This window comes from Anser brachyrhynchus (assembly GCF_964034855.1).
Source record: "Anser brachyrhynchus genome assembly, chromosome: 2".
NCBI lineage: Eukaryota > Metazoa > Chordata > Aves > Anseriformes > Anatidae > Anser > Anser brachyrhynchus.
In genome coordinates, this window is record NC_137695.1 from 51754220 (window position 1) to 51887772 (window position 133553).

General features: G+C 41.5%; 2 protein-coding genes across 12 annotated transcripts; one reads left to right on the top strand and one right to left on the bottom strand.

The window, feature by feature from the left end:
- The first annotated feature begins 40680 nt into the window (after positions 1-40680).
- RNF182 (ring finger protein 182) lies at positions 40681-118936 on the top strand. 11 transcript variants are annotated; one of them, XM_080581051.1, is made up of 6 exons: positions 40681-41745; positions 41894-43631; positions 59059-60799; positions 66588-66687; positions 68267-68388; positions 70997-75772. In XM_080581051.1, the coding sequence occupies exons 3-6, from the start codon at positions 60772-60774 to the stop codon at positions 71236-71238; spliced, it is 492 nt and encodes a 163-aa protein (XP_080437177.1). In that variant the 5' UTR covers positions 40681-41745; positions 41894-43631; positions 59059-60771; the 3' UTR covers positions 71239-75772. The 11 variants fall into 11 exon arrangements, with proteins under 11 accessions (XP_080437177.1, XP_080437169.1, XP_080437168.1 ...); XM_080581043.1 differs by lacking the exons at positions 40681-41745; positions 70997-75772 and adding exons at positions 94586-94710; positions 115710-118936 and having other exon boundaries at positions 43229-43631; XM_080581042.1 differs by lacking the exons at positions 40681-41745; positions 70997-75772 and adding exons at positions 94586-94714; positions 115710-118936 and having other exon boundaries at positions 43231-43631.
- On the bottom strand, positions 51271-64292 carry CD83 (CD83 molecule). The gene is made up of 5 exons (XM_080581052.1): positions 64030-64292; positions 63758-63888; positions 55344-55557; positions 55127-55230; positions 51271-53085 (listed from the first exon to the last, which is right to left on the bottom strand). The coding sequence occupies exons 1-5, from the start codon at positions 64070-64072 to the stop codon at positions 52930-52932; spliced, it is 648 nt and encodes a 215-aa protein (XP_080437178.1). The 5' UTR covers positions 64073-64292; the 3' UTR covers positions 51271-52929.
- Positions 118937-133553: the final 14617 nt, after the last annotated feature.

Genomic DNA, 133553 nt, shown 5'->3' on the forward strand with positions numbered 1-133553 from the left:
GCTAAGCACAGTCACCTCTCTGCTTGGAGGAGCAGACTCTTCATACTTTTTGTGTTTGAAAATAATATATAATTAAATATATATTTATTCTTTCTCATAATCTGTGTCTTAGGCTGTGCTGTATATTATCTTTCTACATCAGACCATGCGAGTTATTTTTAAATCTAAATTTTCCTCTCTTTATCCCATTCCAAAAACAATAAACAGAGCTTGCGAGGAGAAGGAATAATAACATACAACCTCCTTATAAACACATGGGTATAATTCCACCCAAATTCCACTCCTGTCTAGCAACCACCCCAGAGCTCACCTCCTCTTGCTGCTCACGGCACTTCCTTTGGTTTAGTCCTCATGTTCCAGAAGGGACTGCGTGTTTATACGTGCTGTTACATGTTAACTTGTGCGATGCTTTGTGGGGCTTTGTATTAGGTTTTTAAAACCACCAAGCCACGTTCTGCCCATATGGTCTGGCTAGAGCCACATCCAAGCTGTGGAAGATGCCCATACAATGGATGTGTTTCTGCTGCCTGCTCTCACTTGTGTCAGTGCTGGAAACTCTATCTCCAAGAGGTGGTTGGTTATGTGACAAAATCACACCTCACCTTAAAATGCAAAACAAATTCTAGCTCTCCCCATTGTGGGAAAAACTCTGAGACAGAAAGCAGACCTACTGCCCCACAGGAGCCACGTACCCAGTGAGAATCCAACAGGCTGCACATCACGTCCCCATCTTGTCTGAGAGGGGAGAGGTTTTAAGCTGCATTTAGCAGACGCTGGCTGCAGAGTTGCAGTGAGACGCACACACAGCCAAAATAGCTGTGATCGTGTTTCCTCCTGCTTGACTCGTAGGTGGAGAGATGTGGGAAGATTTCTCTCTCTGCTGGGGTCATAGCAGCATAATGTTTGTTGTCTTCTGCCCACCGTCATATGCCCCATAAAAGCCCAAAAAGGCCTTCTCTATTGAAAGAAGTACTTGGCATATTTGGAGCACATGCCGACACCAGTTGCTTTTCAAAGGCTCTGTAAATTCCAGCTCACTCTTCCATCCCATTTTCCATTCAGAGACACAGCGAGGGGCATTTGGCAGACCATGAAATAAATCTGCACGTGCTGTAATCCTTTTCAGGATGAGGCTCCTGCTCCTGCTCACTCCCCTCCCTCCTTCCCTCTCCCCCTCCCTCCCTTTTATTCAGATTCCCTTTCTCTTTGAGTGTCGCCAACTACAGGAGCACCTTGCTTGGATTAGACAAGGTCATGAAGAATGCTTGGAAAAGCTAGGGTTTGTTATGAGCTCAGCGAGCAGCGTTATTGACCTTACTAGTTTTAATAGCATGAGGCTTTAATTCCACCCTATGAGCTGTTTTTTTGCTTTCTCCCCTTCCTTCTGTTGTTAACCAAGGTTAACTCTTTGCAGACTTAGGAGAGGTTGGCTCCTTTGTCAGCTGTAACAGGAAAATACACAGGGAGGACCTCAAATCCTTCTAAATCACTGTATCATACTTGCAGGCATGAAAAAAAAAAAAAAGTCAGTTCTGTTCTTGGTGGCTGAGCTCAGTCAGGTTTGCGGTAGATGTGCCTAACGCTTCAGTGCATGCCTGGATTAATTTGATATTCCCTTTCCGGCACTGAGAAAGCCTGCTGCCCCACTTGGAAGATAAAACACGAGAGCAAAGAGCGTGTTTCTCAGCCTCAGTTTCGGGCCTTACTCTACAAGGGGGTCTTTAGAAAGCACTGGTGCAAAAGTGGTGCAGAAGGAAACATTTGAAGTGATCCTCAGGAAAAGCAGAGGGCTGGAGAGCGAGGCTTCTTGAAGATAACCCGTGAGCTTCAGGGACCAAACCTACTTAGTCAGTTTAAATTGGCTTTGTTCCATTGACTTGGTTTCTCACTTAGACATTGCTTTGTGTGTTTCCGGGTCCCTTAATTTTAGGCCTCTGAGAAAAAAACCTCTCTGATTTCCCACTGTCTATTTTCCTCTGAAATGTTACGGTTCTGCCTGTCTCTCGTGGGTCGGTGTTGCCGGCTAATGGCACGCTCCCCCCACCTCCTGCCTGCCTCCAGCCACATGCTCCTGTTCCCCTTCTCCTGTGCCACTTAGCTAAGACGTGGGCACAACAGGGACATCTCCTTCCCCTCCCCCTTTGTCTGCTGGTTGCTTTCCTGCTGTTTTGCAAGACACCGTGAGTTGCAAAAGGGCCTGATGGGTGCTGGATGCACCCATGTGAAAGTGGGAGCAGGGCTGGAGAGGAGAGGTGGGAGGTGAGGCTCCCACCTCACCTTTTGGTGCTGGTGTTGGGTTATCGCACCAGAGCTATGCCCTACAACCTTAATGATTTGGCACTCAATAACCATTTGCCTTTGCTGAGCCCAGCCATGAATAGGGCAGGGTGATGGACAAGGCCCTTGCCCCAGAGAGCTGACATCAGGAGGAGGTGGGAGGTGGCCACAGGCTCGCTGATGGGTAGAAATCAGCAGCGTGAGAAGCAGCTGCCAGGGGAAAGCAGTGTAACAAGCTGGGAGGTAATGGCACAGATCAAAAGAAAATGCAGAAATGCCTTATGAGAAAAGGGAAAAGTCAGGAGGGAAGGATGAGTTAATTAACATAAAAACAACCAAGCTGTATTAGAAGGGACACTTGTATTTGAGAGAGTAATTTTCCAGTACATGACCCTGGCAAGACTTCCCAGCCTTATTTCTCTAAATTAAATTCAAATATACATTCTTGATTTGCTTTCAGCAACTTGGAGAGAGTTCATATCTAGATGCAAACCTCATGGCTTGGTCTAGTCCTTTTTGTGTCTATCCATTTATTTAGTTTCCAATTTATAGCTTTCAGATGTGGGCCATGGATAAGACAACGTCATTTCATTAACTTAGGCCCCTTTTAGGTGTCTTCTAATAGAATAGTCTTCAAATACATATTTGTTCCCTTGGTTTGCTTTAGAAAACTAGAGAAATAAGTTAGCAAGTGTGGGTACATTAGTGAAAATAAGCAATATTTCTCCAGATACCTCTAAGCCAGTCTCTTTGTACCCAGAAGAGGTATAGTTTTTAACTGCCTTGGTTTTAAACCCAGTGACATTGGAGAATCAGAGAAGCAAAGATGATGAGCCCCAAGGTGTATATACATAATGTCCTTGGAGATGCTGTAAAATCATACCTACTTGTGTCTCCTCTTGCAATTCAGAGAAGCTGTGTGGAAAGGGGAAGCAAAAATGCTGATCTTGGCAAATTTTGGTACAAAAGTGGGCAAAGGATCAAAGATTCTGTTTTTATGGAAACCAGCTGATCAATCCTTATCTTTCATTTTTTTTTGTGCATGTGTCGTTCTTGTTAAAAATGTGAAATACAAAATAAATGTTTCATTGCTGGCCAGAGCATGCTTTCCACCAACACGTGAAGGCTTCTTTGCTGTGGTCTTTTCTAACAACCAGTAAAATATCAGAACACATTGTTGTGCCAGATAAAAGAACAAAGTAATAGTACAGTATGAAATCAGCCAGGGCAGCTAGTTAATGAATTGGCTTTATTTTCCTTCAGAACTATAGGAATCAGATTCAGTTCTGCACTGGTATTTACTGTCAAGTGGCCTACTTCAGCTTTTAATGATCTCTTGAGACCCTGGCCTGAGCCAAAATGTTGTTACAACTTGGCCCACCCCAGTATAATAAACTATAAACCTGTCACATGTTGCCCCTTATCCAGTAATTAGAAACGTCCTAAGACCAGTGTTAAGTACTGTGCCTAAAAACAGGCTGAGCAAATGCCAATTTACAAGGGATTCATGGTCAAGGTGCTGAGTGAATTGCTGGCTGAAGAGGCAGACCACAAAAAGAAATGAAAAGAAACCTTTCTAAGCTCCCTTTGGGGAAATTGAAGCAGCTTCCCTTCCACATAATCAACAGCTGCAGAAGCAAAGCATTGTTCATCTGTTTTCCCACCAAGTGGAAAATATATACTGTATGCATCATGGAAATGTAAAAGATACGTAGAGGTATAAAGATGCTATAGATAGAAAACATTTATAAATGGCTGGTTGGATGTTAGTTTTTAGGCAAAGAACCAGTGAAACAGGAGATTGTCACAGAAAAGTAAGTGCCAGAATATGTTTTAAAAATTGAGGAGTAATGAATATACACTCTTGTGACTATATGTTATGAATGTAGAACTAATTTATATTGCATTTCAGCAGTGTTATACACTACTCCACACTTAATTGTACTAGATAAATACCTGGAGTGAGAAATGCATTGCTGACACTTAGAGCTAAGGAGGTCTTTTGTCATAAAAATGAGGACTAAATTTTTGCAAGGTGGAGACAGCTTTAAGTATTTTTATAGTCAACCAAATCTCTACTGTTCATTATAAGTAGATAATTAACACCCTACGTTTCCAGAGTCTTTTCCACTTGAAGACCTTGACATTTATGCCCTATCCCACGTCCATTAGATCAACGTCAAGTAGTGATGTTATATCTTTTTTTATCCTATTCCTAGGCTAAGCAAATGGACTGCTACCATGCAGACAGCAAGCAGCAAAGCTCGGAGTAAAACTGAGACCTCTCAGATCTGAAGCCCGGGCTTTGTCTGCAGGATGGCCCCAGCACTCCACCACACCCCTCATGCGCCCTTGACAAAGCTAGCACCATGACCCAGGCAACATCACACACTTTCTGTTTTATAAAGTGTCTGTCTTCTGGAGAGGGCTATTTAGTCACTGTGGCTTCAACTTTTGGCCATCACTGGTCATGTCTATAAAAAGCAAGCATTTTGATACTGTAAATACCATTTATGCCTCTTCCTTCCTCCACTCAGTCTTTCTTGTCTGATTGTCCTATGGAAAATCAGGCCACAAAAGCTGCTTTTCAGTGCCTACAGTTTAATATCCTCTATTTGTGTCTCAGTCAGATTAGTAAGATTTATGTGGAAGGGGACACAAAGCTGCCTAAGCTCATTTGGTAGTCAAGTTTTAAAGCTTTTTCTGAATTCATGACAGCTCTGTGTTCGGATCCTTTCTCACAGACCTGCTTCCCCTTGATTTCCCTCCTAACTCACAAGCCCTCCATGTCCATTGCCCCTCTGCTGTGTTTCCAGCCTGGCTTCTGCTCAGAGCACTCGTTTTCTGCAGGCAGCCAAGCAAGGTCCATGAGTTATGATGGGATCAGGAGATGTGGGAAAAGCAGGTAGAAAGGACAGAGAAGTCCTAGCATTGGCCTTAAAGAAATTCATTAATAGTTGGAAAGTTTTGTTGCTTTCTGATACTTTTCAATGCTTTCTCAAGAAGCATTTAGCCCACTCATACTCTAACAAAACAAAACAAAACAACAACAAGAAAAAAAACACAGCAACAAAACCAGCATCACAGAGAGCAAAAGGCAGAGTTTCTAAATGTATTTATTAAATTCTTAAAACCTAGCAGATCAGACAAAACAAGTATTTTATAAAGACACATAAGACTCACATGCATGCAATTCATTATTCCTTTCTAGGTCACCTCTCAGAGCCAGGTTGGCCTGGGCTGGCACAGGGCTGTCAGGCATTGGGCAATGTGAACACTTGGGGTGACCTGGAGCAGCCTCACCAATAGGGAGGAGGAAGCAATTGAAGGGATGGAGGCAGCTGCAGGAGGAAAAAGATAAATACAGACCCTGCAACCCTTCAGCCAGGAGGCATGGTTACAACAGAACTGCCTGTGCATCGTTTGTCAAGCCACAGGGCACACCGCTGCTCCAAAACCCTGCTGGGAGGCCTGACCGCACCGATGTGGTGGAAAACTTGGAAAGTGCAGAGAGACTGTTTGTTCTCATTGCCCTGGAAAGCAGAGCCCATGGAAAGAGGATGCTGCTTTCCCAAGTAATCATATTAGTAGCAGTTACCATAAATGGAAGATAAAATAAGCATGTGACAAGATTCATGTAAATCTCAGTTGACTGTTTGGGGATGCAGCTAAAGGGTTGACTAAATGCATGAAAATATTTTTTCCCTTAGTAGCAGACAGATTACAATTTGTGTAAAGAATGAATCAACACATGCAAGGTTTAAGTGTGCAGTGGATACAAACCAGCTCTCAGGTCTGGTATGTAAATCATTTTGTTGTGTTCTTGGGCCAGTTGAGCATCTCCGTCACTTTGGCACTGGTGGGATAGATTTGACCCTGCACACATGGAATCAGAAACCTTTCTAAGCTTCCAGAGCTTTTTTACTGGGGCCTCTCGATGACAATGTTCTGTAAGAGTCATCTACAAAAGAGCTCATAAACTGACATAAAGGTGGGCTGGTGGCTTCCCCTAAGAGGATCCCCTGCTGTAGAAATGTCTAGAGCTAGGTTTTGATGGGATTTGATTTTAATATGTAACTTGATTTGGAATTGGAAACTTTTATATAATCAAATCAAATTTATTTTGCAATAATTCTATGAATAACGGTAGAATTAATATCTATCAGATTAGCCCAGGACAGTACTTAATCCACTTTTAATTTAGATGAGAGGATTGAAAAATCTCTTAAGTACATTTTGCACCATTGTCCTCTGGGCTTGGTCCCTTTCCAAGGATACTGGTCAGAGTGGTTATCAAAAGACTAAAAAGGTCACTGGCAGGACAGCTCTTCTCTATTGGACAGCGCTGAGTTGGCACGCAGAGACACAAAGCTTTAGCTGACCAGAAGGAGACAGGCAGAGTGATGGAGAATGAATGAACACACTGATATAACCCCAATTCAATCTGCAGTTGGCATCTCTCTGAAGCTGCCAGCCTCGGGATTTTGCTTGCAGCTGTCTCCAGACAATGCACCGAAAAGCCTGTAAACTCAGCAGTCTCTCCATGGGGAAACAACCTCCAGCTGTCTTATTCCTGGGTCATTAGAAAGCCAGCAGAGACCAAGGGTAACCCTATAAGGGGAGCCTATGTTTCCTCCATTTCTCTGCATTACCTTTTTCCCCATTAGCTACTTGAAATCAGCAATATCTGCCTCCAAGTCTAACCATGTGCCATACTTCTCAGGAAGAATTTGTTTGCAGGATTACTGTGGAACAGAAGTACTGGGTTATTCCTCAGTTTTGAATGCTCCAAAATTTGAATTAGGTGCTTCACCATCAAGTAGGACAGATGTGTTCCCAGCCCACACATCCAACTGATAACGTGGATAAGAAAAGGAAGCAGGGGGTTACATGATATGCAGTTTTAATGGATGTTTAGATTGGCTGTAAATGTGCAAGCACATGTTTGTTTAGAGTTACCAGGATATGAATCAAAGAAATAAAAATAGCAATGCATTAGGGCTTAGAGAACCTCTTGGGAAGAAGCAAATTAATATTTTTAAATGTAAATATTTTGACCCAACCTATTAGTCATGTTCTTGTGCTACAATGTGAGAGATCTGAGTTTGATGTGGTAACCAGTCTCTTGTTTTCTGCAGGAACAGCAGATTGTGCTTCATCCACTAGCACCTTGTCTGGCTGATTAAGTAGTGGCATTTTCCAGGTGATAAATATCTGTCAAAACCTTGTGCATTTCAGAAAACACATGTATCTTCAAACTTTCCAGTGCTGTGCAGCACATCAGTCTCTCCCTGTGTTATCATGTTACCACATTAAAATAATCAAAACCTTTTTTCCCCCAGATTTTCTGTTATTAGTGTGGCACTGCCCTCAGTCAGTCAGCGAATTTGCAGTTTGGGCCCTCTTTTTAAGACATTTACCACATGTGTGTAATTGCAAGAGACATTATGATGACCTCTTCCTTAAATCAGTGAGCTGCTTTTTCACTTTCTGTCTCTCTACTCCATATAATTCCCATGGACTTATTTAGTTAGGATTTAAATGGGGGTGATGTTTTATCCTGATAGATGTCATGATATTACAGGAATAAGTAACATGTTACAGGTTGCTAAAAACCAAAAGATGTCAACATAGCCCCCCTGTCCATTTTTAAGATATTGTACCATTTAGTAACAATTGATTTTTTTATCGGCATCTTCCTCAGATACTTACAAATACAAAACTAATATTAAACATGACCTACATTTACAAAGATTCATCAGATCGTTAGAACTGACGATAATTGGAAGTTAGTTTTCTCTTCTAACAGATGTATGTGTGCCAAGAAAGATGATTGCAACAACTTTTCTTGTTCATCTCTGGCCAGTTTTTCTTGAGAGTGCTGTTAAATCAAAGGAGTTAGCTAACACCTTCGCTGATTCTATGATTCTCTGATTTTGTGTCTGCTCCTTGTGCCCAAGGTAGAACTGATGTCCAGTCTGAGTATAGTCTTCTCCTGCTTTGTCTTTCCTTTGCAACTTACTACCTGTGACAACTACAGTTCAGTTGGGGTAGCACAAGCCTCAAAGTCCATTATCCCAATTACTTAGCACTGTTAATTAAAAAAGACTGCTAAATCAGTATTCCAGTGACTGCACTGGGCTCCTGATCTTTATAGAAGCAGTCCAAGCTGGGGATTGCAACGCTCTGAGTTGCATTGGCCGGTACATGATGGCCAATCATAAAAACAATCATTATAACCATGAGCATTACAGCTTAGACTTACAATTCAGGGCATTAAAAGAGGCATTTCTGGGGTGGGGTGGCCCCAGTTATTGGAATTTCCTTTTCCTATTGGTCTGAAACAAGTACTAGCACAATATGAAGCCTGTCTGCTTTCTCTGTTTCTTACTTACGGAACAGCTATTGTGAGAAATATAAAGAGTTTTCTTCCAAGGAAGTAGCCTAAACAGGTCTATAATGCTCATAGATTTACATTTTTATATGTCCCCAGATATGCTGTAAAGAATACATTTTATATATAGAATATATTATGGAATAAATAATAGAATTGCAAACAAAAAAGCATTTCATGTCACAGCTGTGTGCATTGCCAACCTGTGTCTTGAGTGACCCATTCAAGGAGAAATGAAATAAAGACTCCTTTGCCTAGGATCACTTCCAGTTACTGTCATTTTAACTATATTTAAGCCAAAACTCTTTCTGAAAGTTTGAATTCTTACAGAATTTATAGACAAAGAAATAACAGTAAGAAGCAGAATAATACAGTAGCTATATCTGATAGTGAAATGCTACCAAAGCTTTTACCTATTTAATTTCTTTGAGCTCATTCTATATTTTTTTTCCTGAAGTCTTTCTTGGGTGTCTATCAATGCATGGCAAAAAGGACAAAAATCTGTATTTATTGAGAGTCTCACTGTAGTATGTGAGATTTTTATTTCCATCATCTACTCCTGATATGACTGACTAGTAGCAGACTGACCCTGCCTCTTTCTGCCTCCTTTTTACTCTCTGTTGGAGACACACAAAAATACTGGTTTAACTTTGGGTGAGCTAAATAAGAAGTCAAATACAATTAAGTTTTTCAGCTAAGTGGTGAGCAAACTACACAATAAAAATAGTGGTGTTGAAAATGAGATGGGAGATTCCCATGGGATAAAGGATGAGGCAGCTGGAGGTAGAGCCACATAATCTGGTAAGACAAAAAAAAATGCAAGAAGGTTTTAAAACTGGGCTATTATAGATCATTATTGACCAGTGCAGGAAGTCAAACGTGTCATTTGGCTCCAGACAGTATCTCAAATCATAATACTTTTACCACAGCTCTGAAATCTCCCTCCCAGATTACCTCCCTCTCTTATACAGTCCCCCAAAGACTTCCCTTGTCTTTGAGGTGACATGCTGATTTCCCACTGGAGTTATAATTCAAATAAAATCACGTCACAGTGACACCAGCACAATTAAATCATAAATAAAGACTATGACATGTATTTCTAAAAGCTGTTGTGAAGAATATATAGAGACATGTAATGTGCACTAGAATGTTATTGAAAATGTTTTTGAAAAGCCCTGTTTAAGTCAAAGTAGATTACTCTTATTTGCTACCCTTTCTTTCTAACCCCAGGGTTTAGCAAATATGAGCCTGTAGTACTATCCCAATTACATAAATAGGAAGACTGAGACTTTAAATGCAACTTTCTCCTGGTCAGAGTGCAGAGGGCATGGGAATGTTTCAGATCTCCATCTTCTTGACTTCCCTTCTCCTCTCTGTTGCATTGACATGTCTCCATAATTCCTTATTTAGCTGTGGCCTAGATGTGCCCAGGGTGATCCTTCACTAGATCTGGAAGATCTACTAGTACTGATCCCACAAGGTCTCTTCCTCAGTTCTTATAAGCATCCTTCCATCCAGTACCTTCCCAAAAACGCCTGGGCTAAACAGATTTTGCTGCATCTGAAACAGATATTTAAATATGAAACAGCTTGTAGGAATGAACTTACAAACATTCATGTACATTTATTCTTGGGGCTAGAGGTATCCAAACCATAAGTCACGTCCAGCTCACTGAAGAACAGCATACAACAGAAAAGGGAGAGAAAAAGTACTCCCCCGCAGTTCTTCCCCTGCTAATTAGGAGATGACATGGGGCTACATGGACCCATCAGCTGGTCTCTGGTCTGCTAAGGAAACAGCTTGAGCTTTCTTCATCGCCCTGTAAATAGCATAAAGTAATCCCGTGCCAGCTGCCATCTTTTCCTTCCACATAATGAAGATCTGTGCTGGATGGAGCGGGAAGGATGGGTGCCTCCAGAGGCACCCATCACACTCACACTCCAGGCACAGAGGCTTACAATGACGTGTGTGACAGTGACTTCACAGGCTGGCATAGACATATGCGAGAATCTGTAGATTTATGGTTTCTGGAGCTTATCTTTGCTTTCCAATCCTGCTGATTATCTTTTCAAGAGTATTTCATTTTCCTAGGCCAGCTGTAATTTATGACATTTTTTCTTTATCTTTGGGTAGTGAATGGTAAGAAATCAACCAGATTAATGTTATCACACAAGTAAGTAAAAAAATGGCCCATCTGGTGACGATCTGGAGATATGATTCCCAGCTGGAAAGAGCCTTGGGAGACTGAGCTTCTTAGTCCATGGGGCCTCAGCAGCAGGGTACGTGGGGACACGAAGGGCAGCAGCTGAGAATCCATGGGCTGGCACGAGTCCTGAGCATGTTGTGTGTCAGCAATGTCAATGCACTGCACAGGAATTTGGTGCATTGTTGGCTCCAGTCCTGCAAAGGCTTAGGCCTGTTTTTAAGATGCATAGGGAAAGAAAAGATTGTAAATCTCAGAGCATGCAGAAGACTCTATAAAGCAGAGGCATTTTTTCACCCAGAAACAGGCTTTGCTGCACAAAGTTTTGCACCCCAGAGTATCACACAGCAGCAGAGTTAAATGGACTCACATTAATAAGCACGGATAATCCTATCATCCAGGGCTGGGCTGATGGCAAAGCAGTTCAGAATGCACACAGCCAAGTGAATTTTTCCTGCAATTAATTGGATTTGATTAATTTTCTCATTTAGTGGATAGAGGAAAAGAAACAGACCAAAGACAGGAACTTTCTTGCTAAACTGGAGCTTTAAGGAATAGCTGTGGATCTAGGAAACCAGGTTCCTCACCGCATTAGTGCCACTCTGAATATAGGAGAGCAAGGGCAAGAACCCAGATTCTCATGACCTTTCTCCTTGTGCTGACCTCCTCCTTTTCTGAAAGAGAAGATGAAAATTTTGACCCCCAAATGGCTGTTCTGATGCTATTACTTTTCCATTTAAAAAAAAAAAAAGTTGAAGCCTTTTATATTTTTGTTCCCAGGAAGGAAGAAAACCAGTTTCAAGGCCCTGAAAGCTACTGGGAAATGGGGCTGTCAATGTGCAGACAGCTTTAGATTATGATCTGTGAACTCGGCAGGGAGCACATCAGCGCCAATGCCATCCTTGTCCTTCCTTATACAGAGCTATGCTTGACTTGGGAACACAGGATCTTGATTAAAATCACTTATATCCAGCTCCTGAAAAAATAAATGAAACAAGCAGTTCCTTTTGTCATTTTGCTAAAATTGCGCATGACACAGGAAGGCTTATGTGGATGCTAAATATGGCAGAGATTTACCATCAGATAAATGCTGAACTAGTTATATACTAAAGGGCTTGTCTCAAATGATAAAAATTGGGCCTGTTTTCAACTCCATTTCTCAACTCTATCATCAAACCATGTTACCTGCTGAAAACTTGATTTGTTATATGTCAGTGACTTGAGTTCTTTTCCATGCCACTTTGAATAAAAAACTGGAAAAAAGCTATGAAATTTTCCAAAAAAACACCATATCATTTTTCAAGGAGTCTGGCTGCAATATATGGGAAGATTTTTTCAAAACACACTGTAAGTTTTCATGTTAAAAGTCTCAGTGAGTTCTGCTTTGCCTGGTTTTCTGTCATAGGAAGCACCAGTGTTATAACAACAGTGAGAGATGATAACATCTGCAAGATCACTTGGGTTTGGTCAGATTTGCCCAAATTACAGAGGTAGTGTTTAATTCAGGCTGTTCTGTTGCAGGGGTCCTGCTGTCTTTCCAGCAAGTGGCAGTTTCCTCTGAATGACAACAGGGGATCTGAATCTCATGCCCAGCTCTTGATCACTCAGAGTCACACTCAGCATTAGTGGATATCTTGGAAGACTTCAACACAAAAATTTCATTTTTGTTGAATTGATCACAGTACCTCAGTGCATGAGAAAAAAAAAAAAAAGGAATGAAGAGAGGCAGTAGCACAGCTCAGTCTCACATGCACATGTACACACAAAGTCGTACATATGCATACATATAGACATGCGGGCACACTGAGCCATAGTTTCTTAACATCAATATAATTTTTTTGTCTGATTTAGATCACTTACACATGTCACCTATACATAGATCTTGCAGGGTTCACCTTGTTGCCACCAACCAGTCAGCCAGGCAGGGTGCTGACACCCGGTTGCCACTAAATTTGTGCCCTAAATTTACAGTGAAAAAAGTACCCCTCCATCCCTCTCAGCGCTGGTTAGGGGCACTCCAGCAGCATGGATATGCAGGTATTAAGCCACAAAAATCCAGCATCAAATGGAAAGGGCTATGCTGGAAAGGATGTGACTTTTTTTTTTCCTTCAACATTATGGGCAATACCAGACCATACAAGCAATGCAAGGTAAAAATGTCTTTCCTAGTTTGTTTGCTTTTTCTTTTTTTTTTCTTTTTTCTTTTTTTTTTTTTTTTAAATTGCATCCTTGGGCTATTACCCTTTCTTCACATTCAGGGATTTGCAGCACAGGATTTAGAGAGGAATCCAGGCAGCACTGAAGCCCGTGGATTGCCTGACATAGCAGGAATGGGGTGTCAACTGAAATCACTCGTGTGATGCATCACACAGAAAGTCTGGGGTGTATTATGGGATTAAACATTGGTTTGGGGAAAAGAGCCCATTTGAAACATCTGTCCTTTTTGAAGAAACACACTCTTTGCAGAAACAAAAATCTTTTTGGTCCTATGTTAATCTGTCAATGTATTTCTTCAAGAACAACTCATAATAAGAGTGGGGTTTTTTTGTTACATTTTGTTATGAGATTGCTATTTTTTTGTTTGAATCTTTTTCTGAAATCTGTGCCACATTGCTATTGTCAGAAACACCTGAACTTCCTCTTGCTTTCCTGAGTGGGTGGTAATGAACATTGAGTTGAAAAAATGAGAACAAAAAATATCACCTCAGCTTTTTCAACATGCAGTACTTAACTTCACTGCATCCATTATGAAATCACTCAGACTTTCTGCACTTAAGAAAAAGAAAAAAAAATCAACATTTGTGTGTTGCCACTTTGGAGGAAAAAAAAAATCCCAATCATACTTTTATCACGTTTTCCCCCCAAAATGAAGAATTTCTGGCTTTCCAGCCAGTTCATTCAATATCTTGAGTTGGAAGAGACCAGCAATGCATCCCTGTCCAGTATCTGCAAGTCATCCCCCTCTCCTTGTCTCCCTATAAAATATGCCCTTTCAGCCCTAGCCAGCTACTGGACAGCTCTGGACTAACCTCTGCTGTGCCTTCTTCTTATTGCCTGGCTGGAAATCACAGTTTGTAAATGACACATGAGCCAGTGTGACAGGAACTTGGGTCAGACTGCTTTGGGCAGCCGGTACACGAGGGCTTGCCTTGCCCCTGCAAGAGAAGGCAGGAGGTGCAGGAGGCTGAGTTTCTGGATAAGGAATTCTGCCCATTATTCCTTTGGGGATAAACCTGGGATAACGACTTATTCCATCCTGGTCAGTGTCAATCACATGCAGCATCCAAGCTCCATTGCCGTGAGCTCGTGCAGGATGCAGGCAGCTGATCTCAAGGTGATGGTCTCTCCATCCCATCAGACACCCCTGAGACATCCAGGCGCCTTCACTTTTTCTGCACTCCCTTTCATTTATTTTTACCTCTTATTTTAATCTTCTTAACATGTTATGTCTGGACATCACAGAGATGTTTTCTATGCAGTCTAGCAAGTACATTGTTCTCTACATTTGGGTATCAGGGGTGTTTTGGGGGTGTTTGGCAAACATCTCTGTTTCAGTAAAGCTTATCTTTCAAAGTGTCGTCGTCTAATATTAACAGGGCAGACATGAAATAAAAGTGGAGAATGGGTTCTGAGAGGGGATGGGGGAAGAGAGGAAATGGCTCCACACTTTTTTTGCAAGCAAAGGGCTGACAAGAGGAAGATGGTGATCACTGGATTTATTTCCATAATATAAATAATAAATAAAATAATCCACCCTACTGATGAGTGGCTTTAGCTCTGCTAAAGTCTGGATGCAAATATTCTGCAGAAATGCACCAGAAATTGTACTTTGCAGGTAAATGGGGGGGAAAAAATCAAGACTCTGTTACAAGAATGCAGAGCAGCTGGGATGAATAAATGTTGTCAGTATAAAATGCCTTACTCAGTAGGAAAGAATGAGCTTTGTTCTTGTAGGAAAGGTTCACGTTAGGGGTTTCTGGGCTGCCAGTGTTCCCTTGGTGATGCCTATTGCTGTGACTGGCTCTGCACAGAGTGGTCCTGCAGAAAGCAAGGCGCTCCTGGGGCTGTCACCCCCAAGGTCTGTGTGCAGCAGGGTGAGACCGTTCTGCCACCCCGTAGGTTTGTCAGAAAGGTCCTTTGGTTCAGCTTTGTTCCAGGTGAGGGATGTCAAATATGGTTTCTCTTTTATCAATCTATCCACATCTCATTTAGTTTACATGTAAGCTTTGGGTTATAAATAAACAGTAGTACATCCCTATTTCATATCAAGTTATGTATCTGAATATATGTATATATCTATATCTTTTTTTCTTAACTGGAATGCGTGACACATCAAGGACAGACGTGGTTTTCTTATAAATGCCTCCTGTCTTTGTTATGGTTCCAGATGTTTTCTTCCCAAGCAGTAAGACTCACAGCTGGGACCACTGTTCTCCAGCTACCTACTGACTTTATTCTTAATGCTAGGAATTAACTTTTCAGGATCTTGCCATTGCGTCTTGATGCTTTAAGAGGCAGCTTTGTATTTTGGCATATCGTTCCAAATATTTTGTCAAGGCATAAGCCAACAGATACCGTATTACTGCTGTTCTAGATGCTCAGTTGAGGGGAGGAAAAAAGAAGGCAACCTGAGAAATGAGTAGAAGATTTAATTTGATTTGTTGCTTATGCTGTGTAACTGCTGTTGCTGAAAATGGCTGATGGTGCAGTACAAAAACTGTTGAATACATGATTAAAAACTAACATGGGGGTATTTGTAATTTCTATGTAATGCTTCACATAACTCCTGATTATTGTCTGAAGTCTTGTGGGCAATTTTTTTTTTTGTTCCAACAAAGTGTGTCTTAAAGTCAAACTGGGAAATTTAATTTTAATGTATTTTATCCAAGTGTCTTCACTGATGTGGAAAAATAAGACAGTTTTTGTACTCTGTTGACTCAGGACACCTGGCACTGCAAAGAGCCATATCTTATGGCCTAATGCCATCCCAGGGTGGCTCTGAATGCCAGCTGTCCTGCTACTGGAGATACCCTGGGTTTGCTGCAGTGTGTAGTAGTGTCTAGCATCCTGCCACTTGCAGGCTGTAGTAAGTGGAGCCATAGCCACCTTAAGGCAACTCTGTTGTTATCACATTTCCTTATTTCCAGTGGTCTCTGGTTCAAGAGAGGCTCCAACTAAGCCAAGGTTTTGGTGGGATTATTCGGGTAACTAAGACGGGGGAGGCTGGTGTTAGCAAAGGGCTGGTAGGGTCAGCATTTTGTGCCCTGGGGCGCCAGAAATGAGAGGGCAGACAAACACCGGAAAAGAAGAAAAATATAAAACCTAAAGGAAAGTGGGACTGAGCAGAAGGGAGGAAGGACTGCAGTTGGGAGCCTGCCAAGGGGCTGCCATGCAAGTTGCACGGTTGCTGGTGCTGCAAGGTCAGCAAGGACCTTGGCCCAGAAGTGCGATGATCCCTATCCCGTGCAGCCTGGAGCTGGTAACTGCACAAGCGAGGAAAGTGGGCCACAGTTGCCAGAACCCAAATATACAGAGTTTAGCATAGCTTTTTTCATGCAGATAGGCTGCTCTGTCTCAAAATGTGTTTTCCCTTATTAAACAATTATTTTGTGTGTTAAGTTATGTCCTGGCTCCTGATGCCAAAGATACCACAGGTCAAATACACCTTTAGATGTAGCAAGGATCAGGATAGTGAAGAAGGGAAGGAAACATTGAGCAGTCCTGCAGCCTGGCGACTTTCTGCATCATTTCCAGGTGGGAGGGGCAGATTTGCCCCTGGCCTCAGTCTATGAAGTTGAGATGAAAAAATCTATGATATGAATCTGAAAAATCTCTTCCAGACTTTCTTACTAATGTGGTAAGTTTTTGTTTTTTAAAATGTGGCCAGCATTGGAAATGTTATATGCCTGAGTGCAAAATCACACAAGTCAAAGGCAGGATAATGAAAGCCACACTTTCACCAAGCTGATGAGATAAAAAGTAAGGAGAAGCATGTTAATACAGTCACAGGAGTTTTGACTTGAATGTCCCTTAAATCATCTGCATCAAGTGAGTCAAGTTTCATCTCTCTGGGTGTTAAGAGTAAACACCAAATGTTGTGGACAACCACAAAAGCCTTTTAACATGGGTTTAACTACCAAGCCCAGAAAGATTTCTTGGCTCTGAAAAGAAGATAATAAGCTGCAGTCTAGATGAAAGTAGTTGTTCCATAGCTGAGAAGACGCAGGCACAAAAACTTTTTTGTTAAGTTAGGAAGAGCATTAGCATAATGGATATTGTTATTTTTATATTATGCATTTAGGTTGGTGTTGAAGAAAGTACTTAAATAGCTCTAGGTTGTTCCCAATGAGAAAAAAACGTATGCACATTCTATAACATTAGGCAGGTATTAAAAACATCTTATGTCTCTAGAGCAACTGGATCAAACTCAGTATTTATTAGTAAATTGTATGGAAAACCACTTTCCTGTACACACAGCTTGAATTCTCTAAAACCAAATGTGAACTAGAAATATTTCCAATATTTCATTTAATTGTATGATAGAGAAAGAAAGAAAGAAAGAAAGAAAGAAAGAAAGAAAGAAAGAAAGAAAGAAAGAAAGAAAGAAAGAAAGAAAGAAAGAAAGAAAGAAAGAAAGAAAGAAAGAAAGAAAGAAAGAAAGAAAATGGTTGGAAAGAAGTAAAATCAGTCCCCTGTAGCATATTATTATCTTTTCAGCCCAGAGGGGATCATGGGCAATAAATAGAACAGGACAGTCTGATATACTTTTTGCACCAAGAAATGCAAAACCAATATGAAAGAAAATGTGTTTTTATTTAAACCTTTGTACTGGGGAGTTTTAGTTGCCTACCCAGTTAGCTGTTTGAAAAATGTCTTAAATCAGGCTTCCATCCAATCTTTGATGCACCTTTGTACAGCTTGATATACTTGTCTATAGCTTGTACATACTTGGTTTGTAGCAATATGATTTACAATAATCAAGGACCACTAAGCCTGGCTCTTCAGAAACTCAGATCCCCTCCCTCTTGAACACTTCATTTTAAGTAACAACCTATAGAGTGTTATTCGTAATGTGAGTCGAGGCATTTCTACATACTCCTTGATTTTGATCCCTGCAGCTTCCACTTCAGCTTTCAAGGAAAAACATTCATGTAAAGCACTGCCCTTTGACAGGTGCAATGCACAATTCTCCCGCATCCCTTGAGTTAGGCAGAATGATACTTGCTATGGTGTTAACCTACAGAATACAAGCTTCAACATCAGCACCAACCAGCCTGAAGGGAAGTAGAGACCTGAGAATACAGGGAGCTGTCTAAGCAAAAGAAAATGCATGGATTTGTTCTTATTTACAAAGCAGAGGCCTCAGACCTCTATTAAGCTTAGACCTGCTATAAAACCTTCAATCTGGGGAGCTGACCAAAGTTTTATTTTGTTTGTTTGATTTTCCCCCAGAATTATTTTTTCAATGTTGGAAGCATGTACACCCACCCACCTCAGCTTTTTGAGTCTCTTTGAAATGGAGAAATTTTGGGTGTACCTTGGTACCACTCTGTGCCTCTTGGTTTCTAAAAAATAAAAAATAAAATCCCACACGTTTAAACTAGAGGCAGGTCATCCTGTGTGTTTGTGAGGCCCTGAACATGGTGGCATCACAATTCAGAATGAGCTCAGAGCAATATAAACTACAGCCAGAGGAGATCTAATGAGCAAACTTGTTTCTACTTTGCTTGTACGCTTGCATATTTATCCCAAAACATTTGGCCCTACTCTTCTCTCATGCCTCTATAAGTACGAGATGTCTCTGTCATAGTAAACAAAATAATAGCAGAGGAAGCCAGGAAACAAGTGGGCCTATCTATAATTGCTCTGTGACTAATGTGCTCTTCCAATAGCTTGCCCAGACCAGAGGTAATTGTGCATACCCTCTGGAAGAGCAGCTCTGAATCCTGTAACTATAATTTTGTCTCTTGTCAGAAGATGTTTTTATAATGCAATCTATGTTTATAACTGGATTCTACACATCCTATTACATGGATACTTTAATATTAATTATTTTGACCTCTCTTTGACTGTCACTACACAGGGACAGATGTAGCTTTTTCCAGGAACACAATCCCAGTCATTTTTCCAGGGGAATGACTTTTGTCTTAATTTTGGTTCTCTCCACTCAGTGTAATATTCAGCTTGTACCAAGGGTCCTTTTACAAGAGGAAATGATCTTTCTGCATGGACTTTTTTCCTTTTAAGTCTCCCCTCAGACTTCCTCTCCATCAGATGGACAGAAACAAAATTCTGGTGTGCTGGCAAACTATGCAAAAACAAGACTCCCAATAGCTGGCTGGCTGTCGAGCTGCAGTCAGCTGTCGACACACACAACCTCTTGGCTCTTCCCTAGGGCAGGGAGCAGGTAGGATGCCTCGTGGTGCCACTTCTGCAGAGGGTTTTGTGGTGACCAGCAGGTGCTGGTGCTGGCAGAGGAGGCTACCTTGCACAGTGACAGGAGATGGCTTCCTGCTTTTGGTCACTCCGCTGACAAGTTGAGCAACCTTGCTGAGACCCCAGGCCTGCTCTGTGTCACCATGTCTCCTTTCTGCCTTCGTTCTGCCTTGCCTAATTATTGTGTGAGTTCCCCAGGGTAAAGTCATTCTGCTGCTGTGTGCCTGGCACTCTCGGGCTCTGATGTGGGCTAGGGCCCTCAGGCACTAAACGAATGTGCTGGAAGTCATTAATATGTCCAGAAAAAAAATAAAAGAAAGAAAAAGAAAGGCATGCAGAAAGGATGGAACAAAACCCCCCCAAAATTCTCCAATGTTTACTGGCTTGAAGTTGGAGCAAACTGTTCTTTGAAATCTAAGACCTTAGCTGAACTCTTTGATGTTACTTCCTTTTCCTGACTGAAGAGCAGTAGTTTCAACCAGCCCCTCCTCTTGCTCTCCTCTCTTCCCTCTCTCCATATCCACCACTGAGTCCTGTACAAGGAATGTGGTTTTGGTTTGCAGTAGCAGTTTCTCATCTCCAGCATTAAGCTGGGCTGCCTGCTTCTCCACTGTAGTCCTCTGGACTGGCTCACCATTGTACTCTGCTGGCAGTCAGTGACTCTCATATTGGATGTTACTATTCAAGAAAACAAACAAAAAACCCTGCAGCTAACCTCTACAATGACAGTATCGAGGCAGAAGCTTCTCTAACCTAACCTGAAGTGCAGCCAGGGAAGGTGCTGCATTGCAATGACTCTGTTACATGCAGCCTAAGCACGCACTCATCTGCTGGTGCCCGTGATGGAACTGATGTTCCCTTATTCCCCAGTGCCTCCACTGCAGCTAATCTATGCCTGCCCTCTAATTTTCTGGCAACTGTTCTAATGTACAGGCTAATCATGTCTGCAGCAATCCTGAGAGACATCAGTGCGCAGGCTAGCTTTGAGCTTATAGGGTCCAGGGGAGGATTAATTAGGGGAATTGTGGCATCTGGGAATGGGTGAGCTATTGGGAAGTCCTTCATCCAGGTGGTGTGGGCAGGAGTTCAGATAAGCACCCAAATATTTCTGTGAAGAACTGGAATGCCGACCCTAATTGAAGTTTGACTGCTACTAAGTCTTTGTGATAATTTCTTCTCCTTTCTTCTTCAGGCTATCTCTTTTGTTATTTCCAACTATAACTTAATGAAAATACATTTGAAAGTAAGATGATGAATTTCTCCAGGACTCTGACCTGTAGGGGCAGCCATGGAGATACTGCAGAAAGAGCTGAGTATACAAGCACCTGTTAATTAGAGCAGAGTGAATGATTCACGGGAAATAATTTATTCAATTAATTTAGCCTCTTTTTCTTTTGCAAATTATCTATGAAAAGTTTACAGTTTTATTGCATTTAGCTGCTAGACAGTGAATGATTTCTCTGCATGTAACTGACCCCCACACAGTTTGAAATGTAAGCTCTGGTTTCTAGTTTTTCAGTGAACTGAAGTTGATGTTCTTCATTGATTAAACAACTGGCTCTTAATGTGTGCCTCTTAAAAAAATGATGTTCATTTTTGCAAGTGTAGAGGTCACCTTCCATGAACGTTATTAACCATGATGTAGAAATAACTCTGCCTGGCAACTCTTTTGCTAGAACAACAGTCTGGAAAGTCTGCCCAGCGCTTCCCCTCCTGTGCCTGACATGCTGTGCCTTTGTTAGCCTTTCCCTTTGGTGTGCTCAGGGAATTTCCACTCTTTCTCCTTCACCAGACCTGTGCAGAGTCCTCCGCTAAAGCTTATTACACATTGAGGCAACCTCTCCAGAATATCAATTGCCTGATCAAAGCAGCCGTGAAGCGCAGTTGTTAAAGTCAAAGTCATAAAATTCATTGCCAATAAGCTGATTCCTACTGGCTGAAGTCCTTGTTGGCAAGGTGGATATTTATTCACCAAGAAGCATTCATGATGCCTACCATTTTTCATTGTAAAGATTACAGGTTATTTTACGATCAGCACAAAACCTTAAGGCATACCTTTACTGCTCCTCCACTTCTAAATGGCCACACTCTCTTCAGAGTATTTCCCTTTGTGTCTGACTTTCACAACTAGGGTAAACAAAATTCACACAGACCTTGGGTATGGGCAGCTGGATGGACTCCTGGACGTGTCTGTCCAGGTGTAGGGCAGGGGCATTGACTCCAGTGGACTTATGCCCTGAGCAGAGGGACCTGCGGTGAGGCGGACCCACTGAAGGCAAGCTTTTCTTGAGACGCATCCAAGCACGTGGGTTCTTACTCTGCACTCAGGACAATGTAGAGATGGTGGCTTAGTTTCAGCATCAGCTCTTCTTACTCCATCATGAAAAAACATTTTTAAAGAGCAATGGTACTGTGCAAAAATAAATGCATGGCAGCATTCTTGTAACAGGTGCATAACATTTCTGTAATAGGTTTGTGAAATGTTTATTCACTTGCCAAATTCATTTATTAGGTATTGGATTCAAAGGATTTCCCAACAGGATATCTACAGAGATTAGTGAGCTAGGAAAATATGCTTTGAACAAATGCATCCTTTCATCAGGCAGTCATTTGTATAATTCTAACATCAACATGCTTGCTGCTGGAATGGGTCAGCTAGTAATTACATTAACCATTTTTCCAGTATATATATATATATAACTGTTTGGATCCCACAAGGGCAAATGTTGGCCTGTGACCTCTTAGTAAGACGTGCATGCCCATCCTTGCCAGTACATGTGCAGTTTCAGCACATCCAGTGTCACCCAAAGTACCATTTCTTACCTGAAGAAACTACTGTTTCAGGGGGCAGAGGAGGTAAGGGGAAAAAACAAAACAAAAAAAAACCACACAAAATCTTCTGTGAGACTTTGTCAGTACAGTTTGACAATACTTTGCTTTGAAAAATAATTAAAGAAGAACAATCTTGGGTGTGAGAGCACTTTATTTCAAAGTATTTTAGAACTAGGTATTCCTAGTTTTCATTTTCTTGTCCTCTAGAAGATATTTTTTATTTTGTTTTCAAAGTAGAAAAGAAAATGAAACATACTTTCATACCAAAAAAAAAGAAATGATTGTCATTTGATTTGAGTTTTTTCCCTGGAAAATCTTCTCAGGAGAAATTTTGAATCCATTGTCATTTTGGAGTACATAGAAATTTTCCTATTATTTCATTATTAATTTCTGATTTGAAAAGTTCTGAAGTTCAGCTGTAAGTTAGAAAGTCATGTAACAGACACATTGAAACCCAAGTGCCATTAGCAGACTAACGAAGAAATAGAAAAGGTTTTGGTAGTCCTGTTCTACCAACTAAATGGCTCATTCTTTTTTTACATGTGGTATGCTATAAAATAGCTGGACCTAAAGTCTGCAGGGACTAATCATGCTAATCATGGAAAAACTAATCTACTTTTTTTTTTTTTTTAATGGACAATTATCTCTTAATAAATTAAATCTCTTTTTAGGACAGTTGTCTGCCCAGTCTTAAGTTCCTCTCAAGAAGCCTGTTTTGAAGAGCCCATGTTCTTCTATTGCTTTTTGAAAAAGTAGATCTCTATACATGAAGTACCAAGCTTAAATCTCCTAATGTCTTAAATGTGCTTTTTCTGTGCCTTGAATTGTAAAAGTAAAAAAAAAAAAAAAAAAAGGTGTTTGCTTTTTTTTTTTTCCAGACTTTTAAGTTGTGGAGGGCTGAAAGACTATTTAATAAATGCATTTTGTGGTACATCAGGGCTTTCTGAGTTGTGAAAACAAATCTTATGTAGCTCTGACCACTTCACTGTGAAGGGAACCAGGGCCATGGGGACAGGCCAAAAGGAAGAAGGGCTTTCTGAGAAACGGTAAAGGAAAACAAGGAGGGTGAAGGCATGCACAGGATTGGGATGGTGGCTGAACCTGATTGTATTTTCCTTTCTTTTTTGTTGGGCATATTTTGTTATTATTTATGAATCTGCCAGACGGTAGGAAGGTCCTGCAGAGGGACCTGGACAGGATGGGTCAATGGGCAGAGGCCAACGGGATGAGGTTCAACATGGCTAAGTGCTGGGTCCTGCACTTTGGCCACAACAACTCCATGCAGCGCTACAGGCTTGGGGGAGAGTGGCTGGAAAGCTGTGCAGAGGAAAATGATCTGGGGCTGTTAATAGATGCTTGCCTGAACATGAGCCGGCAGTGTGCCCAGGTGGCCAAGAAGGCCAACAGCATCCTGGCTTGGATCAGGAATAGTGTAACCAGCAGGACCAGGGAGGTGATCGTCCCCCTGTACTATGCTCTGGTGAGGCCACACCTCGAGTACTGTGTTCAGCTTTGGGCCCCTCACTACAAGAAGGACATTGAGGCCCTGGAATGTGTCCAGAGAAGGGCTACGAAGCTGGTGAAGGGCCTGGAGAACAAGTCCTGTGAGGAGTGGCTGAGGGAACTGGGGTTGTTTAGTCGGGAGAAGAGGAGGCTCAGGGGAGACCTTATTGCTCTCTGCAACTACCTGAAAGGAAGTGGTGGGGAGCTGGGGGTCAGCTTTTTCGCAAAGGTAACTAATGATAGGACTAGAGGGATAGGACTTGAGGGATTGCCTCAAGTTGCACCAGGGGAGGTTCAGGTTAGAAATTAGGAGACATTTCTTCTCAGAAAGAGTAGTCAGGCATTGGGACAGGTTGCCCAGGGAGGTAGTGGTGTCACCATCCTTGGGTGTGTTCAAGAAAAGGTTGGACGTGGTGCTTAGGGACATGGTTTAGTGGGTGACATTGGTAGTAGGGTGATGGTTGGACCAGATGACGTTGAAGGTCTTTTCCAACCTTAAAGATTCTATGATTCTATGATGATTCAAAATAGTAGTGTGTAAGCAATTACAGATGGCTAATTTCTTATATTAGGACTGAATTTCTGAATCTAAGTATTTTTCTGTTATTACAAGTAGCATTGTGTGGTAGGTACAATCCTATTCTTTATTGTTATTATTTATATTGCAAAATAGCCATTTTGGAACATGAAAACTTCCGTGTGCACCTACCCGCTTACACCAGAAAGCATGTATGCAAAGTGCACATGGGAATTAGGGCTGAAGATGCATCTTGCTTCTGTTCTTTTCTGTAAAAAATAAAATGAAATTACCTAAAAAACAGTGTTAAAAATAAACCCAGAGCACAGGATGTGAGGTGGAGGGCAGTCCCTGTGGCCAAGGGGCAGCCTTTCTGTCTGGCAGGCCAAATGGCCCAGGGGAGCCAGCCCCAGAAAAGGGGCCCTCAGCCCCACCGACCCTCCTCCTTCTTCCACATGAAGGCATCTTCCAGGCTGCTCCCAACATGGCCACCTTTGACCATGCATGGGCCACTCAAGTTGGACATCACAAAGGCTTGCTGAGGTTGAGTGGCCACCACTGCCCCGCCTTTTCTTCAGGCCCTATAAAACAGGACCTCTGCAGCTGGCCCACCACTCGCTGAGCTTCTAGGCACTCTGACAGCCGACTTGTGTGGCAGGAAGAATACCAGGAGCAGAAAGGCAAGCAGCAGGCTTCCTCCTCGGTGTGAGAGGACAGTGATGCAGTCCAAGGAAACAGCAAGAGGGAAGGCACCTGACGGGAAGGGGAAGTGACATGGGCAGAGGGATTGCACCTGCAGCATAAGAACACACACCAGTGCTCAAGGGACCTCTGGTGTGCAGCTCTGTTAGAGGCAAAGAAGATGGGCTGATAGACGGGCTTCCCAAGTCTTTTGTTTCCCTGAACCCATAGATGGAGGCTGGGCGAGCAAAGTCCCACCTACTCTAAGTGAAGAGCAGGTTTGACACCACCTGATGAATCTAAACAGGTACAAGTCTATGGGACCTGATGACATGCATCCCAGGATCCTGAGAGAACTGGCTGATGTAGTTGCCAAGCCTCTCCATCATAGCTGAAAAGTCCTGGCAGTCGGGCGAAGTCTCTGGTGAGTGGAAAAAGGGAAACATCATGCCCCTTTTTAAAAAGGGAAGAGAAAGTCAGGTCTTTTAGAAAGCAGAACTCCTACTCAGACGGGGAAGGAAGAAGACGACAAGATAGGCTACTCCGAAGTGGCTGGGCCATCAGAGGAACAGGAAGACAAAGAGGAAGATATCATAAGAGCATCAATAACTCCCCGAGGCCTATACCAGCATGAGCCTAATGGGGAATGAGTGGCAAAAGCATCCTATTGTGACTGGCCTGGATGCTCCGTGCATCTATGGAGACACAGGAGGAGAGTTTTTTTCTCACTTGTTCACTCTTACTTTCTCCTTCATCCTCTTCTCCACCAGGCTAGTTACAATAGCTCTTCAGGTCTTTGAATATCCTTGGGATGCTCAGACCAGCATGTTGTTATTGTTATGTCTCCTGAGTGAGCTTCAGGTTTTGTTCAAGGTTAAGCAACTACTTAGGAATGCCATCCAGAGATCTGCCCTGCCTCAGGATAGTGATGAGAGGCAGGGAGTGTGGGAGGATACAGGCAGGCATCTAGAGCAGTGGGCACCTCCAGTGCTTTGTAAATTCACCCCTGAACAGGTGCAAAATCCTAAAAAACTGTCAGAATACTTGAAAAAGTTGTGTCAACACTCTGGCAATACCAGAGATACACAAATCACTGCAATGTGCTGAGGCTTGGCCTATGCTTACCAAGCTGCAATCAACACCACTATAATCCCAGTGACAGGCCCTGCGGCCACTCCAAGTCCTGTGACAGGCCCAGCAGCTACTCCAAGCCCTGCCGCCACTCCAACACCTATGATGGATCCTGCGGCTACTCCAACCCCAGTGGCCACTCCAAGCCCCATGTTGGGCACCAAAAGGACTGTTGTGGTTTAACCCGGCTGGCAGCAAAGCGCCACACAGCTGTTCATCCACACTCCCCCCTCCCTCTCTGGGATGGGGGAGAGAATCAGGAAAAAAAGAAAGCCTGTGGGTTGAGATAGAGACAGTTTATTAGGACAGAAAATAAAATAATAATAATAATGACAATAGCACTACTAATAATAACGCGTACAAAACAAGTGATGCACAATGCAATTGCTCACCACCCACTGACCAACGCTCAGACTATCCCCGAGCAGCTGGTCCCTCCACCCCGGCCAGCCTCCCCATGTTAATTGCTCAGCATGACGCCATGTGGTATGGAATACCGCTTTGGCCAGTTTGGGCCAGCTGTCCTGGGTCTGTCCCCTCCCAGCTCCTGCTGCAAACCCAGCCTGCCCGCTGGCAGGACAGAGCGAGAAGCTGAAAAGTTCTTGACTCAGTGTAAGCACTGCTCTGCAACAATTAAAACAATTAGGAGACATTTCTTCTCAGAAAGAGTGGTCAGGCATTGGGACGGGTTGCCCAGGGAAGTGGTGGAGTCACCTTCCCTGGGGGTGTTCAAGGAAACATTGGACCTGGTGCGTAGGGACATGGTTTACTGGGTGACATCGGTAGTAGGGTGATGACCCTAGGGTGATGACCAGATGATCTTGAAGGCCTTTTCCAACCTTTATGTTTCTGTGATTCTATGACTCTGTGAAGTGTAATAGTTGACTGTCAAAGTAATGGTACACTTCCAGCAACCTGCTTCCTGTGTTTGCATGCTTTCGGAGGTCACTAGCTGTTCCTTTGGATTGAGTGGAGGACTGGCATTTGCTCCCAAGCCAAAACAATAAACAAAATCACTTTCTTGTGTTCATTATAAAAACTTATGAGCAGATGTCCCAGGCTGTAAGGTTCGGATTGAATGCTGAAGGCCCCAGCAATGGCCAGGTACCATACATGTCTGTGGTGGAGTTTGGCCTGCTCCAAGGACAACACATAGATTCAAGTCTGTGTTCCACAAAAAAAAAAAAAACAAAACAAAACAAAAAAAAACCACTCTCAGAGCTCAGATATGTTCCCAGCCACAGGCTTCACTTGCACCTGTGCCTAGGTGCATGAAACACGGCATGGCAGAGGGGTTACAGGCTTCCACACATGGTTCTGCCCCTGCGACACCACCACCACCTTGGCTTTCCCCACCAGTCAGCCTTCACGGGGCCACACCATCTATCTCCACCTGTCCCACCATGGTGCACCCTGATGTCATTGCTCTGGGCTCTGCCAGGGGCCCAGGACCCCACCACCCAGCCATGGGCATCCAGCAGGAGCCAGCAGGGAAGGATGCTGGCAGGCATCCCACTCTCCATCACACACAGAGGGCAGGCTCCTGCAGGCAGCTCTGGCACAGAGATGTCTGCGTGCAGGAGCCCTTCAGCAGTGAGGAAAGGAAAACCAGAGCGTGCTGCTGCTTTCTATCACGGAGAGTTTAAAAGCAACTTGCTGGCTGACAGAAGCAGCAGCTGCAAGGAAATTTCAACCCACCCCCCCTACTTTTTTTTTTTTTTAATGACAGCAATGTTTTAATCAACTTGGGCTGAGCATGAAAGTCTAAGTGGGAGGAATAACTGGGGAGTGGAGGAGGAGTGGAGGAATGGCTGGCTGCTGGCATATGTCTGAGCTGAGGGACACGCTCTGCCTAGGAGGACAGTTAACCTACACAAAATGTGCTGGCTTCCTGCCTGCATCAGGCACGTCACGCTGCTCCAGCCTTTGTGCCAGGTCCCCAGGATGGTGACTGTCACTGACAGGGAGAGAGAAGATGGGGGCAAGGGGGTTTAAAAAAAACAACACACCACAAGCCAGTAATAAGCTTGATGTCAAGCCCAGGTTGAGCAGCAGTATTTCTGGGGAATGAGCTTCGGTGCAAAGGTAGCGAGCCAGCTGCGTGCTTCTGCAGAATAAATCAAGGCTGTGCCAAAGGGCTGGGAGTGTGAAGTCAGCAGAGCTCCACAGAAATGTCTATGAGTGTGTGGCATTTAATAGGGAACCTGCAATAACCACCTAGCCACAAGTGAGTCAGGACTGGAGCTGGAATTTTTTTCCCGTTAAATCCAGGTGTAAGAAATGTATTAATTTATGGGGAAAAAAGTAATGTAGCCAGGAAGGCTTTGATAGCACTTTCATTTCTACACAGAGACTTGCTTACATAAGGGATATTTTTACAGCCAGTTTACCAAATCTTCCCCTGGTTCTGAGTCAAATACCCTGGCCTCCTTACGTCAGGACTTTTTCTGCCTCCTCCCTTGCAAACTTCATCTTCTGGAGAAGGCTATTAGCTCCCACAAATAGGAAACTCCTTCTCCAAACTGTTCTGGCAAATCAAGTGGGTGCTCTCTCCCGCTATGCACTTTCTGTGTGGGAGTTGACAGACCCATGTCATTACCCAGTCCACAAAAAATTCTTATGACTGGCAGCACAACTGCCGTACCCAGGTTATGCCATACGACCTTCACCAACTTCCCCAGCACCAGGGAATTAGCTGGGCACCTTCAGCACGGAGCAAAAATGTCATTCTTCGGTCAGCGCAGCAGCAGATGAAGAAGAGGCAATGTCTTCTTGGCCTCCATGTGTCATGGTGGAGCTGGTGGCTCCCCTGGCAGAGGTGGCTGAGGGAAGCCCTGGGGAGGGACTGCCCCTGTCCCATGAACACTGGGTTGTGAGCAGAACAGCTCCTCAAAGCACGGGGCAGGGAGGGGATTGCTGTTCTGACAGAGAGTGTTTGAAAGCAAAGAGACAGCTGCAAAGTGTGTCTTAATAGCCAAAAGCTGTGTGTGACTGCATTCCAAGTCCTGGCTGCTGATCTCCTAGCTTGTGCTCAAATTGTGCTTTCAGACTGTTCTCTGAAAGCACTTATCTACTTCAAAAATATTTTAAATGGAACCTGAGATTCTCCAGTAACTTGAGATGTAAGGAAAAACAACAAATATAATGAGACTCAGGTCACAATAACACATTATTTCAAGGTATTCGAGGATGAGGGAAGCCACCTAAGGTCTTTTGAGTGAAAGGATTTGAGGTGAGAAGGTCTGAGGATCATTTCATTTGCTTTGTTTAGACTTACCACAGAAAAAGAAAACCACTCACGGACTGATAATGTGATTTTAAATCACATTTAAAAAAAAAAAAAAAGAATTCTTTGGAAACAAACAGATAAAAGGTTGTTTTAAAATACCCACTGGGGAAGCACAGAGCCACAGCTGCTCTTCCAAGCACCCAAGGTGCAGGTCTTCCCTCCAGCCAATCTGTCATGCAAGGACCTCAGCAGATGCCTCATGAAAACCCTACCAGAGCCAGCAGGTGTTGGTCTCCCTGTCCATGCTGACCTCTGAAGGCAGGGAGGGAGGCTGGGCACAGGGCTGCCGCAAACACCTTCCGTCTGGGAGGTTAAGCTTTCATCTCCTCCGAATGGATGGTAAGGCTGCTTAAATAAGCCGTGTATTTATCTAGCATACCCTGGGGGAATTATAAGCGGCACTGCTGCACCTCAGTGAAAAGGCAGTAGAAGTTGAAAAAGTAAACAGAAAAGCCTGGAGGGTGGATTTATAAAAGCTTAAGTCATTCCTGCTTTCTTACTGCAGGTCCAATGATACCACGCTGAAGGCAAAACACATGTGATAATCAATTGGCACGCAGATGTATCTGCTGTTGCTCAGGCTCCAGTTTTACACCTAGTATTATATGGGACACAAAGGAAAAGTGGGAAAAAGTGGTTTCTATGCTTTTGCCACTTGATTGGGGTTGGGGTCTAAAGACTTGTGAATGACTATTTTCAGGGCTCTGTTTCCTTCCCACCTCTCTACCTTTAGCAATATTATTTGTGTCAATTTTGTTGTTCAGCTGTCTCTGGTGGAAAACTTCTTACAGGCATCAGCAGCAAAGGTCCCTCAGATTTTGCCTGGATCTTTCAGTGCTTGAGCAAAGGCTCCATTCTCTCATATCTCTTAATAAAAAATACTCGACAAAACCCTGGAGCTTTTAATAACTGTATAGATATTAGAATAGGTGAAAGAATTTAACAGAAGTGGAGGCTGCTCCATGAAGCATCTTTTTTGCTGTGAGCATGGTGTAGACAGCTCATCCAGCAGGCCTCTCAGTCTGGCTACACCAAAAAAGCCTTTGGCAATGGAGCAGGCTGGGGCTGCAGTGCAGAGATGTGCTCAGCCAGCAGCCCCCTAGAGCCCACCTCTGTAACCAAAGGCAAAAGGGGGCTCTTAAGTTATTTATTCAGTTAAACTTAGATATTGGAAAGATCTGCATTTTGAACAGGATGCCTTCAGGTGCGGTGTACGTGTGAGCATCCCATATGGTGGTGTTACTCCTACAGCTGGTGAGGGATAAAATATTAGAACTGCCCTTGAATGTGCTTGTAGCCACCTGCAGACAGAGCAGCTTTTAGATAGGCATCACCTGAGGACGTGTCTCCCTGGGGCATCAGATGTGTCTGAAGGAGGATGCAGGTCCTTGAGAAACAGTGTGGAGCACGGCTGCCCTCATTCTGCGAGGACACCTCTAGTGCTCACCCGGCATCCTCAGCATAACTCCTGGAAAATAGTGCTGTTACATAGACAGTGACATCAGTTTTGTACAAAGATTCTTTCTGGAGTGGGGAGGAGGGATATTTGCACCTTTCGGCCTAAAAAGAGGAAGAATTATGAACTGAATTTTACCTGTGTAAATTATTTGAGGACCGGGTTTCACAGATGGCCTCACTAACCTCAGGAGAGCAAGACTGTATTTTTGCTGTAGCCCCTAAAGAAGTAAAACATCCTTGTTCAAGAGAGACCCCAAAGCATGCACATGCATCTGCTGAATGTGTGCTGGGGCTCTGGTTCGTGTCCAGTGGGGATCTGTGACAGAGAGTGGCTTAGGACCGTAGGTAGAGGCTTTACTCAAGGGAAGGTAGGAGCTATTATTATGAACTGTGTGTCTGTTCCACTTGCTAAATAAGTATCAGCTACATTCCTTTCGTAATTTCGTCATCTTCTTATAGACTTGTTTCTTGGTCATTGTCATGAAGTGATCTGACAGCTTCTGACAGGAGCCCTAAACCTCACCGCTGACCAGTCAGTAACACAGCTCTCGCTGCCTGATCCTTCCTCCAGAAAAGAGGGATATTTGCAGCACCCCTGGTTCCATCTTCAGCAAGAATGAACAAAATAAACATTGACATCTCTGGCTCACCCCTTCCAGGTCCACTTTGTGGATATGCCAGTAATATCCTTGAGAAGGAACCTCTCAATTATTTCCTTTGGCCTCCTGATACACATCTTGCAAGAGGCAGGACATACTGTTTACAAGGCAAATGCTTTCTGACGGGCCTGCCCCAAACTCACCATTTGTATGGAAATGACACTGCAATTACTATCCTAGAGCTGCATCCAACCTTGGCTTCTGCCAGCAGAAGAGACAGGGTACCAGATGGCAGAAATCTTACTAGAGAACCAAGCGGTTTAAACTGTTCTTTTTGCTAGGAATTTAAATGGTCCATATGCTAAAAGTATAACGCTCGGATGCACCCTGGCTGCCTGGCAGAGGTCTCCACTGTTTGGGCTAACGGGGAAGAGCAATTAGCAAGTAGCAGCTAGTAGCTTATATGCCCCGTTATGTCCCAATGTGAGATTGCACTGCAGTCACACACACTAAAATGTCTGACAGCGAATCCGGAGGAGAATGGTGGTGCTTGCATTTGCGGTCTGAGTGTCAAACCAAGGCTTTTGCTCAAGCTCTAGCCTTGGGCTTGGGAGGAAAGCAAAGACTGTCAGTAGTCTGTGTGTCTGGTCTTCTCCCCTTCTCCTCAAACAGCTGCTTCCGAGATCATATGGTGAAACCCTGAGCTAATGGATGCAAAGACATATTTTATCATGGATTTCAGAGCAAAATTGTTGAGGGATTTGCAGCCTATGATTTCCAGGTCCTGGTGTCGCACTGCTTGGCAGCCAGCAGCACTGTGCCTGGAGCAGACAGTCAACAGGTCTGGTTACAGGTCCCTCACCACAGGGCGCCTGGGACGGCCCTGGTCTTTCATCATCCCAGGGATCTCATGTTGCCACTGAAAAGGGCTTGCTTCTCCCCTGAGCAGATCCCCTGCTCTAGGCACCCTTCATAAGTCATCTTCCAAAAATCTGCCCTCAGACTGGCTGGCATCACTGGAACAGCCCCTGGAGAAGAGTCCTCTCCTGGTCAGGAGAGTGGTCAGGTCACTCTGCACTACTCTCCTGCTTCAGATGTTTTCTCGTTGTCTCTGTTCACTGCTTCTGGATTTATGATGTATCATTTGTATAATTCAGATTGCATTTTCTGCTTACTGGCCCAGTTGCCCAAAAGATCTGCTTCCCCCTGAATCCAGTTATGCTGGTCTTCATTACTTGCTTTTTCTCTCTCCAGTGTTGGTACAATCGAGCAATGCTGATATATCTCACATCTGACATTCTTATCTGAATCATTGACATACATTCCCCACTACTCAATGCATTTAAGAGATGGGGAGGTCAGGTTTTAGAAATCTCACAAGGTCACTGCAAATAAGGCTAAGATGCCATTTGGTTTTTGCTTGTCTTTTTATATGGGAAATTGTATTTTGATATTCACAAGGAGACTTTTATCAGCAAATGTAAAAGTGCCTTGAAACAGACATTTTACTCATGCATGTAATTTTTTATGATTGTGACTATTAGTATTTAGCGTGCTTGTTATCCTTGATGTTTTTTGCCCAGAGGGTCTCCAGATGAACAAAGCAGCATATACTCTAATAAATTATTCTCTCTGTCTGTGAGTTATTGACCCTTTTAAAAACAATTTTTGTGTTTAAAAAAAAAAAAAAAGATATATATGTGTAAATACAGTGTTGTTTCTAATGGGAATAGACAAGGAGATTTTCCTAGTGCAAATGACTCTTTCTGGATGGTTTTACACAGCTAGAAACAGTCGTTAGCACTCTGTCAGCCCTGTATCAGACCTAGACAACCACTAGGGGGGCTCCAGCCCTGCAACAGGAGCCCACAGCTCCTTGGAGACAACACTTTGAGCATGCCTGCTATGGTAAGCAGTGCATCAAACTTCTTTCATGTCTCAGGCTTGTGAAGGCAAGTGCTTCATAATGAGTATTTTTGGCTAGGCTCTCCAAAGCATCTGAATCCCAGCAGTGGGGCAGCAGCAGGGCACAGGGGTGGCATCTCCTCACCTGTTTGTGGAATAGGTCCATCACTCACTCTTCCGGAATAGGTCGCATGCGCTTCATCTATGGTCCTCGTGTTTAAATGATGATAAGATGTTGCTTATAGGTTCACTCCAGACCCACAAATGCTCAGATTTCCCCCTAAGGCTGTTCATAGGAATCATAACACCTCAAACTCCAGGAGGCTTAACTCTTCCCACTATGCACAAAATTTTCTCTTGTGTTTCGTTGGACTTCAGAGCAAGTTTTTTTATTTCAACAAAGCTGATTTATCTGCCCAAATAAAAGGAATCATAGGTAATCGTTAACAGTAGATGTGAATCTATTTCAAAAATACCAGGGCTTACACCTCAGCAAGGAGACTCCATTTTCACAAAATAAGTAAATAAAAGGGTTGAGGTTTGGAAAGTTTCAAAGAAAATAAGTATCACATAAGAGGGAGCAGAAAAGCTTTCTGACGTATAACACGCACTGAGTTGGTAGTTTCATGGTTCATGTTTAGAGTCATCTCACATGTTTCTAAAGTGTAGAAGTTCTGTCATTCTCACTTTATCCATGGGTCATTTGATGATTTGCAGATGGGAAATGTATAAGAATACTAGAAAATAATCTAGATCTCATGAGTACTTGCCTAGGAAAAGCAAGCTAGGGGGTTAAAAAATGTTATGGTTTAGAGGATAAGTCACTAGACTAGGAGACTATAAATAGTGTTCTATCAGGGATTTATTGCATTTACCCATTCACAGCTTACAGTGTTGAAATAAAAACGTCAACAATTGACAAAGAAATTAAACCGACCCAGTAGCTGTTACTGTTTTATTCTTCTCAGGTGGTACTAGTCACAAAATAAGACTTGACTAATACATGTGCTGAGTATCAACAGTAAGTTTCAGTATTTGTCACCAAATATTGTTTAATACTGAAGCCACCCATGCACAGAAAAGTAGAAGGAACAATTGAAAAGGTATAATATCTGTAGACAGCAAGATGGATCTAGATACCATGCTAAATACATACACAACCGTTCAGAAAACCACCCTGGTTTGTAGCAAAAGAAAACTATCAGAAAAAAAATATATATACATATATTCTCCCCACTAAAATATTCAAAATAACAGAGCTAGAAAAGATAAATTATTTCATGTTAAATGCTAAATGTAAAACTAAATTTTGTAGGACAAGGAGATGTCTAGGGGAGCTTTGCTAAGAACTTAAAAGGTAGTAGTGATAATAAAAGTAGCATAATCAGCAATAACAATTTTAGCCACCTTTGAAACAGCAAAGGGCTAACGAAACTAGTAGATGATAAACAGGCAAAAAAAGGATCAAGGAAAGAGGAGATGAATTATTGGTCTCACTATTCACTACCTGTGAGAGACAGTCTCACACCAGAACTGTAATCAATGCTGAGGAGCCTAAGAAGCTACCTAGAACAGAATTGTCAAGAGAAAAGATTCCTGGACACATCACAAGAACAAGACAGAGATCATCCAAGAGTTATAAGGGAATTCTGATATAAAATTATTCAACAACTAACTGTGGTATGTAACCTATCATTCTATTTTATTTTTTTTCCCCAGAATAACAAAAGTATGGCGGCAAATGTATCACCAGTCTTTAGAAATGACTGTGAGCATCTCTGGGAACTACAGATCAGTAAATCTCCATTAAAGACTAGTCAAATTTGTAGAAACAATCAGAATTCTCAGAATTATCAGAATATCAGAATTCTCAGACACAAAAATAAATACACGGGACTGCACAGATATTGTAAAGGGAAGTTTTACCTTTAGAACATATCAGAGAGCCTTGGTGGAGCTGGTAGCCACATTAACAAATTTTATTTGATTGATATAGAGAACTTATATTTTACAATGATTTTGACAAGATCTCTCACCATCATTTTTTATGGAAGGAAGGCTGTTGTGGAGTCTACAAGGCAAGGGACATGAGGAGGGGGAGTTGCTGGGCAGCAAATCTCTTGCTCTACATATCTGTGTGTTATCCAGCAAAAGTGGTGAATCACAAAGTGGCCAATTTTGCAAACAAGACAAAATTGCTCAGAATAATAAGACAAAATTACTTGGAATAACAAAATATGAAACAACATTTGAGGGAGAAAATCAGAAGAGTGATTTGGAGCAGATGAATGAAGAATGATGATTCATTATTTCTGTCAGTACAGAAACCCAATGGAACAACGAAGCAGCAAGACTGAAATAAACAAAAGGTGGTTTTTTTTCATATAGTGATATAAACTCTTAAACTGTGGGACTCATTGTTACAGAAAAATTGCAGATGCCAACTAAAAACAGGTTCAAGAACAGATCAGGCAACTTAGGGCTATGAATGACTGAGACACATGGGCCTGAACACATTTCAGGACAGACTCAGTATGGTAGTTTCAACACGCTGTTAATATCTTTTTACTAATGGTATGAAACATTATTTCTTGTCTTAAAGTATTCTTAAAATGTGTCCTTAGATGGCAAAGAGAGCTGTCAGAGTTTTGTTCTTGGCACAGTTGGTCAGAAAAATTGCAAAAGAACTATATGCCATCAGAAATCAAAATACTTCACAAAAGAGAATTGCTTTCAGCAGACTTCTGGAAGAAAATCAGTAGAAAAAGTACTGATAATTTAGAATTGAAACATTCTGCCTTGTTTTTGTCTTTGTTTTTGTTTTGGTTGTTTGTTTTTTTTTTATTTTTTATTTTTTACTTTGTATTAGCTTTTTTTGCTACAACATAATATTAACTTTAAAAAGTTGAAGTCAAAACTGAATGTTTCAGTTTCAATTACAACAAAACCTGTCAATCAACCTGAAGTATGTTGAATTTTTTTATTCACTTTTGCTGAGAATTGCAAACTTTGGGGGTCTGATTGCAATTCAGAATGAAGTCAGCTTTTGAAACCTGAAAAACCTTTATAAAACAGGACTCCTGTTCTTTAAAACTTGGGCAAAGTCAGTCTATTTTCTTTATATTTCAATTTGCCTCTTTGGAAAGGGGGAATAGTGTCATGGATGCATCTTTGCAAAGCATTTTCCATCCGAGCACCAAAAAATCACACATTTCTGTGTTTTGGGTTAACATTACATGATCTCAGGCACCATCCCAATCCCACTGCTTTCAGCTGTGCCGCTCTTTCCCTTAGTCATTTGTTCACAGACTTCAAAAGAATGAGATAGGGCATATTTCTTCTATGAGAACTGCCTTTGGCACATTTTGGGCCCTCTCCCTTTCTTTTTGTATTTGTCTAATGTACTTGTTTTTGTTTTGACTTTTTATTTGTGCAAGCTGGGAATTGTTCCCTTTTTTGGTGGGAGTTACTTTCCCGAGGGCCATTGGATTTTCCCTCGTCCAAGATGCTTTTGTGGTTGGTGCTTTACTGAAGGGAGCGTGCAAACCCCTGGCAGCCTGAGCAGAGCTGAATCAACTTTGGCAGGACAGCATGAGGAAGCTGACAGTGCCGCCACTTGTGCCATCGGTACAAAAATAAAAGGAAGACCTCATTCCCTAAACTATGCACATTACGTCCTCAAAAGAGACTCAAGAATGCTTTGTGCTGTACATTAGCCATCTGCACCAGAGGGAATTTCTTCCTCCTTCTGTTCCCAGGATGGAAGCATCAGGATTGCTATGAGATAGCGTGAGGCAGGAAGAGTTTTTTGGGTCCTGGAATGCCAATAAGCACTTCAAACATCTTTCTTGGCTTCTGGAGTCCCTGTATCCAGCACCCCGGAGCGTGATTTCTTTTTATAAAAAGAAAGCTTGTGCTATTTTTCATACCAATCACATGCTGTTCTAAATGGCTTAAAAGTTTCAAGGACTCCAAATGCTGAAAAACAGCTGTATGCTGATGTGAGCAGCATGTGTAAGGATGATTTAAATCTAGTTTTTATCCTATTTAATTCCCAGTGGCTTTTATGTTTTCCATAAATGGCTGAGAAAAGTTCTTGACTGGAAAGAGCCATAAAAACATGTAATAAATTCTTTGTAGTCTCAACATTAGTAATTCACCATATTTCTGTTTGTTTATTTTCTGGGATTTTGTTTGTTTGCTATGATTTGCTGTGTGTCGGATCCCTGATGAGCCTCTTGTTCCTCACTACACCAGCCCATGCAGATAAACTCTCCTTCATGCTGTAATGTCAAGGTAGGGACAGACATCGAGGGCAGAACTTCCATTGTCTGGGATGGCCCCAAGGACAGGGACCACCTGTGTCATACTGAGATGTGACTCTTCCTTAAAATCTCCCCTGTGGGATAATTATTCTCAGCAACCCCAAGTCCACAAGAGGCAGTAGGGCTCCACAGAAAGAGCTTAGCAGATTACAAGTAGAAGTTTGGGTTTTGACTGTGCCCTTTTACTAAGTTGGGAAAGTGCCCTGTGGCACCCAGCCTACCTCAGCAGAACTGCTGACAGAGGGTTTCAAGCCCTCCTGAACAGACAGACCGTAGTGTGCATATTCACATCACATCTCTAGGGTCAGATTTAGTGATAATTTGACTCAAACTAATATCTACATAAGGGGATTTTGCAAATTTATAATTTCCAAAGGGCACATCTGCTAATATTCTATTATAATTTCTGAACTCCATTTCTTTCATTAAGGAGCTAATTTTGTTCCCAAGAGGATCATTAGCTTTTACCCATTTTGATTAATTTAATTCATATTACCAATAGCTACCTAAGGCTTTATGAACTGGATGGGAACTTTCAGCTCCTGCTTTAACGCAGTCTCTCGCCATGAGAAATCTTGTCAACTCTAATTGCGTTTAGAGGAATTTAAATTCACTTCCTTTGACATTTTTTTCCAAATCTATACTGAGTAAAGTGCACATTACACTCTTCGCAATGCTGTCTCATTCAGCCTTCATAAAAACGTTGAGTGTAGAAGGCTCTTTGTCCAGGATTAACTCAAAATCTTTCTCAGGAGATTTGATCCCAAGAGGTATAGGATTTCCGCAGCTCCCATTGAGCTTCAAAGGAGCATTACAGATTTTTTTTGTCCTCATATCTATTGCAGTGGAGTTTAGCCTTGGTCCCTTCTCCTCCACCCTCCTGAGGTTCTTACATGCAGCTTAACAGCTACCTTGGGACATTTGGGCAAAGGAGGGAGGAAGTGGCCACGGGAAATAACCTTCAGCCATCATGGACAATAGGACGAGGTGTCAACAACAAAGAAGGGGAAGAGAGCTTGGTATATGGCACCTGGGATGATACCCACACTTTTCCAGAAGCAGGAGCAGATGTTGTTAGTGAATGGGCTAAGCTGGGCTCCTTGGACATCTCTGATGGTTGCAGCTGTCTCTGCAGCCGCTATCAGTTAAAAGCCAGCCTGCTTTCTCTTTCTCCACTGTCAGGTTTAAACTCCAGGTGCTGGCTGTGACCGTAAATATATCCATTATGGGCAATTTCTTCTCAGATACTGGTAGAGACTTGATAGCAAAGTGCAAATGTATGTTCCGGCGTTCCCTATTTCTTTCCATTTTTGTTTCAAGAGCTTGTACTTGCAATGGCTACAGGGGTGTTCAGTTTTTCAATTCCATTGAGTGTCAATGGGAATTCATTCTGGATGAAAAAATCACCCTCCTCAGGCCTAAAGTCTCACTCCATGTGTTCCTAATCATCTTGTTATTTTTGGGTGCTTAGCTTCAGCCATGGGAATTGCAGTTGATCCTGCAGTTCTGTGATATTATTATTAAAACTGGTGGGCCATGATCGCAGGTGTGATAGAGGAAACTGGCTTTCAAAGCCCTTTACAGTCACAACTATAAATGGTTGAAATGTGGCAAATGTTTTGGATGGACAAAGTACGATCAGAATCTGCATTCTCCAAATGGCACCTCCTGGGAGACCTCACAGTTGCTATTTAGAGACCTTGAACAGTCACCAAACCCAGCAGGAACTGCAGGCACTATAAATAGTACATGCTGGAACTGATGTGGCAGGGCTGAGTGCTAGTACTGCAAAACCTCTGGGATAAAGGGAAAGATGTAAAAAAAAAATTGGTCTGGATGCAGAATTTGGTCTATATTGTTGAAGCTAAGGTAGTTACAACTACTGTTATGTGAATTCCTTGTTACATGCAAACTTTGCAGTGCACAAGTGGGAGGCAATCTACAAAACTCTACCTTGCTACGTGCTGGTTGTGAGCTGGAGACAGCACTGACAGTAACAGTGCAGAGAGGACCAAATGCTGAAGCCGCCAGCTGTCCTGTACATACAGCACAAGGACAGTAAACTCCTTATCTCACCAGCCTATAAATCTTTGTTGACCATCCCTGCACACGTCTCCATAAGAACATTTGATCTAATAGCCTTTTTAAAATTTTCCCTTCATTTTGCAGTAGAACCCCCCAGTGAATCATTAATGTAACAAGATAAAGATCTCTAGCTAAGGAATTATTCTTATTATAAAGTTCCCAAGTTCTAGTAGCAAACCTCTCCAGGGTATATATTAAACCAAAAAGGTCCCACACAATCATTTAAATCTACAAAATTCAATTCATTTCTGACTCCCTCCAGGCACTTGTTTTATAGTGATCTAATAAAGGGGAGTTGTGGCTGTTAAATGATAAAGTCTCCAAAGGGGATGTGGGAACTCTGCACACCAGTCCCCAATATTTGCTGGGAAGCTTTATTGCTCCATCTCAACTGCATCCCTTTTGAAAAGGAAACCTTTCAAAGTCTTTCAAAATGAATAGATTTTTCTGTTGTTGTTTTTGTTGCTGTTATTTAAAGCAATGTCCTTAAAAGTTTTCTTACATAAACGTACCACTCAAGGATATAGGTTACAAAAAGATTAAGCATTTAGGTGTTCCAGAAATTACGTGTATGCATTCAGAAAATCACTGAAACAGAAGATAGAGAAGATGCATGGCTGCTCTCTGTCCTTTCCTGTGCAGGAATGTTCCCCATGATGCTTTTTCTGCTGCTTTCTCCAGCCTAGTTCTAAATTACCTGTGAAATTATCATTGATGCAATTCTGTCATGCTATAATGCACATAGATTCCCTAGCAGACAGTGTCTGATGTTTTTTTTTTTTTCACAGTCTTGAAAATAGAGAGGAAGGGATAATAAAATACTAGCTCTCCTGATTGCATCAAAACCATAACTTCAGGTATATAGGTATCATCCACTAAACTGCGCTCATGAAACATCAGAAGCTTCCTGCATGGTTGGAAAATATATGTACATAAGGTATTGCAGCAGAGAAATGAGTTGCTTACCTGCTGTTAAATACAACTTAACTACCTCATGCAGACACAGGTCTAGGTCAAGTTTGATAACACCACAGCTGGTTAAAGATCGCCTGAGAAACCCCAGGGTCAAGCCCAACCAAATAATACAGCTTTTCAGGCATTCATTTTTGTCTGTGTTGAGAGAATATTTTCATTCATTTTTAACTTTGCGGTGACTGCTGTGCTTTGTAACATGCACTATTTTCCCCGTAAAGCGGGGGCACTAAAGAGCAAAGTGGAGCTTCCTTCCAAACTGAAAGATGCAAAGAAAATTCTCTGTGCCTGTCCTGGGCATTTCAGTTTGGAAGTCTATCTCTAACCTCATGGGCAGGAGCAGGAGACGAAGGAGATGCTGCATCCAGTCTGTGTGAGGGACAGCACCAGGGCACTGCCTCGGGGGGCTCTGATACCTCCTCCTCCCCCCACCCACCCTCTGGCCTCCACCCCCCTGGGCTAAATGGTGTGATGGGTTACGTTTGCAGGCTGGTTTCAGGAAAGCCTGCAGCTTTGTCGCTGTGTACAAGTGGCAAACAGTGACGCTTCTGACGGGGGTTCATGGAGAGCGGAGGAGGACGAGGTGTATTTCCAATTCCATTTGTTTTGTCCTGCACTGCCCACACCTTAAATCATCAAGTGTTTTTTGGGGTTGCCACCTGTCTGTATGGTTTATTTTTCATCCAAAGGCAGGCTTTGTGAGAATGTTTAAATAAATCAATATGGGAGGTTTGTCTAAGGTTACATGTTTGTTAATGTTTTATTGATTACATTATTGGTTGTAAATTATGTAACTTAATAAAGCTGCGGGCTCTTTCTAATAAAGACAAAGAGGTTATTCCATTAACCGGCATCTTAAGGCACAGAAACTTAATAATATAGCACATTATAAGACCACAGCCCAGAGGCTGACAAATCCAATTCATCACGGAAGTGGCTGCGATATTGCAGACACCAGGTTACGTCCTCATGTGATTAGGCAGCACAGGTTTTGTTTAAAAGGGCAAAGTCAGCTCTCTGAAACAAATAAAAGCAGGTGGGAGAAGCGGATGGCCTGAAAGGACACCTGGAGCAACCCTGGAGCTGGGTGCATGCCCTGGGCTTCCCACACACCCTTGCCCTGAGTGTGCTCTAGCAGGTGTGTGTTTTCTGCTCTGCAGAAGTAGACCATCTGTGATGTGTGTGGGCAGGACAAAGAGCACTTCCAAGCAAGTTGTCCTTGCTAAGGAATCGAGGCTGTATGACAGGGGTGGATGGCCACTGTTCTGCTTTTTCTCTTTGTTTAGGTCTCGGGGGAGTTGGTGTCAGAGCCAGAGATGACACATGTGCCACCACAGCCTTTTTTCGTGCATTCCTGTTGTTAGCTTTGACTTCTTCTCAAAATTAGTTTTTCCAAAAACAGCTTCCCACGTCTCCTTGGAGATGAACCTATTTTACTTTAGTTTAAAGAAAGTGCTCATCACCAAAAAGAAAAAGAAAAAAAAAAAAAGGAAAGAAAGAAATCCTGAACATGTTTTTAAAAGGAAATGAAACCATGGATTTCAAGTTTCTAAAGATCACCTCTCCACAATCCAAGTGTGTGTCCGTGGCTGAGGAGGACAGATAGTACAGCTCCCCTTTGTACACTAGGGATTGACGAGTGGCTGGTGGCAGAAGTGGATCTAGTAGTTGACTCAAATGCTGTGCCAGGCACTGGGCCTTCTTGAGAACAGAAACAAGCACTGTGTGTCAGATGAGGACAGAGAACCTTCTCCAGCTGCCTCAGCAGCCTGCTGCTGCTTATTTAACTGGGAGCAGAACTGTCAAACCCTGTCTCCAGAGCGCTGTCCAGCCCTGGTCCCCTTGCCCATCTGCACACATCAGAAATTCAAAGGCCGGATTCTGCTCACAGTTACAGCTGTGTGAAATCAACGGTGCTACTGGGTGTTGCAGGCACAAAGTAGGCTCTGGTATTATGAATTTGAAGGTGTGAATTAATCCCACAGGAAGACACATTTGTATCATTGCAAGTGGAAGGGGAATTGCATAACAAAAGCGGCTCTGTTTATATGGGCTTGTTTAGCAAGGGATCTGTCCTGCCCTAGAAAATAATTAGAATATACCTAAAATAGTACAAATCCACCAAGCATGTAGCAAGCATCCTAAATTGAAGTCCATCCCCACAGCTAGCATCTTACCCTTTCACTGAGAGCACTGCCATGTGTGTGAGACTCCTAGAAAAGTTTTAGAAGAGCAAAAAAAACCTCACAGCCCAATCATTATCTCATAAATAAATAAATAAATAAATAAATAAAGCTTAGAGAAAATAACAAAAATGCCAAAATTAAAAAAAAATAAAAATCCACTTTTATACAGCACCATAGTGAGGAAGAGACTGGACTGTGCTGTTACAAGGGTGTTCATGTGGGATGCTTTGGACCAGCTGTGTCTCTCAGAGTTAGCTTGTGTGGCAGTGGTAACAAGTTTTATTTTTAAAAACGAGCAGTCCGTGAAATAATGGGCTGCTGATGCTCTGAATGTGAAAATGAGCTTCCAAGCGTATGACCCACATACTATCAAATTATTCTGCCTTGACCATTCCCCCCACGTAATGAAGATAATAAGGTAATGAGGAGCTGCTGACCAACTTTCAGTCTCCTGTGGGAGACGGCCCAACCCTCTTCACGTTGCAGAGGATGATGAGGTGCTCAGCTGCTGGAGGGAGAGCAGCCCCGAGCCCTGCATTTGTCTGGTTCTAAGTTAACTTTCCTGTGGGGTGTGAACAATGGTGGGATGGGGCGAATAAGCACTTAAAAAATGTAAGGCTGTGTTTGAAAGCTGGATTGCTGCTGTAAGAGGGGAAGTCTCTCAGCTGATAGTCTGCCACACCACTGTTACCCTGAATTGCTCTGCTGGTTCAGCCCTGGCCCAGTTACCCCATCCCATTTTTCCTAGCCCTCTGTTGCTTCTAGCCCCAGGCAAACTGGGAAGAAGGGAAACCAGAAAATCTGCCGGAACATCAGGATGAGCACGTAACTCACCCAGGTGAGCTGTACTCTATTGTTGTATTTTTCCATTTTCTTTTCTCCCTTTTCTTTTGTCTTGCAACCTGTCATGCTCACGTCTAATTATGTTCTGACCGTGCATGTGCTTGGTATCATTTTGATATTTATTCCCATGAACAACCAATCTAAAATGAAAGAATTAGTGTTCACAGGATCAAAACCACCTTAAACTCTGTGTCTTTTGACATGGAGAGTATGTTCCATATTTGCTCCCTAAGCTTCTTTGAACTCTGTGACTGCTGCAAAAATAATGCATAACAAGGAGTTTTTAATAACAATACTTAATAATTTGTAACTGACGAGAAAGGAAAATGTCTGATTCAATCATGATTTTGTTATGATGGGTGTTTTCTTTACAAGCTTGTTAAATTAGCACGAGGTGCAGTACTGTGGTTTTATTGGAGGTGTAAGCATGAGACTCATTCACAAAATGGTCCTTACTATTGTGTGTAACTAAAAAACAGAAGAAAGTAGTCCCTTCAGGAGTTTAACATTTAGAATTTCTTTGGAAGAGCTAATGCTTTAGGAGATAAGAGCATGCACAGAATTAATGCTTCCTTTTAACTTGCATTATTTTTTAATCCTTTCAGTAAATCAAGACCCAATATTCCTAGCTTAATACTTTTTTTTTTTTTTTAATTAATGCTTACAGTCCAATGTCAGGTCACTTTCCCAAAGCGTGACTTGGATGCATAACTTTATTACTCATTGATTTATATTCTGCTAGGACCCAGCATTATCAATCATTGTGCTGTGTACTCTGTGGACTTCTGACAAAGATGATGGCCCAATCTACATGATCGGAAACAACAGCTGGGCTAAAGCAATAAACAGCAGCTCCCTGGCAGGGAGGGGCATGGGAGGGAAGGCCAAGAGGACAAGTTCCGCTGTTGTGGTGGAGTTTTGCAGAAACCACCACACCATTTTCCTAGTATCCCTTCTCTTTGCCTGTTTCATACTGCTTTTTAAAAAGATAAATAAGTACAAAGAGGCTGGAAGTAAAAATAATGCTGGAGAAGGTGGTAGAGATTATTCTCTAAAAGGCTCTTGATGGGAATTTATTTTATTAAATGGTGTAAGGTGGGAAAACCTTTGGAAATGACCCTCTAGGTTTCTTCTCTGCTTCAGTTCTTTTATTCCTGGGAGAAGTTATCTCACTGCTTTTCCTCATTTCTAGTGATTCAAAGGACAAAAATGTGCTGAGGCAGTGCCTGGACACAGAGCGGTCACCGGGGGATGCAGGCCTCCAAGCACAAGGGATGCTGTAGAAACGCATGGAGGATTTGGGTCTCTGCCTTGCTGGTGTGCCCAAGGGGTGCTGGAGGTGACATTTCTTTCATGCCCTGGCATAGGGGGGTTTGCATCCCCCACCATGATGAAGCCAGGAAAGTTTCTCGTTGCTGTGCTTGCAGCATCTGGGAACTGCATGGAGTGGGAGAAGGCAGGAGGAGAGAAAAGATGTTATTGAAGACCATAGGTCAGGTTCTGGTAAACTCCTTAAACCTATCCCAGTTTTGTCTACTTAGCATTTCATTAAAATGCAGCCATGTTTTAAACAAATCTCTGAAGCCTTTCTCTCTAGTGAAGCCCATTACATTTTGTGCTGCACAACTTTGATCTCGCAGAACAGTCTCTTTATATTAAGTAATAAGGCATCATTTGGTTTGCATTTCATCCATTCTTTATCACATTTACATTCAGGTAATTGCTTCCACATGCTCTTTAGTAAAAGAAAAATCCCACTGCAGTTCAGGCATATTTACGTTTATGGACGGATCGAGTATGTCAAGTGTCAACGCTTTATTTTATTTTTTTTCTCCAAAGTGACCAATCCTAAAAGACTGTTTTGAAGGGGGAGGAGAAGGAGAGTTGGTAATACATGTTTAAAAATTTACCAAAATTGCTCCCAACTGAGGTGGTTTTCAAAGCCCTAATTTACCATACACCGAGCTTTAACGCTTGCCATGCCATCGCGTCTATGTCAGGGTAGGCCTCCTGCATGTTCGGTTGTGTGTTGCTATTTAATACAGCAAAAGCTTTAACTCTTTCCGTGCTACTAGCCATAAATAAGCTGAGCCAGTGAGTATTGCTGCAAAATGGAACAAAGCTGTATTTTGCTTCCTAGGAATTTGGGTAACTTCATTTGTCTTCTGTGCTGCGAGCCAGAAGAGAAATAGTTTGCCAACCACAACATGAATTGTGAAGCCTGAGAGAATAGTGGTGTGAACATATTAGTGCTAAAATACAGCGGCTCTCGCATGAAAGTGATTGTTGAGAAGAATCAAGGTATGGGCTGTGCTGGAAGATGTAGAACAGACTCTCGCTCTGCGTGCTATATAAAGATTAATCTTCATACACTGACAATTGTTGTCAGCAGAGTTGACTTTTTTTCTTTTGCTAATGTTAATGGAAATGTACTAGCATAATTTGCCAGAGACGTTTACAGCTGTTAAGATGAAGTGAAATGGAAAGAAGCTGTGAGAAGACAAACCCAGGAGATTTGACACCTGTTTAGGTGACAGGAAGCATGAATTAAGAGGAGACACTCTTCTTCAAGGGTCACTGCAAACATTGTCAAACTCTGTTTTTTAGGAAAGGTGGTAAATGTAGGAGTGCTTCATGTCATCTTTGCTGATGCTTTTCTTGTGTGGAGAGGGAGAGTTGTTTTTTTTTTGTTTTCCAAGGGAAGGAGTACTTCAACCAGTGTCTTAGCCTCCTTTTAAGCAGAGGGTAGTGAGATGGTCACAACAGCCTGGATTCCCTCCACTGTATTTCTATAGTAAGTAGGACAAAGGGTCCATCAACCTGATTTGCTTGTAGATACTGCTCTGCACACTTAGCAGGTGTTCATATAGGACGGGAGCTGTGTGAGGCAGTACAGAGAAAGATGAGAGCAGTTTGTGTCCCGCTCCATCAGTGACCTCCTGCTGCACTGCTCCACTAGGCTGCGGTCTCTGAGCACAAATGTCTATGAGGACAAAGGCCATGTAGAGCACCACAAGTGTAGGGAAAGTGTCCTTGGCTTGTGAGCAGGAGGCTCACTCACCACAGCTGAGCTACAGGTTGTGGGTTTTCTTACTGACATGTAAAAACTGGTGTGGCTCAGCAATCGCCTGGTTGCATAAACCAGTGCATATGTTTGTAGCCTCTTGCCCATTGCTATTGTACAGCTCTGAAATCTAGGGATGGGATGCAGGAAAAAATGTCTTTATTAAGTGTTACATATTATGAACTCCTGCAAAATTCAAGTGCAGAGATGTTGGAGACTGAATTTCTGCAAGGGCTACCAAAAAGAGTATTTCATATTGAAAAAAGACCGAATACAGAAAGGTGCCTCTGCTAGTGTCCCTTTTCTTCTTGTATGTTTGTCCTTGAGCAAAGAGGTGGAGTTTAAAAATCAAGTTTATTGTAAACAATACTGCATTTTTAACCTGCATTTTCATTCACTTGTTTTTAACTGATGGACAAGGGTTCACTGTCCTTTTTTGAGGCACAAAATTGTCTATTGTTCATTTTTCTTCTATCTTGCAGCTACTCTTTGTACTGTAGTCTACGCAATTTTGAGGTACCTTTGGTCATTAGTGCAGCAAGCAGATGTCTTGGAGTGGTCTATACCTGATGGAAATCTCCCAAAGTAGTGATGAATAATGGTCCTCTGACCATGAAGAGTATAGACCTATGGAATAACTGAGGTGGGAGGAGAGCTCAGGAGTCTCTAGTCCAACCTCCTGCTCAAAGCAGGGTGAGCTGTGGTGCTGCCCAGGTAGCTCAGGGCTTCATCCACTTAGGCTTTTAAAACCTTCAGGGATGGAGACTGCACAGCCCGTATGAGACACATCTGAGCAGTGCTGTGCTCAGCGCACTGACCGATCAGGGGAGCTGGAGCTTCCCCACCAGCTCAGTTGCCCTCCTCAACCCCACCAGCAGCCACATTGCAAGGGAGGAGTGGTATCTGGGGCTAACAAAGGCAGAGGGTTAATTTCTCCTGGCTTGCACGTAAACCTGCACTAACAGCTCGGTAGATGGAAAGAATGTGATTAAATTGGTGTTGATACCAAGTCTGAGAACAGATGTGAGAGTGAATTGGCAGAGCTGGAATTCATATGGGATGAAAATAGCAAAAGGGAGTGGGTGGAAACTGTCACACGTTTATTTTGCAGGTGCTTGTTCTAGACCCCAGCATTTGCAGACACTCCTGCCTTTTATTCTTATGAGTTTCCATTATTCCAATTTCTCTGATCAGCAGGACCTTTTTTCCTTTATGCAACATGCAGCTTTTCAGGCCTCCTGTCTTCTCACCTGAAAGACAATGTGGGAATAAACTTCCCTTCATCTCCAAGTAGACAACAAGGTGTAAGTATTGCCAGTTTCCCTGCCCCTTGCACGAGACAACACTTCAGCTCATTCTCTCACATTTGTAGGTAGGTAAACTGAGGCACACCATCCAAAAGTTTAAAAAACAAACAAAAATATTATAGTGTATTTTTACTCCCTTCACAGATGCAGCTGAAAACCTGCAGGGAGTAAATCCCAAGTTTGTGCTGGGTTTTTGCAGTCTGTGCTTCCCTCAGGACCTGTCTCTCCTCTTAGTCATTGCCCCTCGCCTTCAATCTTGTCTGTGGGCTACTTGTTTTATTTTGCACTGTCTGTAACATCTGTCTGGAAGCATTGTAACAGAGTGAAGGCTTAAAATCAGCAGAGAACGTCCATTTATGGCATAAAAGATGCACATCTATCTTGGCTTTTTCCATCAAAGGGTGGGAAGACTTGCAGGGCTTGGATGTGAGATGCAGCCTTCAGAAGACCCACCACTCCTTGCAGCAACCCGTGTCAGGCTCGCCACCACCCATTCCCTTGGTGGATTTTTCAGGATTTACGTGATTGCTCTGGAGATCCAGCAGCACTCTTCCCACAGCTTTACACAGAAATAATATCAGCTGTAGTCAGCGAAAAGCTGAGAACTGCAAACACAGGTCTTGGCAGGGAAATGAGAGGGAACAGACCATTAACCAAAAAAAACCTTGATATTGCATTTGTTTGTAACTTTTTAACCTCCCCAGTAGACTGTTCTACAAATAACTAAGAGTTAGGGTTTTGCTGATGCTCACTTAAAAAGGAGATGTGGGGGAAAGCACCTTCACTTTACCTTTAACTACGTAGCTGTAGCACAATGTAGAGTTGTTGTCTTCATGTATAGGGATGACAAAAATCAATCACGGGTCCCAAGGTGCAGCCGTGTTGGTTGGGAAGGTCACTGAACACCCTCGGCTGCTCAATAGACTTGGAGCAAGACCCTGCCTGTGCAGCTCTGCTGCTCAGCTCCGCGCTGGGATGGGGAAGCAGGGGGACCATGGGCACCAGCTGTCCTGGGAAAAAAAAGGAGGGACAGAGACATTCAGATGTAGAAAGCGCCGTGCTCTCTGTACTGTTCACAGGCATGTACCAAGGACTGCTTTGGCACACGTGGTTGAGCACAAGCCCGCTTGTAGCTCCTGCTCAGGAGAAATAGGTGGAAAACTGTGCAGCCTTCACCACAAATAATCATGTGGCAGTGCTCAAGGTCACTGTCAGCCTAGGTTATCTGCTGTGTAAGACACACAGACACACAAATCAGGCTTAGCTAAGGGCTATAATTCTTATACCCGGCGTTTTGTGGATTATGTCCTTTAGCTTTCCCTCATTGGCATTTTGTATATTCATTTAGGTTCAGTGTACGACTGATGCACTTTCTCTTTGGGCAAATTTCCCCTTGTGGTGCACTGTTTCTCTACGTATTCCTTAATCACAGGCATACAAACTAGCTTGGTATGTGTGATTTTATGCATAATGCTTATTGTTATCTTTGAATGCAGATGGTTCACCTTTGGACAAAAAATACAAAAATACAGGTTATGGGGTGGGGGTGGGGAATAATAAAATCGATGAAAAAGGTATAAAACCAGGAAGAAATATTAACAAGAAAGCTTCTGTGGCTAAGGCACTCACGGGAGAGTCAGGCAATCTCAGATCGCTTCTGGATTCTGACCCAGGGTGCTTCAGAGCTTCATAAGCATTCTGATTTCCAGGTGTCTTTAGCTTTTATTTAAAAAAACAAAGATCATGGCATTTCCCAACTCATGGGTTTATTGAGATCAACTGAAGATCTTTTCCTGATCTAAAGAATATTGTAAGAAAGTAGTACAAAGAATGGTTCCGGCATGCACGTATGTTACCTACAAAACTAAAGGCATCAATAAAAAGAGTGGTGGTGAAGAAAACAAATGTGTCTGTCCAAGAAAGCAATTATCCTGTATAATCAAAACAGCCTCTAGATTGTGCAACAGACAGATGTGCCGTACTGGGGTGTTAAAAGTCTGAAAAATGTGCGCATGTGCTCATGCCTGTGTGTGCTGGGCTAGCTGGGGCAGTAACTTTGAAATAGGCTATTTAGCTTCACAGGTCCACATTACAAGGAAAAGAACATCTCTTCTGAGATAGAATGCTGAGAAATGTGTAGCTGACTCAGTAAGACTGTCAGCCAAGGCATGGCATTTGGGTTTTTGTGTGTGTGTGTTAGTGCTGAAGCCCCTCTAATATACTAGCTTTTATCTTTCAGGTGTCTGTTTCTCATAATTAATAGTTTCAATAGTTTCTTTACATTCATTGTTTCATTTACATTCATTAACAGTTTCTTTACATTCTTTGCATCCCAGATGTCCAGGCACCTTCACCACTTTAGGAAGCTGCCTGTTTCTTTCCAGCTCTGTGATTCAGTCAAGCATAAGGCTTTATCACTGCTTACTCTTTCTAAACTCTTTTAACACATTTAAGTGGCCTTGAACATAATCACTTCTTCAGCACAGCTGGGCCTACAGCATATCTCCAGAATCAACCAGCCTGAAACTTCTGAGCCTGAAATTTGACTCCCAGTGTTTAGCCTCAGGACCAATCTTCTGTATTGCAGACAGTTTGGCTCAGGAAAAAAAAAAAAGAGGGGGGGGCATAGTTGTTTACACAAAGTCTCATTTTTCATTCAGTCCTTTCTGATCTGATCCTATTTATACATCTGTAGAAACAAATTTAAAAGTGTTTCAGCCTTTGTTGCTGAAACAACAATTATCAGCCCCTTTCAAGTGAATTACCCCTTCTTTCCCCTTGTCCCCTCTCCTAAAAAAAAAAAAAAGTGAAAAAGCTGATTGTCAGTCATTATGCATTTCTGACCACATGGAGAATCATGAATTACCTACATTAGTTAGGGGGTTATTACACATCCACAATAATTCAGCTCGTACTATTGCCATCTAAACATGCAGGTCATCCATGATGCTGACCCATGTTAAAAAGTGAGCGCAGTCCTAATGTTTTGCCTGTCAGAAGGGGACAGGTGGTTTTGAATGTACTTTTGACAGAAAGTGAAATTTTGAGGAAAATTCAAATGATCTTAATTCTTTAGAAATGCATAAAATTATCCATTGCTTAATCAATTATTCACACATGCATGCCATCTCCCACAGAAGAGGCTGGATCAGGCATCTACATTATTTGATGTAATTAAGTTGGTTGTAAAATAAAATGCAATTGATACGGAGTACTGCTGGGATTATTTGCCATATGTGGCGCACAGAAAAACAAATGGTAGGTTACCTCTGAATTTTTATTTCAAGTATGTTACACACATTTATATGTAAAAATTGATTATAAAAAAGCAAATGTGACATTAATTCACCATGCCCTAAGTAAATTGCATATCCCTTACAACCATTCTTCTGGTCAGGAGCTCCCTGGACCCCATCAACGTAGACATCTACCCCTCTCACAGAGAAGCTACTTAGTGATGCACGGTGCTTTCCTCCTATCAACACTTCAAAATTAGTTGAAATATTATAGAAAGAGCCTCTTTGTCACAGCCAGGAATTCCAAACTGCAATAAAAAAAAAAAAAAATCCCAGAGCTGCAGTTTAGCTTTCAAAGGGTTTTTGTTTTCTTGGTTGGTTTGTTTTGTAGAAGGTATTGTGTTCTCATGCGTCTGCAAATTCTGATGTTTTGGTACAAATTCTCATGTGGTGGCATAAACACCCACTGTCACTCTCGATCCTTCTTGCTTGGCCTTCTGCACTGGCAGCACAGGAAGTAGGGGTACTTGATTTCAGTCTCCAAAATGTCTCTTGTCCTCCTCAGCCCAAAAGATTAAGTCTTCTCTCCCTTATATTGCGTGTCTGAGTTCAGCTTCTCTCATAGCCTTGTTTCACATAAACTACACACTGTCAGCACCAAAATCTGGAGTTCATTTGCCCCATCTTCTCTTCCTGTATCTCGTGGCTGACCCAAATCATACCAAGGATACTCATGGTTGATTTCCTCCAAGCCGTGAATTTGGTCACCACTGGTGTAATTTGACTGACATAGGCTTCATTTCATGTATTTGGCTTCTTATTTTATAAACCACAAAGTAAGTTGTCTTTGTGTATCCTGAACATCACATGCTGCGTCCCTCTTATTTTTGTTTCCTTAATTAACAGTCTTCTTGAAGCTCCCTATGGATTAACCTATCTAGAGATGTCTCTAGGAAACGACTGATGGACCCATTATGCAAGTGCATCCCTTCTCTTGCAGAGATAAAAAGTTCCTCTCAGTCCAAAAAGATTCCCAGAATATTTTCTCCCTTCCTATGCTTCAGCCTGTCTGTCACTCCAAGATTTAAAAATGCATGTTGATTTGAATCATCCAGGACAACAGCACGAAGCTACCTCTTCACCACAGTTGAATGTCGTAGAAGTTGCATCTCATTTGCAGTAAAGGAAATCCTCCCACGATCAGTCTCGTAGTGCGGAACAGAGAAAGCCCTGCACACTTAGCTTTTCTGAAAATACTGCAGCAGCTGCGGTGTTTGCCTTTGCAGGACTATTAGTTCATTGGCAGGCCTAATACCCAGGCTTTGCACTGCCATGGTGTCCCTACAACCTGGTCCTCATATCACAGGAGTAGTCCATCTTGCTCAGAACAAGAGGGCTGCATGGCAGAGTGAGAAATGTTGATACCAGCTTCTTTAACAGCATCATGATACCATTGCGTAGCTGTAATGGCTTTTGTTAGCCACCTAGCACCAAAAGTTACTGTAGTGCATACCAGTGCTTGTTGAAGGCTTGTCCAGCACAAGCACATAACTGATGGGTTACCCGTGCCATCAGGCAGTCCTGAAGAGGCCGTACGTCATTGTTTCTCTCCTCTCCGTACCACCCAGCTACCCATCTCACGTCATATTTTACTGATGAGTCCATGGTGCCATCAACAACATCAACTTAGACAGAGCTTGAAGTAACCCCGTTTTTGTGTATGCTGTCACCGTTTAAAACCTGGAAAGTTTTCATTTCTTGTACGTTGATGAGGGTGAGCATGTGTTTCTCATCTTTGCTGTTCTTATAACTGGGAGACATACTCTCTTTTCTTAGGCATGTCTAGAACAAAAATCAGAAAAGAAAGCTTAAAATTTAGAGTTCCTGTGAAACACAAAATTTTCAAGTTCAAAAAATTTGCTTTTTCTCCTTGCTAACCATAGCTCGTTACACCTTTTAAATTTATTTGTCAACAGAAGCACCCACTATAAAGAAAAGCTGTTGTTTCTTGTGCAGTGGGTGAGTTTTATGGGGCAAAACCCTTAGTCACAGAGGGCAATTTCTATTTAATTCATATTTTTAAATGAATAGGTATTGCATTAAGTGTGTTTGCACCTGTCCTCAATACAGGCCTGTCTCCAAAGTATTTTCATCAAGTTGTCAAGGTGAAGCCTGAGTCCTGCCACCAATCTTAAACTTAATGCCACTTTTGAATTTAGTGGAGATCAGGCACAGGGAGGACAAGGCAACCTGTAAGAACTTAACAGACGTTTTAAATAATGAAGCTCCTTTGTGAGAACAGAGCAATATTAAACATTGATGAAAGCTATGTTGATACCTGAGAATGGACTCTCACCCAAGAGTAAGTTACAGGTAATCCCATCAGAATGCTTATCTTCTGATATGGCTCTGCATTTTTTTTTAATGGCACCACTAAAACTGGACATTTTTTTATCTATGGGAATGGGAGATTTCTTTAGAGATCTGAAATTCTTTCAGGACACTGAGCAGAACTGAGGCATCTGTCTTTTTCTGAGTGATATCCTTGCTTTCATACTTTCATCCTAACAAATTCCTACAAGATTTGTCTTGTCAAACTTTAGTCTGAATGGCACAAATTACTGGCAGGATTGTCAATCTAAAAAGGAGACAGGCATAAATTTAATTGCTCCCTGAAGGTACATGAAAAGCTACATTTAGCTGCAGCTAATTAGATATTCTCCAATCAACAGTTATGATTCATCTGCTGATGAACAAAACAATAAGACAAATATGAAATAGGTAACAAAAGTTAAATTTGGCCTCCCAAAATGTTGGTGTTGTTTTGCTTTTGATAACGCCTACCTGTAACTCCATCTCATAGCAATTCCAGAAGAAGGGGAAGGCAGAACAAGCCCATTGTTTAGAGATGTAGCTAGTCTTTGCACTGCACTGAAACCCGAGGCTCATGATGCCCGTAAGTCAGAAACCACAGGCCTGCCAGGCTTTGTGCATGATGGGGGGACTTCCCTGTTATCACAGACAGGGCATGGGTTTGCTTCTGTGAGCTAGCATTCCATAATCCATCTTCTCCTAACCTTCTCCAGAACTACCAGTAAGAATTAAGGGTAGAGATAAAACCTCCTCAGAGAAGGAATGGGTATTTATGTTGCAATATATTCCTCTGATGATTCTACACTGGTGCTTTTCTGTTCAGTACACTCATCAGCTTTTTGCCAAGTGAATCTAAGGACATGGATGGCATGCTTTGCTGAACTATTAATGGTTGCCTTTGCTTGTAATGTTAATTTACAATTCCAGATTAATTCTCCCTGAAAGATCTCAAACAAAAGTTTAAGAACAAAGAACTTGATAAAAAAAATGCCCATCTGACATGGGATTGTCACTATTTTAGGTGTAGGAGCTGAAGCAAAAAATAGGTGGACTTGAATTTGTTCACTAGGTTGTCACACAAAGCAGTGTCATAGGTGGGGAGAGGATCCCAGACATCTGTGCCTCTGTCTGTGCAAATTCTGCTCCCAAGTACCAAACCAGAAGTGCTGTTGAACTCTTAGCTCTTAAACTAGAGAACAACTTGCACTTGGAGTAACTGGAAGCAGAAATGAGCAGCAGGGTGCAGGAAAATAACTGTCTGTTTTAAGTTAGCTCAGGGTGGAGTGAAATGTTTTATCTCCTTGGGGCTCCATCCTGTGTTACTTGTGCACCTGAGTTTCTGTCTGGCCTCGAAAATACTATGTGAGTATTTAAAGGATATGGTCATAAATTAAGTATGATGGCCAACTTCTGGCTGGCTTTGTTAAGGTGGTGCGAGTAGAGAAAACAAGCAGGGCATTTCTGGTGGTTTGGGTTGGTTGGTACATTTGTGACAGAGAGAATTACTTACACAGGTGAAAAAGATGAGCAGCAAGTAAAAAATCCCGAGGCAAGTCAGCATGAAAAGCTCAGTTTTATATTTTTTCAGTTTTTCGCCTTCTATTCCAGGGCAACCTAAAACGTAAAATAAGGTGTTACACTGTTCTGGTGTCTGTAAAATATTTTTGAACTGTTGTCTTTGTGAAATGCCATGCAGACCATGGATCAGCCAAGAACCGTAACTATACCTGTTACTTTTAGTGTGACGGTGCCACTTAGATTGTGTTCTCCTCCCTGTTCTCCCCAAGTGCATTTGTATGTGCCACTGTTTTGGCTGGTAGCGTTTCTGATCCTCAGCGAAAAGGTGTCATTGGTGAGCTCCAGGGACCCTCCAAGTCCTTTCGGATAATGAGATTCCACATCAAGGATTTTCCACGCTACTCCGTCACCATCTCCAGCCATCTGGAAAACACAAATATGTTTCTTGTCTTGGGCAACCACGTCATCCCGAGCTTTAGGAGAAAGGGTTTTAAAGCTGGCTTATGCCTGAAAATGCAGAGGCTGAAGTGAGGTGGGGAAAGAAGCTCAAAAGCATTCAATACATTCACATTCCAACCAAAAAGTATTTGATTTTTTTTTGCTTAAATAAACACTGCATTTAAGAAAGTGAGTGCTTAAGAATACTTGCAGAACTATTCTTAATCTGCCTCACTTGGACAAAATGCTGGCCGAGAAGCAACGTGGTGAAAGGCAGTGGTAGAAACTTGCTCTCAAAGACTCTGAGCAGAGGCCCCAGCATGGTTCCAGGAGGAAAAGACAGCACACAGGGAGGGAGCTGCAGCAGAAGGAGGCCGCCTACCCGGCTGTGAGCGGTGGCTTTAGGGACCAGGCTTCTCCAGGAGAGCGTGGCAGGGAGTGCAGGCCTGGGGTTTGCATTGCCTTACACTGGTTTTTGTGACCCCAGGCCCTGAAACCACGGTGCCTCTCCGGAGGGGTGGGAGTGCTCCTCTCCCCTCAGCTCTTTGTTGAAACCACAGAGCACAAATTGCTTTGACTCCTTTGGATGCAGTTGCGTGAAGGTCACAAGCAGGTTTTTGGTGTGCTTTGGGAGCATTTGTATGTTGAATTTCTTAATTGTAACCAGAAGAGCTACATTCCTTGGCGTTGCTGAGAGGCTGCTGGAGGAATGAAGCGTATTCCCAGAACAGCTTGTACTGTGGGGCAATAGGATGCGCTGAAAATGACAATTGGCTGGGAACCACTAAGAAGAGAGGAATCCCTAACTTGATTTGAAAGATGGGAGAAGGGTTTGAATTAGCCCGTGTCCATTCTTATTCATTGATGCTGCTCCCTGGGATTTGAGGCAGCCTGCCCTCTGTGAAGGTTTCCTGGTAATGAATTCAGGCTTTCTGTGGACCAGCAGAGCCAGAGCTAGCTCATACAGTCCAAGGCTCAGCTTTTCAGCCAAACCTATAACTAACGTAAGCCAAAGCTTTTTTATTATTTATTATTTTATTTTAATAGACATATTTTTGGGTTGCATGTCAGTGCTTGCTTACTGCCGGTATAGCTACTGCATCAGGGTATAACAGTTACACTGTGAGTTATTAAAATTAACACAAGGCTAGGAGTATCTGGTTTCTCCTTCATGTATTTGCACGAGGAAAGCATACTTGGGAATCTGGAGAGAAATATGGGCCTGATGCTCTATCATATGTTTTTGTTCTTTGAAAACCAAAAGTGGTGTAAAATAAGCTACAAGTTGGGGAACTTTTCAGGAACTGGGGAATTGGACAAAAGCACAAGATTTTCCTGATTGTTAAGGTTCTTTCTCAGAAAATTTTGTCTGGTTTTTTGTCTTTTTTTTTTTTTTGAAGCACATCAACTGAAAAAAGGAGCAGTAATTCCCTGGGACTTTCCACACTATATACAGCAAGAGGGAAGAAAGTACCTTCTTCCTCTTAATCCCCCCATAAATTTACCCCAGCTTCTCTTTCTTATTATGCTCAACCCCAAGCAGCTAAGAGACGAGCAGTACCTATGGTGGTTTTCAGGCTGTCAGGACTTCACTTTGTTACAGGGACTGAAATATCTTCAGGCCCTGCACATTGTCAGAGCCGCAGCCAGAGCAATCCTAGTGCTGGGTTCAGCTCTGGTTACAAGTGGGTCAATAGCAGTTAAGTGGATAGAGTTGACCTCCCTCAGATCTAATTTTCACCACTCTCACTTCCTTTACCATCCCCTTCCTCACTGAAATATAAAACTGCCCATAGGGCAATAAGGAGAACCAGCCTGGCTGCCCTGGGTTCTTGTTTGTTGGCTTGTTTTCTTTTTCTGTTTTATTTAAAAAAAAAAAAAAAACACTAGCTTAAATAATTGCTGTCCTGGGTGGTAAATGACGCAGTGATTTCTTGTGGCTGAGGCTTGGGAATCAGAAAACACTTTGATCTTTCTGTATGCAATTGTAATCACCACTGCTGGTATAAGGGACAGGTAAACAAAGTCCACATATCCTATGCCTGACCATGCACTTACTCCCAGTGAGATTTTGGTATATTATTTATCTTCCTTATTTTTATGGGGGTACTGAGGTTTGATTATTACCTCCAAAGCTTTTTGAGGAGCTCGGTTTAAGCACAATTACAGTCACAAGTACTGTGACAGCACCATGGAGACAGGCAAGCCAGAAGGATTCCCTCTGTGTAAGGCAAAGCACCGTTCTCAGGGCTGCGTGAACTACATGCCTTTCCCCAAAATAGAAGACAAAGTTCCTGTGTGGCCTAATCTGGCTCCCTCACTTGGGGAGAAATCAGGAGTGACCTGGATGTGGATGTTCACAAACCTTTTCCATCAGGATGGAGGAGGAGAGGTTCATGAGTGCAGGTTTAATTCTGGGTTTGTGTGCTGCTTGGTCTCCATTAAATCTCCCCTTTAGTGGGGAGCAAAGGCAAGCAGGCCTGGTGTTGACCATGCGCCCTGCAGCCTCCCTTACATTTCTGAGGCTACAGAGACATCTGGTGGCATCTTCCCAGCCTCTACATGCAGCGCATCCGTCCCTACTCAGAGGTCACAGCGATCCTTGCTCTGACACTTGAACCAAGCTTTTCTCCGTTTCAATCTCATCTCCTGCTAACTCATCAAAAAGCATCAAGCCCTCCCCTTTTAAATTCCACAGGTAGCAAGGAAACAACAAGTTTGCACGGGATGGCTCAGTCATTTAAAAGGAAGTCCTAGAAACATTCAGCAGTCTGCCTCTTGCTCTATTCAAGCTTACTTTTTCCCCAAACCAAATTAAAATTACAAAAATGCCACTGCGTTTGCCACCCCCTGTAAGTTACTTGGCAGACTCTCACCAGACAGATCATTTCCCAGCTCAGGTGCCTATGAACACCCAGCACCAATTCATGCCAAGTCTCCTCCAGGTGAAGGAACAGCCGGAGGTAATTTCTAGGGGTTTCACCCGATTCATTCCCCACGAGTTCAGAGGGATCGAAGCGAATGCTGTTGGTGACAGCAACCCATTTGCGTAGGGACCATCCCCTCCTTTAATCAGTGACAAAATGCTTTCTGCCTACGTCTGTGTTTCATTTCCCTTCTGCTGTGCTGGCGAGCGAGCCACAGCACGCTGCCTCCCACTGCTCACCACCTCCAGCAGGAGGAAGGGGAGTTGGTCTTTTCCTGCTGCCACCTTCGTTGTTAGTGGCTTTACCAAAATCCAAAAGGCAAATCATGAGACTTGGAGACTTGGCCCATAGGAACACTACTGACCCTATTTGCATTGGAAGAGTCTCAAAATCACGTTGGCTGCTGGGGACGACTGAAGCACGAGTTTCGCTGGGAAGTGAGGACCTGTAGGCAGGCACTATCACTCTGCTTATTTGCATTGAGAACATTAAACAGAGAAAAAGAAATGCAAGTTTATGTGGGGTTTTCTCTGTTGTTTTGTTTTTGTCACATATACAGGGGCTGGAAGCAAGCAGGGACCAGAATTAAGACCTGAGAGTCCTGGTGGCCACCAAGGTGACCAGGAGCCAGTGATGAGCCCTTGTGGCAAAGAAGGCGAACAGCCTCCTGGGCCGCCCTAGGACATGCTGGAGCAGGTTCAGCAAAGGGCCTCAAAGTTAATTAAGGACTTGGAGTATCTGATGTACAAACTGGAGCTGAGAGAGTGGGGACTGTTCAACCTGGAGGAGACAAGGTTTGAGGCATCCTGCTATGTATAAATATCCCTTGAGGGGGAGAGGGGAGGATAAAGAAACCAGAGCCAGAATCTTCTCAGTGGCCTTCAATGACAGGACAAGAGGCAATGGGCATAAATTGAAACTCGGGACATTCAACTTCAACATGAGAAAGCCATTTTTTACTGTAAGGGTGGTGGAACTGGCACAGGTTTTGGAGTCTCCATCCTTGGACTTATTCAAAACACAACTGGACACGGAACTGAGAAACCTTCTCTAGTTGGCTTATTTTTGTGAGTTTAACGGAAAGATTTTCCACTTCCCAAAAGCTTGGAAACATTTGGTCTAAAGAGGTTATGACTTTCTTATATGTATTCTCTAGCCAGTTGACTGATTCCTGTAAGTTTCTCCTGGCCCAGAACGTATTGGTTAAGAGTGGTGATACTGTGGATATTAAAATGGGATAGGTATGACTGAAAATACTGCTGAGCTGATATATTTCTGTTTTCTGACTGGATGAATTCTGAGAAATAAGTAGAATAATGCCTCCAAGATTTGCCACTAAACAAAGGCAGTTCACCCATGCTGTAGCACTTGCACCCAACTAATCAATTAAAACTTAATTTTACCATGTATGTGTGAAAGCAAGCTGTTTTTAAGTCAATTCATGCTCTCTGCTCTCATTAAACACCTTTTCTCATCACACTTTTCCCAGATTAAGGTGGCTATTTGGCTCCCAGGTAAATCAAACTGCCAATACAATCCACTTTTCCCATAAAAGCAAATTTTTATTTGAAGCAAAATGGTCCAGGCCCAAAACTGATGTAAGTTTAAAGGTGGAATGTATTAACGGAAATCTTTTTTTTTTTTTTTTTCTGAGGGTGAGATGATTGTAAAAATGGTTTTGTTTAAAATTTACCATGAATAAAGGCCAAGTTGAAATTTCTGACTGCTAAAGAGATCTAAAAACTCTATATGCAGCCAGAAGGAATTTATTTTCTGAAAGTAAAATATCTAGAATTCTGGCAACGCCTGATAGCCAACATATAATGAATTGCAACTGAGCTGAAACCACTTAATAGGTACGTTTTGCAGCACAAAAGCACTTTCACATTTGATTAGCGCTGAAGGTGTATCCATATGGTTCCTATATGGTGTCATGTAGAGATATGAGCGTTAAATTTGAAGGAAAAAAAGAAGTTTTTTTCTCTAAAATTGATATAAGTTTTGGGCACATGTGAGTGAATTCTGCCTGTGCTTTAGGGGAAAACAACAACAACAAAACAAACCCAAACCCAAAGCATCAGTGAAGGAACTGCTTGTGCCGCATTAGCCAGCCCCTCTGGAAAAGCCCTCTGACTCATGCAAACAGCCTTTCTATTGTGTAGGATGCCGTAGCTCAAGTCAGGCAACAGAAATGTTTTGGTCATGAAATCACTTCCACTGCTCTCTTCCTGCCTAAATCATGAACATGTAGGAGCCACTTGAAGCTGGATAGATGTCTGAATTTGACTGTGTTTCTTTGGGTACGTTACGAAATAGATTGAAGTAATTTAACAACTATTTACCTATGCTAATAGATAATAATTATGCACATTTTGCAAAAGTAATTTCCTTTGAAGGAAGGTGAGATTAATGTTAAACATCTATAAAGTTTCTTTTCATTTTGTAATATGACTTCCCCCTCTAATTCTGCCACAATTTTATATTTTTCGGGGAAGTGTTATAAAGTTAACAGACTTCTCTCCACTGTAGTACAGCCTTCTATCCTCTTCCTCAAAATTTGTTTTAAATTAAGACTGTTCTGAGTATTACATGAGCAACATAGCTAAATATCCACTGGGACTTCATTTGTGTGTTTCAACTTGATTTTCGAACTGGATATAAAGTGATAATTACACATTTTTATGAAGTGGTTCTCATTTTCAATGTACTATACAAAGAGAAACTGTTCAGTTTCCAATAGCCCTGTGAGGCAGAAAGCTAGCTAAAGTTTCATTGCCCAGATTCTTGTTTCATAGATGGGCCATAGACACTCAAACCAGTATTTCCACATGCAATTGCCAATGCCTGTGTGCTTATGCAAAAATGCCCTAGTTTTCATTTCTCAGTTGGCAAATGTCTGCAATGCTGATAGTTTTATGGCACACGGGTTGCTCTATGCCCCGAAGAATGGACCACCCTTGGCGGGCACCATCGTTATGAGAAGTTTCTCACTAATTTTCTCAAGGCCACTTAGTGAATGGGGTGAGACCTGCAGCAGGCTGGAGAGGAGGAGGAGGACTGGGTTCTCTACCTTCTTGGTGCGCTAGGCATGCTTGCTTTAAATATTTCAAAGTAACAATCATTTTGTCTGAGCTTGACTGACTTTGATCCTAATTCTGCACAGGATTACTCACACGCTTGATTTTGTGCCTACAAATAATCCTGCTGGCTCCAAGAATACTGGGCGTTTGACAGGTTAAACACATACATGCCTATTTGCAGTACGCGGCGCTAGCAACAGCAAAGGAACTGTTAAATGTAAAGCTTCCTTTTTACTTTCAGCCGGATTTTGACACCAGAGTATTAACTCCTTCACACAGAACTGAAAAAGAAGGTACTTTAAAATGGCAGTTTGTTGTTGGTTTTTTTTTTTTTTTAAGCATATCATATAAAGCTATTTAAAAGTATCTCTGAATTGATTGGAGCATGCATAGGTGCCAGTGGGGAAAAAGTGTTTTTTTTTTTACCACGTATTCACCCTGTGCAAACAGCTGCATGTGCAGCACCGTAATGTTGTCACCATAATTTTTTTAAAGCAGCAGGAGCAAAGGTTAATTACTTGCATTTACTGCACAGTTCAAAGTGACCTCTTACAAAAGATTTACCCTAACAGCTGTTTGAACTTTACAGTCTGAAATTTCATACTATTTGTCAGAATTACCTTTTAATTAGCCCTTTGGGGGTAAATGTGGTGTTTATTGATTATTCCTGCAGTTGTTGTTTTTTAAATAAAAGATTAATTCTGTGTTGGGTAGCCTAGTCAAACCCTGTCATTCCTCTAACCTCCTTGTGAAATCTGGGATGGGGACAACAGCACACAGCCAAACTGGGGCAAGCAGAGAGGTATGGAAAATACACGTCCTTACCCAGCCTTTGAAGCAGAAGGTAAACAAGAATAAATTGATGTCTGCCCCAGCTTCTACAGTGATTTTCAACCAAAGGTCCTCTCCTATATGTCTCTCACCTGCATTGAACCCAGCATCTTGGAAAAAGGAGACTATAGATGCTGCAGTTGCTGAGGGGCTCATCAACACTTGTTTGTAACAGATCTGACAGAGGTAGGCACCTTTGGGTTGCAGGTATCATCTAGTTGTTAGGCTGATGCTTATTGTTGTAACAACACTGAAATTCAGATGCATTGCAAGTTGCAGCCACAGAATCCCCACCTAATGACAGAGCTTATTTATTTACTGGGGGGGGGGATAATTTCCCCCTTCCTCCCTTCCACTGCTCTCCCATCAGATGGGAAAATAACTTAACTCTGTAACTACACCATTTTAAATTCCCAAATAGATCTTCCACTATTACAACAATCAACAGCGAGCTGGATTAGCAGGCAACCAGAGGACCATCAGGGCTAGCCCACAGTAAGCAGCAGGAATGCATGGCTGGGAGTGAGGAATGGGGCACAGCAAAGCTATCCTTTTTGCGTGCTAATTTGGCACACTGTAAACTGAAACTATGCACTGAGATGCAAGCACACAGTGCTGTGCAGCAAGTCAGCTACCGCTTGTTCAACCAGTGGACAAATTAGTTTCTATAAGAAATTTCATCTTGAAAGTGGTAAACAGTGTTTTCTGCTCGTTAGCCGATGGATCCTTGTAGCTTTCCCACAAATAAATGGCAAGCAGGGTACTCCTGCATTGGAGATGGAGATTCTGAGCCAGGGCAGCTGAGATGTGACTTTTACTTTGTGACTACAAGCAGATAACTGAGAATTTCTTGCTGTCTGTCTACGTTCTGCATTTTCTTCCATTATGCCCATACCAACTAGCTAAATCTTTCTAAAGAAATGCAGTTATTTGTTTAGTTCTTCCATTGCAAAGAAAAAAATAATCTCCTGTTTGGGGGAAGATTAACCAAGCGACAATATCAATAATGTTGTAAGGTTTCAAGAAAAATCCTGGAAAGACTCCTCTTTGGAGTCGTATTTGGCAGGCTGTACGTGGGACATCCCCTGAATTCTGATCCCTGCAGGCTAGCAATAGTTAGATAGAAAAGCAGGCCAGGAGCAATTCAAGGATCACGCTCAGTCTGTCTACAATGACATGGAAAACTCCTGTTCCCCATGATCAGCTCAAATGCTCTCATTGCTGCCTTATCTCTGCTGCACTGACAGGAGGATGCCACTTCATAAAATAACCCATTTTGTACAAGAGAAGCCAGTATCAGGTAGGAAAGCGAAGCAGACCGCTCAAGTAACTTAGGATTTTTCTTACTTTGTACCAAGACACTGTCTGGTAGGTGATCAAGGAGTCCTGAAGAGCTTTACAGGGCAGCAACGCTTCTTCAGCACATCTCACAGCAACGTCTGGGCCAGCTACAGCAGCCCCATGGACCAAGCACCACACTGCAAAGCACAGGTACACATTGCATTTAAAAGTGATTGCCTATGTAATGCTTCCCGTCGTCCCAAAACATAATCCCACAGAGTAAGTGTGGAAAAAAAAGAAGAAAAAACATAATGAGAAGTGTGATGCTCCCCACTTACCTTTGCACAGGGTGATGAGCACAGCGTAGGCTGCTATAGACATGGCTTTTGTTGCTTCAAATTAGAGAGCAGCAGCACTGTGCCTCTTCACAGGATGGACTGTGAGAGCAGAGTGAAACTGCTACTGCTTCGAGAGTGATATTTCTGGAGACGGGCTGGGGAATCCCCCACAGAACTTATCTCGAGGTGCCCCATGTCACAGGGAAAATCCCTCCGTGTAGGAGCCAGTGCTCCTCCCATCACATCAGTCGGGTCCCTCCCATTTCTCTAACCGCCTGCACTGGTAGCACCTCCCCTCCCTTTTATTATTATTTCCCCCCCTCCTGCGTTGATCTCAACAGAGATATTGTTGATCATGGGGTGCTGTGGGTCAGCGTGAAGGGCACCAAAAATTGGCACTGGAAGAACCTCCCTCTTGACTGGTGAAATGCCAGCCTTCTGAAATCCCCTCTCAGCCTTTTTAATGTGTGTCTAACAGGAGAGTGTTTGTGCAAAGGTTGGCCATATGCGGTGGCATTTCTGAAACCACATGTAAACCCTCAGCTCATAACACCAGGAGGGCACAGTGACTCGACTCTTAGGGCTAATCGGGAACTTACAGCATTTGCATAGGTACTCATGATTTAGCAGAAGCATCTCTTCCAGTGTATTCTGTCACTGTAAAAACAAACAGGGGCAGCTAGAGTGACATAATTCCAGCTTATATACTGAAAAATTTCCTTATGAAAAGAAAAACAGGCAGCTCCCAGCAGAGGAACAGCTTGGACATCCCCTCTTGATATCTGAAAGAAAGAAAAAAAAAAAAAAGAAAAAAAAAGCCCTTTCCTTGTGATCTGTCAGAGCTGTTTCCCCCTGGAGAATTTTTGAGGAAGTCTGAGGTTGATCGCAGAAGCATTTACAAATCACGAAACTCTGAAAGCTGCTGACGTGTTATTTTTGGAAAATAGTTCTGGCTGCTGTCTTTAGGCTACTGACACCACGGTGGCGAGTAGTCATTTACAAGCTTTTTGATTAGATTTGATGGGTGGACAATGTACGGTCATCCCCCTTCGAAAACCAGGTTCCTGGAAGGCACATCAGGCTGGGCATCCTAAAGCAAAATCACCTCCAGAAAGCTTTGTGAGGACAAGTGTGTTTGAGGTGTCCTCAGCTTGCAGAAGTCCATTGCAGACTGGTGAGCTCCGTGGGTGGGTAATGCTTTGGGAAACTCCAGTCTGCTCTGTGAGTGAAGACAGGCAGCAATCTCACTGGGGGCCTCGCTGCTGAAGCAGCCTACTTATTTTTAAGGCTTCTGTCTTCACAGGCCAACGTGGTAAATATAACAGGCTCTGAGCTTTATTATTCTGTTAGTGCTTCCCAGTTTCAAGGACCTCAGTCCACAAGATAGGTGCAAGTGAAATGTAAATCCCTGTGTATCTCTCTAGAGGGAGAGAAAATCCTGAGCCCTCGCTGCTTTCTCCTGTGTGAAACACTAGAGCCCTTGAGGAGAAGACAGAAGTGAGGGGTGGGATTTTTTTGCTAAAGAACATCTTGGAGAGAAGAGGGCTCCAGTTAATATATTTCACATCCGTCCTTCGCTAAAATAATGGCTCTTCTGCCCCCATGAGTTAGTCACGTCAAGCCTACCTCTGAGAAGGGCACTCAGCTTTCACCCAAGTGCCTTGTTCTGTCAGTCCTGCAGAGCTGCATGTTTACCCTTCACAAACCAAGCTAGAGGCAAAAACCTCCTCTACCTCCCCTTCCACTGTGGGGAAACCCATGCTGAGCAAACCACAGCGAGCTGCCGCCCCTGCTGTGGGTCAGCCCAGGGTAATCTTTCTGAAAATGACCTGACCAGATGTAGTCTAGAGGGTCTGTGGCATGCTTAAATCTGATGTCACAAATGTGCCCACACAGAATTACAATAACAGGGAAGCATAAAGGGGCAAGCTTCGGTTTGATCTGGGAAATGTACATGCCACATGCACTTGCCAAGGTGATGTTAAACTACATTATTTCTCTGCTAAAATACAGGAGTTAGGACTTTTAAAACACATGGTTTTCCCCTCTAGGACAGGCACAGCTTCAAGCAAAACAGCCCTTTTCCTCCAAAAGTGTTTCTGAGCTCAGCTGCTGTTCCAAAGAAAAACATGTGAAGCTAGAGAGCAACACACGAAAAACAAAAACTGAAACTCCCTTTGCTGGGGGAGGAGAAACCATTTCACTTCTAAACTTTCCCTGGCTGGGATTTTTCTTTAGGGAAACTTTGAACTGGGCTGTACTTTCCGTTCTAACTTCAAATAACTCATGTGGTTTCAGAGAGCATGCCTGTGATTTCCAGAGCCCTGGAAGCTACCCTGAGCTTTTCTCCACTGGAGTTCAGTGGAAAGCATAGGACTGGTGTGGGTTTGGGAGGGAGGAGGCAATGACTGCCTGTCAGGCTTCTCTGTGAGAAATAGATCCACATCTGTGATCTTTGCAGGGCTCTCAGAAACTGCAGGGGCTGCATGGCTGTGTAAGTGGAAGTTTATTGTTAAGCATGTCGTTCTGTAGGCCTAATGAGATCTGCTTTCCTACAGATGTGCCCTATTGCATCTTCCTCCCCTTTCCTCTCCGTATTGCTCCCTACACCAACGGGAAGCCCTGGATCTCACTGAGCAAGGAGCACCATCTGCTGTGGTGAGTCCAGAGCCCTGCACGTGATGACTGACATTAGCAAGCAGCGTGTGAAGCGGCTGCGTTATGCCTACCTTTCCTTTAGCAAGGGCGCTCCTTTGGGTCTCTGTCTTTGACCCAGCTGCTGATTTTCATGAATTTCATAGGCACTTAATTCTCTTTGAGCCCCTATCCCTCTGTCAGCTTGATAGAAAGCAGGTTCGGAACATACTGGCTGATAGACAGCCAGATGGCATGATCACAGAAATTTCATTCTCTGTGGGAAATGAGGCTAGAAGCACAAGGATGTAGGATGGATTCATGGGACAAGGTTAAAAAGTCAAGGCTCAATATTTTTCCCAGTGTTGCTGGAGTCCTGAGAATGCTGTTTGTGGAATCGTATCCTTTTTCTGTGAACCAGATAGGTTCTGGCTCCCTCAGATACTTAGATAGTGGGTCAGTCTTATTTTTTATTCCAGTGCCTGGCTGCAAAAGGTCTTTCTCATTCCATATATTTGTCCCTCATTGCCAGTGTCCATCAGGAGGAAAAGAGTGTTCTCTTGGAGAGTTAAATATGCTGGATATTCCCTTATCTCTTAAACAAATAAACAAAAACCTTACGTCTCCACAAGGTGCCCAGAGCTCTCCACAGAGAAGCACCAAAGGTTAAGGCAGAGATGTCAAAACAGCATTTAGCATTTCTGGCAAGGCACAGATTTTTCTGCATTAGATATGATAATCAAAGGTCTGCTGTTCCACTGCAGTTAGGTTCCTGTTTTGAACGTGATTCGTCCATGTGCCTCACCTTTGTTATGTAGCTACTGAGGAGGAGGGGGTTGTTTATTTTTATTATTATCGATCTCCTGTGCAGCAATAAAAACTGTATCAGTTCAACCGACAAAAAACAGGAAGGCTTTGGTTTTATGTTTCAGCAGACAACTGTTTTTTTTAATAATATACTGTGCGTAAGGTCAGATCCTAGGTGCTGTCAGTCAAAAGAAAGGTGACAAAAGAATGCAGAGCAACAAATGGAGAGCAGTCATGAGCTTTGAGGGGCCCAGCAGAGATGCAGACACTTTTCTGTCTTACTGGGAACTTGACACTGACCATGCCAACAATTAAAATCAACTGAGAGTTTCCAGGTTGCAGCTAATGAGAGGTAGGCAGATTATTCATAAACTGGAGTCAGAAAAGTTTAAGGACAAAGTTCCCTTCTCTGCCCCTTCATGGCAGATGGTGACTCAGGCTCTGTCGTTGCTGTTTAAACAGTGGCAATCCAGCAATACTAAAACCTAAAAAACTGGCTCTGTGATCTGCTGTGCAGCTCAGGCTCTGTACTACAGACTATCTTCTGATGCCACTTGAATAAATAACACCTAATTAATTATACACAAACGGCCACTCTTCTGAGACAGAAGAGAGTAAGAGTTGGAGTAAGGCTGTACTGAAGTCCCACCTCGTCTAGCATCTTGTGTCCAGCAGAGGCAGAGAGCTACTGGGTGGCCGAGCAGGCCAAGCTGCTGCATTCAAACTGCAGTGTCCACTGGCAGTGTGCACTGAAATTTCATTTCTGACACATCCCTGGTTTCTCTTTTATCATCAGTGTCTCAGATGGTGCCTGTGTCGCTGGGACTAGGGACATCTTGGACCACGGTTTGCAGATCTGGATGGACCCTCCATTGCTTAACTTCCAGATGGGGTCATTCTGGCCGCCTGCTCCAGGAGGTAAGGAACAGATTTCCACCTGCTGTCTCTAGTGAATCTTGCAAGAGTTTTCCCCACACAATCACAGCCTTGCAGAGCTCCTTCTTGGACTTTGCATCTCCTTACCACTCCTGGCCATGCACTGTTCTAGCAGAGATCTAACATTCAATTGATTTGTCCCCAAATCATGCTGTCGAAATACCTACTCCTGCTGGTACTCCTCTCTCTTTTCCTTTCCGTGTATGTCCTGCCTGGACATACATGCTATGGGACTTCTTACATCAGAAGAAAATGAAGGATACTAGTGAGTCACTCCTAGCTGATCCCATGGCCCCCCAGGTGCATAGATCAGGAAATCCTCCTGGGAGCAGGGGCACGGGTGTTTCACAGGGGGCCCTGATCACTGGGTGGCAAACAGGGACCTGACCATGCACACAGACCACTTGTGCAGGCCCTCTCCTGCTGCCTCCAGAACCTCTTGGGTTTTTTTGTTGTTGTTTTTGTGTGTGTGTGTTTTTCTTTTTTTTTCTTTATATCTACCCCCTTTGAGGTCCCACTGCGTCATGGGACTTCCTGATAACTTCCCCCGCCATCCCCAGCAGCAGAAAGAGGAAGCCTGGTGGCGGGGATCCTGGTGACTGCAGGCCTGTATCCATTCCCTTTTACTCTCAGGTCTCCCAGCACATCACCACTGAGCACTGGCTCCTCAGACGTCTTCAGGGTGGCGTGCCTTGCATCCTCCTCTGGCTTCCCATCTGTACATTTCTGACCCTTTGACCTTGATCTTCCTCTCTTCTCCTCATTGTTGTCCCCATTCGGCTTTCTCAGGGTCTTTCAAAGAACATAAGATCAGTGCAAGCATATACTGACACTTTAACAGAACACTGGCCTAGCATGAACAGATTTAAGGCATCTCACCCCTACTGTGCATAACAATTTTGTGACTTCACCCAGTTGTCTTCTCACCATATGCCTGCTTTTCTGGCTCATTTATAAGCAGGTTCAACAGTAGGAGACCGGGAACAAAACCCTATGGAACATCACTGGAGACCTCCCTCAGATGTAAAAACTGACCGTTTATCCTCCTCTTTTAATAGGTTATTCACATGAAGACTTTTCCTTGTGTCCCATGGTGTCTTAATTTCTTTCAGAGCCATCAGTGATGGACCTTTATGTCTTTGAAAATTTTTGCTGCGATTCTAAATGGCTGACCTTGTTGTGGTTTTCATTTAACTTGCCAGAGTTTATGATCCTCTCTATTATCCATTCTTGGACACGGTTTGTATTTTCTGAAGAAAGTCTTCCGCTTCTAATAAATTCCTTTATTCTGCTGTTAGACATGTCAGCTTTCCCTTTTGGTCTTTCCAGTGATTTTGTCCATACACAAAGCCTCAGAGCAAATGTACGCCTACATGTCATGTTGAAATAGTCACCATGCAAACATTCTAGTCTTCAGGCATCCATTTTAGTTTCTTTTTAACAAGTCTTCCTGTTCCTATGTAATTCCATTGTAGTTGTTTTTCTGGCTTTTGTTCCATAGGCAAGACTATCGAATCTAAGCATGGTCACTGTTACAAAGAGTCTCTTGTGCAGAACCATTCTGAAACAGGTTCTGCATGTTGTTCAGGGCTGGTATAAAAGTTTTGTCTTTTGTAGGCTCCTTCATGCAGCAACACCTTTTTTTTTTTTCTTCAGCAACATCAATCCCTGATGTGACACTTACCTAATAAGCACTTGGAAAATTAGTATCTCCTGCTACTGTTACGTTTCTAGCCCTTTCAGCAATTCTGATCTCCATCAGTATGTAATAGATACAGACATTTGATCTAACCTTGGAATAGTGTGTTTCTTAGGCCTGGGCTGTCAGACTATATAGATTCTCTGCTGCTTGTAAACACAATTAGTTTATTACTTTCATTTGGCATAAAGTTTTCTCTAATATACATTACTATTTCTCTTCTGCTGTTGTCTCCTGTTTCACAAAACTGTTGTTATTCACTGGAGGATAAAGCTTTCCAGACTTCCTTCACTCCGTATCTGCCATTCTGAATCATGTTTTAGCGATTGTCAGATTCTCCCTTTCTTCAATTAAAAAAAAATAAAAATCCTAACACCTTTTTAACTGCCATCACTGGTTTTGCTTTAGTTTACTTGAATCCAACTACATGTGTTCTGAAAGTTTTCCCATTTTCTAACGAGTTCAGATCCTTTGTCTTCAACCACTCATTGAGAATCTGTTTCCTCCAGTTCAGCCCTGCTCATCATATGGGAGGCATCCCAGCTGAATCTGCTATGGAGCTCCTGGCATCCAGCTAACTATCTGACTGTATGTATTTTGCCTCCAGAAGCCCTCTCAGGAATGCTGATGGAAATGGCCATTTGTAAATGCATACTGTTACATTGTTTTGCCCTCAGGTATGCTTCAGATCTTCCATTTTTTAGATTGGAAAGACATTTTACTGATGTTTCGGTTCAACTGCTTTGAACAGAGACATTCCATAGGAGTCAGAAATTAGGACCTGAAAACATGAGACCTTATGCTAACAGCATTTTAGGGGCTTAAATATATTCAGTCTCTTTGCTTACACTTCTTCTGTATGGTGACACTTGGTCCTTCATTCTGCTTTAGCTTTTAAAGCAAAGACCTGCTTCCTGAGGGCTGAGAGCTCCACACCTGTGGCAGACAACAAGATTGAGACGGCAACAGCAAAACGTCATCATGCTACAAGGACTGTGAACTGCCAGATATGTAGTTGTTCTCAGTGGAACAGCAACTTCATTGGGGGTGTCCTAGGATGGAGCCCAGCTTGTCTGGAGATGAAGGACAAGGAAAAACTAGATAAGGGAGCCTGCTCATCTGCATTCCTATGAAATCCATAAGAACCCCTTTGCCCTAGTAGGATATCAGGCTCTCCAACACCTCAGCTCAGACAGCCTCCCCCTATCCTTCAGCCCAAGGCTCTGCATATGAGCTGTCGTCAGCAAAACTGTTAATAACAACGATGATGCATGTAAGATGGAAAGAGGAAGCACTGTTTCTTGAGTGGGAGGTTAAGGAAACAGGTGACGCATGGTGGGAGGATGAGCACTGAGAAATGGAGAAATGAAAAATAGAAAGTTTTCACTAGAGCTGTGACAAATATAGGCTCATCTAAGTGTAATGGAACAAGACGGCAAAGTGGGCAGACACAATCTCGTGGCCTTTTGAAAGAGGAAGGAGTGACATACATACATTTGAAGATACTAAACTGACCTATGTCCTGAGACTCTTAAGCTCTGGGGGTTCATGCGGAGGTGATTTTAAGATGCTTCTTGTCCAAGTTGCCCATTCGTTGCCACAGATTATTGCCGTGTCACTGTCTCATCAGAAATGGCAGTGTGCCCACGCTGTAGGCACCAGACTGATATATTGACACAAGCTGAGGTGGCTGTAGCTAATTCAGTTCACTAAGAGGAGGACTGTGGTGGCCAAGGGCTCTTGCTGATCCCTGTCAGATTTAGTGCAACAGGTCACCAGCTGAGGTCGGGAACCTCCTGAGCCATCACAGCCTAACCAGACAAGTGCCAAGATTTGCCAAGAGAGAACTAGTAGAGCCTGGACACCATTTTAGCCAATTTGCTTGGTTTTAGGTCTCCTTTCCTGTACTTTTCACAAACTCATCTGTCACTCTTGCTTGCAGAAGGCATTGTGGAAGGTTTACAAAAGCCCTGTAAGTTTGGGTTTGATTCTGTTGTCTTTTGTTTTCATGCTGAGTAGTGTAGGCAGGATATAACCCCTTGATATGATTTGGAGAAGAGTACTAGTGCAGTGAAGGCCAGCAGCTCCTTCAGAGCTGGGCAGCAACCCCAGGCCAGCAGGGCCTGGCCCAGGAGCAGGGCCCATCCCACCACCTTGTCCATGAGTGGGACAAGGCCATGAGGATCTGGAGGCCATCCCCGCTGCGACATCACTGGGGAAGGAGCTGATGGCCCCAGGGGTTGAAATATGGTCCAGGGGCATGGGCAGGGTGTGGGGAGCTCCTTGGAGTGGTCAGGGGTATTGGAGCTGGTGGTGCCCTCAAGGCAATGGCAATAGCGTTGACCTAGATTGGCACTTTTGATCATCTCTGCTTGTATGGAGAATTACAGAGAAAAACCTGTTCCAGCAAACAGGTGAGTAGCATAACTAAGCTGAATCCACTGTAAACAACCTTGCTCAGTGCAAATTCCCACTTAGAAGCCAAAAAGATGCCAGCCCTGCAGTTGGTGGCAGCTCTGCTTCTGGAGATTTGCTTTAGCTTTGACTGCAGCTATCCCAGCATGTGGTAGGAGGAGCTGCTGCTAAATGGCAAGTAGTCCCACGAGAGTCATGGCTAATGGCTCCTGCTCAGTTAGATAATCAACCATTTAATAAAGGGTGAGCTTCCACCTCTTTACTTCCGTGGGGAACATTAATGCATTATTTTTACTCTCCTTAGCTATTTATTTCCACAAAACTGGTAGGAATTTAGTATTTTTGAAACCTCTCTTCCTCTATTAATACTACCTGAAATTGCCCAATGGATTCAAAAGTTATTAGGAATAGCTAGATGGTTGTGCAGATGTTGACAGAGACAAACACAAAGCATTAATGTATTAGGAAAGCACTCAAGTTTATAGCAACATAGATTTTTAAACCACGTTAACATCCAGCAGACAGCTACTACTTTGAGGATTATGTTGCATTCCTACACAAGTCTTCCTCCCTAGTGGCTTGAGAGCTAAACAAACTTAGAAAGTGGCCATTTCTTCTTTGCTTAGACTTTATGCTTTGATGGCCTTCTCTGGGAAGGAGTGATTGCATGGCCAGGACTCAGCAGGAGAGTTTGTATAAATATTTTTCAGACACTAAAAGTTTGGCTATGTACATTTGATTCCGGATATTTCAAAGTTGCAGTGATCATCTTCAAAGCTGCAGTGATCATCTTCCCCCCTGGCCCCCTTTTATAAATTAAACCCCCAATCGAACTCACCATTTTCCATGCTAGATTTTCCCTTCTTGTACCTTGAGACTTGAAGGGCAGAGGTTATTTTACTGATGCTAAGCTTCTCATTAGCTAAAAAGCTGTGTTGCTTTTTGTGGGTATTTGTTTCTCAGAGAAGTTCAAGCTTTAGATATAAAATTTGTGAGTAATTGCTGCTTAGGAATACTTAAAATAGAATGAGAACTACATTTGATATTGATTTGAACTTTGGTTTACTTCTTTTTGAAAAAGAACAGATGCTGTTTGTGTGTTTCCTTTGAGGCAGATTAAACACACTCTAGAGAGCACACCTGAGCCAAAGGTCAAGCTTTCTCAGCATGCCAGCCAGCTATGAACTGCTCCGTGGTTTTTCAATTTGGTAATGAAGGCTTATAAAGTAGATTGTAAAGAAATTATGTTTTATTTATTTTTATGTAAACTTTTACAAACTACTGAAATATATGTTTGGAATTTTTTTTTTCTTTGGTGGCCCAAAAGAGGATAACATCTGTTTTTCTACCTACTGTATTATTTAATTTGGAAAATTCCAAGTCTTCCAATAAATTGGTCTGGCAGCTTTCACAGCAGATTTACAAGTTGAGTCATTTCCAGTACCAGTTGTGCCTACAGTTCTGCCTTTCTGAGAAGATTATTTCTCTAAAGACTTGAGCTTCTTTCCAATTAGACTGAAATGGCTTTGCCATATCTTTGGGCCACTGTGCTCTTATTGTAAAGCACCTCATTTAATTAATCTCATTGCCATTGGCTTTAAAAATGATGGTGTTCATGCCTAGGACAAGCACTCCATTTCTTCCATGGGAGGCTTGGTTACTCCAGAGAGAGTTGTGCCAATTACGTCAGGGAAAATCATCTCTTCAAAATGCTCCATGCTGGCCCTAAGCAGAGTAGTAAAAACGTGTTGGTGAAATAAAAACAGTGATCTGTCACCATGTACGGCTGGGACGAATTACTGAAAAGCTCACTGTGTTCCTTCCTCACCCTCTGAATCCACGTGGGTATTACAATTTAGACTGTGTATTTCAAAAGCAGAAGAGAAATCAATGTTGCATGAGCATTTAAAATGTCAAAGGGACCCAAACAAGCAGTGGATGTGTCATTTGTTTATGATAATTTCTACTTAGAGCTTCTTCTAAACTGTAAACTGTATCTTAAGCTAAGGATATGGTTTATTTCTCTTTGGGAATGGTCAGAGCAGTTTTGCTGAGGAATGAAGGGAGATGGAATTTTTTTTACAAGGAAGAGCTTGTTATTGCCATTCATCCAAAGACAGAGCAACTGTTAGCTGGTCAGTGTGAGTGATTTTCTTAAATGAAGGTGGGGCATAACAAATCGCAGGAAGCCTGGCCATGTTCCCAGGAAATGGCACAGCATTTGTCTTACATCTATCTAAAGTGGCCACCCAAAATGTCAGCTTCCCTCAGCAAAAAAGCAGAATTACATGAATTTTAAAATACCACAATAATTTCAGTACCTAGCTACATATGCCATGCAGACTGAGACATTTCCTACTGGCAGTCAAAGCAGAATGTTTAGATTATATATTATTCTTGATGGCGCTGAATGATGAATGTCAAAAACAAGTGATACTAGAGGGAAATCTATGCTAGAGAAATTCTAAACCCATTTTGAAAGGCATACTCAGCCTGAAGAAATTGATGGAACTGATATTTTTCAGAAGCCCTTGGTTTTCTCCTTTCATCTGCAGTTTCTAAATACAGGTCTGTAATATTTTTCCCACGCATTTGAAAGATCTGAATTTCTCCTGAGATGACTTCCTACTAACTTTTTCAACCACCACTTCACCCTTGTTACATATTTGTCCAGATATTTTGCCACTCTAAAGTTTTGAATCAAGTAAGTTATCTTTGTGAATTGCCTGGTTGGGCAGCTATAGGATACAAAAGCTCATGTTTCATGCTCTTTATCTGATAGAGACAGGAGAACAGAGAGGGACCAGACAGTCAGTGAAATGGGCCCAAATACCTCTAATCTCCTTTTTCTCTCTGATTTTCTGCCTTAGGAATGGTTGCACTTCAGAATGAATATCACAGTGGTTTTGTTTTTGTTTGGGTTGTGCTTTTTTTGCCTTTTTTCTGAAGATTTCACCAGTTGTAGTTGCTCTAGAACTCCCCAAGGTGACATTTGAGTATGAATCATTTCTCAGATTTTATTAGCAATTGATGTGAGAGGAGAGCAGTGAGAACAATGCTGGGATCTTAGACACAATTCTCTTCAGTTACTGTTTTCCAATTACTCTGGTTATAAAATGTGAAAAAATATATAAGTGGATAACCTAATTTTGTTTCAGAAGTCAGTGCTTTATTGCCCAGTGTAGAAGTGGATACCGCATTTACAGAAAAGAAGGGTTGTGAATCTGCACTTGTTGTTGAATCCTCACTGGGATTTTACCTTCCACCAGTTTTCCTTTCCATGTGAGTTAACACAGCAACCAGGCTTCCTAGCCCTGTCTGCAGTGCACCAAAATCTCTGTGTGGACAACAGCAACAATCTGAAGAAGGAAAAGGGAAATGGAGTCAGGAGAGAAGTGGGGGAATTCTGGCAGGAGCAGACACGGAGAGAGCTGCATTTCTCCAGGCTTCCCAGTGGTCCATTTCAGAACAGGGCAACGCTGGACATTCATGTTTCACCTGCTCACTCTTTTCATGGCCCTAGATTCAGCTTTACCTACCAGCAAAACACCCCAGCAGCCATGAACTTAGCCTTGGCACTGTGTTGCACACACCACTCCTGAGTGAGTTCGGTTTCTTGAAAAGACAGAGCTGTGCTTCCACCGTCAAAAGATGGTCAAAATCAAATCACTGATGGGGGCAAGTGGTCCATCTGCAGACCCTAATGAAAACAAGGTTGCTGGCTGCTTGCATTCTCCAGAAATTCACTTTGAGGTACATAACACGTTGGAAATATACCTTTTTTTTTTTTTTTTTTTTTTTCCTAGTGGAAAAACTGACGCTAAGTGGCAGGATGGGAGCTGTCTGGGTATGTTGGAGGATTCCCTTTAATTTATGTGGAGGCAAAAGAATAACATGCAGAATTTCTATTTTGATGAACCGACTCTAGGTGGCAACAACACGCTGCATAGCCTTCCTAGTCAGTCAAAGACTATTAATGCTGCTTACATAGAGGCAAAAAATTATAGCATTTTCAGTAACGCTTCTAGAAAATTTTCCAGCTGACGGCACCAGCTGCAAATTGCTAGAAACATTTCCAGATTCTGTGAGTTTTCATTGTAACAGAGGCCCTGTTTTTCAACATGTATTTTGAATAAGATGCTGCATGTTTCATTTTGTAGACATAACACTGCAGGTGTACAGAGGAAAATTAGCAAACTATTCTCTTTTGGTTATCCCGCTTGGATGGGCAATCTCAGGAAGCGCATCCTGATTTTTAATGATGCCTGTAAAAGTGCACAGATGGGTATGTACAAATGCAGTTGTGTAGCATTCACCAGCGATGCTCTTGAAATCCCACTTCATCCCCTCGTCAAAAAACAGCCACACACATACCTACAGAAATGCTTGCCACATCCTCTCTGTAAAGCAGTATTATCTGCCAAAAGATTCGTAATGCCCTATTTCATTCCCTCTTCACTATGTATCCAGCTTCCTGGGCTTAGCAATAGATAAGCAAACACTTGCACTCCGTAAAAATTTTTGAGTATGATGAATTGCAGTGTTCTGGCATTTTTCTCAAAAGTCAGCTTAACTGTTAACTCCACTGACCCTTAAAATATTTAAATCTGTTATCGATGTGTTCACAGGCACAGGGAGAAAGCAGAGAAAAAAATAATAATAGTTTTGATTACCCATTGCAGCAAAGAACTGTCAATGTAATCATACTGTATACTAATAATGACCACAGAAAATCTTTCAAGTGTGATAACATCATATTTGTAGTAAGGCCAAAGTGTCTGGTGGCATCTACAGGATATGATAAGCTTCTCTGTCATAGTGGTAAAGTATGAAACCCTGTGATTAAATGAGCTTTGTATAATTGACCCATTCAATTGCTTGTTCTCGATTAATCTCCTCTGGGTCTATTTCCAATATTGCAAACCTCTAATCTGCTTTCAAAGAGAAGAACTGTCCTTCAAAATGTAAAAATGCATCATCTGGAGGCAATTCTTCCTTTCTTACTGAAGTGTGGAAACTCCCTCTAAATGAGACTGAGTCAGCTTTCCAGATTTACAGTATTTAAAATCAATATCTTATAACCCTCCACAAATCTGGTAGATTGATATTTTAAATAAATACGTATAAATGAATTGGGATTTCTTCCTACTTTGTTTAAAAATCTTCTTTACTTTAATGGAAGTTCAGTTTGTTACATCCACCCAGTGACTTGATTGTTTTCAGAAAATTATTCTTATTCATAAATACTTAGTAGATATAATATTTTTGACCTAAAAGTGGATAAATACTGTTTTTCCTATAAGAGAGGATAATAGAGATGTAATAGAAACTTCTATTTCTATTTCTGTCACTTGAGAAAATATCACACTAATAATAACATGATACTTAATATTTGAGGAATAGCTAGGAATACGTAAATCTATCTGGGATAAGGGTGCTTTGAAAAGGAGAAGTAGAATTCACTAACCCTTTAAGTGTCATGTTACTTTGTGTAATGCTTATTCTTATTAGTTTTTCTTCCTTTCAATTAGGCAGTAGTTTCACTATACATTTTTCAAAAGGTGGGGATATAAGAGCAAATGCAAGGGAAACACAGTTGGAAAATCTGGTTATATCTGTGACATACTGTCCAAATGCATATCATAATATATCTTTTTTATGTGTGTGTGAAAACAACCCTGCTAATTATGGTGGGTGATTTCAATTTATTTTGGAGGAATCCACACTTCATATCAAGATCCTAGGGCTGTTTCTCAGAGGCACAGATACTGCCCCAAGATCTGAGGTGTGTTGCATCCTGAAGTATTGAGTGCAACAGCACTAAAGACTCATTTTGGACAGGCCCTGAGATGCTTCTCAACTTGTCTCCCATACAGTTTGAGGAGGCTCTTGATAAAGTATCATTGGGTATAGCTATCGCAACACCTATCTCACATTAATCCATGGTAACCCTCAAATGCAACAAGTGGCACTTTCATTACACGCTATTGCTATTTCCAGGAGTCCTTCACCTTGAGGCATCTGCACCAGACAAGGCTTCTCACTTCTGTTCTTTTATTCACGGGCATCCCATATGTCACCTCTACTTTCACATGTTTGCAGCCTTCGTTTCCCTCATGTATGTGCATGTTTGTATTTTTTCACACAAGGTGTCCCATTCTCCCACTCTCCTGCCAGAGTAGGCTCATCTCACACTCCTTAGAAGCAGAATTTTCATGCCACATTCCACATCTTTTCCCAAAAAGCTGAGTGTGTGCTAATAATCTCTACACTGGTTTTCCACCCTGATGGCTTCTCCCATCAAGCTGCTACCCAGTTTCTGTAGCCTTCCTCCCCTCTCCATATCAATGCTATGCTGATCCTTCTCTACTGTACTTAAGCTGTGGTTTCCCCCTTTGCTTTGTCTGTCCCCTTCTAATTTTTGTCCTTCCTCCTATCTCTTATTCCTTTCTCTTCTTTCTCTTTCAAGGTGTCAACAGTTTGAACACAACTGGGTTACACAGCCAAGCTAAAATGAGTAATGCATTGAGAGTAATGTGCTTTTCTGCCATCAGCTTGTTCTTTGATCCACAGAGCTTTAACAAAATGTAATGAAAATGCTACCTGTCTCTGATGCAAATGTGGGGAAATGTGTTGCTTGCTGGAAGCCAACAGGTTTCCAGATAGAGATAGTTAAGACAGATGCTAGCAGCTCACCACAGTCTTATCCAGTATTGACATGGGCAAAATCAACGTGACTACAGACAGTGAGGATTAAAATTGTGGGAACTGATAACTGCTAAATCATGTATTATTTAACTCTTCAGTATAAAACTGTATGGGGTCTCTACCACCATCCTTTACCTTTTCCGGGTCCCTCCCCCCCTAGCTTTCATCCATGTCAATGAGCTTTTCCCAGTGATGATTGCAATTTTCCCTGAAACGTGTGATTAGGTCACATAACCAAAACTTACCACATCACACCTAAGCTGAAGGTGCCATGAAGTTGTATAAAATAGCTTTGTTTTTTTCAACCTGCCATTGAAACATGAAAACCATAAATGATGTCAGATGCCAAGTTATGTTTGAAGATGAAGCATCATGTTTTAAAAATAGTTTTTAGTACGTTATTATTATTATTGTTACTCTAATAAGGTCAGACATTACTTGGTACAGATTAAGGTATCTTATTTTATAGAGGGAGCTGTCTCCTGTTTGCCATGAAACAGTTTGCCACTGTTTAGGTGTAATATGAAATACCATTCTCTACAGCTCCAGCAGTCCCAGATAGTCAACAAGTGGAATAACATAACATTTAAAATAAAACCAAACATCTATGTGTCCCCATAAAGAAAGTCACTTCATTCCTTGTTTACACTCAAGAGCTGTATCCTTTTCAAAAGAAGTTTTGTTCAGCAAACCAGTTTTCACATTTTCAGGAGCTCTTGATCTTCTACTGGGTTACCCATATTTTATTTGGTAGACCACCATTATCATGGAATACAACAGCCTTTGGTGGGAATGGCACAAGCTCCAGAAGGAGGCATTTGTCTGTTTGCTCATCATGCACATAATTCTCTTTCAAATAGGTACTCTATACTTCCCTCCAAATTAAGTGTGATTTACAATTCTAAATACAACCCTAGTTATTTCAGATGAGTAGAAAAGTACAGCCTCTCTTAGTCTAATAGTGGATGTATATATGAGTAGAAAAGTACAGCCTCTCTTAGTCTAATAGTGGATGTATATGGTACTCTCTCCACAAGCTGTGGAACAGGACAGTAAATACTGAAAACAACCTTAGAAGAATTTTATTGATTATGCCCCCCCCATCAGTTTTTAAATTTATTTTTATATTTATTTTATTCATTTATTTTTATTTATTTATCTATTTATTTATTTATACTTATCAGGTAAATCTTTAAATGAAAAAAGTGGAGTACAGGATGTCTCCCATTTAAAGTTAGAGTGCACCAGTTGACTCTCTCACAGACAAATGGTACTACAAAGTTGTGTTTTGTTTTCCTAACCAATGCCTAATTTTCTGAAACTCTTTCCCTACCCTCAGATTCACTTCAAATCACAGAATTATGGCCTCTCTTCAAAAATTTTGTCTTTGCTTTTCACTTTGGTTCTCCAATAGTCTATTACCATAAGGACTTTTTTTCCACAAGGCAAGCAACATTTAACACGAGTTAAATTTATTATATTGCAAAACTAGTTTAAGGAGAGTAGTAATTAATTAATGACAAATCATTGATTCAAATTTTGAAATTACTGTTGGGGGCTTACAGATCTCAGTGATGCAGAAACATTTATTCAATATTATTCTGCCTGCAGTGGCCTTACTATATACATCATTAACTCCTCGATGTGCAGTTAACAAATGAACAAGAAAAGAATGAATTCAAAGTAAAGAGAAAGTTGACAGGAAAAGCTGAAGTGTCTTTGATTGGTTTTCAGGGTTTAGAATTTTAAACCCCAAAGCTGCAGCTTTTTTTTTTTTTAACCTTAAGAAGCAGCAAAATGTGATTAATGCAGGTTGTAAACATTAGGGCTTCTTGTTACTCTCACAATGTAATTAGCACTACCCTACCAACTCCTTTGCATAATACAGAATATGTTCTTCCTCTCTTAACTAGTATACCTACAGAAAACTAAGATGGTAGCTCATAATGTGAAATCTACAAATTTCATGCCACTTACAGTTATAGAATCACAACCCAGGGAAAAGTTGAGCTCCATTAGACTGGTATTTTTCCTTTACTTTTATTTGGGTTCAGGGGTGGGGAGTAATGGTTCATGAACATTTTTATGGAAATTCATCCTAGTTTAGAAAATCAGAACAAAACATTACATAGATAGTGTTGGTGGCAAATGACTACTGAAATGCAATTGCTACACTTTTCTGCAGTTGCTTTAGCGTGCCATCATCTTTCATGATGTGGATGGGAAATGCAAAGGGAAACAGCTATTGCTGGTACCAAATTACTGCACAGACTCCAGCTGTGAGACAGTAATTGTTTTTTTGTGTGAGTCAAGAAAAGATGGGCACATTTTGAATCTGTTAAAATGTAGTACAGGTTGGTCAATCTACTCGAACAATCTCAGTCTGGTTTATCACACAAATAGCATGGAAAAATAGTGATTCCTGTGTACTGAACAGATAGTTTCAGTCTGAGGACTTGTTTTAATGATGTAGTTTATAAATAAGAGGGTAATAGGTGTAGTAGTGCTCTGCAGCACTGGCATCATTAATTCACCATCATATTTAAGCATTATTCAAGTTCATCTATAAGTAATGTCTGTGTGAGGTATAAGTAGTTTTCAGCTGTCTAAACATCTTGGGATATGTGTAGTCTTGTCACATTATCATCTTTCCCAAGATGTATTTAAGCCCTTGCTTTTTTGCCAGGCAGACTTAGTGTGTTGCTGCACTGAAATACCATTATATGAAAAATGTGTATCAAAAGTGGGTTAGTCTAATATATTATGGCAAAAAAAAAAAATAAAAAAAAGAATCTCCCAATGCCACCAGTAAGATTTAGGGACTCTGTAGGACTAATGTCTGCAAGATTTGAGATTAAAATTTTGAAAGTGACTTGTTGTTTGGGGATTGTAACATATGAAAAGAATAGAAATGTTCTTTCTCCAAAGTACCTAGCTTCTGTTGGTTTTCAACTATTAAGTTTGCATCTATTTGAGGAAAAAAAAAACAACAACTGTTACAATTCAATCCACCCCAGCTCTGAGGTGGGTTAAGGACGAACCACATAGCAGGTTGCAGTACTGTATTTGAATGGTTTTCAGATATGAATCAGCTGGTGGTTGGCAGACTACTTAGAGCATGGACCAAACACAGGACTACACCCATCACTTGCCTTTAGATACCCGAGTCCCTAAAGGCCAGATTTGCAACTAAGTTTAAATTGAAGGCTTTGCCTTTTCCCAATATTGCAGTCCTCCGATGATCTATGATCTGTGCAGCCAGAGAGGATATTCACATAGGCACAAATGTGTGCCTGTTGTTGGGGGGAATGTTAATCCCTCCTGGATGAGAAAGTGAATCTGCATATCAGATGAGAGCCAATTTGTTGTATCTTCTCCCACTAATGGCCAGCAGCAGATAATTCAGAAGAATTTTCAAGAAATTCAGTAATTTGCCCAAGAGGAGTTTCTGTTAATGCTCCTTCCCCTGTCCCTCGTACCTCTGGCTTAATTACAGGCCTCGTGAAGGTTTCTATCCCTTCTTTATACATGTTTTATATAATCTAATCCTTTCTTTAAATTCTATCTCATGTAGCTGAATGCTTTCACTTTAATAGCTAATATTTTCTTTCATCATTTTAAAATTTGTATCATTTTAATTCCACCGGATGAACTCTTGTTTTTAAATTATGAAAAAATGGAACTAGAAATGCAGCTTTTATCTTCTCCCTGACATTCATTATTTTTTATAAAGTTCTGTCATGTCCTCTCTTATTCATGCCATCCCTAAACAGGTTTAATCTTTTCAGTTTCTCCATATACAAAATCTTCTCTGTTAGCTTCTAATCATTTTCATATCCTGTCTCTAGATACTTTCAGTATCTGCAAAAATCTATTTTGCTGTTGAGTTCCCAGAATTGAACAAAGAATTCAAGATGTAGCAGATAACTGATCTGTGGGAATTATAATATTTCCAGTCTGATTTTTTCCCCACTACCATTTTCTTCACTTTCTAAACACTGCTGTCCATTGAGCTTTCCACAGTAATGCCAGGATCACTTTTTCTGAGCAGTTGCGCTCAATTAAGATCCCAGTAGGCTGTGTGAATAACACAAAATATTCCAGCCTGATTTAAGTTTTCCAATCATTAATCCCTTTAGCTGCTGTGGTGTTTGTTCAGCTTCTTAGCTGAGGTCTTTGTTCACTATCTCTGAGCCTCTTTCACACCAAGTGAAATTAAACTACGGCATGTGTTCTGTATCATTTTACCATACCATTTTACCCCTTCACAAACCAATAATATTTTTAACATATTCTTTTAACTCACACATTTCCTCAAGATGCCAGGTTGTCACAGGCAGCCTGTACGTGCATACCCTTGGGACATATCTATGCTGCCCCCCACAGTGAGTGCAAACGCAGCCAAGCATGCCTGTAATGGTATAGCACCACACTTCAACTCATACCCTGCCTGCTTCTCAGCGGGCGACCTGGCTGCCTTGTTTAGAGTCGCTTCGGTATCTCAGCATGGCACTACACTGTGAAGGGCAGACATGAGCCTAGTCATGTTGAAAGTCAACCAAATAGTACTAATATTTGCTTTCCAGCAGTTTTGAATGCTCAGCAGTACCTTCTCTCCCACCACAAGGCGCCTTTATAAACCTCTGATAATTATTTTTTAAAGGATCTGCTGAAAGTCTGAATGCATTTACAGATACTTCATTTTCCTTATGCCGGTATTTCCTCAATATAGTAAAAAAATGTAACGTAGCCCTGCAGAAAGGAAATTTTTCTTTTACAAAGCCGGAGCCTAGGGGTTCATCCCCTATCATAGCATATTCATGTTTTATTACTTCCTTCAATTATCAATTCAACTCATTTTCCAGGGACCGAAGTCTCTAATTTCCAAGAGGACTGCCAGCCAATAGACAGAGGAAAATGGCTTTTCATTGTCTCCTGACAGAATTATTATTACAATTATTACATTATTTAAAATGTACATTATACATGTCTAAAAGGCCACAATTAGATTAGGCCCCATTGTGCTAGCCACTATACAAATGTGTAACAAATGGTATTCCAGGCCCTCAGGAAAAACACTTAATTCTAATGTAAACTCCTTGGGGCAGAAAATATGTACATTTTTGTTCTGTGGGAATACAATGGCACTGGGGTCCTTCACCAGTGCAGCTGCACCACAATCCTAATAAAAATATAAGTAATGGTAATTAATATAAGTATTAAATATTGTTATTTCAATTCTACCACATCTTACCAACCTTTTTTTTTTTTTTTTTTTTTTCCGGTATAGTGTCCTAAGATCATATGTAATTCTTTTGGTTGAAGAATCCTTTATTTGTTTTAGTGCTGTGCTAGGAATACTTTGCTCTGCTTACAGGGAACAAATAGTCCAATGGAATAAGTATTTGGTGGGATGAATGGTGTTCAGAGAGAGGACAAATGGCAAGAGAGAGGGGACACCATCAAAAGCTGTTCTTCTGTGAATGTTAACGCTTGTTCAATGTTCCACGATGAACTCCTTCAGTACACTGCGTTACTGGAAAAAATCCTCCACGCTGAGAAAGACGCACATGTCACTACTGAGTCAGAAGTTGGCAGTGGACATATCAGCACACTTTTTTTTTCAAATGTTCTTTTTTTTTTTTTTTTGCCCTCCCCCATGGAAGTATACACTCTCTAAAAAATGTTGCCAGAAGGCATTCCAGTTGTTGACTTAAAAGTATTATCTTCAACACAAACTGGGAAAAATGGGAACAAAATGTTAAAACACAAATGCACAATAGTTTAGTGTTAAAATGTTAGAAAATTTTGACGTTCGTCAATAGTGATTAGTTACTGAAATGCAAGAATTTAGTATTTTTTTCTGTTGCAACCCCCCAACCATAGAAATACCACGACTGCGAAGAGTTTGAGTATCAAACTGGCCTATTTGCAGTTAGTGCCCTACCTTGTTAATGTGTTCCAAAAGTTAGGTTCCAAACGACATAAAGCTAGTTAAAATTAAATACATTTCAAGTAGAGTTTTAAAGAACAGTTAAATACTTTACAAGAACGAGAATGGTGAGCTAACTAAGGGTCTGTCCTAAAGCTACAGGTGACATCCATCTACAGAAAAAGCTCATCTCTTTCAGTAAAATATCATCATAAACTTGATATGAAAATTAATCTAGAAGGCAAAGATATCTGCACGGTACTAAGAATAAGATGCATCTGATTGTGCCTGCTTGCAAGTCCTTTAAATATCACCCAATTGTCTCAAATGCACCTTCTGGAAATCTTTTTAATTACTTTCAGCCTAGAGAAGGAAACCTGTTTAGAAGCATGTGTGTAAAACTGCATTGAAGAATAAAAGCCCTAAGAACATGCGAAATAGTATCACTATTTAGGTGCTTTGTATCAATGAAGACCAGAGAGAAAGTCTGTCCTACCATTTTTCTAGCCTCTCCTGGGCTTCTACCTGGAAGAAAGTGCTATGAAAATCTTTTGTAAGAAAAATGAATAGGCATCATATCAATGGCACTCTTTCTTGCTGTCAAAACAATGACCATTTATTTCAGCGACATTTGTGTTGATAAAACTCTTTCTTTTCAAAATACATGTTAAGTTAAATAGCATCCTTACTTTTCCAAAAGGTTTTAGAATATAAATTCCTTTCCAGAATTCAGGCTTTTTAAAGAAACATATTCATTATCAATAGTGCTCTCCCATGTGATTAAAAGGATGAAAATATTTTATATAAAGTAAAGAGGAGCAGAACATCTCTTACACTACAGGAGTCAGCATGTGGCAGGTCTTCTATTTCTCTAATGCTTCTTACACCTCAGAGAAAGTGGATTTGCTAAGGTAAATTATTTCATTCAGCTGTGCTAGGCTCTGACTGGACTTATCTCTTTTAACTCTAGAATTAGTATTTAGCATGCAAATTAGACAGATAAATAATGTGGTGACCCCCCTGTCTTTTATACCCAACCTTCCGTCTCCCTCACTTGCGCTGTCATTGTCATTTGGCTGTGTTGTGATCTGCCAGCAGTTCTGCTGTAAGCGCCGTGTTTTGTGAAGAGCTCCTGGGGGGGAGTCTTTCTTGTCTTTGGCAAACTCTTCCTAAAGAGTATTTCTGCAGTGTGCCAGCAGCTTTTGGCACAGATTCATCAGCTCACAGTGACTTGCAGTGCTGATACTTAATAGTCATCCCCAGTAGCTTAGCAGTGGCAGTAGCTGAGATTGATAATGCAGTCTCTGATCTGCATCTCGCGTGTTGGGTTTCTTCTGTCTGGTAAACTTGGAAGACCAATTTAATCTATATAAACCAGAGATCCATCTTTCACTTTGGAGGATGTTTTATCAACTTTACTATTATTGAGAGAAATTGTGTGAAAATAGATTCAACAAACAAATACCACTGAGCCTTCGGTAGACGAGGAGGAAAGGAAGAATGAAAGAGGGAAGAACTGCCTCAGCCTTTGCCTGTTGTGCAAAGCAGGGAGAAAGAAAGGACATGAAGATGGGTGTCTGTGACATGGAGAAGACTGTGGGAAAGCATGCCGTCCTCCAGGTAAAACAAAAGAGACCTGAAAACTCAAAGTGTCAGGACCCGACAATACCTCCCATCCATCTGGCCATGAGGGAAACGTTAAGACCCCTGCCAGAAGGGGCAGCTGCATAAGTTCCCAAGCTTATCCTTCCCAGGCACTGCTGCACTGGCCAAGCAGATGAACACTATCCATTTTATCCTGATTCATGCTTGTCCTCTCCCTCCTCTTCCTTTCTACCACACACATTTCCCTTCCTGCTGCCTGCCTGCACAGCACCCAGGACAGCCAGCCCTGCTCTTCCCCATGCCTTAGGCCACCAGATGAAACAGGCAGCAGTGAACAAAAACTGCATCCTCAGTTCTCACTTCTGACAGATGATCTTCAGGGGTCCCAGCAGACCCCGAAAGCAGCTTCTCACCAGAGGATTCGGAGCTAAATCACTTATAAAATGAAATGTAAATAAGTTAGGAGGCCTCAGACCAAAGGGGCCATGAAGGCCGGGTGGTGGGAGTCCAGGTCAACCCCCGACATTTCATGGCGCGGGCACCCACCGCCCAGCACCCCGGCCGCCCCGGGGTGTCTGAGGGGCTGCTCCCCGAGCGGGTGGGAGTGCGGGCGTGCTTTGGGGTGACTGTTCCCCTGAGGAACGGGCTGAAGAGCCCCTTCCCGGCTCCGGGAGGCACGTTGAGGTGAGGGTGAAGGCCGGGCCGGGGCGGTGCCTGGCTGCAGGGTGGTGGTGGTAGAGGAGGAGGAGGTGGAAGAGGTGGAGGAGGAGGAAGAGGCCAGGATATTCCTGAATGAACGTCTCCCTCCCTCCTCACCCCACACCTCCGCCCGCTGCCCGCCTCCCGCCCGCCACTCGCCGGCCCCGCTCCGAGGCGCAGCCAGTTTCTATAGCGACGGCGCCGAGCCGCCGCTCCTCCGAGTAGTAACAAAGCCGGCTGCCCGCGGCCGCGCCGACACGCAGGGGAAGCGGCTCCCGAGGCCGCCCGCCCGCCGCCGCGGCACCCAGGCAGGTAACGCAGCGAGGGGCGCCCCGCTCCCCGGCCGGCACATGGGGGTCGCCGGGCTGAGGGACCGGGCGGCGGCGGCCGAGGGGCGGCGGTGAGGGGCATGGAAGCGGCATGGAAGCGGCTCGCTGGGTGCCGTCGGGCGGCGGGTTGACCTGATGTCCTGGCCGAGGCTCCGAGGGGGGCGCACGGGGAAGCGCCCCGGGCTCAGCACCCTGCTCTGCAAACGGGGGGCTCAGCTTTGGACCCCCTCCCTGAGGGCAGCCCTGCCAGGATTACCCTTGGTGACAAGAGAATTCCTACTACCGCTGCCGTGACCCACCCTGTAAAAATATGCTTTGCCCCCGCCTGGCAATCGTGGGGTCACGAAGTTTAATTTGTTTGGCTTTATAAAGTAATGCGGAATAGGATGGTAGTTTTTCAATGTGTTACTTGTTACAGAGCTAAAGCATTGATATTGAGGAGTAATCATGAAATTGCTGCTTGGTTTTAGGAGTAACTGTAGCGAAAAGGTTTTATGCCAGATGAGTTTGTAGCATTCAGAGTCAATCCCCGTTAGAAGACCGAGTTGAGGTAAGATGGTAGAGATGCCAAAACATCACATCTGCTTCTCTTGGACAGCCAAAGTTAGACAAGAATTAGCCATTCTGTGCTCTTGAGGTAGTAATGTCAGTGGGACAATGGGAAGGTCATGAGCAGGACGGTTGCCTGAGCAGTGCTTGTAGTGTCTGTACATATATGCGTCTGTAGCACACGCATTTTAGCAGGAGTTGGAAATTCAGAGCAACTTCCCAATGATAACAGAATGGCTATCCTTGCATGATAAGATCCTAAGGAGCAGCCATGGTGGTTCACTGATGAGTGATTTAGGAAATAATCCAGTGGATGGTCCAGGGCGGCGTTCTACCATAACATGGATGCAGCCAGGAGGACCCTCTGAACAGGATCTTCTGAGATGTGAACAAGAAACAAACTGGGACCGGTGTGTGAGTTGAGGAGGGTGTGCCCATCATAGTTATTGATGGATAGACAAGAACTGAAATTTTAAGTAACAAGTGATCTAAATATCAGATCCTTTGAGATTTAAAACTATGTAAGTAAATATCAGGATATTGGAACCCCAAAGCTAAGTAAGTATCAATGGAGGAAGTTTTTGAGAGACATAAAAAATAGTGACTATTGAATGAAAGGTGGGGCTACAAATACCGTTTCAGTAAACAAGGTGAAAATATGTTGTTGGGTAGAAAGAGAAGATACAGCTCTCTTCAGCAATCGTGAGCACAAGCAACATATAAAATTCATCCTTCTTTTCTTGCAAATGTATGACTGAAATTAAGTTTTAAATGAGGGTTAATCAAGGTTAAGTGTTTTTACTGTATCTATTTGCTATGATATCTCATTTAAATTTTATATTGAGAATTCAGATCTCTTAAAAGAAAAATTCTGGAGTTTCTTATTTATTTGGATTGCAATGACTTGCGCAGTGTTTATCAGTGTTTGTCCTTTGCTTCTTGCAGAAGTATCACGACAGTTGTTTTGTTGGAAAAAGTTATAACCTTCTGAACGACCTCTGTTTTTCATGCAACACTGAAAAGCAAACTCTTGAGTTTATTAAGTGTGTAAAAATGTAGACCTCGGATTAGTTTAGCATGATAGAAAATAGTATTTCAAGACCATACCCTGGGCTATCTGAAATTGAATGCACCTAGCAGGAAATAAAAGGTCAGCTGTGTATAATAAAGACTTGGGGACTTCTATTCCCTTAGCTGCATGGCAGAGAGTGAGAGAAACATCAGAACTCAATACAATCCTGCTTTAAAAGCTAAAACGACAGGCAAAATGTTTATGGTTACACAGCTACATGACATTTCAGTCCTGAAATTATTCCATGTGGAACAACTGCAGACTCCCCTTGATGAAGTTTAGGGTGGGGGAAATACAGTAGTTGAGGCAGTACCAGAAAGGAACAAGACAGCTGGCTGTAGATGTGTCCCATAGTGTAGCTTAACATGTATAAGGGCTTCTAGTGGTCTGAGCAGTTCTAGCGCTTAGATCCTGTCTCAGATTGTGTCATTTCGCACCTTCCTGATCGGATGCCTCTCCATCCAAACTAGGTTTACAGGAATCCTCTTCTCAAATTGTCATGACAATGGCCTCTAAAACTCTGCACTCCAGCAGTGATATGCCACTCACCACTATTTCTCCTGCCTAAATCAGTAACAGTTTAATATATGTTCGTCTATATTTTAGGTTCGATGACTATGTTAAGTGGATTTGCTGGAGATGTATGTATGCTTGCTGTAGCCAGCAGCTATTTCAGGTATACAGAGACACTTATCACCTGCTGCCTAGGGGGTTGTGATTTCAGTCCTTCCAGCAAGGTTGCTAAGGAGTACCAGGCATCCTCTGAGAGCAAAGCTCAGGAAATTCTCCTGTGGCCTTTGCATGCAATGTGTGCTGAAACACTTATATCCGATATAAACTGCTGTTCCAACAGTAATGGAATATTGGCAGATGTGTACCTTAGCATAGGTACATGATACATTACCATACAATAGTTGTGACTTTCCAATATAAAGAAAATATTTTCAAGTGTGAGAATGATGTTGTAAGCTGCAAAGAACCAAGGCCTCCCGAAAATGTAACTTACGTTTCAAATTCATTTGCAATGACACACAAAAAAAGTACAAGCTTTTTTCACAAAGATGTGCAGCTTTTAACCTACTGCAGCTCTACATTTTTTTAACCCAAATCCTTTGTGGTTTCACTCTTTTCCTGCAGAGAAGATGCAGCACAGCAGTTTAGGCACAAAAACCACCATCATTAAGCATAACTTTCCTTTTTCCATTTTATCTTTTTCACTCTTTCACAGTCTCTTCACATCTCTTTCACAGTTTAATCTATTTTTTCAGGTCTGGTGGGGCTTACGCTAAATTATTTTGCAGTGAGTGGTGGATAGTTGTTCATGTGAAGGTTTACCTTCAGTAAATTGGCAAATGGATAGAAATCTTTACTAACTCACCAGACAAGATCCATGTAAACATTCAGTAAAAGTTTAAATTGCACAGCAGCAATGTAAGTTTCATCCAGGTAGCATGAAAACCTGTGATGCTCCAGCATCTGCAAAGCGCTGAGCAGAGACCTGAAATTCATTACACGTTTTCCTGATGTCTCCTGCAGTTTCTGGGAAGTTTAGCTGGAGTGTAGCAAAGTTACGAACCTAAGACTTTCAGAGGGTCACAAGTGGTTTGTAGGCATGTATTGTTTTGAAAGCAATGTCTATAAAGATTACTAGTACTGGTGCTGCCATGTTCAGGAACTGAAATTGGAAGGGGCACATATGGATATCTCAGCTTTCTTGCCTCAGCTGGGAGTTGCTTAGGTTGTAAGGAGAAATGGCAACCTGGCAGAAAGAAAGGGATGTAACAGTCTAGGTTTGAGAACAGCTGTAGAAAAACCTGAAAAAAGGCAAAAGGTGTTTTTGGGGTTCTAGTGAGGAGCAAGGTAGGGTTAGATGCGCAGCCTGTGATGGAGACATAGCCCTGGTCTCACAGAGCATGGTGGGAGAGAGCTAGCTACCTGTGAGGAGTCAGGCTGAGGTGGTACTGGATCAGGGGCAGGCTGGTGGAGGCCTGGCCAGAAAAAAATGTGAGTGTGAGGTTGTGTGCTCCAGTTCTTCCCAGTGTGTGGCCTGGTTAGGGGCTGAAGGCTTCTGATGTCTTTATGGAACCCATTGTAAGCATTCAAATAACATCTGTAGCAAAAGGTGTTGGTCAGAAAACCCAAATCTTTCCGTGATAGTTTCAGGGCAGGTGGTGCTCCAGGCAGGGGAACCATTTTTGGCAGGCAGTTCACAGCAAAGAGACAAAAATCCCATTTCAGATGATATATGGATAGCCAATCTGTAAACCTCATGCAGATGTGCTGCTATGAACAGAGAGGAAATATTCCACCCTTGGTGACTCACAAGCAGTGACCTGATCAGAGTCTCCTTGAAAAGGCATCTGACCTCGGAGCTTCTATTGTGTAGAACAGTTGCATGTAAAAGTATGGGTAGACCCTGCAGCAGCTACAATGCAGGTACTGAGAGGAAGAGGCTGCCAGGAACCTGCCGAAGCCATTTGGTTCCTGATGTGCTGGGGGATCTGGAGTATCGTCTGCACAACAGTATTATGTGGTGGAAACAAACCCACTCAAACCTGAAGATGATCTTGGCCTTCCACTCTTAAAATAATTTTTAAAGTAACCCTCAGAAAAGCTTGAAAAGGCTTGTCAGTGCTTCTACCACAGTAGAAAATGCTTAGCTTAGGTAATTAGAAGTTTATGAACACTTGAAGGAGAAATTTTAGGTAGGATTTGAATTGCCCTTTGTCCAGGTAAAGCATTGTATAACATGCGTGTTATGAGGGCTTTTATCTTCCTGTATCTTTTTCAGTTCATTGAATTACATTCATAGGCTGTTAAAGTGACAGCCAAATGAAAGTCAATGCAGAAAGAAGCAGAGTTATGTTTGGTGCTAGGTTTAAATGGCGTATAACAAGTGAGTTGTGGGGCCACAAATAAAGAGAATAAAACATTCACCAAACAACCACCAGTTATCCTGCACGCTCAGCGAAGTCTCCTCTAGAAGAAAATGTTGTGTGATTGTGTGACTGAAACTACCGTAATGCATACATTCAATAGAAAGCTGATGTTTTGTAACTCAGTAGTACTTGGCTCTGCTTTACAAATCACAGCTAAATATTAAAGCCATTTTACTGTGTCCACTAAATCAAGGAATGCTTTTGTACCTGATGCTTTGTTCCTGTAATCAAGTTGCCTCTCATTCACTGATAAGCTAAGCAGATTGAGCTCTTAAAGCCTTCACTGAAAAGAGGTTTTTTCAGCTCATGAATAATTTTTAGTGACTGATCTCACTGTTCCTGACCAATCATTCAGTAACCTTTTAAGTGTGTGAACAACAGAACTGTGCAAAATATCTTAGTTTGACCCTCACCCAAGCATGAATGGTACTGTATCTAGAGGAAAAACAGCTGGTTTTTGCTCCCCCTCACCCATCCAGTGTTGCTGAATCCTTGTTGTTAAGCTCTCATATCTGGTGATTTGTCCTGTGTGACTTCTATATACTTTCGGATTATTTGCTTTCCAGTAGAGAGTCCCTCATGCTCAAGGACTGGTTTGATAATTCCAGATTTTGTATCTGCTTGCACTCAGGAGCATCACTAGAGCTAAGCTGTTATAAATTGTGGTGGATTTACTCTGCTGGGCTGCTGAACTCCACCACAACTGCTCTCTTACTCCCCCTCCTCAAATTAAAAAAAAAAAAAGGGGGGGAGAAAATATGATGGAAAGGACTCAAGGGTTGAGATGAGGACAGGGAGATCACTCACCAGTTATCATCGTGGACTAAACAGACTCAATGTAGGGAAATTGATGTAATTTATTGCCTATTGCTAGCAGACTAGAACAGTAAGAAATCAAAAGCAAACTAAGAACGCCTTTCCCCCATTTACCCTCTTCCACATCCTCCCCCGAGCAGCGCAAGGTAACAGGGAAATGGGGGTTACGGTCAGTCCCTGATGTTTCGCCTCCACCGCTCCTTCACGCTCACTCCCTGCCCCTGCTCCCCGTGGGGTCCCTCCCACGGGATGCCGTCCTTCCTGAACTGAGCCTGCGGGGGCTGCCCACAGGCAGCAGCTCTTCAGGAACTGCTCCCACATGGCTCCGTACCACGGGGTCCATCCCCCAGGAGCAAACTGCTCCAGCACGGGTCCCCCACGGGTGGGCGGCAGCTCCCCCCAGACCCCCTGCTCCTGCGTGGGCTCCTCTCCACGGGCTGCAGCTCCGGCCCGGGGCCTGCTCCTGCGGGGGCTCTCCATGGGCCGCAGCCTCCTCCAGGCCACATCCACCTGCTCCACCGGGGGCTCCTCCACGGGCTGCAGCGTGGAGATCTGCTCCGTGTGGGACCCATGGGCTGCAGGGGGACAGCCTGCTCCACCAGGGGCCTCTCCACAGGCCTCAGGGGAGCTGCTGCTGCCTGCCTGGAGCACCTCCTGCCCTACTGCTGCGCTGAGCCTGGGGGCTGCGGGGCTGGTTCTCACTCCTCGCTCTCCCAGTTGCTTGTTGCCCAGCCATTTTTTTCCCGTTCTTAAATCTGTTCTCACAGAGGTACAAACAATGTTGCTCCCTGGCCCAGCTTGGGCCAGCGGCGGGTCCCTTTTGGAGCTGGCTGGAGCTGGCTCTGGTCTGACATGGGGCAGCTGCTGGGCTCTGCTCACAGAGGCCACCCCTGCAGTACCTTGCTACCAAACCCTTGTCGTGTAAATCCAGTACATAAAGTTGGATATAAGGTCCCTCAGCATTGTTCAATATTTTGAAATAAATCTTCTTCCTGTTTCCTCCATGGTAGACCTGAAGTTGTCCCATCCTCCCTGTGGGTGTCTGAGATAAGTCCTTGATGTTTATGCTATTAACAGTGACACATTGAATAGCAGTTGTTAAGTACATGGACATGAAAAATGATCTTTCTAGTCTGATCTATTTAAAAAGACAGAAAAGGAGAGCATCTTCTGACTGGATAGCTTATGTTCTTCATTGGCCATCAGGTGGTATTTTACACTTGAGAAGATAAGCATGGATGCCTGCTCATTTAAAGATCAGCTAATGATGAAAACTTCATTTCCAACCATCTCTGCCTTCTAAAAATTAGGAATAAACATCTACCTACTAAGACAAAAACTTCCCTCTTTATGCTGTAAGTTTCCCTTAGCCTGAAATATGGCAGTTTATGATTAAGGTGTTAATGTCTTCCACAGGACAAAGACAGAGCAGAGAACATACCAAGGATGAATCATCAGTTTTTATTATCAGTCATTCAGGCAATGTGGTGATGGATGGATGAATAGATAGAGGCCAGATCTGTAAGCCAGCTTGGCATCTGGTAGGTAAGTCCCTGGAAGCTCACCAAAATGTGTTCTCAAGAATCATGTCTCTATTTTATACATTATATTTTGCCAAATAGTATCCTAGAATACAAATCATCTTCTTCAGAAAATAAGATCATACTTAAGCATACATAATTCCATAATTTTAGTGGAACGTAAGCACGTGCATACTTGTACATGTGTTCAAGAATCTGAAGAAGGATGCTTTTCTGGATGGGGAGATAGAGAAACAACTCTTACAAGACTTAAAAAGAGTGAAGCTGAATGAAAAATTAATGGCATGCAGGTGATGTAAAAACAGAACAGTAATATTGGGTGTTGATGGATCCCACAAAATTCTCAGATGAATTAAGTTTCTAGTAAATCTTATGTCATCTGTCTGTTAAGAATAAATGAATCTGTCTTACATGACTGCTTTGCCTGTCTATGTCACCTGACAGGCAAGTTAAAGCATTTTATAATCCTGGAAAGGAGAAAAATTGAGTGTATTGCTATTTCCCTATCCTTCCCTTGGTGTAACTCCGAAGACAACTTGTCCCGCAGTGGTATGCTGTGCTTATGGACTTAGCAGCATTAGCATTATAAAGATTATTTTTATGAATTTGTTGTAATGTGGCCAACATAATTGAATTATGCTGAAGAGTGTTTGTTAGGGACTGAGGATAATTTTCGATGTTTCTATCGGTATAAATATAATGCTTCAGTAATGCATCTTGATATAGTCTTATTAAAATACAAGTTCTCATTGATTTGGAGACAGGGAGGAGGGAAGCATGTCATCATAATAAGTAGAAAGAAACTTCCTGGGGTTATTCTTTTTCATGCAGTTTGCTTATTCAGACGTGGCTATGAAAAAGTTAAACAGCCTTCTGAATTCATTCTGTTAAAATCAAGTCTTCTGCTTATTTTTCTGTGTCAGTGAAGTAAAATTATTCATAAAAAAGGTTTGTCAGTAGTACAGGTCTTGTAATTTGTTTTTCAGTTTTAATAACATTAATATCACGATACTTGACTTGCTGTATGTCTTGTGAGTGTGTATATATATATGTTTGTGTATATTTGAAGTTCTGTAGGTCTCCTGAGAGGGCGAGGTAGCTTTTCTGCAGTTATAGTCCACACAGACACAAGCACATACAAATTTATATATGCTACCCTCTCAAGAGAGCTATTGTATTTGCACAATTTAAAATACTAGTGCGTGTGTATGCAAACGTTTGTATTTGCCAGATAGGCTAAGGGTATCAATTGACATCACAGATACACTTGTTGCTCAAGGCAGAGAAACAGTTTCACACAATATCACAGTATCACAGTATCACAGATTTCTAGGTTGGAAGAGACCTCAAGATCATCGAGTCCAACCTTCGACCTAACACTAAGTACTCCACTAAACCATATCGCTAAGCTCTACATCTAAACATCTTTTAAAGACCTCCAGGGATGGTGACTCCACCACCTCCCTGGGCAGCCCATTCCAATGCCTAACAACCCTTTTGGTAAAGAAGTACTTCCTAACATCCAACCTAAAACTCCCCTGTCGCAACTTTCGCCCATTCCCCCTCGTCCTGTCACCAGGCACGTAGGAGAACAGACCAACCCCCACCTCTTTACAGCCTCCTTTAAGGTAACTGTAGAGAGCGATAAGGTCGCCCCTGAGCCTCCTCTTCTCCAGGCTGAACAAGCCCAGCTCCCTCAGCCGCTCCTCGTAAGACTTGTTCTCCAGACCCCTCACCAGCTTGGTCGCCCTTCTCTGGACTCGCTCGAGCACGTCCATGTCCTTCCTGTAGCGAGGGGCCCAAAACTGAACACAGTTCACATATGACCAGTAATGAGTGGCTTTGGATGTAATTCTATGTAGATGTCCAAAAGACAGTGTCTACCCACTGACCTTAAAATAGTAATAACTTGTAACAAGCAATAATCCAATCCTGCTGTATATTTGCTACCTCCTCCTTTACTGCTTCACTCTGCATGTATTTCAATGGCAGTTTTGTGTCTTTAAACTTACTTTTGTCACAACTCTTTTCATTTGTGGTCTGTGTGAGTGCAGGAAAGCCAAACTCATTAGAAAACAGGGTTTTTTTGGAAAGGATTTTCCAAGAGTTCTTTTAAATGTTGTATTTTGCTGCTCACATACTAACAGAGTTGAGTAAAACATTCATAAAGGGCAAAAAGAATCCTAATATAACGCTATGACAATAGTAACTCCCAAGACAGAAAGAAAATATACAATGGTCAGTGTATGACTGTCTGTATTGAGAAGTAAGGTCAACATTGCCCCACTACTTCTGGCCCAGAGCTCTATTTGAACAGTTAAATTTGTATGGGAAAGTTAGGAGAATTGGGGTGAGAGAGAGCTTCAATGAACCCTTGCTTTGATGTCTGTATATGCATAAAATTAAAAATTCGAGTGTGTGCATATAGCCCTTGCTGTACAGAATTCAGGGTCTAAACAGACAGAAGTACAGCAGGTAGAATATGTCAGAAGTTGCAAAGAAGATTAACGTTATTTGGCGTCACTTTTTAGTTGAAATTGATTGGAACGGTATTCTCTTTTTTTGTGCATTTTGTTCTTGTTTTTGTGTTTTTGGTTTTTTCTCTATAGGAAAGATGGAAGAAATGGGTCTATGGGGGAAAAATATGGATGAGGAGAGGGGGAGAGGGATTTCTGGACTGGTGTGTGGATGAGAATGAATTTCTGTTCTGGCAGTATGCCTGTTAAAATGTCTAACTTTGGACAACCAGTACACACTGCAATGATTATAACAAATTTTGTAGAGAATACATTGAAGGAGTGTGGAGCTCTCAGATAATAGACAAAGCCTGAAAGACTTGTTGAAAAATTCAAAGTGAATCCATAGACTGCAAGATCATATTGTTCTGAGGGGAGAAACATGTCTTAGGAAAGCAATTTCATCAGCATTCATAGCACTAAGCAGTGGCACAGTTCCTGCAAAACCTGCTCCAGAAATGGCGTCATTTGTCCACACAAGACCACTCAGACTGGCGCGGAAATACTGAGCAGCTGCCCCGCGCAAACCCAGCAGCCTATCTCCAGCAAAAGAAAGGCTCCAGTCAGACACGTGAATGGGTATTCAGCCCTCTGCAAAAGAAATTCAGCATGCCAGGCAGCAGACAGCAAGCAGCGTGCCTTCAGCAATGGGTAAAGCTATAACGGGCGAGCCACAGGGAATTGTCTTGGTAGGAAATGGGCAAAGGCCTGAGGCCTGTTCGGCTGAGCCCTGTGGTTCCAGCAAGGACACTGACAGAGCTCCCCTCCTGCCTGCAGCTCCAGATGTCCACAAAGCTGTCCGTTTTTGTCCAGTTTTTCTTTCACAGTAGCAAAGAAGGGCACTTCCACTGTCATGCTGGAGATGGTCTGTGGAGAGCCAGAGGTCTGGAGCTGGGAGCTGCAGTGGCATAGCACTGCTCTGCAGCACCGCATGCACTGGGAAGACTGGGGATGAAAGCTGTGGCCATTGCGCTACTGCAGCTGGCCTCTAGGCTCTGGGGCATGCTAGGCAGATATATGCACCGGTTGTACCACTTTTAGAGTTTCTCTTAGTTACCTTTTGAGCCTATAAGGGCAGTTGTTAAGGAAGAGAGGAGCAGAGAGGCATCATTGGTCTCCCCCACCTAGACTGAGTGAATTAGCTAAATGGTAGTTATCTTGAGTTGTGCAATCATTATTGTTCATCACTCTGGCGGGCCGGAAAGAGCAATCATCATAGTTAACACAAGGCATTGTGATAACAGCATTGCATCCCAGCTTTAAACTGTTAACACTCAGCTTCTATGTTACTTAAGTAACTCCCTGATAACTCTGTTAAATCTTTATTTTCTTCAGTCTTGAATCAGTGTTTAAATAGAGACATCTCATGTCCTCTGGCTGAAGTGGGTTTGGGTAGGGGATGGGTTTCTGTATTTGTGTGCATGTCTCCCTCAATATCCCTTCAGAGAACTGATTGTAGTACACAACTGTGACCAAATACTTTTCATGAAATGTCAGATACAATAACATTTAGCTAGAGAATTTTATATGCTACTTGCAAATGAAAACATTAGCTTATCAAGGTAACATTTAAAGAAATATATTAAGTTACTTTGGCATTTTCAGAAATGCTGTGTTTTATGCCAGTTGAACAGCGGGCATTAGCAACAGTATTCTACCTGGTGTGATTTCTTTTATGAGGAGATGGTAGTACTCATTTTCAATGAGAAAATAACAATCTCAGTTTTTATCCTGGAGTATTGTATATCTGTTTTCCCCAGTATACAGTAAGGTAATCAGACACAAGTGTAGAGTGTAGGAGGTAACATGTTTCCTCATTTGTAACCCTACCTGTAAATGCATTGTATGTTAGATCTGCTTTTGAAAATCAGAATCATTAAAGAAGTCCTATACTACAAAGAAAAATATCTGAAAATACGAGAATTCATGTAAAACACATGCATGCACACACACACAAACATCTTTATTTGATAGTGCAGTTCATGCATGATCCAAATAAAAATAATCAATGCTCAGTCTTGTTTGTGTGCATCTTGTAATGTTCTTTCACAGTACCATGGATGTGTGATGAATAAAGGCCCATGGATAAAGACAGGCATACAAAAACTCTATCTTTGCTAAAGCTGAGGACACTCCCTTAATGGCCAGCCTCATTTTAGAGGTAGAAAGGAGATGGATAACTTGGAGTCTAATCATCCCTGAGTGTGGCAGTGACCCAGCTGGCAATTCCATATAGTTAAAGGGGAAAATGTCATCTGCCAGATGGACTTGGGGTGTATTTAATAAATCTAGGAGCAGTAGCAGACACTTCCAAGCTGGTGTGCTCTTAATTAGCGATTATTGAAGATGAGGGTGAATTAAGATAGCTTTGTTTCTCCGGAACAGCACAAAGTGACCTGTACTGGCCACAGGAGGCAGATGTCAATACCTGTCAAACTTCTCATATACTCTATTCAACTTCCTGCTGTCTTACAGCCTTGTGTGGCTTTTAAGACCTTCCTCATCATCTTGTTTCCTTTGTGTGAAAGGTAGCTGTGTGGGCATGAGAGTTGCCTTTTATCTGCCCCCAGAATCAGTGAAAGAGCCAGTGGGGTTATGGGCAGGTTCTTTTCCATGAGTCAGGCTTTGGAATGTGTGCCTAGCGGGGTTGTGGATAGATTGTGGACCTTATCACGGGAGACATTCAAAACTGAAATGGATAAGGCCCTGAGCAAATACACCTTGAGAACTGTCTCTACTTCTGTAGAGAATTGCAATAAGAACCTTGATTGTTATGAATGGGATGTGGAAGCACCAGGAGGAACAGCAGGATTTGTAAGAATAGCTGATGATGGCACCCAGATTAGCAGATCATCAAGATCACAGCACACATCTGCATAGGTGCAGTTTTTCCAGACACCCATATCAGGAGACAAAAGTCAGTGAGTGAGTAAATCCTGATGACTCACAGAGGTGGGACCCCGCAAAGAGGCTGCTCACTGTTGGTGCCTAAAGAGGACAAAAGGCGCATCCAGAGCAGCATATGGTTGCCAATCGAAAAGAAACTGGGAGATAGGATGAGGACTGGATAGCTGGCATACCTCGTCCACCATGTCATTGCAAGGAATGCGTCTTCACGCTGAATGTTGGGCAGACTACCTAGTTACATACATCTTGGTGCAACTGTTACACAGCTTTGCAATATTGTTTTCTAGACTTCTTATGTTTGGACAACATATCCTCCTGAGGTTCCTTCCAATATAAACTGTTCTGTCATTTTGTGATTTAACTGCAGGAATTAGTGGAGTATGTTCCACAGACTCCACAGCACAGGAGGTAAGATCAGTAAAGCTTTATGGTCCTTTCTTAAATCTCACGTTTGGGATTTTGCTTTTGTTCCAAATACTTATGTCCTCACTGGAAACACTTATAGTTTTTGGTTTTCTTTTTTAAAAATGTTTTTGAGTCAAGCAGGTATAAGAAAAATCCTGAAGCATCTTCAGAGCATGAAAGTTACAGTTTCATTTTCCCAAAACGGGTTGTGTTAAGCATCTGTTAAATAATCTCAAGACTTGAAAAAATTCCATTCAGTGGGTCTTTTTGATCAGAAAGCTGTAAACCTCTCAAGTTCAGGGAGCTGGGACTGAAACGCTATCTCAGTCATTGCCTCCTGTGATGGGATCAGTCATAAACAATGAGGATTATGTAGCCTCTTTAAAATATTATATATGATATATATTTTATATGTGTGTATATATATATATATATATATATATATTCATATGGTGCCCAGACTGAACTCCTCACTTTGCAGGCTTCATCTCATCTTGTTGTTCATTGTACTGGGCTGACTCTGAGGCTGGAGCCACAAATTATCTCCACTGTTGGTCTCTGCTGTAATGCTGTAATAGACCCATGTTATTCGGAATCATGCGTGTCTGTCAGCTCCACTGCAGCCCAGGTGTTGTGCTTGTTATTTTGGATGTTTGAGTAAATACTGTTTCTTTACAAGCACTAAAAGACTTGCTGTGAATCCCATCATCCACTCCTTGCCCACTCTTCACCCTTAATAGAATTTCCTGTTAAGAGAACCAAGCCATTTGTCATGTTGGCCTGACAACTCAGGGAGTAAGTGCTGTGAATGTGTCTCTTCCCTGCATCACTCCCCTTACACCTCTAGTCTTTCATGCTTTTTGTTTTGTTTTGTTTTTTATACCTACTATTTTGTGTCATTGAGCTTGGTTTGGTAGTGAGAGAATTTGGTTATACAACGAAATCTAAACAGCTTTATCCTGCATTTTACTTTGGCTAGTTTTCTAACATTTCACTGTATCTTTTTTTTTTTTTTTTCAACTGGTATTTCCAGTTTCGAAATGAATTCTAGGTTTTGTTCCTATGTCCTCTCCTGCTTTATCATTATGTTGCTATTTATCATGTTCATTCTCATCCACATGGTAGGCAACAGAAGCCATGTAATTTCTCTATTTATTTTTACGTTGTTCAGTACCAGATTTTCCTGTTACCAATTTTTGTATAACACACAAATTTTTCTTCATCTCCCACCTCTGCCTATGGCTTAATATTTTTTTACTTTGACTCCTGTAGCACAGAACCTGTAACCTACTCTTTACCAGCTGGCTTGACACTTTCATTGCTCCCCTTCCACATACCTAAAACCCTTCTATCTTGTCTGGCCATCTTCCTAAACCATGTAATTCTGAATCTTTAAAACTCCCCATAAATTCATCTTGTGTATCAACTCAAACTTGCTTTTATTACATTCAAGCCTTCTTTCACTGTATAGGCTTCTGCTCCTTAGCATGCTGATTTAGAAATTTATTTCTGTAGATGTTCTTTACTTGCACTTACCTCCCTCTGTCCACTCTATACATAAACCTCTTTCAGATTTATCATACCACTGCTGTCTGTTTTATCTTGATTCAAGACTCCCTTCTGTTATGATCCCAAGAATCTGAGATAGCAATCTTGCAAATTGTATTTTGTTCAGTGTTGCACACATGCAGCATCACTGACTCAATAGAAATGAGTTCCACGGCTTTGCACAGGTATAAGCAAGGGTAAGAATTACTGTAGAGTGGTTAGAAAAAATAGTGGGCATTTACTTTGAAGGGCCTTTTTTGTTCCATTTAAATTCAGTGCTTAATGATGTTCTTATTAAGGTGTCATTGTAAGATGTCGTCCAATCTTTAAAGACAGTTGTAAAGCATAATACTTAGTTTCCTTTTTTTAAATGAGCCAAAAGCTTATGAGGTGAAATGGTTATGGATTGCTACCGCTGGTGAGTAGGATCTTTCAAAAGCCAATGGTGTAGTGCTACAGTGGTTCCACCTGGTATATTCACAGAATATGAGACAAGTGAGACCAGTGTTTCATTTGGACATGATACCAGTTCTGTGTGAGTGCATCAAATACTGATCGAACATTAAGTGAATGAAGTAAGTCCTTCAGACTCGATATCCTGCCAGTGAGGCTGCCACAATTTGTGTATTCATAAACACCATCGGTGAGATCTTGTCTGTTCCTTTCTGCGCATCCCAGTGTATTAAAACAGGTTTATCTTTTTGGGTAGGGAACAGCATTCCCCAGTTTTTATGAATTACTAAATGACATCACATTTCTTTACTGAAGATGTTTCCTGGCTGGATTTAGATACTTTAAAGCACAGATGTTTGCAAGACTTCATAATGTGCATATATAAAAAAATATAATTGCATGCAGATAACTCAAATACCAGAATACATGCACTGCATTTGGAACAAGAAAGCAGCTTTCTCCTCAGCAGTCAATCTTAGATGTGTATGTAGAACTTTTTGTTGTTTAAACACATAACTTGGCATTTTCAACTAATCTGGAGGCTGGATAACTTGTTTAGAGATAACCCTGTCAAAGAAAAGTTACTCCTGTAAAGCCATAACTACAACAGATCAGTTTAGTCATTTGTCCTGATCTGGCATATAAAGCTGTGGTCATTGCTGTGTGACATGATTGGTTTTTTGCAGCAATCATTTGGTCTGGTGAATCACTTAAAGTTCCCTCTCTGAGCAGCTGCTTCTCCCTCAATCCACCTTTTGTCTTGTGATCCATCCATATAGCAGTGTTCTGTAATGGCCTGCAGAAATCGGCATCTTGTCTGGGAAAAATCGCAGCAGTTAAAGTTTCTCAAACCTTCTACTGCAAGCCTTGTTTCTTCAGATACGCAAGACGTTAATTAGCATGACAAAACTTAGAAATCTGGCATCTGAATGGAGGAACACCACCAGACATGATATGAACAGCAACGTTAGTATAAAGTTTTGAGTAAGTGCAGATGAAAGTCTCCGTATCAATCACTTACCAAGGATCTGTTGTGGCAAGGAATCTCTCATGAGGAGTAAGGGGTCTCTGCAGCAGACATGACCTTGAGAGGCATCCCTGCTCAAGCGGAGATCCTATTGTGCAGCCAGCTGCCATGCAGAAGAGCTCAAAGGGCTCTTGGCCTGCTCACTATTTATGGGGTATGATGATGGACTGATAGTCATACTGGGTTTTGGTGCATGCTCTGTTGGCCCTCAGTTACTAAGCAAGATGTCTGTCAGTTTCGCCAGCACCCAGTTTAAGCTGATGTTGTAGTCAGTCTCTGCATCAGCAAGGCCTTGGGTACAACAGCCAGTGTTTGTGCCAGGTAGTGGCCAGACCGAAGGTGGGTGGGGAGTGTGGGAAGCACACCATCACACCGAGTTATTCTGAATCTCCTAAGGACCAAGTTAACTTAGCTCATGCAGGACAGTGTGTTGTTACAGCTAGGTTACTTCCAGTACCAGATCTGGCTCAGTTATATCTACACCGTGCTGCAGTTTGAAGCATAGATATACCTGCTGTTGCAAAATATGCCCACCACAATTAATGGGAAATGTCCTTTAGGGTGTGCTTTCTGAGGGTGCCCTCCAGAAGCAGAGAAGGACAGATACAAGCTCAGAAGTAGAGGACAAATATAAGCTCAGATGTCCTCAGGTAATAATTATTTGACTCTGGAGAAGACAGCAGAACTGGATCTTACTCAATTTTGCTGAGCTCCTTCTGCCAAGAAGCCAAGCCCAAGGATAAAGGTACTTGAACTTGCTATAAATTGTGGTCCATGTTTGCAGAGATGTGAGAAAGTCATAGTGTCACAGTGGATGCTATGCTGCCTCTTGAACTGATTATTAGTGCAATACTCATAACCTTATCAGCCGTGGTCTAGTAGGCTATCAAACAGCAATATGCTATATTGGTGCTTCAAATATGGAGCTTTCAGTGGAAAAGTAATAGCATAAATGAAAACCAATGCTTCTCACCTGCTAAATAGATACTATGCTTCAGTATTCTTTTTTTCTAAATCATCACTTTCTTGCAAATTATATGAATTCAGCACACTGGAAATGAAGGCATATTGAAATATGTGTTATCCTGTAACATCTAGCAAATAATGTCACTAACTCATCTTTCTAGTATCCCTTCTTGGAAAAGAGACTATGTAGTAAATAGGAGTCTCTTGAATGGTCAAGTTGCTTATGTAAAAGGAGAGCAGAAGAGCTTCGCTAATACAATTATTTTAAAAAAAGGTTGTCATTTAAAACAATTGGTATTTTAAAATGTTCTTGGTAATGTTTCTGTTCTATAAGAATATCTTTTCTTAGTAAGTAGAAGGCAAGAAATGTTTTTAATTTCCTGCTTTATTCCATAAGCCTCAGCCAAGCTGCTCAGTTGTGGTACAGTACTAGAAAAACTGATAACCTTGGGAATACTGACTAAAAAGCTGCTTTGTTGCTGGGATTTTTATTATGTTAAGGGAAATCCAGAATTTGTGGTCTATTTTCTAGTTTGAACTTGCACTAAAATTTCCGTTCATCATGTCCAGTTGAGAAAATACCAAGATCTGGTCTCAGCCATTAATTCACACTAAACCAGGTAAATAGCTGAGTGTAGTAAATCTCAATGGACTTTTTTATTTTTGTTTTTTAAACCTTTAGAATTCCCTTTTATTATTTATTTCATTTCTAATTAGTTAGAGACAAGCCATGTTTCTGAGTGTGATTTGATTACATCCAAAATTCCTGAAGCAATGTTTTCCTTTTCTGTATTTTTACACTTTAAATTTACTCAGTGGGCACCATTCAAACATTTTGATTTAGTTCAACATTTCAACTGTTATATAGTTACAAATAAGATCAAAATGCCATAGAGCTCTACTCAAAGCAACGACAATTTCATACCCTCCACTTACTTAGTGAAAATTGACCAGTCTAGTTCTTTTGGATGATGGAAAATTAGGAAAGCCCAGGTTGTCCTTGTCCTAAAATAGAATTAGGCAACTCTTGCTGAAACACTTTTTCCAACTGCTTTGCAGATTCAAATTGATCAGATTTAGATTTGATTGGATTAGCTGCCTTTGTGGCAGTATATTCCGATCAGAAACATGTGAGAGGGATGCACAGTCTAAGCTTTTGTTGTTTGCTTAAGAGGATTCCTATATCCCTCAGTGGCATAAAATAAAAGCTGTGTCTATCATTTGACACAAATCAATTCAACTCCTTTCATCTGTGTTTTTTAAATATGTTGGTTCTTTATTTTTTCATATACCAGTGTCTAAAATTACAGGCGTGCATGCAGTAACTTTTCTGAGTATTTTTCTAGTTTCTTTACATGCAGTAACCATGCAACTGTGAATCACTGCTAGACAGAAGTGGAGTTCCTGTAATACTTCTTCATTTTCAGCAGAAGCACTCAGATTAAAAAAAAAAAAAACAGGGGAAAAAAAAAAAAAGATAATTTTCTAATGACCATACAGGTCATAGATTGTAATTTGCTTACTGTTAGTATAAAAATATAACAAGAAATTTTTCTTTTTTGTTGTTTCAGGGAACTTTCATTACCAAAGAAAAATGTTTTTTAAAATTAGCTGAAAATAAGGCTGGTTGGTAAAGGGTAATAATATCAAGTGCTTGGAAAAAATAGGCAGTTAAAAGGAGTTTATTACGTTTGTAATATCGTTTTCCTTGTACATAAATCAGGCCAAATGGCCCTTTTACTGCAGATATTCAGTAAGAGGGATACACACGTTATAGTCAAAGCTAATGTTCCCAATTGACACTTGTATGTTGGGATCATTCAGTTTCCATGAACGCAGATGAAGACATACAATTTATCTTGTTGACAAGTGGTAAAGCTCTGCTAATACTGTATTTTTTCATAATGTCTGGATTTTTGTGTGTTCGCTCTTTTAAAAAATATATAAATAATATTCTTAAACATTTTTTCTTAGTTATATCATTGCAATTCTAATCTTACATAATGCTGTTGAGTGAAAACAGAATATATGCCATTGTTTGACATGCCAACTATTGCTATATTGCCAGAATAATTTTCATCCCAGCCATAACTACTTTTAGATATGTGCCTTAAGTGAATTAAATACTAAAATAACAATTCACTATATCCAGGTTAAATTATTGTTTCCTGAGACCCATCCCTTTTCTTTTCAAACTATTAGAACAATCTATAATGCTGGTGGAGAACTAGGCCTGGAAAAATTGTTTATAAGTGTAAATCTCAGTTGAATATGGATTATTTTGACCTGTGTTTTTCAAACTAATTGAAGTAACTAATTGAAGCAGAAAACCTTGTTACCAATTATATGTAACTGACACGTAACCTTCAGTGTCAGTACTGTCCTGTATAATCCCCCACCCTTTTTATTTTTTGTTTGTAATAGCCTATCTAGATAAAATAGAATAATAAAGTCTTTTTATATAGTCATATCCTCAAAAATGTCTGAAACAGAATGAACCAACTTAAACATCCTTAAATGTTGCGCAGATTGCTCTTAATGGCAACAGAAGAAGAAAAAAGTACAGATTTTTTCTATTCTGAGATTATGTTTAGTCCCATTAAGACAAAGCTAATGTAACATTTCCTATTTAAATCTTATTTTGAAGGTTAATTGGAACTTAATATAATGCATTAAAATGGTTCCCCTGTGTGAAGAGGAATTTCTCATGGAATGATGTAATCAAGATTAATTTTCTGTGATTTTGTCTCACCTGGTTGCTACCAAAGTATATAACATAGAAAATATGCCCTAAGAGAAGAAAACCAGTTCAGTCATATTTGAGGGATTTTGCATGTCACTCAATATCTTCTAGTGCAACCGTATTTTTTTTTTTAAGATATTTGTTTGTACTTCTGGACTTCTTTTAATTGCTTACATTCAAACATACAATAGCAAGCAAAACAAGGAGGTAAACTTCCAGATATTCTGTAATCTAATATAAAATTGCAATGTCTATTAATAATGTCTAATTTAAAGATAAATGGTAGACACATGTGGAGGTCAGATATTTAAATATGCTTATAATAAGAAATACAGGAAAATACAGGGAAGCTTTTTACTTTACTATTTTGTATCTTTTCAAGTCATATTCTACAATCTATGTCCTACAGTCTCTTCAATTCTCAGAAGAGCTTTTAAAGGACACACAAAAACTGAAACAAAAAATTGGAACTCCATCTTATTTGAGAAAACTGCCCCAAAACACCCCTGCTACCAAAGAAGAGAATGTCTAACCTTTCTCTAAATTAATGATCTTAAGGTAATGAGTTGTGACATGAAATATTTTCTTATTGGAATGGATCACTTCTTGGTTTCAGAGTCATAAAGGAAAAGCAATTGTCAGTAAGAAAACAGTACAAGAGAAAATGCTAGACCAGCCCAAGTAAGCAGTTGCGAATCAATTAAGACATGTTAAAAAAGTAATCCTGTTCAACAAGCATATTTCTAGAATTAAACTTGTTACAATTTTAGATACAAATTTCAAGCCTTTTCTTTCTACTTTTTCATTTAGTATTATTAAGTCTGTTTAAATGGACAGCTATTAAAAGAGCAGATCCTTTGTCCTTTAGTGGTTTTATTCTTAAAGAGGCCACAAAGCAACCCACAGCCGTATGTCACATTAAGTAGTCATTCAGCATATTGCTATATAAATTGCTCATGAATTATATATGAGAAAAAAAAACATCCCAAGAATTATTGGAAGAGGTTTTGCTTGTGTCTACAAGCCTAACTAATAAAGCATTTCTTTTCTACATCATAGTCAGTTTTAAGATTCATATCAGTACTGTAGCAGCCTCCAGCTAGAATGAAAGTCATTCAGGAATAGTGTGGTTTCAATAAGGCATTCGCCGTTTATTCATACCATTTTCCACTACTACCTAACCCATAATGCAAGTTATTGGAATAACAAAAAAGTATTGCGAATGATATTGCTAAGAGGAAATGGAGTCTGGTGATATTGAACGTGTACATGCAAAGGCTGTAGAAGGTACTCTAAAAGCCAGTACCACAATATAGAACAGAGTGAACCCTGTGTTAGCTGAAAATATATCTCTGCTTACTTTCAAGATTGGTGGGGGTGCAGGAAGAAAAAACTCAAACACGTTAACTGTTTATTTTTATTATTACTATTTCAGATGATGCATTTATATTCCATGACTTCTTATGCTAAATGATCAGAGCCCCATTAACTTGCTTTGAGTGTGAAAAGCTCTGATCTCCCAAATTTGGTATTTTTTTCATATTATAGTACCGTAGAGGATTAAGAGAGATCAGGCAAATACTCTAAATGTTTTAACAAAAACTTCTTATAAAAATAATTGTATTTGATATTAGTTACTTGTGAAGTAGTTAATAATATAGAAATATTTGTTGTGTGTATTGCAGAATCTCTTCTGTGTATTTTGGGGGTTTCTCTGAGAAATTACTTCATTGCCTATCCCATTAAAAACTGCTTTCATGAAAAGACATTTTTCCTAACAGTTTATACAGCTGACCATAAACTAAACGTGGCTCAGTATGCCACATTCTGTAGCTTTTGTGTAAAGTCACACATTGATGAGCGCTGACAGGGAAATGCCCATTGTTAAAACCCATCCAATGTTAGTAGAAATGTGGCATGAAGCAGGTTGGACATGCGATAGCTGCTGGCAATTTGAATGTACTCTATTCAAATGTGAGATTAGTAAAGCAGTTTGGGTTTTTTGTTTTGGTTTGTTTGGGATTTTTTTTGCATTGTGCTTAGCACAAGCTGGAAAAATCTAGTGCAATGGTCATTTCCTGCTGAGTCAGAACGCTGCAAAGCTGTTTGAATGTGAATGCAGTGGTCCACTGGAGATGGTTGTTTCCTGGTCTATGCTGGAGAAGAGATTGCAGTTCGTTTGGGGAAGCCAGAACTGATCAAAGAGCTTCTTTGAGTTTTCTGAAGGAAAGTATTTTGATGTGTTTCTAAAACCCTTCTTTCAAAGCACAGTTTCTCTCTTTAGCTGCTTTGCTGTATTTTCTTTCCAAGTGAATTTCTAACATTTGTGAATATGTGGTTGCTGGAAGAGATAGCACTTCAGAGTGTTTAGCACATAATATTGAAAGAGGCTAGAAAATAACAGATCTGTAAAGATAACTCTGGATTACTTAACAGAAGTAATTTTAGTAAATGGGATTTACCCAATATATTTCTCTAAACAGAAATCTTAGCATATGGGTATTTCCATCCAAACCAGAGAAGTTGGACTACTTCCTCTCTTTTAGCAGAATCAGACTGAAAGGTCTCCCAGCTGTATTCCTGCTTTACTACTAATTTTGTTTCCCTCCCTTCCACCAGTTTTTCCCTGTGTGGAGGAGAATAGACATTTCCTTGCAAGTGAACCTTTGCAAGGACTTCTTTTTCTTGGAAAGTAAGTCTCTATGTATTTATTTCTCTCTCTGCACTTTTTTCCTTCTCCTGTTCCCTAAATACACTTGGCTTGCATTTAGAAGAAACACTTCGAAAACCTTTCAGAATATCACTTTGGGTAGCTCTATGGATGATGATATCATATGCAAGTTAATCTTTGACCTTGTGGTAATTTGCCAATATTTCACATATAACCTATGATTACATTAACAGGAAAGAAGTGTTAGAGATAAAGGATAAAAGGTTGGCTTGATAAACTGGGCAAGGATGATCTTTCATTAGAGAAGGGAAGCACGAATTTCCCATTTTCTTTGCCAGGCCAGCATGACTGAGCTTTGATATTGAGAGTTTCATCTACAACTAATTGTTTCTGGCCCCTTGTAAGCACATTTTGCCTGCAGAATGTTTGATAGACAAGTGCAAAGAGCAGCTGTAACACACTGCACAGCCCATTCACCTCACTCCACACCTGGAATGAAACCCTGCAGCCTGCTTCCAAGCCATGATTAGTAGCAAACTGACGGATGGACAACGGCTCGTTCAGGCTGGTGTAGCCCATTGCGCTCTGTCTGGCCATGTCTGGGGTGGCACACAAAAACGTGCTGTTTTTATTCAGTCTGGTTCTGTGGGTGGCCTTCTCTTGCTCTCAGGGGGTGATACTCCCCCTGCTTCTGGGACAGCCCTCCAGCAGGCTGCTGGATCTCTGCAGAGGCTGCTGTCATTCTTCTGCCATCTGGTTGGGTTGCCTCTCTGTCTTCAGCTTTTCTCCCTTTTTAGTAAAAAGGTCAAGTAGATCAGACTTCAAGGTACAGGCCAGGTGGCATGGGGAAGAGAGGGAGTTGGAGTAGCACCAGGACTAAAGTGAACAGGAATGATGGATTCATTGCTGCAATCCATACCAAGACAGAACTCTTACAAAAGACAAGTGCTTGTCACAGAATAATAGATCTGCTTGTTCTTGGGTAAAGTGCAATGGATGCTGTTATCATTGAACACATCTAGCTTTTTTTATATTTTGCTCTGAAAGCTGCTGTTCATAATAGCCACAGGAATGAAAGGTTCTGCAATTGGACTGTGTTGATCCCATCAGAAATGTTCTGTGGAAGACAGAATAGCAAAAGGTATCTAGGCTTTCTTATAGCAATGAATTCATATGTAAAATGAAAGAGTGATCATCTACAAGACATGTTTTGCTACACAAGCAACTGTTGGCCTGATACTGCAGTCAAAAAAGGGAAAAAGCTGCTCATACAGACCACATAAAGTGAATTAAGGATACCAGAACATTGAATCATGGAATAATCATAATAATAAAAAAGTGTCTTAAAGAGAAGAGGAAGACAAAACACAAACACGCTCCCTTTTTCTGCATACTACTGCAGCTTCTCTTGCTTTCAATACACGCAACAAGCAGATGTATGTGAATTGCTACCTTTTTGGTGGGGAACTGGAATTCAGAGGAGCACCAGTTGATCTGTTCCCTATTTTAATTCCTTATTCTGCCAGTTTCTAGTAAATATTCACCTGGGATACATCTAAAAGACAAGGCAGAAAATCTTAGACAACAGAATAGAAGTTGCTTGAAGGAATAATAGTTGGCCATATTTCTCAAGAAATTTCTAATTTTCTCAAGAAATTGGGTCAATTTGAAGTCAAATTTCATTTAATTTTTTCAGTTTTCTAATATTTTTCCATGTCTTTGGTTGGAGAGCTTTTTAGGGTATGTGGCATATTAAGCTCAAAAAAGTGTCAGTCTTCAACATAGAAAAAATGAGTGGGAAAGTAGGTATTGAGGAAAAAAAATAGAAAATTGCCTAAGAAATCAGGTAAGAGAATAAGACGGAAGCAGCATCTAAACATAACAGATCATTAATAGGAATTAGTGGACAAATTTTTGTTTTCAAAGGAAAGGATGTATAAATGCAAAGTAGTAGTCAGTGCAAATCACACTAGAACACATAAGGAAAAATGCAACATCTAAATCAAAGAAAAAGGCAAACGATCAATGATGTTTTAATGTGTTAATACGTTTTGAAGAGGCTGTGAAGAGAGAAGTGTGCTGAAAGTATCTCTTTATTGTACAGTACATACAGTAAAAAGTTTGAAAATAATTCGTAGAATAGCTTGTGAATGAAACTACAATACGAGGATCGTTGTTGTCTGGAAATGAAGGAAGTGATCCTAATTTGCTATTTGGGACTTGGAACAGAGTCGTTACTCTTTCTATTAATGCTAAATTTGGCAATGTGGTGCCAGTCTACAGGAAGGGCAGGAAGGAGGATCCAGGGAATTACAGGCCTGTCAGTCTGACCTCAGTGCCAGGGAAGCTCATGGGGCAGATAATCCTGAGTGCCATCACAAGGCACGTACAGGACAGCCAGGTGATCAGATAACCCAGTCAGCATGGGTTTATGAAAGGCAGGTTCTGCTTGACTAGCCTGATTTCCGTCTGTGATAAGATAATCCGCTTAGTGGACAAGAGAGAGGCTATGGATGTTGTTTACTTGGACTTGAGCAAAACATTTGATGCTGTTTCCCACAGCCATCTCCTGGAGAAACCGGCTGCTCATGGCTTGGGCTGATGTGCTGTTTGTTGGGTGAGAACCAGGCTGGATCATGGGGCCCAAAGGGTTGTGGTGAATGGAGTTGAATCCAGTTGGAGGCTGGTCCCAGGTGGTGTCCCCCAGGGCTCAGTACTGGGGCCAGTTTTGTTTAACATTTTTATTAACGATCTTGGTGAAGGGATCGAAGGCAGCCTCAGTAAGTCTGCAGAGGACAGCAAGTTGGGTAGGAAGGCCCTGCAGAGGGATCTGGATAGGCTGGACCAATGGGCCACATCTAGTTGCATGGCATTCAACGAGGCTAAATGCCAGGTGCTGCACTTGGGTCATAACAACCCCATGCAGCTATATAGACATGAGGAAGAGTGGCTGAAAAAGTTGCCTGGAAGAAAAGGACCAGGGGTTACTGGTCGACAGCCAGCTGATAGTGTGGCCATCAGGACGAGGGAGGTGATCGTCCCTCTGTACTTGGCTCTGGTGAGGCCGCACCTCAAATGCTGTGTTTGGTTTTGGGCCCCTCACTGCAAGAAAGATACGGAGTTACTGGAATGTGTTCAGAAAGTAGCAAGAAGATGGTGAAGGGACTAGAAAGCAACATATAGGAGGAGCGGCTGAGGGAACTGGGACAGTTTATTCTGGAGAAGAGGAAGCTGAGGGGAGACCTTATTGCTCTCTACAACTGCCTGAAAGGAGGTTGCAGCAAGGAGGGTGTTGGTCCCTTTCCTCAGATGCCAAGCGATAAGGGGCAAGGCAAGGGCCTCAAGTTGTGTCAGGTGAGGCTTGCTTTGGATATGAGGAAGAATTTCTTCACTGAAAGGGCGGTTAGGCCCTGGAATAGGCTGCTCAGGGAGGTGGTGGAGTCACCATCCCTGGAGGTATTTAAGAAATGTGTGAACATGGCACTTAGGGATATGGTGTATTAGTGGGACACAGTGGGTCAGGTTGATGGTTGGAGTTGATCTTAAGGGACTTGTCCAACGTAAATGATTCTATGTTACTGATCTGAGTTCACCTCAGGCACAGAAAATTAATGATACTCATGATGTGAAAGTTCAAAACTATAGCTTTGTTTGTTGGCTTTTTTCTTAACTTTTCAGCAGTACCTTGCCTTCATGTGGGTTGGCATTTCATTTTCTTAGGTCTGTTTTGTGGTGGTTTGGTTTTTTTTTTTCATCCTTTGGTATGTTAGTATCTGATGACATTTATATATGCCGAAAAGTTATCTAAAAGATGATATTTGGAATGAAATAAAAAGGGTAGTGGAATGAAGAAGGAATCCTGAAGTGTAACGAAGGATAAAGGGTAGGTTATAAGAACAGTAGGAGACGTACTTTTTGTCTTGTAGAAGATATTTACACTCTGAAAGTTATGGATCAACCTTCTTATGTTTGCATTGCCTAATTTGTGGAGCACACTACAAATATAGCCACAGTATGAATAATAAAAACAATGGTGAGGTAGAGATGAAAACTAAAAACACTAAAATAAGGTGGAATCCCATTTAATGAATGGGATGGGGGCAATGTCTGTTATAAATTCTTACAGAAATATGTTTTTTCTTCACTATGTTGTCCTTTTTTTTTTTTCTTCTCATCAGTGCATTGTCTGTAGTGTTAACATCTTTGTTTTAAAATCCAGGAAGTGAGTTTTAAAAATTCAGTCACTAATAGACCTAATATTGTGCAGAGCATTAAGAGACAGAATGGCAAATACTCCAAGCACAGTAAAAACAAAAAGCCCATGAAAGAAATTTTACTATACATTGTGGTTGGCAGGTAAAATGCATTGATGAAAGGAGCATATGGCTTGAAAGAGGGAACTTTTTGCCTTGTAGGAGTGAGTAAAAATTTACTAAGGAGGACATAAATTATACTGGAAGGAACCAACCATTTACTAAAACCAAGAGTCAAGAAACAGGTTTATTGAAAGAGAGACACTTCTTTCATATTGCATGTGCCTGCAGTTTACTGGTAATACAAGAGGCAGTTGGACCCAAGTGCTGACCCATTACCAGGGCAAGTTTCTTGCTACAAAGAGTACCCTGGCAGTGAAGGAGAGAGCTTGAAAGCCTGCAAAATTGCAGTGCCACACCCGTCTTTGTGAGGAAGCATCTGCTTGAATCTGGGAGAAGTTTAATCCTCTGGCAGACATTGCCATTGTGTGAATGCTGGTAATTATAGCTCCCTGTAGCCCTGGTTAATGTTTTGTTTTTAATACACGGATTATTTCCTGAAGTCATGAAAATGTGTGGTTACATAATATGACAAAACGTTTGTTAGGGGAGGCTGATGTGTCTGGTGGCAAAAACACTGCACAGGATGGGAGTGCAGCAGAGCAAGCATGCCACAGGCCACTCCTTAGCGGAGGTGTGAAACAGCTGTCACAGCCATAAAACTCTTGGAAGCCAGTACATCTGGAAAATGCCCTTGAGAGACACGTTAGTCTTCACCCTAGCGTTTTCATGATCTCTGATCGGCTCTGTGTTTAGCAGCTATGTGAATAGACAGAAAAAGGAGTTGTTCCTCAAGCAGCAAAATTAGTAAAGCCTGATCGTTTACAAATTTGACATATCTCCCTATATACTTCCTTACAGTAGCTTCAGTCTTTTTCTGTGTCCCCTTCTCCCCCTAAAACTCCTCATTGCTCCAGAATATCACCAGTTTCCTCCTGTGTTGTGCTCTCTACTTGAACATCAGGCAGCACATGGCCTGTTCAGAGCAGAAGCTGGCTGTGTGCTGATTGACCATTGCCCTCCAGGAAGAGTGATTGTTATAAACCTCTCCTCCCTCCTCTACCCAACTTCTAGTGTTCACTACTTTTTTAGAAACTTAATTATCTTCACTACTGCTGTACCTCCTCCAATTTGTTTGAAATTGGACAGCAGGTTCAGAAGTTATTGAGAAAGACAAAAAGCACCAGAGGCTAGGTCTCATTTCCCTAGGAAACCAGGGTTTAAACAAGCAGTCACAGGTCCGTAATTAGATTGCATCTTCTGCTGAGAATTTCGTAGGCTGAGGGAATCAAAGTTACTCACAAAGAAGTTTTATCAGCATGACTGCCACATAGGTCTCATATGCCATGGAAAAAAATTACTGTGGAGGTATATTTAGCAAAGGAGGCTAAGCTTATAAAAAGTATAACTTCCTTGTTTCACCTGCTTTTTCCTTTTTTTATTCCCACAGAAATTCCATGTTGTCTTTTTCAGATGGATGACTGGCTAAGAGAGGACATACAGTACAAAATCCCTAGCAGAAGCTGAAAATGGATGACTTCTACTGATGCTTTTTGATAGCTTCATCTCCTCTTTTCCTGTTTGAGATGGGTGATATGATCATCAGGAAAAAGTTCTAAAATAAGCCTGAGTGACATCTTTATCCCTTGACTCCTCTTTCCACAAATCTACAAATCACCAGAAGAAATGACCAGTCAACTACCAGAGGAGTCTGTGGAAACCCAGAGCTCAGATGAGCTTGAGTGCAAGATCTGCTACAACCGCTACAACCTGCGACAGAGAAAACCAAAAGTGCTGGAGTGTTGTCACAGAGTGTGTGCCAAATGCCTTTGCAAGATCATAGACTTTGGTGATTCTCCTCAAGGAGTCATAGTGTGCCCATTTTGCAGGTTTGAAACGTGCCTGCCAGACGATGAGGTTAGTAGTCTTCCTGATGACAATAACATCCTTCTGAATTTAGCTTGCGGGGGAAAGGGAAAGAAGTGCCTACCAGACAACCCAACAGAACTGTTGCTGACTCCCAAAAGGTTGGCATCTCTGGTCAGCCCTTCTCACACTTCTTCTAATTGCCTGGTTATAACAATCATGGAAGTACAAAGAGAAAGTCCCCAGACTCTGAACTCAACGCCTGTGGTGGAATTTTACAGGCCTACAAGTTTTGACTCTGTTGCAACCGTGTCCCACAACTGGACAGTGTGGAACTGCACATCTTTGCTCTTCCAGACCTCAATTCGGGTGCTAGTTTGGTTGCTAGGTTTGCTGTACTTTAGTTCCTTGCCTTTAGGGATTTACTTACTGGTATCTAAGAAAGTCACCCTTGGGGTTGTCTTTGTAAGCCTTGTTCCTTCGAGCCTTGTTATTCTCATGGTTTATGGCTTTTGCCAGTGTGTTTGCCATGAATTTCTAGACTGCATGTCTTCTTGATAACAAATACAGTGAAATAAGATGCATTGCCACGTGTAGCATAGTTGATTTAGCCTGTCTCTGTATTCTTATTTATTATTATTGTTGTCCATCCCACTAAATGGAAGCAGTGACCCTTTTTACATGGTCCTTTTTTATTTGATTATTTATTGTTTTTTGTTTGTTTTATGTTTTAGCTAAGTGTTGGGCATAAAATTTACATACTGATTTTAATGGGCTGGGTTGTAGAAAGGCATAAAGGAAATTTGGTGCCTGCTGCTGCTGCCACTATTCGGATGAGTAGCTCTTTGCTTTGTATTGGCTTGATCATGTATGTTAAGGCTGTAGGATCTGCCCTAGAAGAAATTAGTACAACAGGCACCTTCCAGTTCAGAGTACTACATCTCTTAATGCAAAGCATCTCATGCTCTGGAATATCTGTCATTTCTGGTAGCAAATGAAGTCACTTTGTTAGTTAATACTAGAAGAAGAAGAACTTATCGTTTCTTTTTCCAGTTCTTGTTATAGCAAAAATATTTGTGGGATGCCCAGTGGTCCATGATTTTTTGTATTCTGATATATGAGGAACCTTTTTTCCCCCCATGCTCAAAATGTGTCTTCAAAACACTTTCCCAAACAGAAGCCCACTTTACTTGTCCTGTAATTGCAGCTTCATCTGAGAAACTCCTGTTAAAGAGTACTTTTAGGGACCCAGCCACACATTTGCTCTCTTCTAGGGGTGCTTTTTAAGTGTGCATACACCTTAGTTTTTCTTTGAGGGTTCAGAGATCTGCAGGCTTCTCCATCTGTGTTCCATAATGATTACCCTCCCTCCCAGCATTTCCACCACCACACGATATTTCCAACCCTTTAGTCCTTGTGATAGATTGTCTGACCAATTTCATGCGCAACTACTTTTGGGTAGTTAATGTGGAAAATTTCCCTTATGTGACTTCAGCTGTCACGATAGATCTTTATTCCTCATCATTAGGAAATGAACCTACAATGACTAATACACATTTCAGAAAAAATCTGAAATGGTTAACGTGGCTTTTTATTTGTTTTTGTTGTTTTGTTTGCTTTCTGACCTCACAGAATAGGCACTGTAAGGAGGTACTGTGACTTTGGGGAGGATTCTGTTTAGTGCGTTGTCCATAATGTTTAATACCCTGAACTCCCTCTGTCACCCTTGTGAGCTGACAGCACCCTAGGTATGGCAGTTAGCCTGACTGGACTAGTTGAGTTCAGAAGAATTACTGATGATTTACCATTCCACAAATAAAATCAGGCCCTGCAAGGTTTGCTTTTATGTTGCATGGTTTAGGCTACTTTTTCCAACTACTGGAAGACCGTAAAAATAAGAAATGTTTAATGCTTGTGTGTATAACTAGGTCTAGTCAACACCACAGCTGCAACCTCATTTTTCTGAGCACAGCAAGGTGAAAACTGAGAAGAAGCAGTTGATCAGTGCAAGCACAGCTTTTGGATCAGGCGCAAGATTTAGTAATCTCAAGGCAATGTAAGAGGGAGACGGGTTGGCTGCATGAAGACTGAATGTATGGCCTAACAATATATTCTTAGAGCAAACTGACTTTGGTAAGAATGAGAAATGCCAACAGGAAAAGGAGGTTATAAGTGGTTGTTGTGTCTATCAATGGGATTTGAAGTCAAGTTGGTCCAATTTTTGTAGATGGTACAGGTGGTGTCTACGGTTTAATTCCTATTGAAATCATGGGGAAAATGTGAAAATGTGAAGGTCCTGCTTTTCTTGACACTCGAGTTTATAATAGTGCATATATATGTGTGTGTATGTATATATAGACACATATGTAAGAAGAAAATATATAGCAAAATAATAGTTTTCAAGTGTGTGGAGTTACCGAGCTGTGTACTGAATGATGGAAGGAAATGTTTCAGACTTTTCTGTAATCACTTGATAACAATTAGAACTAAAATACTTTCAGAATTCCTAGAAATGACTATTCCGAAGTAATTGTTTTTAATGTTTGTTGTAAAGCACATATGGTTAGAAGAGCTGTCATCTCCAATCCAGGTATACTGCAAGGTTTGACTCATCTATGAACTCATAAATTTTAAATATCCAATAACAATCATGTCAAAAAAAAAGGCAAGAAAGAGAAATCTATGTGATTTACTAGTACTTCATAACTTTGGGAGAAGATGTATTTGTAGTGTTAGGGCTTTATGTATTTTAGGGTTTGTTCAATTTGTCTGAATATAATATCTCTAATAAAGGGCTGGCTAATACAGGAAGTAGGTTTTGCAAATGTGTGATGTATCTGTTTTACCTCTGTACAACGTGTCTGCAGTGCTACCTGTTGTCTTTCCCTTTTTTTTTTTTTATTCCATTTGATTATGATTATTTTAGCTCCATCATCAGATATTTTGTACTCTGTTTTAAAACAGAGCCTAATCTTGGCAGGATTGCACTGGTTACATATCACAGCACAAATAAATACACTTGTTATTATACTTCACTATTTTTAAGACTGCCACACAGTTAAATTTATGCTGTTACTTTAGACTGTGCTGCAATACTAATCCACTCAAAAATGTGAGTGCAGGAAAACATACTGATTGTGTAGCTATTCCCTTGCTCCGCCAGAGCACGTTATTAAAGCTTCGGTCTCATAAAATTCCTGTATGACTTATAATATGGCCATTGAGAATTGCCAGGAGGTCTAAATCTCAATTATTTGTAGAAAACACGTGAGAAGATATTGCTGTGAGGTTGAGGCTAGAAGAACTTCAGCTATTACTATTTAACTGTTTGCATTCTCTACCACCCTTAAGACTCAGAACTGAAAACTCATGACCTGTGTCCTCTGCGGTGGAGTAGCTCTGCCGAGGTCTGTATAAACGGGGCTAGAACCGAATCCTGCCCACCAGTGTTTCCCTCCCTTTCTGTGGCTTTTTGCTCTCCATGGAGAGTTATGTCTCCTGTAATGGTAAAATACTGCTACATTTATGCCAAGAGAATTCTCTTTGAGTGGGATTCTACTCCTGCTTTGCCCAGAGACATGACTCAACAAGGGACAGTGTTATAAATTCATTACTACAGGACTATATTACCCCAAATAAGGTGTTCATTACCACAGGATTATTTTACCCCGAAAGGTGTGTGGTTTTTTGTTTTGTTTTGTTTTTCAATTCCTACTTATCTTACCCTGTGAATGCAGACTGCGTCCTCACCAGCTGCTAGTTTACAGTGCGATATAGCAGTGTCCGCCGAGGGCTGGGGCTGAACGATGCAGAAGCAGTCACGGGACACACTATCATGAGGATGTTGAGGTGGACCTTCCTCAGAGCAGGACCCCGTGAGGAATGAAGCTCTCCTGCAAGCACGGCCTGAGCCCAGAGCCTGAAGAGCAGTGACCAGAAAGCGTGTTACGCGTGGAGTAGGCTACAGGGAGCAAATGGGACGGTGCAGGAACATCAGGGCTGTGACTTACGGGGCAGTGGGCTGTGGGTCCAGCCTGGGAGCTTAGGGACAGCTGTGGGGATTAAGAGGGACTGTGGGACAAGGGTATGGAGTCCCAGGGCTGAGGTTGTGGAGCTGTGCAAAGCAGAGAGGGGCCTGTACCTGGGCAGAGGATGTGCTTTAAAGGATTTAGGGATAGAGCTGCCAATGCAGTTCAAAGTTTTTCATACTGACCCTTTTATTTTTCAAGTTCATTTGGTAATCAGAAGCTATTTGGTACTGTTACTCCAGCTGAATATTTTCATTTTCCAAATGCCTAAGTATTTGCCTTTGTAATTAAAAAATATCCTTAGATTTGGACGCAGTCCCTCTATGATGTTAACGACTTAAAGCTTTGATCTTGTGAACACAATTGATTGAAATAAGGACTGATGTCTTTGGTTTAGTTGCATTGTGAGCTTTGTCCTACCACATTTGACTATATGCCTGCAAAGCTGTATATGCTAATATAAAACACAATAAAATAGGTGAAGTCTTACCCAAATAACGCAATCGGCAAACTATGGGGCTGCCAGCATTTTATCGTGCATCCCAGAATAGACACTCTTCCCGATGGGCTTTATCATCTAAAGACAGCAATGGGTCCAGCAGCACGTAGCCAGATAGACAAGTACAGAAGAGGAGAGCACAGCATTCCAGCTAAAAGGCTATTGATCACCCTAACCAGAGGAAGGGGAACTGAGAAGATTCACAGGAGAGCAGTTGATGTGTTTGAGGGACCTCCTTGTGATTAGGGTGTGGAACCGTGTGGGTAAAGAGTGTTTTGAAATCAAACAAAATCAAACAACCTTTCCTAATGCACTGAGTTTATAGCTCAGTCCAACAAAAAAACAGCAACAACAACAACAACAACAAGATTAGGAGTGAAGAGATGGCAAATTGCAGCCAGGATGTGAGAGTCAATGGGGTGCAGAGGGGAAATGGCAGCAGATTGTTGAAACAATTTTGATGTCAAAGCAAGCCAAACCCATGGCTACGTCTTGCCTTCTCCTGGCTGGTCCGAAATGACTGCGAGGCTGCCCCACGCCTGAGGACCACCACAACTTGGCACCCTCCCCAGCTTTACCTCTGTGGCAGCTCACTGCGGTTGTGGATCTTGATTTCTAGTACAGCGGGTGTAAGTCATGATTTCATCTTCCTGTGTGGATGACCGGTATAGTGAAAGGTCCACAGCCTTCTGCTCTCAGACTGGCTTGTTTTAACCGTCCTAAGCTTTCTCAGATTTTGTTGCAGGATTTCTTCATGTTTTTATAAAAGCAAGACAGTGCAGTTTATTTAAATGGAGCAATGCCTTCAAGCAGGAAAAAAATGGGGCAAGAAGAAGAACTGAGAATTGTGAAATCATTTTAGGACATTCAAAGTGATGGAAAGAGACTTCTGAGAGTCAACTTTTACTTTCACGCAAGCAGATTAGATGTTATCCTTTTGAGTGACATCAGTAAATATTTAGTGCTGGAAAGTCCTCATGGAGTTTTTAAGTCTGTCAGACCTTCGGCACAAAACCTCTGCTTCCTGCACAGCACCATTCTCTGTCTTTTGCATCACCCTGCCTTGTCAAAAGTTGAAGCTTCACTGTTTAAAGAGTTCTGTCATAGAGGATAAATCTCCAGTACAGGGATGCTAAATCATCTTTCTAGAGACATGTGTGGCAGTAACAAAGCTTTCAGTGCTAGACCTTAAACAAAGGGAAGTCATCTTGCAACTTGAATGGGTAGCATAAATTTCATTTTGAATCAAGTTTCATTGTTCTTGGCAACGCTACAACTAAAATCATTTTATTGTATTTCTGCCTCTTGCTTGTGTTATATGAATGTGGTTTGCATTTAAAAATATATTAAATCATAAAAATCAGAGATGGGTGGAAAAAAGCCTAAGAAGTCATTTTATCCATTTCCTCTCTCCCCGTAGAGATGACTGCTTTCTCTAGTCTGGTTTTAAATATCTCAAGTGATAAGGCCTCCACCCCTTCCCTTGAGGGACTTTTCAGCCATTTAATAGACATCTTTGTTAGGAAATGTTTTCTTTGTACTGAGCCTGTTCTTTTTTTTCTTTTTTTTTTCCCTTCTGCATCATGTAATTCCTTTATTCTGTGCCCACTGTTTTAAATTCTGTGAAATCTGTGAAATGTATCGTATTTTTCTCTTTCATACCACAGCTGAATGATTCATAATCATTGTTGTTCAAGCAATGTAAGAGATAAGCAACCAGTTGCTGAACAGCTAATAATGCTTCCCTGGGACGGCATGCCATGTATCAGTAAACATTTCCTGGCAACTCCTGGCTGACACTTCTTTCTACAGTAGGGAGTGAAAAATGTCAAGTGAAACTTGAAGAAATGCGTCTTCCCAAGGGCATCCACGGCAATATTACTGGCATTTCAAGAGGTGCTGAGGCAAGCAGCCTACTTCTTTAGATAGAGCTTTTCTTTCTAAAAGTGGATGATTTTAAATTTAAAAAAAAAATATGCTTTTAAAAAGCATTTAAAAGTCCTTTTCACAACGAAACCTCTATGTGAGAACCACACTATATCAAAACTCTTAACTTGTTGAGAGACAAGACTGTATTGATTGCCACTCACTGCGGAGCAGTTTTTGCTGACAGCTTAGCTCAGATGAAAAATTGAATTCAGTGTAAAGAAGAACAGTTTGAAAAGACGCCTTTGCAACTGTGTCTCTGGAATCAGATCTGTGCATGAAAACGTGACTCATCTTGACAACAGAAACATTACATTGCCAATTTAGTTACAACATCCTAGATAATCCTCTGCCTATCTCAAGCAACCGGAAGGAGCAGTGTGACTAAGGAAACCCTAGGTGGACAGGTGTACTTCATGGGGTTTTTGCATTCAAAAGACACTAACTTAAAAAAAAAAGAAGCGCTATGCTTCATGAACAGACGCTGATCCTAGGCCAGGTGAATGATCTGCTGATTCAAGAAAGGTCTCTGACAGTGACTGGTGGTGGACACATGCAAAAAATACCAGCAGCAGCCCGCACGGACAGTGAGATTCCAGTATACCTCCTCACTTACGGCAACGTGCAGTTTGGAGACCTCTTGAGATGGAGCTTAACCAGTGCCTGTGGGTTTGATTCTCGCCTTTGGATTTCTGTGAATTCCTTTAAATGTTGTTTTTAACCCATTTATATTTTTGATGTCCATGAAACCCTGCAGCAGTGAGTTGCGTAATTTAATTACATGCTATGTGGAAAAGGTCTATTTTGTCTTTAATGCTCCTAAGACGTTAGTTGTGTGTCCTCAACTTTTTTCTCTTACAAAAAGCAGTTCCAAGGTGTGATTACACATTGTTCGTTTCCTCTGTGCCATTTCTAGAAATTATCCTAGAAATATTTCTCTGGAAATATTAATGTCATGTTTTTATCCTTAGTGCTTCTCTGGCTGCCTCTTTTCCAAACTGGAGATCCTAGCCAGTTTGACTTCTCCATATACTATACAGAAGTATTTCCATACCTGACACCAGTCATTGTACTTGCCTGAACCTGTACTGAACCTTTTCTAGTGCTGCTTTCTTCCTTGCTTTGAGGGGGGGAGAAGCCCTCAGAAACAGGTTCTGAAGGCAATTAGTGTCATTTGTTAATAAGTCAGGTAACCACCTGAGATGTCCGTACTGCATTCTACTCACTCTGTTTACACAGCCCAGCTCAGCTGGGTGCAGGAGACAGCAGACTGCAGGAGAATGCTTAATTTCCCTTTGGCACAGGCTGTACAGGTTTTAGCTGTATTAAACGCGGCCTGACGCTGTTGGGCTGAGCAGCTCCTCATGGGCAAGCACTGTGCAATGCCTTCTGTCTGCTACACAGGCACACCTACCTCACCCACCTGCTTCACCCATCCTAAACTACCACCTAGAGCTTTTCATTGCAAGATCAGATTGTGTTTTGTTGTTGTTGTTGTTGTTTTGTTTTGTTTTGTTTTTAAATACCTTTTACTTAATCGTTTATTTCCTCAAGGCTTGAGCCCTAATCCGTGTTCTCCTTGGTTGAAAGGAGATGTTGGCAGGAACAGAAAATACTGTTTAGAAATTAAGCCCATTATATTTGGTCCTTCGTATTACCAGTTAGGGCAAAAGTTTGGGATCCGTGCCTTCGGCTCCCAGGGAGGTTAGGGGCTGAGCATCTTGGTGTCCCAGGCCCTAGGGAAGGTCTAGTTATCCTGGCAATCTCCAGAGAACTTCCTTACCATGATGCTCTTTGCATTGATGTGTCATCCTTATTCCTGCTTTTACTTAGAAAAACTGAGTGATAGTTTAAAAAATAAATAAATAAATAATCATTCCATGAAAACTAGATAGGGCTCATTTTCTCTGAGCAAAGAATAAAATTCTGAGCAGAAAACTCAGGAACTTCGTGAGCTTCCAGGGTCAGCTGCAAATCTCTGTTTGTTTCTTTGTTTGTTTGTTTTTTCTGGTAATGAAGCACCAATAGCTAAATAAAACCAGGCCAGCGAAGCTGTAAAAATCATGCAGGCAGTCAAGAAAGCTTTGCAAGTAGGTCCTGAAAGTGAGGGGGGAAAACTGATGGAGAGGGCAAACAGCTGAATATACCTTGACAGGAGACTGCAAGCATCAAGTGCAATGACAGGCAGAACGTGTGCGGGCTTCAGAGAAATATTGACACACTGCAGTGTGTAACTTGTGGCCCAGCTCTGGAAATTAAGAAAGCAAAAGGTTTAAATGTATTTTGCTTTAACGTACTCTTTGGCTCCTAGAATCCAATGTTTCTAATTATTGATCAGCTTGAGGCTTACCAAATGTAATGCATAACGTGAGTTTTACGGGAAGGGTTTGATTGGTGTAAGTTTGCCTTCTATACTTGTGTTTTTTAGTCTTATGAAGAAAGTCATAATGTGGGTGGTTTCCTTTTGTTAATTTTTATTTCAGGAGTGGAACAATGAAATAAAATGTAATCTTTCAGACATAGAAACTATAACTTGAAAGTAAATGGCAAAAGTATAACTCCCTATCTGAAATAAGGAAGCACTAATGTAAAATGCAATTGTTTCACTCAATAAAAGTTTAATTTTTCAGTAAAGGTTTGTCATGACAAGCATATTTCTTAATGCCTGGATTTGGACATCTTTCACTGCTGTTATTCACCAGATCAGTTTAAAAAACAGATTAAAGGTGGGTATCACGCAGTTGTGATATGCGGTCTTTTAGTAGGGAGTAGAATAGGGAGATTTATTCATATGATGAGTGAGCGTGGAGGAAGAACCCGGTGGTTCTGCATAAGCCCCAAGTTGCGAGACTAAGTACTACAGTTAGACTTGATTGAATACTCTGTACAATTTAGATTTTACCTTCTCCCGCTTGCAGAATATTGTCCCAGAGGTCATGGCTTCCTGAAAAAAAAATGTTATTTTTTTATTTCTCTAGCTCAATATATCTTTGAAAATTCTCCTTGATAGAACGATGACAAATGCTTGCAATTTGAATGACATTGTGGATTACAACTCATTAAAACAACTGGGCTGGTGCATCTTCAGCAGCATGTGACACAAATGCTGGCAATGCCTAGACATTTATACACAGATTTCAAATTTCTCTGGAAGACGAGCATAAATGAAGATGTGTAGGGTTGGGGCAAATCAGTCTGAAACATCAACGATTATACTTAAAGGAAAAAAAATAAAAATCGATTTTGATGCATTGACTCCCCAGGCTTCTGGACATCATGAGGTGAGATAAGGTATGTATCACGTGCCACTTCTGTGGCTGGTTGATACCAGCAAAGGGTGCCACAAGTGCTACTCTTCCTTCTGATTTCACCCCCCGGGCTACACCAGGAACTGTTCCAAGCCAGCTCTCCATGGAGGCAGTGGAGGTTTCTCCACCAGGACGAAGCCATCAGGAAGAAGTGGATGATGTTCCTCCAGCCCTTGGCTAAGCAGGGGGAGCCAAGAGCAGTGGTTGAGGAGGGAGCAGGACTGGAGGCAAAGAAATGGGTAACAAGCAGGGAAGGCAGCACAGTGGAGAGAAGGTGGAGGCCGGTGCAAACACCTCTGCCTGCTGACAGACGAAATGCTGCTACTGCAAAGTTCGATATTTACACCCAAGATCCTCAAAGGATGACCAACAAAATGGAGATCAGAATGTATGCCAAGCAGGGCTACCCATACCCACAGCAACATCCCAGCCAGGTTTGAATCCAGTGCTTGCATTAACCCACCTGCCATTTGGGGTGTGCATATTGAATGTGAACATACTGATCCCAATGTCATTTTGTGTTTGAGTTGTTGAAAAATTCCACGTTCTTTATGGTACAGGAAGAAAGCCAAGGTGAAGGTAAAAGCATAAATGGAAAAATCTACTAGAAAAAAAAATACGCTGTAGGAGTTACATGCTCCTGAAAAATCACCTAAGATTTATTTACTAACCAATTGTTTCAGCAGTAAAAGAATTTTTCTATTGACAAGTGGTGTTTTTTTGTGTTTTTTTTTTTTTTCAACTGCTGCCAAGCACAAATCAAGGGATGTTTACTTCAGTGCATTTGTCTGACAGAGAAGGATTATTTCTGGCAAGTACTTTATGTTGTATTAAGAAATCAGTCAAAACAAGAATGTGAAAACTACTTTTTAAAAGTTATTTAAAGCCACCACACTGGATCTCAAACATTTAAGGATAGAGTAAGGGCAGATTTGGCTGGTCTGAAAAAAATACATCAATGAAAGCGGCAATATATTTGCTTCTTTTAAGTTCCTGAAGTGAGGGAAACTCTTCTGGGTCTGTGGATCGATGGATTTTTGCACAGGGAATACAGCTCAGTCCTTACAATGGACAATGAATGTTTCCCCCTGCCTCTAGTATAGACACCCCAAACAGTAAGACAGCATGACTGTGCAAAAAACATTGATAGATACATTATCTGCAGGCACGTCACAATCAGCTCCTCTATTTCCACCATCAAATACTAGAAAGATTACAAAGAAAAGAGAAAAAAACAGCAGATAAAAGCAATGTTCTTAGTGTATTTAAAATCCTTTTGAGTTAACGATTTATCTCCTGTATGTAACAAATGGTAAATCAAAAATGCTTCGGGCATGTCATTTTTTATTTCAACTTTACATGGTCTTTTTAACATATATGAATATGATCGTTATGAGATTTCCATTAGTATTTTTCTTTCCAATGCCTTTTTGCAGGGCTTTCTCTTCGCATTCCTCTAGGTGTCAAAAGCTTCGGTAGCCCACCATGCTGGAAGCTGCTGCTATCAGCCCCACTCCAGCACTTGTGAACCAGATATGACAGCTCATCTTCGGTGAGCAGAGACAAAGACAGAAGCAACAATCTACCTGAGCCATGCTATCGGGTGGATTCTTCCGGGGAATACTGTGGGGTTGCACGAAGAGAGCAAAAATTGAAATTAGCATGCCGTGAATGCAGGTATGGGTGGAAAAACCACTCCGGTGCCCATCATTGTAGGGTTCCAGAATGGAGAATCCTGGGCCACAGGTGGGGAATACAGCTTCCTTGGGCACCCAAGGAAGGCCTTGGGTGGGAAGGTGTTTATCTGTATGTATACGTACGTATATGCATATGTGTATGGATATATTTATGTTACTGCAGTCTCCGATGTTTTTTACTAGTTTACTTTTCTCTGACGAATTCATTGGATGCCTGTTATATTTGATGGGCAAAATTAGTGATTACATCCACATTCCCTGCCACCTCTAGGGAGAACAGCAGTGTGCGTTGGTCAGCGCGATTGAAGGCCTGTAGCGAGATCTAGAAAAGGGCTGGAAACAAGTGTCACCCATGATGGGGAGAACCCTTTGGGATCAGCATTCGCCTCTGGGATATTTCCTTGAGTATGGGGCTTATTACGTGAGATAAGCTTGTTATTGGTCTCTAGCTGTCTTTTGTTTATTAATGAGATCCCTTTTCTCTTCAAATTATTGTTCAGCTTCTATAAGCAGAGGGTTAAGTCTTCTCTGTTAAGACTTGCCATATTTATTTATTTATTTATTTATTTATTTATTTATTTTTAACACAGTTAACACAATGGTCTAAAAAGGCAGAAAATTCACAGTCTTGTAGACACAAAATCAGTCCTGAATCTTCACATCTCCATATAGGACCTGACCAGCTGCGAGCATGAGTTGTCTTCCTCTTATTGGATCTGTTTTGGAGAGAGTATGTTTTACATTATAACATTGCTATTAACCAAGTGTTCAGGTAATTTCTCTTTACAGAGATGTGGATTTAAACAGCAGCTTCAGACCAGTTTTGATCCCGGGCATAGTAGATAATCTGGCCAGATTTCCCTACTGGCATTTAGTGTCTCTAAGCCATTTGAGCAGCTAGTAGCAGGGGGAAAAAAATTAATTAAAACTCTGCTAGCAATGGTGTTTGTGGATAATGTAAAAGCTTCCTCTGTCACCTTCTAAGTGTTTGTGAAACTGAACCATTAATTATAGTCTTGTGTAATCTTGAACTAGTCATTTGGCATGATCTAATTCTTCAAACTGATTTTTTATTTTTATTTTACTGAACTCCGAGGTTGCATAAGATTTTCATTAGTATTAGTCAATGTTGACATCAGAATTATCACAGAATGATAGAATCATAAAATCATTTAGGTTGGAGAAGACCTCTAAGATCATCAAGTCCAACCTTACAATTAGCAAGTAATTTTAGCACAATACGCTAATGTGCAAATACAATGCTTCTTAATGTGTCTTTGGGGATTTTTTTGATCATGCCTTTTTTTTCCTCTTAAAACTAAAGAGGCAATACAAAGCATCTTTACCTTCTACAGGTGCTAGCTGCCCACATGTATACTTAGAGTATTCTGCTGTGATTCTGCAGCAGCACAATGTAATCTTCCCAGTTCAAGCAATAAAGAAATTAAGTAAGCTGTCATAATATTATGATAAGAAAGATCTATCCAGCTGTCCACAGTTCATTTGCTTTTTACAATTCATCCTCAAATGTTATACGGAACATGTAAAAACAAATTGTTTTTGACAAGAGATGGAGATGATTTTGGAGTCCTTTGTTAGGGTGAATGATGTTAACAGGAATAGGTGTAAATCATTGATACGTTGCTGCTCATTATGGAGATCTTTAAAGATAGTAATAAACACTCCTAGAGCACTTAGCAGTTTAATTCAGCTCAGATAGAAGTCAACCCATAGATTTCTGTGATGTTCTGCCTTAGGTACTTAGAATGAAAATGATAGAGAACCAAGAGCTGAACAAAAGACTGCTACCTAAGCTCTCCTAGTCCTGAAAGCCTGAAGATTGCAGATTATTACACTGCTTAAATAATAGGGATATTTTTGATAAATCATTCTTTTACATCACTAAAGAGCTACAGATCAAAAAGCAGGGGATGGACAGTTTAGTCTGTCTGTATTACTTTTTTAGTTTAGTTTAGTTTTCTCTGTCTGAATTACTAAAAATATTACTATATTTATATCTTTGTTTTCCCAAAATAGGTTCTAATTGTTTCATGAAATGTTCCTGCCTTTGCCCCAGTACTTCTGAATTCAATTTATTTTTTAGATTTTTTTCTGGATCTTTCAACATCGGACTCATAGGATATAAACAGTGCAAGATGCCATAGTGCCTCCTTCTATCCAGAACACATAATCAATATAATTCTTATGGAAGAACGTATTCTCCATCCTAAAGTGAATGAGAGAATGATAAATAGGATTAAAAAAACCCTCCAGCTAAGGGTGAATAAGAAAGGCAGTTTGAGCTAGGTTTCCTTACATGTTTGCAGCTCCCGCAGGAGTGAAGAGGAACAGATTGACATTACCAACAGCGAAGTCTGCTCCCATTTCAATTTTCTGTTTATAGCGGTTATCACAAATGGGTTCTGGGCACTGATCTTGGTTCAACGACAAAATATATAATCCAAAGGTACAGGTGCTATTGAAATAAAGCACAGTTTATCTAAAGTACATGCATATATCATTGGAAAATACTGATTGTGAGATTTCTGTTTGGATGCTATAAATGTCATCAGACCAGTTTCTGTGTGTCCTCCAGGAAGAGAATTCACTGTAGTGTTTTGAATCTTCCCAGACATTAATCTATCATAAGATAGATTACTCTGGAGGTAAATTCATCTTGTATTTCAGATCCCCAGTTCTTCTACCTTTATTTCTGTTTGAGCTACTGTCTTTTTAAAGCCTTATGGAAATCAATCATATGGCAAAGAACCCCAAACCAGCAGAAACTTCTGCAGTAATAAAGATGGGACTCTCAGGAGCACTTGAATGCTGCAGAAAGAGGTGGTGCATGGTGAAGAAGCTCCACTTGACATGAACAGAAGCACTCTCAGACAAAGAAACAACTGCTAGAAGAAACCACTGGCAGTATCTCACAGCCCAGCACATAAACACCTGACTAAAAGCTAAGCAAAATGCTGCAGGTAGGCAGGAGTTTGAACAGTGGTTGAATGAGGATCTAAAACAAAAACAACAACAACAACAAAAACTTGTTTCTTAAACAGAAGAGGAAACATTTCCTATAAAGAGCATGGTAAAATCTGTGCAATTAGTTTCTCCACACAGATGCTACTCAACCGAATTCAAATTAGGGAAGTAAAAATTCCTGTGCTTGCTAGGATTCATCTTCATTGGAAATATAATCTTCAAATTTGAAGTATAATCTCCAAATGTAGATGATCAAACAACAGCATGATTTATCTGGTAGATGTATCGAAAGAACCAACTCAGAGACTTGAATGCACACATTGCTTAAAAGCCACTTAATGCAACTTGGTAATTCTGCTCTCTGTAAACACTTCTTCACCTTATTTTGCAATCTGAAGCTTTCTTTTTGTGTCTTGAGCAATGCACATTACTCATTCATAAGGGGCTCAAATTCCAAGTTCTCAGTTTCCGATTTCCCTGTGTGAATGGCTTATACACTCAGCTCCTTCCTATTCGGGATGAGGATGAAACAATACTGTGTACGTAAGGATAGTATGAACATATCTATGTTGCAAAGTGTTTTTTTAATTATTATTATTCTGAGACATCTGCAGAAAGCACTTTTAAAGTATTTTAAGTCTAAAACTTTATTTATGAACTGTGGAAAAGAATTACACTTTTCCCCTAGGTAATTGGTTCTACGTATAAAAATTGCTGTTCCCATTTCTAATGGTCTTAATGGACAAATATATTTTCCTCCTGATAATTATTCATTGTAAACAGAGCTTCCTAGCGCATCTGAGAAGAGGAAACAAGCATGTACCAGATGTTAGTCACATTATTTGATGCATTATTGTTAGGTACTTGGATATTGTGTTGATGACTGCAGTATGAAAACCTACACAGAACAGAAACTAGCAACCACAAAGCTTTCAATCTGAAGTGAAAATAGGATTAAATTGTCCAACTGTGCAGCACTGGTATTCTGTTTTCTTGTATGTAATCTGATAGGCTTTACATTGTTCTCTGGAATACTTCACTGGGCCAAATTCATTCTTAGAGTAACTCCATTGACTTTAATAGACTCATACAAGAGCTTAGTTTGGTCTATTGTATGTCAGATGTTTTATGCATGCAGCAGCATTCCTAGGAGAAGGTTACTTAAGGATAAAAATGTTATCTTTGTTTCCTGGTCCATCTTCTAGTTGAGACCCAGGAAAGCAAAATGAAAATGTCAACAAGATGATCTCCAGTTGCTCAGGAGAAGATGGTTAAATATTTCTTTTAATATTTTTTTAAATAGTATTTTTTTTTTCTGTAGTTTGTTGAGAAACATTTTTGTGATGTTGGAGGAAAAGCTGTTTTGTGTTGTTTTTGGTTTTTTTTGTTGTTGTTGTTTATCCTATATTTAATTCATTTCTGTCTTCATGATTAAAAGGCTTCAGTCAGCTACAAAGACTAATTAGGCTATGCTATAACAAGGATTACTGAACTGTAATTATTATTTATTCGAATCAGTGGAAGAATTACTGAGGCTTAGGTTAAAGACAATAGAAGCTAATGGAGAAAGAAGCAAAGGAGGCCAGTAGTGATTTCAACTGCATATTGTCAACCACCCAAGCAGTACAAAAGTAGCCCTCTAATTGACACCCTGAAATAGGGGCCTGCTGATATTTCCTCATGAGTCATTCATTTTGATCATATTTTTAAACACAACCTCTTTCTAAAGAAATATCCTTGGAAGAAGTATATGTAGGGTATAAGCACTAGTATTATTAGCTGATTGATGAAAGAAAAAGCTACAGAGATATATTTGCCTACTATTCTCACTGGATTTAAAATGTGGCATTTTTTGCTCATTCTCTGCTTGATTGCTGCAAATGCCCATGGCTTTTCCTCTGCAGTTTTAACCCAGCAGCCGCTTCTGAGCTACTACCAAAAACCAGTTCCAGTGGCGTTTTTATTTCCACTAAAAGTTTCAACAATCCCAAAACAAAGCAGTGCTCACCTGAACTTCCATTCTACCTAAGGGCCTCATTCCCCTCATCTCCTCCCTTCCACGTCTTCCAGCTGAAGAACTCGTTGGGGCTGGTGCAGTCTACAGGAAAATCATGGTACCATGCAGGGTTTTCATCTAGCCTGATCTAGAGATCGTAGAACCATAGAATCGTTTAGGCTGGAAAAGATTCTTCAGATCATCAAGTCCAAACATCAATCAACGTGACCTATCAAGTCCTATCACTAAGCCATGTCCCTAAGCGCTACGTCCACAGATTTCTTGAGTACCTCCAGGGATGTCAACTCCACCACCTCCCTGGGCAGCCTGTTTCAAGGCCTAACCACCCTTCCAGTGAATAAATTCTTCCTCATATCCAGTCTAAACCTCCCCAGTGCAACTTGAAGCCATTGCCTTGCATGCGATCACTTGTCACCTGAGGAAAAGAGACCAACACCCTCCTCACTGCAACCTCCTTTCAGACAGTTGTACAGAGCGATGAGGTCTCTCCTCAACCTCCTCTTCTCCAGACTAAACTGCCCCAGTTCACTCAGCCACTCCTCATAAGTCTTGTTTTCTAGTCGCTTATCCAGTTTTGTTTCTCTCCTCTGGAATAAACCTCTGAGATAAACTGGCTGGTGCAGAACTTCAGAATCAACAGCCCAGATTTGTCTTATTCTGATCTAGAATGAAACTTTTTGATTGAGTTTAAAAAAAAAAAAAAAAAGTTTTGTTTCTGGTCAATTCAGAAGTATTTCCATTTTTTCCCAACTGAGATAAAAAAAAAAAAAACTTTTGTGCAAATTGTCTTTGCTTTTACCTGCCCCTTTGCTTTTACTTGCCCCTTCCAAAGGAAGCTGCCGCTTCCTTTCCAAGCCTTCCTTGCTCTCCAAGCTCTCAGCTACCAGGCCTGTGTCCTTGCTCTCCTGTTAAACTGATTCTCCCAAAGTCACAGGAGGTAAGGAAAGTAGGGCATGGGGAGGGAGGTG

What these genes read in the sequence shown, in the direction of transcription:
- CD83 (XM_080581052.1), bottom strand. Translation starts at nt 64,072, where the DNA reads ATGTCTATAGCAGCCTACGCTGTGCTCATCACCCTGTGCAAAG. An exon ending in AGACAGTGTCTTGGTACAAA is followed by an intron (nt 55,558 to 63,757) that starts GTAAGAAAAATC and finishes TGTGTTTTCCAG; the next exon opens with ATGGCTGGAGATGGTGACGG. An exon ending in CGTCACACTAAAAGTAACAG is followed by an intron (nt 55,231 to 55,343) that starts GTATAGTTACGG and finishes TTTACGTTTTAG; the next exon opens with GTTGCCCTGGAATAGAAGGC.
- RNF182 (XM_080581044.1), top strand. Translation starts at nt 115,946, where the DNA reads ATGACCAGTCAACTACCAGAGGAGTCTGTGGAAACCCAGAGCTCAGAT.